Genomic DNA, 144179 nt, shown 5'->3' with positions numbered 1-144179 from the left:
TATCACGCTGGCAACATGCAAGTGACACAAATATTTGAAGTTCGTGATTGTTGAAAATGGAGATTGAATGCTCAATTTATAGATTATTGGAGAGGATTGATTGAAAGGTGGAACAGATTGATCAAGAGGTGGAACTCAGGTGAGTTCACATGTTGATTGATAATTGAACTGCTAATTTGGAGGTGGAACAGAATTGATTGATAGATTAAATGAGTTAACTGATTAAGAAAAAAGTTGACTGAAAGATGAAAAAGAATGATTGGAGGATAATTAATTGATAACAAAGAAAGCTTTGTTTAGAAAAAACTAATTACAAGATAGAAAAAGAATGATTGGAGAGAATTAAAGAAAAGATGTAATTAATCAATTAATTGAAATAATCAATTAAAATAGATTGAATAGTTAACTAATTGAAAGCTCTTTGAGAGTTTTTTGGAAAAAAACAAAGTAGAAGATAGAAATAGATATTGGAAAGATAATGATTTAATTCATTAATTAATTGATTGAATTAATTAATTTAGCATGTGCTTGCACTTTGACTTCGATTTTCAATTTAAGCTTTGCATAAGATTTAATTCAAATATTGAATTTATTTTAAATTCAATTTTGTTATCTGAATATATTTAGAACTTGACTTTGATTTTCAATTTGATTTTTGAAATCATGTACATGTATTTGAAATTAGAAGAAATTGGAAGAATATGAATTTGAATTATTGAAGGATTAATATAATTAAATAAAATTAGATGAAATTAGACGAATTAATGAAATTAAATAAAATTAGAAGAATTAATTAGTTAATTAAATAATTTAAAAGAAATTATTTAATTATTTATAACTTTAATTTAATTAAATAATTAATATTTAATTAATATTTAGAAAGGGTTGAATGATTGATTGAATAGAGATAGAAATTTAAAAAGAAATTATTTAAATAATAAAGATTATTTAAATTGAGGGATTAAAAATCATAATTAATTAAATAATAAATATGTAATCAACATTAGAAAATGGTTTAAATGATTAAATGAAGATAGAATTGAAATTAGAATAATTAGTGAGATAATGAGGAAATATGAATTTAGAAGAATAAGAATAATTAACTTAATTAAATAATTAAAGAATTATTTAACTAATTGGACGAATAATTAGTACATGATTAATGAGACATTTTTAGGTGTCTACAAGAACCAAGAAAGGAAAAGCCCAAGGAGAGCCATCGGCCTCTAATGTTCGTGAGACATGGGATTATAAGGTACCAAATGAACAATTGAAAGGTGAGTATGTTGGAATCAAGGAGCACTGAGAAGGGGGGGTGAATCAGTGTTCTACAATTTTTAACTTTGACAATCTGTCCTTTAAACCACTTAATGCATATGAAGGAAATTAAAGTGCAGAAAAACAAAGCAAAGATCACCAACACCATAACACCAATATTTTTACGTGGAAACCCGGTTAAGGGAAAAACCACAGTGGGATTCAAACCCACAATATTAGTATACTCTGTTAAAAGTATAAAAATATTACATAGGGGAATGCACATGTTGTTAGGACCTGGAGGAAACTGAGAGGGGGGGGAGGATAACATCCACAACACATAACACAGATGTTTGTACGTGGAAACCCTGTAAGGGGAAAAACCATGGTGGGAAACCTTACCCACAATCAGATGATACTACTGCAGATAGTATGTGTGTACAAATGGGGTATGCACATGCAGAAATGCCAACTGCCTAGAGCTCACTGCTCAATCACAAAATGAGAGTCACACTAACTACAATTGGATGATTAAATCCAATGATAATGTACTGCTCAAAGTAGCATCTCCAATGCTGGATTCAGTACTGTTTAAGCTCTGATTATCTTCTTCAAACCTTCCTTGAATCTTCAAATGATGTCTATGTGAGTATCTATGTTTATATTCGCATATACCGAATATCACAACCTTATCTCATCTCCTATCTTCACATAATCTCACAAATGAGATCTTACATATATACCAAAACCTAAGACCAAATGTGTAGGTTGGCTCACTAAGAATATTACAATAAAAATCAATTACAACAAGTCAAGATCCGATGCATCATGTTGGCTCAATAATAACATTAATTGATTAAACCATCTCCATGACGTGTCGTGTTGATCTGGAATAGATAATGCATGTCGGTCCATACCCTAGACCAGTTTGTCGGTAACAACAAATATGTCAACCCGATTAGACCAATAATCAAATCTCCAAAACCAAGTGTCCAAACCATGTCTTTGACATAACCAAGTGATCTCCAAATGATAACAAGTTATCCTCAGTATCGGTGAACAATATAATGTGCTAGTGAACCAAATATCAATGACTGTGCATAGGTCACTGAACTTGTCGGTGAACATAATCAAATATCTCCATAAGGATAAGTGTTGATAAGTGTTGACATCAATGAAAAAACCAAGCAACATATCCATAATACCAACAATCTCCCCCTTTGGCATTGATGGCAACACAAGATGGAAAAACCATCTAAGTGCCAAAGCAGAAATGCCAATAAACCAAAAACCAACAATCTCTAGAATAGATCAATACCAGAAATTAAAATACAAATCATTTCTGCATTTGTATAATCACTTCCCTAATGAATAATCTCTCCCTAAAAGATAATGTGTTTTTCCATAAATATCTCTCCTCCTTTGACATCAAATGCCAAAGTAGTAGAAATACCAGATACAACTAGTTTATAGAACCAACTTATTCAACTACTCCCCCTGAGAAGTATCTCTCCTCCATCAAAGCCAGAAAAAGGTTTCTCTGTAAATTATGTCGGTCTGATTCCAAGCATCAATTGTCTAAGTCTCTACCAGTGAGGGTATAACCCCAAGCTACTCTCTTAGATATTTGAAGGTTTCCTTAGGCAAAGGCTTAGTAAAAATTTCTACAATCTGATCTTTAGTATTCACATAAACCAATTTCACTTCTTTTGCTTCAACATTCTCTTTCAGAAAATTGTATTTGATAGAAACATGTTTAGTTTTAGAGTGAAATATTGGATTCTTAGATATATCAATTGTTGTTAAATTATCACAATAAATGATTATAGGATCTTTGAATTTTACCTGTATGTCCTTCAACATTTTCTTAATCTATAATACCTGAGTACAATTAGTTGTTGCTGCAACATATTTTGATTCTGTTGTTGATAATGATGTAGAAATTTGTTTCTTGCTCAACCATGAAATCAATCTGCTACCAAGAAAGAATGACCCGCCGATGGTGCTCTTTTTGTCATCTACATCTCCTGCCCAATTAGCATCGGTGTATGCACATAAATAAAAAAATTCATCTTTAGGATACCATAAACCAAGATTTGTTGTGCCTTGTAAATACCGGAAAATCCTTTTCACTGTTGATTCATGATTTTCTCTAGGATTTCTCTAAAATATTGAAACAATACATACTACATTCATTATATCAAGTCTTGTTTGTGTCAAATGCAGTAAACCTCCAATCATATATTTATATCTTATTGGATTAATAGGGGTTGAATCATCCTTCAATGATAGTTTATCAGTTGAAGTCATTGGAGTACTTGCCGGTTTAGAGTTTTCCATACCAAATTTATTTAGTAGTTCCTTCAAGCACTTTAATTGACATATGAATATACCTTTATCAGTTTGTGAAATCTGCAATCCTAAAAAGAATTTTATCTCCCCAATCATAGACATTTCAAATTCTTCTTGCATCTTATTAGAAAAATTCTTACACAATCCATCTTCTCCTCCAAAAATGATATCATCAACAAAAACTTCAATAACCAAGATGTCATCATTAGTCACTTTGAAATATAAGTTGTTGTTAGCATTACCTTTAGTATAACCAAGCTTCAAAAGATATTTGTCCAATCTAGCATACCAAGCTCTAGGAGCTTGCTTCAATCCATATAAAGCTTTCCTTAACCTGCAAACCATATCTTTGTCATTTGTCAATGAAAATCCATCAGGTTGTTCAATGTAAACTTCATCTTCAAGATCACCATTCATAAATGCACATTTAACATCCATTTAATATACTTTATAGTTCTTGTGTGTTGCAAATGCGAGAAATAGTCTGACTGCCTCAATTCTAGCTACCGATGCAAAGATTTCATTGTAATCAATTCCCTCTTTTTGTGAATATCCCTTCCACACTAATCTTGCTTTGTTTCTGATTACCTTACCATATTCATTAAGTTTATTTTTGAATACCCATTTAGTTCCAATTACATTTTTGTTTTTAGGTCAGGGAACCAATGTCCATGTGTTATTCTTTTCAATTTGTTCCAATTCATCTTCCATAGCTTTAATCCAATGTTTATCTTCACAAGCCTCAAAAATAGTTGTTGGTTCAATTTGAGAAATTAAGCATACCTCTTCATTTGCCAGTCTTCCTCTTTTCATAACTCCTTGATACTTATTCCCAATTATCTAACTTTCACAGTGATTCAATCTAACATACCTGGGTGTGTTCACTTGTTGTTCTTCAGTCACTGTGGAATTCTCTGATGATGTCAGTGTGACAGGATCAACATTCTGTATCGGTGCATTCTGTATAGGTTCATTTGTGATTATCTCAACTACCGATTCAGAACCCATAGACCTTGAATCTCTTCTAAAGTGTTCATCAATCTTCACATTTGCACTCTTAATGATTTTCTGCAATCTATTATTAAAACATTTGTATGCTTTGCTTTTAGATGAATAACCAAGAAATATTTCTTCATCACTTCTAGGATCAAATTTACCAATATACTCATCTCTCCTAATGTAACATTTTCTTCCAAATATTATGAAGTACTTAAGAGTAGGAGTATTACCAAACCATAGTTCATGAGGGGTCTTACCGGTTTCACCTTTGATGTGAACTCTGTTGAAAGTGTAAACCGTTGTATTCACTGCTTCTCTCCAATACCATATGAGGTAGGTTTGCTTCTGATATCATGCTTCTAGCTGCATCCAGAATAGTTATGTTCTTCCTTTCCACTACTCCATTTTGATGAGGTGTCTAGGGTGTTGATAGTTGTCTTCTAATTCCATTCACTTCACAAAATGTATTGAACTCCTTAGATGTAAATTCACCTCCGTGATCTGATCTTAAACATTTGATTTTCTTGCCGGTTTCATTCTCTACAAGCGCCTTGAATAATTTGAATTTCCCAAAAGCTTCTAATTTCTCCCTGAGAAAAGTAGCCCAACACATTCTAGAATAATCATCAATGATTAGCATAAAATATCTATCTCCTTGTAGACTTCTAGTTCTTGTCGGACCACATAAATCAGTATGAATTAAATCAAGAACATTAATGGATTTCTCTAAAATACTCTTAAAAGTTGTTCTAACTTGCTTTCCAAATTGACATTCCTTACATACCGGATTGTGAGGTTTTACAATCTTAGGTAAATCCCTTAAAGCCTTAGTTGTACTGATCTTTACAATGCAATCAAAATTTACATGACAAAGTCTCTTATGCCATAACCGACATTCATCAATATGTGCAATCAAACATGTCTTCTCATTGTTATTCAAATGAAAGATATTACCTCTAGCCTAATTACCGGTTGCAATTTCCAAACCAGTTCTATTCATGATTTTGCATTTACCATTCTTGAATTGTAATTGAAATCCTTTTTCAACTAATTTACCAACACTCAATAGATTATGCTTCAAACCTTCAACATAATAAATATTGTCAGTATTGTACTTACCATCAAAAGATATAGTGCCTTTTCCTCTAATCAAACAAGCTTTATCATCCCCAAATCTTACTAGACCTCCATTGTATTCCAGAAAATTTAAGAATTTACTTTTATCACCAGTCATATGATGTGAACATCCGGAATCTATAATCCATTCATCCTTTTCTTCAATTTTAGTTGCCAGGGCTTGTTCTACCGATGGAATAGTAGGTGTCGGTTGATCTTCATTTATTGCAACAAAAGCCATCCATTGTCTCTTGGTTCTTCATCAGAATCATCAATAACTCCTTCATCAGCATAGTAACATGATTTGTCTTTATTCTTCTTAAATATGTATCTCTGATCATTAGGGTTAGGCTTATATGTTCTTTTAGCTTCTTCTTTTAATCTTGCATGTCTATCCGAACATCTAGATGCCATATGACCAATTTTATTGCAGTTAAAACATTTAAATGGTGCTTTACCTTCATACTTGCTTCCAACTGGACCTTTTGGCATTTTTCTTGCAAATAATGCTTCAAGCTCTTCAAGTTCTTCATTTTCCTTTCTGATGTATTCAAGTTCTTTTGCATAAAGTGCTTTCCAATTAGAATTTTCAGATGATGATGATGATGTTGCAGATGATGATGATGCTTTGAAGGCTAAATTTGTCTTAATTGTAGCAACGAGACCAAATTCCTCAAGCTCAAAAGCTGAAAGTTTTCCAACCAAAGTATCTCTAAATACTGATGTATTATGCATTGTTCTCAATTCATTAATAGCAATTACTTTCATTTTGTATGTCGGTGGCAATTCTCTTAAAACTTTAGAAACAATCTCATCTTCACTTGAAGATCATCCACAGCATTGTATACTCAAAACAATTTCATTAACTCTTTCCATAAAAGCAAAAATTATTTCATCTTCTTCCATTTTCAGATTTTCATACCTGACTCAAAAGCATTCCAGTTTTGCAATTTTGATAGTGGTATCACCTTCATTCAATGTCTCCAATTTATCCCAAATAGATTTAGCAATAGATCAGTCTAATAACCCATAATTTTATGATCTAACAATGCGCTCAAAAGTGCTTCTCTTGCTTTGTAATCATTCTCCTAATCTTTAGCCAAGTTTGGTGGATTAGGTTGACTTTGTGTGGGACCAACATAGCCATTCTTTGTAACATCCCATATGTCTCTTCCAATGCAATTCAGATGTGTCTCCATTCTGATCTTCTATATACCATAGTTAGTTCCTTCAAGTTTCAAACTCTCCTTCCTGAAATAGTTAGTTGCCATAGAATCTCCTCAAGCTGTTAAACTTCTACAAAAAGAGGACTTAGCTCTAATACCAATTGTTAGGACCCGAAGGCAGCTGAGAGGGGGGGAGTGAATCAATTGTCTAATAATTTCAACCCAAATATAACTTAATCAAACTTGATGCATAATATCGATAAACCAAACTTAATGTGGATTGACAGTTTAACAGTTAATAACAATACTAGTGAAGCTTAATGCATGAAACAGAAAGAGAAATAACATCCACAACACATAACACATATATTTGTATGTGGAAACCCTGTAAGGGGAAAAACCACTGTGGGAAACCTTACCCATAATCAGATGATACTACTCCATATAGTATGTGTGTACAAATGGGGTATGCACATGCAGAAAGGCCAACTGCCTAGAGCTCACTGCTCAATCACAAAATGAGAGTCACACTAACTACAATTGGATGATTAAATCCAATGACAATGTATTGTTCAAAGTAGCATCTCCAATGCTAGATTCAGTACCGGTTAAGCTTTGATTGTCTTCTTCAAACCTTCCTTGAATCTTCAAATGATGTCTGTGTGAGTAGCTCTATTTAGATTCGCATATACTGAATATCACAACTTTATCTCATCTCCTATCTTCACATAATCTCACAAATGAGATCTTACATATATACTAAAACCTAAGACCAAATGTGTAGGTCGGCTCACTAAGAATATTACAATAAAAATCAATTACAACAAGTAAAGATGCAATGCATCATGTCGGCTCAACAATAATATTAATTGATTAAACCATCTCCATAACATGCCATGTTGATCTGGAATAGATAATGCATGTCAGTCCATAACCTAGACCAATTTGTTGGTAACAGAAAATATGTCAACCCGATTATACCAATAATCAAATCTCCAAAACCAATTGTCCAAACCATGTCTTTGACATAACCAAGTGATCTCCAGATGATAACAAGTTATCCTCAGTGTCGGTGAACAATATAACCTGCCAGTGAACCAAATACCGATGATTGTGCATAGGTCACTGTACTTGTCGGTGAACATAATCAAAGATTTCCAGAAGGATAAGTGTTGATAAGTGTTGACATCAATGACAAAACCAAGCAACATATCCATAATACCAACACATGCATTCAGGCACACAGCCTAGAGCTCACTACTCAATGTTTACAAATAAGGGCTACAACCTGAAAGGGTCACTGCCTTATAGTGATTATGAGTGATACAAGAGAGTTTGAACCATTTAATAGCATCAAAAATGTGTGGATATAGTTTTGGTTAAGCACAAAACATATTCTTGCTCTACTTTGCAATACTACTCTATTCTGATATTCTACAACATACTAGAGCATAAATTTTCACCTAGCACATGTGAAAGTGTGCACAATCATTCATACATACATGGGTGGCTGCAAGAAGTTGAGTCCCACTTTTGGGAAAAAAGTGGAAGTGTTTTCCCTATTTTTCAAATTTTATGTCGATTGATGTCAAAATTTGAGGCACTTAGAGATTGAACCTCAAAAAACTTCACTAATAGAAAATGTAGTGCGCGGAGTCTAATTTTCAAATATGTAATTTATTTCAATACCCACATGGTAGAAATTTTGTTTTAGTAGACATGTTTAAAAACCACTTTTTCAAAATGCCTGTTTCAGGACCATACCACACGTGTACGACCACCATATTCTGATGTAAATAAATGAAATTTTCCCAATCCTTCTGGGAAAAGATACCTAAGACACCAAATATTGATGAGAATATTTTTTCTTATTTTTTTATTGAAAAAAAAAATTTATTAATTTTTTAATTGACTATAAAGTACATTTTCAAAACATCTGGTGTACGATCACCATAATTTGATGAAAATTTCATTTTATTAATTTTATTTTTTTTAATCTTGAAAATAATTGTATGTATATTGATGTCATATAATAATTTTCCAAAAAACCTAAAAACAAAAAAGTTATTAAAGTTTTATTGAACCTCACTATTTTAGATTTAGGTACCACTTTTAATTAATAAATAATGCAAAAATAGTAAAAATAATCATATCACTATAAAAATTACATTTTTAAAATCAGGACAGTGAGAACTCTACTGGGTTTTCGTTTCATAAAAATATATGATCAGGAAGACCTTCAAAAAATTATGGCAAGGCAGAAATCTGGTATTTCAGTGCCTTAGCCATTTTTTGGAGGTTCAAGCATAGGCTTGGTCCCACCAAGCCTAACCTAAAGCCAAAACTAAGGCATAGGTGTGTTTCCCACTCTATCTTTTATGAAATGCACACCCGTTATTTAAAATTCAAAAAATGAGCACTCGTTTTGAAATTTGTAGCATTTTAAGAAACATGTGCCCATTTTTAGAAACGTGTACCCATTTTTAGAAATGTGTGTCCATTTCTAAAAATTGTGCACCTATTTCTCTACAGTGGTCTGATCCTAAACGAGCACCCATTTTTCAAAACATGCACCCATTTTATTTTTATGGGTTGGGGCCCCGAAGCTAAACATGTGTCTGTTTCTTAAAAAATGGGCGCTCGTTTCTAGCAGCAAACTTTTTTTCTCGTGGACTTCTGCTGAATTGGGACCCAACTTCTTGCACCCACCAACATCCCACACAATCATCAATCTCCAAAATGATCAAATAAACTTGTCTTATATATCTGCATCACCGATTTAGGTCACCACCATGTCAGCTTCAAGAGTGCGGCACAAAAGATGAAACATGTACACAAGTCGGCTCAATTCCATCTCCAATGCATATGCCGACAAAAACAAAATGTCCACATGCTTCCCACGGGTCGGATTACCAACTTCAGACACATAAACACTCACCAAAATCAATCTGCAAGAACCACAAAATGAATTATCAAATGTTACAATTGATATGCACTATTCTTGCCAAGATATGATTACCTGATCTTCTAATTTGCACAAAACTTAACACCAGAGGTCACAAACTTGGGATAAGGAATATTACATATCTACCAACTTTCCCCAAAATCCAAAAAGCATAATACTCAACCAAAATAATCTGCCAACCAAAAAACTGTACACTCTGTCAGATACCCTGTTCTCATTCAGACCTCACCAATACTTGATCAATCTCCAATCAATATTTCAGAATGATGAAAACATGAACTACGGATGCCAATTCTGATATGAGTTGCCACCAATGATAACATCTCAACATAAATTCAATGTCTCTTGCCAATAGAGAATCCTAATGAAGAGTTTATTGATATCAACCAACTGGGAGATGATCAAGAGGGTGATCATGAGGAAGAAGAAATTGATGAAGAAGGTCTACTGCAAGTAGATAAGTCCTTACCCTCAGTATCCCTTTCTTCATCCATGATGTAAGTCCATGTTTCTACTACCAAGTTAAAGCCTCTTGTAGTCACTTGTATTTTTCCTAGAAATGTTGTTCATGTCTCCTCTGCTAGTGCTAGTAAGTCTACCTCGAATACCCCCCATGATAACATTGAGAACATTTTATTTTCTTTTCCCAATTTATCTGAGGTATCCTCCTCTATGTTAGATGACTTTGATAGGTTTATGAAAGAGAGTGCTCCTAAGTCAAACAATTCATCCCTTGAAAATCCTACCAATGTTATGACATCACCTATTGTATCTACTATTGTTCAAGAATCAATCAATCCCTCTCAAGTTGTGGCGATGGGTGAGGATGATGATTCAACTTTACCACCTTGGTTATTTTCCAATACTCCTCAAAGAAAGAAGCAAGCAATGTCTCCTAATTAATTTGACTTAAGTAACTTGTTCCCATCAAATCCAAGACCACCAAGAAAGCTAAAACCTTGTCAAGGATAAAGGTGGATAAAGAAAGAAATAAGTATGTTGAGGTTTTTATTCCTCCTTCAAATACTGATATTGACAAAATCCAGGATTCAAACTATGTCATCAAAAGGATTGAGTTGGGAAAGAAAACTCACGATTCTACTGCACAAGATGCTCAGTCATCTCTAGAGGCTCTAGTATTCAGATATGAGGAAGATAAGGCTAAAAAGGATCAACTTAATGCATGAATTAAGAAGCTGGCGACAATACTCATCCAAGTAACCAAGTCTTAAGAAGTTATTGAACTAGTGACTTCATTACTGAATGAACAAGTTATATCGAGAGTTGAGAAGGCAACTTCACAAAGTAGAGTTGTGGGAGAATGGATGGATCGAATGCTAAGTCAAGGTACACTACTCTTAAGTACAACTTTTACCATCGTCAATAATCTTGATGTCGTAAAGACAGAAGTAGACGACACCATAGGAGCTTTCTGTCAAGAACTTGAATCATAAGAGAAATACTTTGATGCGTGGTTGAAACTTGAAGATTTTGATCTAGATGATCTCATACATAATGGTGTTATTCCTTCATAGCATATGTATGTTGAACAATGAGAGGCATTGGAACATCAAATGAACATTGTAGAGTGCCTAGTCAAGGACATGAGGAAAGTGTAGAAAGAATGTGTTGACAAGAAGAAATAAATTGTTGATAAAATTTTATAAAATTCCATGTGCTTTCCTTGATAAAAATGAAAAAGTTCTTGATATTGATGAGGTCATCAAATAATTTAGCTTTCTTCTGACTTCTGAAATTGATAGAGAGGATTTTTCTTTGTCCTCAAATTATAGATTGCTTGATCTTCAATTCATCATGGATTTTCTGGATTCACTTTTGAAGAAACACAATAAGTGTTGCATTGACTTAGAGCATTCTATCACACGAGTCAAGATCATCACCGGCAATACCAAGGGACCCAATGGAGTTCAAATGAAGAATGCTTTGCAAAAGTTTGAAGAATTCCAACAACGAGATTCAGCTTGAAGAAAATGACACAGTCATTTTCATTTTTTTCCTAGTGGCATTTTATTATGTCAATCGACACCTAGGGTATCATTTTGTATATGCTCATGTGCATGTGTTGAGTGCACAAGTTTTGAGTCAAATCAAACTCTTCTTTTGACTTAGTCTTAGAATTAGTTATATTTTCCTTTATCATGTTGGATCCCTTTTCTATATATATGAGGGTTATTATTGTAACATGAAACTTTTTTCCATCATTGTTTATGCAACAAAACTCTACCAAAGTGAAGAGGAAATTGAGACTTGGTGTCCATTTTGTAAAATTTGCAATTTAATCAAGGAGAAGATAAGTTTGGTATTCAAACTTTATTTTGAGAGCAAACTTGTGTATGGTATGAATGTTCTTATGTCATTTATGTCATATTTTCTTGAAAGATTAAAGTTGAGTATAGTTCTTGATGCTAGATATTGAAAAGTTATTTTAGTGTTTGCAAGTAATCTTTCAGTCACTTTGAAAATTCAAGAATCTAAAATTGGTTGAGAGGGTTGTTTAAAGTCTTTGAGCTTTTACAAGTTGTCTCTAAAGTTTGTATTGGAAAGATAAAAATTAAATTCTTTGTGCTATATGGTTTATCTAGTTAGAGTAGAAAAACTTTCAATATATTTGTAAGTCTTTGAGCTAACAAAATATTTGGGTTACACCAGTTGATAGGAATTAGGTATTCAAAATAATCTGAGTTCTTGACGTACACAAGTCTCGTCCCCGGGTCATTTTTTAGAAAAAGGGAAGTATGGAAGACTTTGTTCTCTCACAGACACACTTTACTTCCTAGTTAGCTTAGTTTCAATATTACTACAAATTAGAGTTGATTTGGCTAAAGAAATTTGTTCTTCAAAGAGACTGAGATATAATTGGTTCTAAAAAAAGAGGACAGAGTTGTTGTTGTTTCATCTTGGAACAGTGTAAAGTTTGTCGGCATGTGTTGGCATTGTGTTGTCATTGATGTCAATCGCTATGGGATGTCAATCGGTAAGTATGTCAACTGGTATGCAAGATGTTGTTACCGTCATTGGAGATTGTTGGGATGTTGATGTCAACCAGTATGGGATGTCAACGGGTAAGTATGTCAACAGGTAAGTATGTCAAATGGTAATCAAGAAAACCAGATAAGTGCGGTCCGAGATAGCATGTGCTAACCAACAAAATAGAGAAGTGCAAGATATGCAGGTTAATCGGTTAGTTTATATTGGTAGCATGTTCGGTCGATGACCAAGTTTGAACTGACACAGTCAAGTGAGTTGGATGTTGACAAAGATGTCACGTGGACTCCAGGTGTCGAACATGCAGTGGTAGGTGAATGGTGCGTTGGTGAGGTAGTTGTCGACTAGGTCGATATTAAATGTTGACTGCAAAAAATCACAGATTGATTGCAAAGGATTGTGGCTCAAAACAGATCGAAGGGCAGAGATTTCATTCCTTGACATTATGATCGAAGCAAGATATCTAATCGTCTTGTTGATCTGGAGAAAGAAACAGTTAGATCATTCATTGTGATCGACAAGATCAAAACCGATGAACAAAGTCCAATTTGCTAAATATAGTAAACATTTATAGGAAGAATAAAAAAGGACATCTTTTTGCTGACCTGTTGTAGGTTGTCAATTCAAGAAGATGAGATCCAATTTGATATGGATTGTGGTTGGTGAAGAAAACCCTAAGAGCATGAAGTTTGAGTTTTTGTTTTGGCGGGAAAGCATGTGTATAAATATGCAGATCTAAGACTTAAGCTTTGTGTATAAGAGAGAGGATTTTGGATGATTGATGAGAAATTGTGCTCCTTCCAAGAGAGAGTTGACTGCTTGAGTGTTGATAGAAAAATATTGAAGTGACTGAGTGTTAGTTGAAGAACCAGTAAGGAAGGTTTAACCAACAAGGTTTAAGGTAACCGATAGATAGTTATAGAGTGTAACATTTCATCTAACCGATAGTGTCTGAACCAGTAAGATAGCAACAGAGAGTGAAGGAGAGTAGACAGAGTGTGAGAGGAGATCTAGAAAGGAAGAAACTAAGTTAAAAAGATTCAGACAAAGTGAACAGAGAACCGGTAGAGAAGAGAAGCAGTGTAACAGAAAAGTGTTCAACCGGCAGAAAGAATAATTTCCAGGTGTTACAAAACTCATTTGTAACCAGGTGTTTATCATTGTATTGATTTTATATCTCATTGTATTTCAATGAGTGGGTGCTCAGTGTAGAGGTTGGTGCTCTTTGAGTTGATTCTTAGAATAGATTAGGTGCTGGTTCTCCTGTGGGTAGATTCCCATAAATTACTAGGGGTTGGTGCTACTTGGGTTGGTTCCCTAAACTTTGTAAACCTATTATTTCATTGTGAGGCTGGATTGGAGAAGTAGATCTCCAGCAGCATTTCTCACCGAGGTTTTTTCTCACATTGGTTTTTCCTCATATATCTGGTGTTATGTGATGTACTCTTGTGTGTAGTTGCTTGTTAGTGTTTTCATTATCCTACTGGTTGCACCCATTGTTTGAAATTGTTTATAATCGTTGATTCATCCCCCTCCCTCTCAGTGATATCTTGTGTTCTACAATTGGCATCAGAGCATTAGGTTCTCGGTTTGTCAAATATTTATCTAGCTTGGGTAGATTGTGGTTTAAGAACATAATGGAAAGGAATGAATCCTTCTTCACTAAAGCTCCCATGTTTGATGGTACCAACTATGCCTTCTGGAGCAAAAGAATGGAAACTTATCTAACCTCCCTAGGTTTTGATGTTTGGATGCCTATAAAGAATGGAAATATTGTACCTAATGTTCCTCCTACATATTAGGATGTTAAGAAGGAGTATGAAAAAAATGCCAAGGCCAAGCATTCTATTCTCAGTGTGTTCATTGATAATGAGTTTGTTAAGGTTATGCACTATTCATACATCAAGGAAACTTGGGATAAGTTGAAGAGATTGTTTGAAGGAGATGTCAAGGTCAAGGAGGATAAACTGCAAGCACTAAGAGGTCAGCTTTGAGGCTTGAAGATGAAATATTAAGAGAACATTGTTGATTATCTTCAAAGAATTGATGAAACGGTGAACACTATTAGAGGACTTAGAGAGGATATAGCTGATGAAGTCAGTATAAAAAAGGTACTTAGATCTCTCACATCTAAGTATGATACAAAGCTCTTTGCAATATAAGAAGCCAAGGATCTAAAAACCTTTTCAATGGATGAGTTATTTGGGTCGCTAACCACTTATGAGATGAGAACAACCAGTGAAGGAACTTCAAAGAAAGAGGTTGCTTTCATCTCCATCAAAAAGGGTAAGGAAGAAATTACTCATGGAGAATCTAGTGAAGACTCAGATACAATGGTAGAAAACTTTTTAACGAATCTTAAAAGAGGATCCGGTAAGTACAAAGGAAAATTACCTCTCAAATGTTTTAACTATGGTAAAATAGGACACTTTTCTTCAAAATGTCTCTATGGTGAGAATGTTGGAGAGGAGCAGCAAAACACCAGTAGACATTCGAGTAAGAATAAAAAGAAGAAATCCTACCAACAAGAAAAAAGAAGCTACCGAAAGTAGAACAACCTGTATACTTTTGAAGATGATGCCACAGATGAAGAAAGTGCCTCATAAAATGACTATAAAAGAGAAACCAATCTCTTTATGGCACTAGATGAACCAGTTGATAAAGCTAATGAAGATGAAGACATTGAAGCTGAAGTGGACTTGGAAGGTGATCTCATAAGTGCACTTCAGGAGTTGAGTAAAACAAAAAGAGAACTCAAGAAGGTTAAGTATGTTGTTGCAGAAGAACAAGATAGTTAAGATAAATCTCTGGAAGAGTCCAACAAAACAATTTATGATCTGAAACTCCAGTTGGAAGAAACTAAAAGGATATGTGAAGTTACATCCTCCTATTTGATAAAGAAGGAAAAGGAGCATTAGAATCTGGAAGAAGAAATTGTAAGGCTCGAAAAGGAGATTGAAAATAGAAAGAATGAATTGAAGATGAGAAGCAAATATGAGAGCAGGACTGAAGCCTTGGACAAAATGTTGAGTAATCAGAAGCACTCAAAAGATACTGGAGGTATAGGTTTTGAAGAAGGATAGAGTTCCAAACCGTAAAGACACATCAGGAAAGGAGATACAATTTACTTCTTCAAGTGAAAGTAAAGAAAAATAAACATTTACTATCAGCAAAGCTACCGAGAAAAAGACCTATGTTGAAGCCACAAGGAATCAACTTGTGAACCAGAATGCTCAAACCTTGAACCGAAAGGCTCACTCACTATACTAGAATGCAAATCCTAAAGGAAATCCCAAGGTTGATAATGAAGGGTTCACTAGAGTCAATGACATGAGAAGAAGACACCCGATGAGACAAAGTGATGCAGGAGCATCCCTGGTCTATGAGCAATCTTGCATCAACCAAAAAACTATTTCCTTTCAGTTTAGTTCTTGTTCAGTTCAGTGTGCAATTTTTGTGTTCCTGTCGGTAGGTGTTGGTAGTTGCTTGATTTTCATTGCAAATCCTATTTTTGGTTTCCAGGCAGGTTCATGTTCTTAATTCCATATTTTTAGTCCATTTGGATTATTTTCCGGCTATTTATCGCTCCTAGTTGACTGTTTCTAGGTTTCAGGACAGTTCTTATGCTTACTGGTTGGTCTTCCTTCATTTACGAAGTGGTTCTTGGTGTGTGGATCTATTTGGGGTCTTGTCCAATGTTCTTTAGCATGTGTCCAACCTTTCTACTGATCCGCACTTCTTGGTTGTTATTTTCTGGAAGAATTTCTTTCATTCTTAGGGCCGACCTACCTACATGTTTCATTTTCCTGCATTGGTAAATGTAATCTTTTGTGGTTGACCCCGATATGTTCTGAAGGGTATATCTAGGGTATTATGTAATCATGTGTAGGACAGAGGAGGTATAAATAAGAATAGGGATTGAGATTCATGATTAGTGATCCAGTTGATTCTTAGACTCCTGGGTAGATTGTATCTGGCTTGTAGTCTGCATGTAACCGATTGACTATCAGATGTTCTAGGATGAATGTATGATGATAATCGGTTGGTTTTTGGAGGTTCTAAGACAATAATATTATATGTTTATGTAATCTTGTTATTTTTTCTTGTTTCTTTCGTTGTGTCACTCTTGCTGCATAAACTGGTCAACTCTCTTTTGAGAGTTTACCGGTTATGGATGCATCAATTGGTATCAGAGCTAGTTATGAATCGGTTGGTGGAAGAGTTGTTTGCACACCTTGAGGCATTCCTTTGGGTGGATAGATTATTGATTGGAGGCAGGTTGCACATGTGTTCAATAGATCGCCGAGGAGGGGCAATTGAAACCAGTAGTCAGATCACCGAGTTGAGGTAGTTCACCGAAGTGGAAGAGGAGATGTCGCTTAGAAGGACGAACCCCTGAAGCGTAGAGAAGCTGATGGAGGACTTCAAGAATGAGGTCGGGAATGAAATCCGGAACGCATTGGATGGCTAGTAGAGGAACCTTGAATCCGAGGATGAGTATGAAGAAGTCGGTGAAGAGCTTGAAGTGGAAGATAGGAAAGATTCCTGAGAGCAGTGGCGCAAGCGACTTAAGTTCAGAAAGTGGAAGCTTCAAACTTTTCCAGAACATTGAACCCAGAGGATTTGATTGATTGGATCGAAGAATTGGAGGATTACTTTGAGTTTGAGGATGTCAAGGACATACACAGAGTCTGATTGGCACAGATTAAGTTGAAAGGGCATGTTGCCTTATGGTGGAAAGAATTGCAGAAAGATGGAGTGGAGAATGGAGAAATGAAGATCACCCAGTGGAGACAGATGGTTGCGAGATTGAAGACCAAGTTCATACTGGGAGACTATGAGTTGGAATTGTTCAAGAAGTTGTAGAACCTGAAATGGAGAAACATGATTGTGAAAGAGTACACTGAGGAATTCTATAAGGTGATGATTAGATCTGGACATAGAGAGATGGATAGAGAAAGGGTGGTGAGGTACATAAATGGACATGCATTTAACATTCAGGATGAGATGAGTATGTTGAGGGTTTCCATAGTTGAAGAATCTTACCAATATACTTTGAAGGTTGAGGAGAAGATGAGAAGAAGACAACCGAATAACCCTAGATGGAAGGAGAGATTCAAGGGGCAAATGAGTATAGAGAATTAGAATGTGGAAGCAGAATCAAAACCTAAGTAGAGTAAAGAACCAGAACAGAAAACACAGAGGAAAAGAAGTGCCAGTACCAACAGAGAATTTCTCAGCAAATGTTTCAAGTGTGTGGAAACCAAACATAGATTTTATGAATGTAAGCATAAAATGGCAAGAAGTTGTGTGGAAAATGAGGAACTGGAAGGTGAAGTTACCAGAACTGGTTGTACACCAGAGAAGGGAGAATTCCTTATGTTGAGAAGATTCATGATGGAGCAGAGAAGTGAAGATAGCGGATCTACTCAGAGAAAGAGTCTTTTCTGGATTGTGTGTAAATCAAGTGGTAAGTATTGCAAGGTTATTGTAGATAGTGGAAATACTGATAATTTGGTATCTGAAGAGATGGTAGTGAAGCTTGGGTTGAAGAGGCTTGGGCATCCTTGTCCTTACAAGGTAAGTTGGTTACAAGATGATCAAAAGATGGAAGTAAAGGAACAATGTTTGGTGAATTTTAATATTGGGCCTTTTAGGGATAAGGTCATGTGTGATGTTGTATCTATGAGTTCTTGTCATGTCTTGTTGGGAAGACCTTGGTAGTTTGATAGAGGAGTTATTTATGACTGTAGATGAAACCTAATCACTATTTAGAAAGATGGGGAGAACTTCACATTGACTTATTTGAAGGAGAAAGAGAAGGAGGTGAAGAATCTGAGTCTTGAGAAAAGTTGCATTACTAAGAAACCAGTTGCAGAGGTTATACCGGAAGATGGCATGAGTCTACAAAAGGATATGATAAATAAGACTGATTGATAGATAGAACTGGATGACACAAAGCTTATGGTGACAACTGGGATGAAGTCTTGTGGAAGAAACAAATCAGAGTTGCAGAAGAAAGAGAGCAATAAGTAGAGACGATGTGCAGACCTGAAGAAAAGGAAGAGAAACAAATGGAGTCTAGGGTTAGAGAATCTAGTTGAGGTCCCGGAGGAGCTAAAGAATAGGTTTACAGATAAGGAAGATGTTTGGATCATAAATGAGCATGGGGCCTTTATCCTAAATCCTTTTTCATGTTCATGAGTTTCCTCTCATGGAACATCTATTTCTACCTGGGGTGTTTGATGCAGGAGCATCCCCGGTCTATGAGCAATCTTGCATCAACCAAAAAAATATTTCCTTTCAGTTTAGTTCTTGTTGAGTTCAGTGTACAGTTTTATGTGTTCCTATTGGTAGGTGTCGGTAGTTGCTTGTTTTTCATTGCAGATCCTATTTTCAGTTTCTAGGATGATTCATGTGCTTAATTTCATATTTTCATTCCATTTGGATTCTTTTCCGGCTAGTTATCGCTCCCAGTTGACTACTTCTGGGTTTCGGGATAGTTCTTGTGCTTATCGGTTGGTCTTCATTTCTGAAGCAGTTCTTCGTGTGTGGATCTATTTGGGGTCTTGTCTGATGTTCTTTGGCATGTGGCCGACCTTCCTACTGATCTGCACTTCTTGGTTGTTATTTTTTGGAAGAATTTATTTCAATCTTAGGGGCCGACCTAGTTACACATTTCTTTTTCCTGCATTGGTAAATGTAATCTTTTGTGGCCCACCCGAATATGTTGTGGAGGGTATATATATGGTATTATATAATAATTTGTAGGAAAATGGAGGTAGAAATCAGACTAAGGATTGAGATTTTTTATTATTGATCTCGTTGATTCCGAGAGTCCCGGATGGATTGTATTTGGCTTGTAGTCTACATGTAACCGGTTGACTACCGGATGTTCTAGGATGATTGTATGATGATAACCGATTGGTTTCCCAAGGTTCTAAGATAATAATATGATCTATTTATGTAATCTTTCTATATTTTCTTGTTTCTTTCATTGTGTTACTCTTTCTGCATACGCCGCTCGATTCTCTTTTGAGGGTTTACCAGTCCAAAGAGACAAGATTGGTATGTACCCAAATTCCATGGTTACTGTTACCACTGTAATAAGTTTGGTCATAGAATTGCTGATTGTAGTTTGATGCGTAAGCCCCCTACTAGTTTTGAAAGTAGAAATTTGTTTGTTGCACTCCAAGGGATGAATGTTACTTGTTATCAGTGTAATGGTTTTGGTCATAGGAGTTATGATTGTAGGAGAAGTTTGTCGGTGTCCTACAATAAATTCTCAAGTTCATCTTTCAATGTCAATGCAAAATGCTATCATTGTCAAAATGTTAGTCACATTGCAAAGCATTGCAAGCTCAGGACATCTAAGCAAAAGAAGTTAGTACCGGATCAGACACCGAAAGCAAAACCGGAGTAGAAAATTGCAGAAGACAAGAAGAAGGAAGCCAACCCAGTTTGGGTTGAGAATGATAAGAATAAAGCAGAATCAAGACTGATTATACATACCACCCTACGTGCAGAAAGAAGAAATTTATGGTTTGTAGACAGTGGTTGTTCCAATAACATGACCAGAGACATAAAGAAGTTAATCCAGTTTGATGATTGGAATGAAATTTTAATGAGGTTTGGAGACAACTCTTCCATCAAGAAAAAAGGAAAAGGAACCCTGAACATAGATGGAAAAGTAAAAGCACATGATGTATACTATGTGGATGGCATAAAACTTAATTTTTTGAGTGTGAGTCAGATGTGTGATAAAGGATACAAATTCACATTTAACTCTATCGGTTGTCAGATAAGAAAGGAGAGTACCGAACAGATTGTTGCAGAAGGTATAAGGACATATGGAAATGTGTACAATCTGAAGGAATTCTTTGAGTCCCAATGCATAATGGGACAAGTAGATGAGAGCTAGTTGTGGCACAGAATATTAGGCCATATAAAATTTGATAATTTGGTTAAGGTGAGCAATAAAGGCTATGTGAGACATATACCATCGATCATCAAACCGGCAAGCACCTTTTGTGATGAATGTCTAAGAGGTAAGCAAACTAAAGTAACATTCAAGACCAAAGAACATAATATCTCAAGGCCCTTAGAACTTGTGCATATAGTTCTGTGTGGTCTAACCAAGACAAGAGCTTTAGCCAGTGAGAGATACTTCATGTTGTTCATTGATGATTTCTCAAGAACGACATGGGTCACTTTTCTACATGACAAATCACTAGCATATGAGAGGTTTAGAATCTTTTGGAAGATGGTTGAGAAGGAAAGTGGATGCAAGATGAAGTGTTTGAGATCAGACCAGGGTGGTGAGTTCACATCAAATGAGTTTGTAGACTACTATGAGAGACATGGAATCAAAAGACAATATTCAGCCCCAAGAACACCACAACAAAATGGTGTTGTAGAAAGAAAAAACCAGACTGTCAAGGAGATGGAGAGAACTATGTTGAATGAAGCAAACATACCAGATATGTACTGGAAGGAAGCAGTTCATACTGTTGTATATACACTAAACCGGTTTCAGCTAAGAACAAATAGCAGAATGACACCTTATGAATTGTGGTATGACCGAAAGCCATCAGTTAAATATTTCAAAGTTTTTGGAAGTAAATGTTTCATCAAGAGAGATGAAGATAGTTTAGGTGGTTTTCATTCTAAGAGTGATCAAGGTATTTTCATGGGTTACTCTACTCACAACAAGGCCTACAAATGCTAATATAAAAGACTGAGAAGAGTCATTGAGAGTCTGCTTGTAAGAGTTGATGAAGATTTGCATAAAGGAAGACAAACACAAGTAAACCGGTATGGTGATTCATGTGACGGAGATGAATTGTAGTTAGAAAGTGAACTGGAAGAAGCATCCAGCAAGACCCCTAACAGATATGTGCAAAAAAATCACCCGAAAGAGAATATTGTAGGTAATAAAAAATGATGGTGTACAGACTAGAAGAAGACTTGCCCAGAACAATGAACAAGTGAATTTCTACCTCATGACTAAAATGGAACCCAAAACGTTTAATGAGGCTAGCAAAAGTGAGAAATGGATGGATGCAATGGAAGAAGAGCTTCAGTAAATTGAAAAGAACAAGACTTGGGAGTTAGTTCCTAGACCAGTAGATGAAAATGTCATTGGCACTAAATGGGTCTACCGGAACAAGATGAATGAAGAAGGTAAGATTGTCAAGCATAAAGCAAGGTTAGTGTGCAAAGGGTTTTCTCAAGTAGAAGGAATTGATTTTGAAGAAACATTTGCACCGATTGCAAGAATTGAGGCTATTAGAATGTTCTTAGCATTCTCTCCCTTCAAAGGATACAAGGTATATCAAATGGACGTTAAGTCTGCCTTCTTGAATGGTAATTTGGAAGAAGAAATCTACATAGAACAACCAAAAGGTTTTTTGTTACATGATGATGAAACTTTTGTATGCCGATTGAAGAAAGCATTGTATGGTTTAAATCAGGCTCTAAGAGCATGGTATTCTAGGTTGGATAAGTATCTTAAGGAGAAAGGTTTAAGAATGGGAAGTACAGATAATAATCTATACATCAAGGCAGATGGAAATCACTTGATTATTATTGTTGTATATGTGGATGATATAATATTTGGAGGCAACAATGATATCTTGTGTAAAGATTTTATTGATCAAATGCAATCAGAGTTTGAGATGTCAATGCTTGGAGAGCTGTCATATTTTCTTGGTTTTCAGATTTCACAGCAAGATAAAGGAATATTTCTCTCAAATCAAGTATGTCAAAGATATGTTGAAGAAGTTTCAAATGGAAGACAATAAATCAGTAAGTACAACCATGGTGACTGGATGCAAGTTGAGAAAGATTGATGAGTCACCGAAAGTGGATCAGGCCCTATATAGATCCATGATTGGTAGTTTGTTATACCTTACCACCTCAAGATCGGATATAGTGTAGGCAATATGCATGGTAGCAAGATTTCAAGCTACACCTAAATAGTCACATGAGAATGCAATTAGAAGAATCTTCAGGTACCTACAAGGAAATCTTAATTATTGCTTATGGTATCCAAAGCAAGGAGATTTCACTCTACAGGCCTACACTGATGCTGATTGGGTAGGCTGCATTGATGACCAAAAAATCACAAGTGGTGGAGCATTATTTTTAGGTGACCGGTTAGTTTCATGGCACACCAAGAAGTATGATTCAGTCTCCTTATCTATTGCTGAGGCAGAATATATTGTTGTTGCTACTATATTGTTCTCAGGTGTTATGGATGAAGTGGACCCTCAAGGACATTCAGATAGAAAAATCTAACCCTATTTCAATCCGGTGTGATAACTCAAGTGCAATGAACATTTCAAAGAATCTGGTTATGCACTCAAGGACAAAACACATTGCCATCAAATACCATTTTCTCGGGGAGAAGTTTGCAGAGAAAGAAGTGAAGGTAGAATATGTTCCTACAAGTGAGCAAGTTGCTAATATCTTCACAAAACCTCTACCGGAAAACACATTTGAATATATAAGACACAAGTTAGGAGTTTTCTCACCCGCTTTATGAACTTAAATGTGTATGGAGATCTATGGTTCAGGGGGAGTTCACAGCCATACATTTTTCACTTTTGGACCATATGTTGGACATAGGGGGAGATCAGATGTTTGTGTGGCAATACCAACTAGTTTGAAGCTTTGGGAAGTTTTCTATTCAATTTGTTTATCTACCAAAGTCGCCATCAGCTTCACCAGAAGACTATCATCATCCTCGTTTGTTAATTTTATAGTTGTCTATTCAATTTGTCTATCTACAAAAGTCGCAATTGACCTATCAAGAGAAAGCGTAGAGTGGTCTGGCCTACTGATAATTGGCATTTGACCTCTTTGTCATTATTGTCAAAGGGGGAGATAGTGCATGTTGTGAGCCCGGATTGTGGAGAAAGAGCCTGGATTGTGAATAATATGTGTGTTGGCATCAATGCCAAAGGGGGAGATTGTTGGCATGTGTTGGCATTATGTTGTCATTGATGTCAACCGGTATGCAAGATGTTGTTACCAGCATTAGGTATTGTTGGCATGTTGATATCAATCGGTAAGTATGTCAACCGATAATAAGCAAGCAAACCCAGTAAGTGTGGTCTGAGATAGCATGTCCTAACTGGTGGGACATAGCCCGTATTGTGGAGAAAGAGCCTGAATTTTGAATAATATGTTTGTTGCATCAATGCCAAAGGGGGAGATTGTTGGCATGTGTTGGCATTGTGTTGGCATTGATGTCAACTGGTATGGGATGTCAATCGATAAGTATGTCAACCGGTATGCAAGATGTTGTTACCAGCATTGGGTATTGTTGGCATGTTGATGTCAATCGATAAGTATGTCAACTGATAATAAGAAAGCAAACCCAGTAAGTGCGGTTTGAGATAGCATGTCCTAACCGGCTGAACATAGCCCGTATTGTGGAGAAAGAGCCTTAATTTTGAATAATATGTTTGTTGCACCAATGCCAAAGGGAGAGATTGTTGGCATGTGTTAGCATTGTGTTGTCATAGTGCATGTTGTGAACTAGGATTGTGAATAATATCCTTCTCTCCTTCTAGGCTCTTATTGGCTCCAAGGCTTATGTGTAACAATGACTCCTCATTGGGCCCTTTGTGGCTTATATGGGCCCCCTTGAGGGCACATTCCCTCTGCGGTCTCGCATCTTCTACTTTCTCTCCTATATTTTTCTATCTGCTTCCTCTTTCTCTCTTTCACTTATCTCCTCCACTCAAATTCTTTCTTCTTTATTTCGAGAATTTTTTGTCAATTTTCTTTCGACAAAATTCTCAAGGGGGCATACACCTCCCATGCTTTACATTGGGGCATCTATTTCTTCTTCTTCTATCTTTTACCCATCACCAAATTTGCCGTTGTATAAAAGAGGGGCAAAATGTAGACACTTAAAAATAATTATTTTAATTATTTTTAAATTCTTGACATAATTAATTAATTAATTATGCCAATTTTTAATTCTCCTCAATATTAATTAATTATAATTAATATTGTCACTATAGTCTGTGATTGATTTATTTAATAAATCAATCCCCTTTTATTCTTCTAAAAATCCTCAATGTTAAATCTTCTCAAATTCCTCCTCTTAACTAATCAATTTCATTTAATTAGTTAACCTGAGTGATTCCTACAAATCACATTTTCCTAATCCATCATTAACCTAATAAATTCTTCTAAAAACTCCCTAAGCTCACTTAGCATTATTCTTCTAATTTTTAAATCCCTCTACTCATTCTCTCTCCTAGTCAAATCCTCCTACAAATCTTATCTACCCTAATCCCACCTAATATTTCCTCTAATCCCTCTCCTAATGAGTTGCTAGTGGCTAATCATCATGATTAGCCACAAATTCAACTCCTTGTCCCTTCCATCCAACAACTCTCCTTAAATGCCCTTTTCCTAGGTGAATGTGAGATTTTCAAAATCTCACATTCCTCTAGGCATCTCATCTTCCAAGGAATTTTTAATTCCTCCTTATTCCTCTAATCCCCATGAGCATCCCTTTTGAAGAATTTTTAATTATTCCTTTCCATCCCTCAACAAATATCCTATCCCTTTCTCTTCTCAAGGCACATTGGGAAGTCTTCCCAATGTACCTTGAGGAGTGTGGAGACAAGAAATGCCTTTAAGGCATATCTCTTGGTCTCCACACCTCCTCTTGGGCCTTGTGTGGGCCCACAAGGAATTATGACCCTCCATCTTGGGTCAATCCTAGCCCTTCATTTCTCCTCCTCTCTCCCTATAAATTCAGGACTCCATCCCCACACATTTCATCTCCTAGTTTAGAAAGTTCATGTTGCTAGTTTGTGCCTAGGAAAACATCTTTGCACCCTTATCATTCCAAAGTTATCCCTCATCCATACTTAGCCATATTATCCATCTCATCCTTCAAATCCATCACATCCATTTGTGCACAATGTTGGAGAGTCAATCACATCAAGCAATCTAGGAGAAAATCAACATCAAATTGGAGGCATTTGGGTGTACTTTGACTTCATCCAAGCTCCATCCGAAGGAGAAGGTAAAGGTTTGCAAGGTAAAATCATTTGTCTTCATGTTCTTTATGTGATTTGATTTATGCTTCATGTTTTTATGTGTTTTAATGTTTTGATTTGTATGCTAACCATCCAAATCCACCTTGCTTCTTTTTCCCATATTCATAACCAATTTCTACTCTGGTCGGTCAAAGCTACACCTGTGGGCACAAAAATCAAGGTGTTGTGGATCTTGTCTTTGAACTTCTTCAAAACCATCATATTGATTACTTACATATGCATACAAGTTCTTCTATTTAGAGACAAGGATTTTTCCACCTATAAGTTAGAGATCTCCTATTCCAAGTGAAGCTTCAAGTGCATCAAGGCCTTTTGTAATTCCAAAACTACAAAGGTTTGTAATTCCACCATTTCAACCTCTCCAACTGGTAGTAATGGTTTCTCTATGACTATGGGGATAGAATTTTGGTTCTCTAAATTTGTCTTTACCTCTTCATCCTATTCTGCAAGGGTCGAGGAAGAATATTCCCAATTTCTTTGGGGATGGAATGTAGCATCGAGATGAACACATTGCATGTGGAATTCTTGGTGTTGAGTATGAAGATGTAGCAATATGTCTCTTTGTTAAAACTTTACAAGGTGCGGCAGTTGATTGGTTTTATCATTTGGCACCTCAAACTATTACTACCTGGGATGTACTTAAGACTCATTTCGAAGCACATTTTAAGTCAAAAAAATATGTGCATGCCCTTTTGGCCTAGTTGACTTCTATGAGGAAAGAGCCACATGACCCCATGAGGGATTTTGTGGTGAAATATAACAAGCTGAAAAATAGAATCCCTACTACTTCTCAGCCAACTGAGGAAAATTTGAAATGTTTCTTCACAAATGCACAATTTCCTAAAGTCAGTTTCTTGCTAAGAAGAACACCTCTAGCAAATTTGGTCGTGGCACAGTCTCAAGTTGTGGATATTGAAGATCACTTAATCTTAACTGGAAAGATTAAGAAGGATCCAAACAAGGATAAAGTAAGTTTCTCTATCCCAGATGTCTCAATTTTTTCTCCTGCGGGTACCATTGACTCCATGATCCAGAGACTTGCAAATGAATTTCTTTCTTTGAAAAAGAAAATTTCACAAACATCTTTCCCTGCTCCATACAAAGATTTTCCACGAAGAACCTATCCTAGCAATACTTCTAGCTATACTGCTAGAAATTAGAATAAACTACCTCCGCCTCCTGAAAGGTTGCCCCTTGAAGTACCTCTTGTTAATGCCTCGGTGGGGTATTCTAAGATAGAGAAAGGAAACAACATTGTTGAAAATTTTCTCCTTGAAGACATCGTTAATTCCTTTCAAAAACAAGAAAGTGAATGAAATGGCGACTCTAGTATCAGGTTCATGCAGTACCAAGAAGTCGAAGAAGAATGTAAGTGTGAAGCATTTGTAGTTTTCACTCATTCACAAGCACCTAACCAATCTAATCAGCAGTCTAGTGATAGGTCCAAAACAAAAGATGCACCTCAGTTGTCAGTAACACTTGCAAAAAGAGGTACTCCTTTGCCTACTTTACCAAAAGATCTGGTTGTAAATAAACAAGTACACCTTATCCTTCTTCATCTTATGTAATAAAAAAATTTCCTATTAATATGAAACATGTAAGTGATGTGTCTACTCCACTTAATTTGCAATACCAACCTTTTGATATTATTGATCATGCTAAGAAAACTAAGATTCAAATGTCAGAAGTAGAGTATCTTAAGGAAAACCCTAACCAATTTGATAGGTTGGCTAAATTTATCAAAGAAAAAAAATTCCTCAAGTCCTTATAGTTTCTCAGAACAACTGAGTTGCTCTCCCATCCATTGTGTTAGGTAGGATTGAGCCCTTTTATATTTCCCTTCTCATTAATGGGTATAAACTTAGCTACTGAGTCATTGATTATGGAACCTTAGATAATGTAATGCCTACTAAGGTAGCTAATGCCTTAGGTCTTACAATTACCAAAACTTTTGGTAAATGTTTTTCAATGGAAAACAAACAAGTACCCTTGATTGGCCAAATCAAGGATGCTCAGTTTGCTTTCGTTGCTTACCTAGACAAGAGGATCAAGATGATCGGCTTGGTAGCTAATGTTCTAGCCTCCTATGGTATGTTGTTGGGAAGAAATTTCTACAAAGATGTCGGAAGAGTGATTAATATGGATTGGTCAAAAGAGAGGATACCTATCAAGGGTTAGATGTAAAAATTACTTCCTGAAAAGGAAGTGAAACATTCAGTGGTCAAATCGGATGATACCAAAGCACAAATTTTATTTGAGTCATTTGGTATGAGTACTTATTTTCTACAAACAAAACAAGAATAAAGTTCTTCAAGTAACTCCAGTAATGATATTTTTTCAATGGAATATTTTACATCTATTTCTTCTGCTGCTGAAACTCCATAGTTTATGTCAGTATCTTCTAATGATGAAGCTTTTGGTTCACAACCTAGTGTTATAAACGGTGATAATCAAGTATGGCTGATGGATTTTGATTGTAGTTGTACCTATAATAGCTTTGGTGTCGAGTTTGTTCTAATTTCCTCTCAAGGTGAAATATTTCCATATTATTTCAATCTTCAGTTCTCTAATACCAATAATATTGTCGAATATGAATCTTTGTTGTTGGGTATGGATGTGGCTCAAAACAAAGATATCAAAAACTTGCATGCCCAAGGAGGTACTGAGTTGGTGGTATGCCAAGTTAGAAATATTTATCAGACTAGAAATGACTGGTTGAAACATTATCAAAATTTAGTATGGGATAATATTGAATGTTTTGATTCATTCAATATATTTGTGGTATCCAAGGAGTTTGACTCTAGATCTAATTTTCTTGCTCAATCAGCAACTCTCTTAATTCCTCATAATGATTTTTCCCAGAATGTGTATTCCATTGAATTAATTTGTATACAAAGTCTACCAGATAATTGGGACCACTGGAAAATTTTCAATAATGATAAACAAATTATGAATTTCCTCAAATCTAGTGATAGTTTCAACAACTTATACTTTGAAGGAAGTAATTGTTCAAATTCAGCGACTAGTGATGATTCTCATATGATGAGGGCTTTCTGCAGTTGAAGAGAAATAAGATCCCTAAAGGTTTGGTGTCTCTAAAGAAGTTGTTCGATAAGCATGATTGATACATCAAGTAGCAATAAAAAGAGTCATCAGATGATGCTATGGGATATGAGAAATACAATATTGGATCAAAGGATGATCCAAAATATGTGAACATAGGTAACAGTTGTACCCCAGTTGAAAGAGAATAGTTTATACAATTGCTACATTATCATATTGATGTTTTGGCCTACTCTTATGATGATCTTAAGTCTTTCAATCCTAAGGAAGTACAACATGATATTCCACTCAAGTCTAGGATAGCACCTTTCAAGTAGAACCAAAGGCAATATAATCCCAAGATCTCAAGTACTATTCTTTCATAAATTCAAAATATTTTGAATGCAAAACTAATATTTCTAATGCATCATTCAACTTGGATTACTAATATTGTACCTGTAAGAAAGAAGAATGGGGAAATTCACATTTGTGTGGATTTTTTCATAATCTTAATCAGTCCTCTTTAAAGGATAATTATCGTTTATCGGTGATGGATCAAGTCCTTCAGGCAATCATTGGTTCACAAATTTTCTCTAGGCTTGATGGTTTCTCAAGCTACAACCAAATTGAGGTCAACAAGGAAGATTAGCATAAGATTGCCTTCACTACGCCTCGAGGTGCCTTTGCTTATCAAAGGATGCCTTTCAGTTTGATCAACGCAGGTGCAACCTTCCAGAGGGCTATGAACATGTCCTTCTAAGGTATCATTGGAAGGTATATTGTTGTGTATTTGGATGACTTAACAATTTTCTCCAAAGATCGCGACAATCATCTTTTTCATCTGGAGGATGTTTTAAGAAGATGTCGTAAACATGGAATTTCTTTCAATCCCAAAAAGTCAATTTTTGGGGTTACAGAAGGTAAGCTCCTTGGGAATATAGTATCAAAGGAAGGTACCAAAATTTACTCAAAAAGGGTCAAAGCCTTTCAAGGTTTGTCTTTACCTTCAAATAAAACAATTTTTCATTCATTCCTTGGCAAGGTTAACTTCTTGACAAGGTTTGTTCCAGACTTTGCTAAGAAAACACATCATATTATGAATATGATGGAAGGAAAGACTGCTTTTCATTGGACTCTAGAGGGTAAAGTGGTCTTTGATGAAATAAAAGAGGCAATAACTCATGCTCTAGTATTGGCACATCCTAATTATACCAAAGAATTTATAATGTATAGCTATGCTTCTGATCATACACTTCCTACAATTTTAGTCCAGAATAATTCAAAAGGTATCAAGTCATTGATAGCTTTCATGAGTTGTCCCCTTAAAACTCGTGAATTTAAGTATTCTTAGATGGACAAGCATGCCTTTTCAATTGTCAAAAAAGTGAAGCATTTCCAGTTTTACATTTTGAATTCACATGTCATATGTCTAGTTTGAGGTACTATAGTTAAGTCAATTTTGACACAACAAGATTTTGGGACTAAAAGAGGTAACTAGATAGCAAAGATCCAAGAATATGACTTGGAGATCTGACCTACCAAGTTGGTCCTATGAAAAGGTCTATGTCAGTTGATGGTCAAGAACCATCCTTAAGAAGTTGTTCCCCTTAAAAGAGATTCACATGGAAATGTACCTACAGTGCTATTTGTGACTACCATGGATGAATGGTATTCTAATATAGCTTATTTTCTAACTTATGGTGAATGTCCTACACATCTCACATACAAGGAGAAAATGACTCTAAAGTTGAAAGCAACGAACTATGTTCTTTGGGAAAATAGTTTGTATAAAAGAAGTCTTGATGGCACTTTCCTGAGACGCGTTGATAAAACTCAGCAAGCTAAGTTCTTGGAATCTTTTCATAACTTGGCTTGTGGTGGAAATTTCTCAGCTCCACTGATAGCTCACAATATTTTACGAGCTCGATACTATTGGCCTAGCCTTTTTCAATATGCCTATGATTGGGTTAGGAAATGTGATTTGTGTCAATAGTTTGTTGGTAAATCCAAGCTTGTAGCATTTCCTCTCAAGTTGATGGTAAATCAAGGAACCATTTCAATAATGGGGTATTGACTTCATTGGTCCAATTAATCCTCCTTCCGCTACATGTCACCACTTTTTTTTTACTGTGACGGATTATTTCACCAAGTGGGTTGAGGCAATCCATGTTAAGCATACTACGCCTGATTGGCCTACCCTTTTTCAAGATGCCTATGATTGGGTTAGGAAAGGTGATTTGTGTCAACAACTTGTTGGTAAATCCAAGCTTGTAGCATTTCCTCTCAAACCGATGGTAATTGAGGAACCATTTCAATAATGGGGTATTGACTTCATTTGTCCAATTAATCCTCCTTCTATTGCAAATCGCCATTATGTTTTGACTGCGATGGATTATTTCACCAAGTGGGTTGAGGTAATTCCTGTTAAGTGATGGCTCATAATATTTTACGAGCTTGATACTATTGGCCTACCCTTTTTCAAGATGCCTATGATTGGGTTAGCAAATGTGATTTATGTCAACAGTTTGTTGGTAAATCCAAGCTTGTCGCATTTCCTCTCAAGCCGATGGTAATTAAGGAACCATTTCAATAATGGGGTATTGACTTCATTGGTCCAATTAATCCTCCTTCCGATGCAGGTCACCATTATGTTTTGACTGAACGGAATATTTCACCAAGTGGGTTGAGGAAATTCCTGTTAAGCGTGCTACGTCTGAGGTGGTGTGATTTCATAAAAGAAAATATTGTCAGTAGGTTTGGTGTCCCAAACAAGATAGTAGAAAATAATGCCACCTATTTTTCCTCATATGAGATTACTCAGTTTTGTTTTGAGTATCATGTTATTCTTTCCCATTCTTCATATTATTACACATAGGGTAATGGTCAAGCAGAATCTAGCAATAGGAATTTGATTTCCATTATCAAAAAAATGATTGATGGGAATCAGCGTTTGTGGCATAAGGCATTGATTGGCACTTTGTGGGCAGATCATATCACTCCGAAGAGGGCTACTAGTTTATCACCTTTTTTAGCTTATTTATGGTACCAATGTAGGATTCCAGTCACTTTAGAGATACCAGCTTTGAATTTAGTAAAGGCCATTGAGGATCAAGCATATGAGAGTTCACTAGATAAGCGCATCATCTTCCTTTCAAAACTAGAAGAAAAGCAAGTTCAAGTGGTGAACCACATTTCAGAACACCAAAATCAAGTCAAAGCTCTTTTTGATAAGAAAGCTAGGCAGAGAAATTTCAAAGTGGGAGATCTTGTCCTACTTTGGGATAAGAAGCGTGAACCTAAAGGAATGCATGCAAGATTGAATCTTTGTGGATGGGACCCTTCACTATTCATCAAATTTGTGGTGAAGGCAATTACCTCCTAGCATACAATGATGGAACCCTATTTTCATTGCCACATAGTGCCCAACATCTCAAGTTATTTACTTAATGAAATTCTAGTGTGTTGATGTGATCTTCCCTTTAAGATTTTCTTTTGCGTCTTTTATTTTCTTTTGTTCTTCCCTGACACCTGACTCTAGCCCAATGGATGGATGAAGGCACATAGAGCATTGGCATTCTACAATCTTCACTCTCTCTTAAGGAATGATCAAAGTTAGTTCCTCAGTTAGAGTCAATGTTATCCTTGATTTTAGCATTACAAAAATCTTAGGATACCCCACAAATTTTTGCCCATTTGTGGTTTTAATGCTCTATGCATGCTTTACAAGACATCATTATCGTCACAAGCTCTTTTTTTCCCCTAGTTGTTCCCTTTTTCACTGTGTGAAATTCAGGTGCAAATCAGGTTTGTAAACCCGATCTACACCTCTTCCTAGCTTTTTTGCCTCTCAAGTGCAAATCAAGTTTATAAACCTGAAATGCACATTGGCAAGTGCAAAACAGGTTTATAAACCTAATTTGTACCTATTAATGGTACTTGACTTATTGATTGTCCCTTTGCACAATTCGATTGGGAATCTTTTTACTAGCTTTAAGTTGTTTTTCTAGCATTTGAGACACTGTTTTTCCTTTCCAACCTGATTGAGGTTGTGGGAGTAAGTTTCTTTTGAATTTGATTCAAAGATGTTACATCTTTTTAGGTATGTTTTTCTTCCTCCTTGTTCTTATTTTTTATTATGTGCTTAGCATTTTTTATACCCTTCTTATTTTTCAAATGATGATTGATTTGAAATAAATTTTATTCTTGATCAATTTGTTTGTGTTCTTCCCCTTAGGGGTGTCATGTGGGTTCATTAGCCCAAACAACACCATGTTCATGATGTTGTTCTCAATAGACCCAAGCGACACTTGTTGTTACTGTGATTTTGTTTACGGTATTGTCTTTCTTGATACCCCAAACATGGTGAGGTGTGGGTCCTTGGACTCAAGCTCCACCAAGTTTTGGTAGATTTTAGGCTCAAATGATGCACTCCACCTATTGTTCTTGTTGCAGTCTTTGTTGTGGTGTAGGGTGGGGTCATAGACCCACCACATACCACATTTTGCAGTGGTGTGTGGTGGGGCTATGACCCCCGCCCTGCACCATATCAATGTTTTACCCTTCACACTTTATCATAAACCAAAGGTGGTGCTTGGCGAGATCGTAGGCCTGTCATGCACCAAATCTTGGTGTATGCAAATTTCACAACCCCACCAAACACCAATATTATTATTATGCATTTACCTTGGTGTAAAGCAGGTTTACAAACCCTCCCTACACCAAAGATACCAAGTTACTTCAAGGTGTATTGTGGGTTTGTAATCCCACCTTGCACCTTGTTTTATCATTTGATTTCTCAAGTGTCTCATGGAGATACAAACCTGCCATACACCTTGTTCTTCCCAGTAAGTGTAATTTGGGTTTATAAACCCGAATTACACATGCGAAACACAATTTGTCATAAGTGTATATCAGCCTTATAAACCCGAATTACACTTATTGCACATACATAAATGGGTTTTTTAAACCTGCTTTACCTATAAACTACCAAGATACAATGAGGGTTTTGGAAACCCTAATGGTCTCAAATGCATAACTTCCAGGAGATTGTTCAATTCAAAATGAACAAAATGGTTGATCAAGTTGCACTTCTACATTACTGGGGATTTTTCCTATCACAGTGTTGTCATTGTGCAAATGACAGAAGATTCTTCAAGCAAAAAGGCAATGAAGTTCAAGAAACAAGACCCCCATCCGATATTCCCCCCTTCTTCAGTCACATCAAACATAGATCACATAAGGGATACAGAGATAGGTCATGTTGACCTACCAGAGTTTCTAAAGAGCGTTGAGCAGCCTCCATCATATTATAAAATGGAATCTATCATCAACAGTGGCATCAATTTAGTTACAACTTTCCCTATGTCTGCACAAAACCCTGAGTTTGTCATGGCAATTACGAGTCACTTTGATCCGATTAGCAAAAGTGTTAAAAGATGAATCTATAAATAAATTGATCAGGCTTCGCCATCTTCAAGTGTCCCAACATTGAGAAATACTTAGACATCACTATTCAATCATCTCTATCCTATTATGATAGAAATTCTGACAAGTGTAGGTGGAACATGAATGATAATTGGTTGAAGACCTCTAGGCCTACAATTGCCAAATGGCTAGAGACTCTTCCAAGAAGTGACTTTATTGAAGAATTCAGTGATTTGATAACTCTCATGAGTAGAGTGAAAGGACTTCCCACCTCCAATACTTTCTATAAATGGATGTATCAATGCATCCATGTTATTAGACAGAATAAGGAGAAGATATTATGCGGAAAACAAATCGGTGATGAAATTTGTGAGAAACTTACCAATGTGCATATCACTCTTAAGTTCTACATGACCTCCTACTTGGTATACGTTGCAGCTTCAATGAGACATTTTCCAGGTCTATCCACAACAAGTGACAGAAGGCAAGTTGTTGTTCATGAATATTACTCCCAGTTAATACCAAAGAATAGTCTCAATCATTTATGGAGGGTAAATGATGCTTTCTTTGGATACTACATGTGTATGTTGAATAATAATTTGTACAATAGAAGAGTACCAGATCATGCATGGGAAGTGGTAAGTGGATATGGATGTATGTTCCTTCAATTCCCTACCTTCACATATCTCAGGGTTGGATGCTTCAATGGTGAGCCTTTCATGCTCCCAAGATATGCTTCAAACAAAATTATTTTGATGGAGTTGGATCGTCGGATGGTGGTAGTCCATGAGGCCCAATCAAGTTCCCACAAAAAAGGTTTAAAGTTTACTTTGACTATTGGTAGATATTCTATGAACTCAATCTTCAAAGCTAGAGAAATGGAGGAAGAGATGAGAAGAGTAACTATGAGGTTTTTCAAGGCAAGGAAAGATTTCGATTACAAGTGAATGAAGAATAAACTAAAAAAGGCTTATATTCATGTTCATCGTATTGAAGATGTTTGGGCTAATTGCAAGACCGAGCATGACATAATAAATCTTGATTATTGTCGGTTGACAATTGATGAAATCCGAGAGTTCGACCTTGTTGACATCCCGAATGATCTAGAAGAGGATGGTATTGTCTTGGACCTTACCTATATTGATTAGAAGGTCTCCTATAATCCTTTGCCTTTGATTCAATGGTCACATAAAGAACCAACTTCAATCAGAGACAGGTTTCAAAGTATTCTCGTGAATACAAATACATGGCTTTCAAGAAAGGGAATTCAATTGAAACCCTTCTTGTTTGACTCTAATGATGACACAGTTGGACCCGTTGGAAAGAGGTCAGAAATAAAAACTAAGAACGAACAGGATCTTGCCACTCCTACAAAGGCTCCCAAATTGAAGTTCACAATTGGAACCAAGAAAGGAAAGGTCCAAGGAGAGCCATCAGCCTCTCACGTTCATGGGACATAGGATTCTGAGGTACCAGATAAAAAATTGGAAGGTGAGCATCCTAATGAAGAACCTATTGATATTGACTAGTTGGGAGATGATCGAGAGCAAGAAGAAAATGATAAAGAAGGTCTATCACAAGCAAAAAAGTCCTTACCCCCTATATCCCTTTATCCATCCATGATGCAAGTCCCTATTTCTAGAGCCTCTTGTAGTCACTTTATTTATACTATCAATGTTGTTCGTGCCTCCTTTGTCAGTGCTAGTGGGTCTACCCTAGATACCCTCATAATAACATTGAGAACATGTTCTCTGCTTTTCCCAGTTTATCTGAGGTATCCTCCTCTATGTTGGATGACTTTTATAAGTTTATGACACAGAGTGATCCTAAGTCAAATGATTCATCCCTCGAAAATCCTACCAATGTTGTTACTATGACATCACCTATTGTAACTACCACTATTCAAGAATCAATCATTCCCTCTCAAGATGTGGCTACAGGTGAGGATGATGATTCAGCTTTACCACCTTGGTTATTTTCCAATGCTCCTCAAAGAAACAAGCAAGCAGTGTCTCCTGATGACTTTGGCTTTAGTTAGCTTGATCCCATCAAATCTAAGACCACCAAAAAAGCTAAAACCTTGTCAAGGATAAAGGTGGATAAAGAAATAAATATGTATGTTGAGGTTGTTATTCCTCCTCCAAATACTGATATTGACAAAATCAAGGATTCAGACTATGTCATCAAAAGGATTGAGTTGGGAAAGCAAACTCATGATTCTACTGCACAAGATTCTCACTCAACTCTAGAGGCTCTAGTATCTAGATATGATGAAGATAAAGCTATAAAGGATCAACTCAAGGCACGAATTAAGAATCTCACTGCAATACTCATCAAAGTAACCAAGTCCTCAGAAGTTATTGAACCAGTGACTTCATTATTGAATGAACAAGTTTCGTGGAGAGCCGAGCAGGTAGCATCACAGAGTAGAGTTGTGGGAGAATTGATGGATTGAATGCTAACTCAAGGTACACGGCTCTTAAGTACAACTTTCACCATTGTCAATAATCTTGATGTCATTAAGACAAAAGTAGACAACACCATAGGCACTTTCTCCCAAGAACTTGAATCATAAGAGTCTAAAGACTTTTAGGTGTGGTTGAAACTTGAAGATGATGATCTCATACAGAACGGTGTTATTTCTTCACAGCATATGTATGTTGAATGAGAGGCATTGGAACATCAAATGAACATTGTAGAGCACCTAGTCAAGGACATGAGGAAAGCGCAGAAAGAATGTGATGACAAGAAGAAAGAAATTGCTGATAAAATTTAATGAAATTTCGTGTGCTTTCCTTGATGAAAATGAAAAAGTTCTTCATATTGATGAGGTCATCAAATAATTTAGCTTGCTTGTGATTGTTGAAATTGATAGAGAGGATTTTTCTTTGTCCTCAATTGATAGATTTCGTGATCTTCAATTCATCTTGGATTTTCTGGATTAACTTCTGAAGAAACACAAGAAGTGTTGCATTATCTTAGAGGATTCTATCACACAAGTCAATATCATCACCGACAATACCCAAGGACCCAATGGAGTTCAAATAAAGAATGCTTTGCAAAAGTTTGAAGAATTCCATATATGAGATTCAACTTGAAGAAAATGACACTTAGTCATTTTCATGCTTTTCCTAGTGGCATTCAGGTATGTCAATTGACATCTCAAGTGTCATTTTCTATATGCTCATGTGCACGTGTTGAGTGCACAAATCCTAAGTCAAATTGAACTCTTATTTTGACTTAGTCTTAGAATTAGTTATATTTTCCTTTTTCATGTTGCACCCCTTTTCTATATATATGAGGGTTGTCATTGTAAGATGAATGTTGTGTTCCATCACTGTTTATGCAACAAAACTCTGCCAAAGTGAAGGGGAAAATGAGACTTGGTATTCATTTTGTAAAATTTGCAATTTAATTAAAGAGATGATAAGTTTGGCATTCAAACTTTGTTTTGAGAGAAAACTTGTGTATGGTATGAATTTTCTTATGTCATATTTTCTTGAAATATTACAGTTGAGTATAGTTCTTGATGCTAGATATTGAAAAGTTATTTGAATCTTGCACGTAATCTTTGGCTTGCTTTAAAAATTATGTTGGATTGGTTGAAGAGACTAGAATACTGAGAGGGAGGGGTGAATCAGTATTCCCACAGATTCTAAAACTTTCACCAAACTTCAACCTTTTATTGATATATCAAACTCATTAATTAAGCATATCATACATGAAATAGCAAATGCAGAATAAACATGAAACACTGCCACAAAAGGAACACTGATATTTATACATGGAAAACCCAAATGGGAAAAACCACAGAGATTGTTAACTCTCAAGAGAATATAACTATTTATATGGTGTTTTACAAAAGGGTGGCTCACTGTCAGGTGGTCGGCTACTAGAATACAAAAATAGCTCTCTACGGGAATGCTCACTACAAAGTTAAATCGATGGCCTACTGTCGGAATTCTCACTACAACAAGTAGGAATAAACTGAAAAGGATTGCATCTTCGAATGCATGAGATCGGTTCCAAGTTAAGATCATATCACAATTCTCAAACCCTACAGTAGATTTGGTGAAAAATCTCTATACAATTATCCTCGGCGACAGATCTAATGAAGGATTACTGCAACACTATATGCACATTGATTCTGTACCAACTGCCTTCATTGTCCACAACTTACACTTCACACTCTGCTTCTCTACTTTCTTTGTTGCTAACCACTCACACACACATACATATTTCATGCACTTTTATACATCACATACACCTATATATACAGGAAATCATACACTGGGATAATGTGTCTACCTAGCTCAACATGTTATCCAATAAATATTTGAATGATAATCATGATAACCAAGTCAGCCTCCACAATATTTCTACACGCTTCCTTTTTCCTAATTCATTTGTCGATGCATATACCTTAATTATCATAATGGGACAGGGTCATCCGGACCCAAAGATACTGACCCATTATCACAAAACTCAAGAATAACAACTCCAAACTCCAAGAATACACATTCTACGCATACCATAGATATCGAACTATGAGACATGAAAAGATACATCTTCCAAAACCAAAATAGTTGATAAATGATACCGGGACCAATGTAAGCACAACTAAGAATTTCGGTTACAAGGATCTTCCAAAAATTGCTCTATCAGATCCACTATATCTTACTACAACACTTCCCCATAACAATACCAAAACGTGCATCACCTGCTCATAGCAAAAACTGCACATACCAACTGCATACAACATCCAGACCAAACCGGATAACAAGTTTTACTTCAATATATTGCATATACCATCTGAACCAAACCAGATAACAAGTTTTACTTCAATATACTGCATAAATCATCCAAACCAAACCAAATAATCGGTTTGACATCAATGACAACAATATTCACACAAGTCTAACAAATTAAAGAATTGGAAATTGGTTGAGAGGGTGTTTAAAAATATTTGAGCTCTTACAAGTTAAATATGAAGTTTGTATTGGAAAGATAAAAATTAAAGTCTTTGTGTTGTATGGATTATCTGGTTAGAGTAGAAAATCTTTCATTATATTTGTAAGTCTCTGTGATGACAATATATTTGGGTTACAATGATTGATAGGAATTAGGTATTCAAAAGAATCTTTGAGTTCTTGGTATACATAAGTCTTGTCCCCAATCATTTTTCAAAAAAAGGGAAGTAACATAAGACACTGTTCTTTTACAGACACTTTACTTTCTAGTTAACTTAGTTTTCAATACTACTGCAAAATTATAGTTGTTTTTGGTTAAGGAAATATGTTCTTAAAAGATAATTAGATATAACCAGTTCTGAAAAAAGAGGACTGAGTTGTTTCATCCTCTGGAATAGTGTAAAGCTAGCAGGTAGATAGAATAGGAAGTAATTGCAGTAGAAAGGGTGAGTCTTCCCTTACAATTAAGAGAGATCATATCATGCCTTCTAAGAGATACTATCTCATGTGTTGTCGTGGAACTCACATTTTGTGAACCTTCATCAGTTTAAAAAAAATTTACCCAACATGTCTACTTGAGACATCATAGGGCATCTTGGATTGGAGATAAGATGGGTGTCACTTTATTGGGTGGTTTTAGCCCATGGTTTTGTAATTCCATTGGTCGGTTTCATGTATTGTATCTCCTATATATGAGGTGCTTGAGGTGGATGTTGTGTGTAAGAATATTTTAGCTGTTGAGTTATCTCTAGATCTATGGTTGGTGATACTCCTGTGAGAAGCTTGCATTGTGTGTATATTGTAACTTTTTATTGATTTTTGAATAATATATTAGGTGGCTTTTGCAATGTGGGTTTTTTCTCCCGAAAGGGTTTTCCCCATATAAATCATTTTGTTGTGGTATGCATGTTATTTATGTTTATTTATGTTAAGTTTATGTAATTGATGTAAAGATCTATAAAAAAAATTGCATTACCCTCCTCTCAAGATTAGTGTAGGAAGTTGTTCTGCTACTTAACTTCATTACAAGTGGTATCAGAGCCTAATCACCTTTGATTTCAAATGTAGGTTATTTTTTTGAACTAATCGAGTTTTGAGTGGGAGCTTTTCCGGAAGATACTTTTTGATTTTTTTGCAAAAAAATTTAGATGACAAGTTTGTTAGGGAGAATAGAGGTCGAGAAAGTTTTTGAAAGTAATTATAAAATGTTGAAGCTAAAGATGGAGGATCTGCTAATAGATCAAGATCTATGAGATTTTATTGATGCAAATATCTCAAGACCTATAGATCCTACTATGACTACTCAGTATGATGTTATGGACCATAAAGTCAAGGGTCTAATCAGATTGACCTTGGAAAACTTTTTTTTAATCAATGTCCATGAAAAGACCTCTGCAAAGAATCTATGGTGAGATGTATCAAGCCAAATCTTTATTAAATCTGGTTTTCTTGAGGAAGAAATTGTATTCCTTGAGAATAGAAGAGGGTGGACGGATTACATACTGCACAAAAGGTGAGACACAGTAGAAGTTTTTTGTTTAGGAAAACTAACCCTCCTATTATCTTGCAACCAGAACAAACTAAACAGGGAGATGTCATTCAACTTCTTTATACACCTAAAAGAGTTAAATTGAGACTCCTAGATAGGCAAGAAATTGAGGAGGGCTCATCTAGCCTTGAATCTTCAAAAGAGGAGGGAGAACCTCCAACTTAATTGTTCAAAGGTCTACAAAACATAAACAACCACTAAAGGGTATACACCTGATGATTGGAGATATATTTTTTCTTTGAATACTAATGTGGATAAACCTAGATCTATAGATGAGGCATTAAGTATGGATGAAGTAAGATCTTGGAAAATTGCTATGGATGAAGAAATAATAGCTTTGAAAAAGAATGATATGTGGGATCCGGTACCATTGCTTGAAGGACGTAAACTTGTTGTCTACAAATGCATGTTCCCAAAAAAGATTGGTTCAGATGGAGGTATTGAGTATGATAAAGCAAGGTTGGTTGTGAACTGCTACTCTCAAGTTGTGGGTGTTGATTATAGTGAGATATTTTCTCCTGTAGCAAAAATGAAATCCATTAGATTTTTATTTTTTATTGGTTTTACTTATGTTTTAGATGTTGAGCAAATAGATATGAAAAATACTTTTCTTCATAGTGATTTGGAGGAGGATATTTATATGACACAACTTAAGCACTATGGTAAAAGGTAAAAGTAATTTGGTTTGTAAATTGAAGAAATTTTTGTATGGCCTCAAACAATCTTAAGATGTGGTGTCAAGAATTTGATATATGTGGCCTCAAACTATATTGAAATAAAACAATATTGATAGGAGACAATATTAATTCCCATGATATTCATGGTTATGTGGATTTGGACTAGGTCGATGATGTTGATAGAAGAAAATCTACCAGTGCTTATTTGTTCACTTTATTTGGTGGTGCAATTAGTTGGATGAGTAAGCGACAGGTTGTGGTTGTGTTGTCCACTACTGAAGCTAAGTATATGAAAACTACTTGTTCTTGTAAAGAAGCCATTTGACTTAAAAGATCATGTTTAGACATTGAAATAAAACAAGGTGCAGTGATAGTTCATTGTGGCAGTTAGAGTGTGATCTACCTAGCTAAAAACTTGAGTTTTCATGCTAGGACCAAACACATTGATGTTCAGTATCATTTTGTCAGACATACGGTTAAGGATTCCAAAGTGAAGCCGATTAAGGTAGAGACTTTGATGAATGTTGCAGATACTTTAACTAAGGTTGTGAGCATGGAGAGGTTTAGATGGTGTTTGGAGACTATGGGCCTCATGACCCCTAGCAATTAAAACATGGTGTATATACTCTCTTTTCTCTTGCAAGGTGTTCGACAAGTGGGAGAATGTTAGGAAAATAGTGTCTTAACCTTGCATTTACATAAGGTTGCCATTTATAGTAAGTATTTCGTTTGAGCACAAATTAGCTATTGAGTTACCTCCAAATCTATGGTTGGTGATACTCCCATGTGAGGTGTGTGAGATTGAGTCTTTAGCTATTGAGTTACCTCCAAACCTCTGGTTGGTGATACTCATGTGAGAAACTTGCTCTGCAAGTATATTGTAAATTTTTATTGATTTATGAACAATATATTGGTTGGCTTTTTAAGTGAGGTTTTTCTCTCGAAAAGGTTTTCCCCACGTAAATCACCGTGTTGTGGTATGCATGCTATTAATTATAAGGCAAATCAGAAGATGCAATGAAGAAATTCAACATCAATTATTCCAAATAAAATTTTCAAACATTGACCATTATTCCAACACCAACGTATTCATAAAGTCTAAAGAATAAAGGATTTCGCAAGCATTACATCATTATATGGAACTTTATTTTGCAACTCATCTCAAAGAGTGCTACCTAGTTCAATATTGTGAATGGATGTGCACCTGTCTATTTATGCCCTCTTGACCAAAGTGGATTACATGTAGCCATTGAATATCCACTACCCATAGATGTTAGTTAATATTGTTCTATTTATTAATGAAATAGAAAAGAGTAGTTGAGGCAGCCTTGTTATCAACACAAATTTATTTATGGAGAAGGATAGTTTGTGCATGATTTAAAAGGTTAACAAGTCACCTCTTTGGTGCTTCTTTGCCTAACCTTTTTTTTGTTTCTCTAAACCTTCATACTCCCTCTACTCATTTTTAAAAAACCAATTAGCATAAGGGGAAAGTAGATATAGTTTTATTTTATATCCTACATTTTAGGGTAGAATTAGCATACATCTAACCTATTTAGTATTGGGTGTAGGATAGAAGATGAAGTCAGCCTTCTTCAAAGGTCCTTGTGTAGTACTTAAAAGCAAATTGTGAATGCATGCAATCTCTATATGTTGGGGTTTCTCAAGTACCAATCAAATCAATAGATGCATATTCATAATTTTGTTGTATTTGGTAAGTCATGGTCACAATCATTAGTCTCAAACACCTAAGTGACTCAATGTCCACACTTGTCTATTAGCACAAGGACCCCTTCTTGTCCCCTCTTTCGAGAAATTTGTCCTTAATTTATGCCTATAGGCAATCTAATTTTTTTGGCAACATTATAGTTAGTGTTTGAGTTTGAATAGATGATTTTTTAGATGCTCTTCATAGTTAAAGACCTTGGCTGCCACCACAAAATCACTCCCTTTATTAAGTTATGACAACAATCAACAAAATCAAATGTAAGACTTTTTCTACCACTAATGTAGATATTATTTTCAACTTAAGGATTTTATCGACCACATTATGCTTACAATTTGGGAGTAAGTTTCTACCACATTTTGTATGTCATGTTACTATAAGAACTATGCCACATTATGCATCTTTAAAACAATATTATAGATAATTGTTAGATACTAAGGATTTTTTACCAAAATCTTTGTCAAAATAAAAGATATAAATACCCTTCATTTGACAAATAAATCATACAAGGTCGAAATGTAAGATTTCATGCGGCAGACTACATTATCCATATCATTTAAAAAATGTTAAAATTGAAAGCTTGAAATCAAAATTCGAAAAATAACACAAAAGCTTACTAATATAACATGTGCTCTTTACCTATATTTACATTAAAAAAAAAAAATTTAAAATTCCTCTAACTATTCCATTCAATTTTCTTCTCACCATTAAGTCAACCACCACTACTTAAGAAGATAAAATGAAAAGAAAAGCTTAGCTCCAAGTAATTTCCAAAGCACAAGGAGAAAATAAGTTCAGACCCAAAGCAATATGATTAAGCAACAATTTACACAAGTCCTTAAAGAAATCTCACTTGGGCAAGAAAGGCCCTATCAAATGCAAAATGTAAAAGGGTTGCAATCCAACCAATTGGGCAATATGCGTATGAAATGAGAACCATTACATTTAACAAACCACACCACACTACCAAGCCCCCTCAAACCAATCACATCCTAATTCCATGCCCCTCACTAAACCAAAACTTATCACCTTTGTCACAAAATGGGCCTCTACGCCTGTAGGCCTAAGTGAATTCCTTCAGACGCATCATTCAAATTCATTTTATTCAATTTTTCAGAGAATGGCCATTATTGGATCTAATACGTATTGCATTTTAAGTTGGTAATATTGCCTTCATATAAATGTACCTAATCCATATCTTGTGTTTAGTAGCTACCAAAGAACAAAATTGTACAAGGATGTTAAGAAATGTGTGCAATACATAATCTTATTTGTTTAAATTCGACAAAAGAGTCACCCATCATTAATGGTTTATGGGATATATTATGGTTGTCTTGCCTATTAATGCCTATATTATGAGCGCTAAATGGTAACTGTTAGAAAAAAAACTGTAGAGAAACGTAACAAATTTTAACAGGAATGATAAAACTAGATTATCCCAAATTGCTATGTAAGTTGAAGACAAGGTGTAATTTGTATGTTAAACAGTCAATTTCTTTTCATTTCATTAAACAAAACCAATTTAAGACTTAAAACCATAAGTAAATCGCTGAATTTTACATGAAATAATATGATTTTGAACTTTAAATTATTTGAAATCTGAGCCCGCTTCTGGTATTTAATCAAAAAAGACTTTATGGCCATTGTTTGCTTTAAAGACATTACACCTCTTTACACACAAGTTTACTCCCTGTTGAGGATGAACTTATTATTATAATTTTTTTATACACATTTACAAGCTCCCTTAACACCCTTCTGCACCTTTTATATGATATTGGTTTCAAAAATAAAAAACATGAATCCTTGTTCCTTGTATCTGATATAACTTACATTTTGCCACTCAGAAATCCCCCAGTCCTTCTCCATGTTGTTCTGATTCATCTTGGGTTAGAGAAGATTTTCATCCATAAATAAAATTTTATGCTATTCTGGAGCAGCTGTAAGCTATATGTTATCCTTGCAAAGCGACAATAATCAGTGCAAACCAGACTCACAGCTCATCACCCCTAATTCTCAGTTATGTTGTTAGTGGAATAAGAAACAATATAAATTTGTACCTCAACACCCTAAATCTCCGTAGTGGATTTTTTATCAGATCAGTTAATTTTTTCTTAAATACATTCTGTACTCGCTCCAAATAATGCCCCACTGGACTGCCCTTGCCTTGATTAATAAGGCACATCGACAAAAGATATATTTACAATATCACTAAACTGACCAAATGTATAAATGCTCACACCATTTCGGAGAAACTAGCATGGTAGCGTCTGTTTTGCTTTGAAACATTATATAAATCTCGAACTTAATTTTCACACTGCTTCAGAGAATTTAGCATGGTCGTGTCTCTTTTTGCTTTTTGAAAAATATATAAATTTAGCGTTGTCTAATGATTATCATGCCTTGTGGGAATCAATACCTTTACAACCATGACAATTTATCATTTAATGAGGATATAGATGCAGCAATTCTATGAAATGACTAGAAAAATATTACTCGCTGGGACTAAACATGTCCACTTTTCTCAATATTCTTAGCAAACTGTGTATCTCACCTTAACACCTATCCAAACTGCATGAATTCCATTGAAAATGCATCCCTTCCCATTTATCAAGATACAGAAGGCCACTAAATAGAAATCAAATAATAAACATGAAAACATCAATAATAATCAAATATTTGTGACAGTAAATCCAAAATAAGAGTATAGAAATATCAAGCCATGTGCACAATAAGACCAACTGCAGCAATTGCAGGGTTTCAAAAGTGACCACAATGATTTTAAAAATGACAAATATATTTTCCCGAAATTGGGTACACAAAATAATTACATCAGGTTTTTTAGTTGTTTTGCCAACCGGCCTACAAAAGTGATTTTCTCTTGATTAGTGTACAAAGCTTAAAACAATAATCAACCCATGATTCGAGAAATAAGAGCGCTTTGGCCCATTTTTCCCAAAGATAAATAAATAGAGGCCCTCAGACCCAATCAGAGACAAAAGGTAGGTTTCATGAATAAAAAAAACGAATTTCTAGTAAGTCAAGGAAATGGGGAATCATGGAAAACACATTTACATATATGCATATATCAAAAAGCTTCCTGGTTCCTGAACATATATGGGCATTCCCTCGTTCCAAGAGTACAGTATAGCTCTAACAAGTGCATGCACTCACTTCTTTAGTTTTCTGACTCAACATGAGAATTCACATTCCCTCTAGTCAGAAATACTTGTTGAATTGAAATTCCAATAAGTTATGTAGCTCAATGATTAACCAGCTACATTGTTTCTTTCTATCCATGGAAGCTCCATGAAGGTGGTTCTCATGCAATTGCATCAAAAAAAATCTGTTTTTATACAGCAGAATCAGATCACTTTCCATATAGGTTGGATTTTGAACCTCCGATTCTGGAATATTCAAAACACTTAAATTTACTCATCTTATATGAGCTCTAAATAAATATAAACTTGAAACAGATACTTTTGAGTGGAAATTCCTGAGATGGACCATAAAAAGTATGCATATGTATTACTTGGCCATACTAACCAGATCAGATATCAATATCCAACCACATCTTGAAATCTTGACTGTGACCTGAATGACATTGTAGCTCGTCCTTTTTCACTCACTTGGTTGCAACCCTGGGGCTTATGTTCTTTTGTACCTGCAGCAAATTTATCAAATACACCAACTTAAATTTTATGGTCCAAAAGAAACTTCATTTTGATCAATTTGATTCCTAATGGATCTATTTTAAAAAAATATACACTGACTAAATACAAACAAGAAAACTGTGTGGTCACTCGTTAATTTGAAATATTTTCAACTGAATTATTCCAAAATTCTCTCCCAGGTCTGATTAACAACACCGGAAATGCTAAGCAATTAAAAAACTAAGTTCTTCAGAATATATATCATTTACAAACATTTAAAGCTTTCCCAGTCTATTCAAGGTATCGAGGAGATTATACCACATTCCTTGACAATTTGATGGGCTAATATCTCATGAAAACCTACCAAACTCTGAATAAACAAATGCTGTCTAGTACATGCTGATTGTCTACTCAATGTTTCCATATTAATTATGTACTTCTACTTCTTGACTCTAAATCTTTATATTCATCATGTTTGCTTACTCCATAAACACAGATAACGCACTAACCCTCAACACTGTTGCTCTACTTAACACAAGTCATCAATCTACAAATTTTCACAGCTCTATATTCTAACCCCTTGATATTCTCTGGTTGTTAACAACAATCTCGTGCTTATAAAGTGAAACATCTACAGAAATGCGGAAGCTCATTATGCATTATTTAAATATATCCTATATGCTTGTCAGAAGAAATCAGTCACAACTTAGTTTAGATAAGAAAGCATTTGTGTGATTCATATTAGGATACAATTACAAAGAACAAGGTAGGAACATACAAAATGACTGCAAAATCAATTTGTGCATTAGCTTTTAGGAATTCTATTAATTTTTCTGGGGATAGCAACCAAGGATATTACATTTCTGGGGATACCACAGGTATTTTCTTTTCTCATTGTCAAAACTATCTTTAGGCCTTCTGTTAAACATTGGCAACAGATTTATCTTCTTTGTTTCTATAAACAAGGTATATATGTCTAGTAATATTGGGAAGGCTGGTGGAATTTTTCCGGAACGTGTTGAGCACCCCCGCTTCCGCTCACACGTCGCTCAGCCGGAGCGAGAAAGGCCGGGGAAACCTGTATCACTACTTTTCTTCGGATCGGAACTTGTTTAGAGGCAACCATTCCTAAAATCGAGGGGCGCGGATCTTTTTTAGCAGCAGCATGCCTATCGGTCGCCCTACAATTCTATGGGGCCATGCAGCATATTTCGTTTCGTTCGGGGAATCGCGTCTAGCTACTGACCATGATATCACCACGGAAGGGGAATACAATCCACCTCCAGAAGTATGTGAATCTGAATTTTCTTTGCTTCCAAAACAAGGTAGCCCTGACAACTTTCAGGAATGATTTAATCAAGGAGATGAAATTGCTACATATTCCTGATTATGTTTGAAAGGAGAGATTTCCCAAGTATCCAGACAGAAATAACACCAAAAGTAATGACATGAGAAAAAGTAAATGAAAAATAAAATACCTTGGAGCTGAAAAGATGGTTGACCATTTCCTCTAGGCTCAATTGGGAAACCAACAGCTCCATCCTCATGAGGTGGAGGAAACTTTTCACTCTTACTCTTCGCATTTGACTGTGAAATCAATCGTCTCTTCTGCAAACAAGGTATCAAACTTTTAGTAGGCATCTTAAAGATATTCACTTTATTATAAATCTGTGAAAAGGCATTATTTCATATATATACATAATATATTTGTAAACCATGGATAAGTTAAAGTAAAATTCTCTACCTCAAAAGTTTAATATTAGCTTCCAACATCTTTTGTTCTTATATGCTTTGCACTAGAGGAAGAGACGCCTACTGTGGGATGCACTAGTGGATGAGATAGAACATGTTTAGATGATTACCAATTTTTACACATACTATAGCTTGTACCTGCTACTAGTACATCAGAGCCAATCATAAAATGAAATAATTTTAAGAGTTGGATATTATGCTATTAAAAAGTTTAGGGCCAAATTACTTGGCAGTGCCATTAAAATATGCCAGCAAATTAATTCAAAATGTATTTTGTCATCAATTTAGTAGGCTAAACAAAAATGTCAGTTTAATCATAAAATAATCTTATTGTTTGTCCTTTTTCCATACATTAACTGGTAGTTTATTCATTTAAAAAATATGCAGAAGGCACGCTTGGTGCCATGGAGCTATCTCAAAAAAAGGCTGTTAGTTTTGTGGGCATAGAGCCACCTTTGAAGAAAGATTTTTTCATGTGAGACCCTGAAGTTAAAATATGCAGTTCTTGCTTATGAATTGCTGAAATAGGCAAGCTTGTTAGTGTTTGGTAGCTTCGGGAGATATTTTTCTCTCTAATATAATTAAATGATGAATTATCAAGGCAGGTCGGCCTCCTTCATTTTTTTTATGTTTCATAATAAAACTTTCTTCTAGGGCCGACCTAGAGAGGAGGCCGCCCTAGACATGTGTACAAGCAAGGTGTTGCTTGCTCATTTGATTCATTTTTTTATTCAAGTTTGCATTCTTCAAAGAAGAAGTTCGCCCCTCCAGTAGCAGATCACCATTCTTATAGCAGCAGATCAGATTTCTTGAGAAGCATATTTATGTGTATTCTTGCACCAAGGAAAGGCATCATTATTCACTGTATTCGACCTTGTGTTGGGTCGGATATGTAAAGCAGATTTCTGCTCTTCTTCATACTATATATAAGAGATGCATTTTGCTGGGTTTTTTCTCCCTCGAGAAGGAGGGTTTTCCCAGGTTAAACATCGTGTTCATTGTCTTAAGTGTTGCATTTTCTGATTGCTTACATTTCTGATCCTAAAATTAACATGGTATCAGAGCAGGTCTAAGAATAGATATGATCAGATTTGATTAAGCAGTCAAGTAAACTTTTCATCTAGGGCAGATCTTGAAGGCAAAGTCTTGCAGATCTAAGGATGCAAATTATTTCAGACTTAAGGGCAGATCTTTGAAGGAGAATTTGTGCAGAAAAAGAAGATGGTGAACGGTGTCAAGGTAGAAGATAGGCTTGATGGAGCCTTAAACTTCAACTCTTGGAAACCCAGGGTACTCATTACATTAGAGGAGAATGATCTTCTTGATTTCGTGGAAAGTGATAGCCTGAGCCTTCCGATGATACTGAGAAAATCCAGTGGAAGACAAATGGCGCGAAGGCTAGAAAGATCATGATAGACTCTGTGATGAATCACCTAGTGCCGATCATCTCCAAGATGAAGTCAGCTAAAGAAATGTTTGATACTCTGAAAGGATTGTATGAGATCAACAATACCAGCAGAGCCCTTGCTTTGAGACAACAGCTTCACCATGTAAAAATGGATAAGGAAGATTCAGTCATCTCATTCTTTAAAAAGATTGTTGATTTAAGAGATCGGTTGAGTGCTATTGGGGACATAATTGCAGACAGAGATCTTGTTATGCTGGCACTAAATGGTCTTCCCCAATCTTGGGAGCCCTTTATCCAAAGCATCAGTGGGAGATCTAAGTTGCCCAAGTTTGATCGTCTTTGAGCTGATTGTATTCAAGAAGAGTCAAGGTTGACAGCAAAAGGAATTGGACGAATCTATCATGATGTCGAAAATCAAGTTCTTGCTAAACATACTTCTAAAGAAAGAAGCAAAGGAAGAAAGAGGAATAGAGACAAAGAATCAGATTCTGCCCCAAAACCGAAGAAAAAGGATCTCTCTCACATTCAGTGTTTCAGGTGTGACAAGTATGGTCACGTTGCTTGAGATTGCAAATTAAGGTCTTCACAACTTGTTTCTACTGCAGATATTGCCATGGGCCATCTCAGAAGGAGCCAAGCTCTAAAGTCGATTCAGAAGGTTTCTTATTCTAAAGTTGATCAGTTTCTTCAAAGAGAAGGAATTAACATTCAGAGGGAGTCTGACAAACCAACAAAGGCAACCTTGGACGAGAAGGTTAGGAGGTTGATGCTAGTACATGGAGCTTTAGAGGGAGTCACATCATCATGAAGATTCATTGTAGTGTATATTTCTCTGGGAAGGAGAAATATGAGGTGAAAACCCTTGTAGTGTATATTTCTTTGAGACGGAGAAATATGAGGTGCGAGCCCTTGTTCATCTCTGAGACTGAGATGAGACATCATGTTGAGAGACTCCATGATGACATCACGTTGAGAGACTACATGATGTACCCTTGTACTTGTGTTTCTTGCCACACATGGGAGCAGCCATGATGGGCGTCATGTTGAGAGACTCCATGACGATATCACATTGAGAGACTCCGTGATGAACACTTGTATATGTGTTTCCTTCCACACATGGGAGTAGCCATGGTGGACGTCATGTTGAGAGACTCCATGATGACATCACTTTGAGAGACTCCGTGATGAACCTTTGAGTTTGTTTTTTTCACAAATGGGTGTAGCCATTGTGGGCGTCATGTTGAGAGACTCCATGACATAGATATCTGGAAAAATACCTCCCTAGCTAGAGGGAGTGTTAGTGTTTGGTAGCTTCGGGAGATATTTTTCTCTCTAATATAATTAAATGATGAATTATCAAGGCAGGTCGGCCTTTTTCATTTTTTTTATGTTTCATAAAAAAATTTCTTCTACTGCCAACCTGCCTTGATTCATATTTATTATTCAAGTTCGCATTCTTCAAAGAAGAAGTTCGCCCCTCAAGCAGCAGATCAGATTTCTTGAGAAGCATATTTATGTGCATTCTTGCACCAAGGAAAGGCATCATTATTCACTGTATTTGACCTTGTGTTGGGTCTGATTTGTAAAGCAGATTTCTGCTCTTATTCATACTATATATAAGAGATATATTTTGCTGGGTTTTTTCTCCCTCGAGAAGGAGGGTTTTCCCAGGGTAAACATCGTGTTCATTGTCTTATGTGTTGCATTTTCTGATTGCTTACATTTCTGATCCTAAAATTAACAATGCTCACTTCACTACAAAGCTTCTTGGTATGGAATACTCATACTGGCCCCATACATAGCCAAAACATGCATGTTTGCGACAGATTGGCTTCTTATTGTTTCCTGCAGGTTAGCTATTGAAAAATGAGGCTTGAATTCTGAACCTGATGTCAACTACAACAATGATATAACAATATGAGTAGGAATATAATGCAAATTTAAGGAACGCCTCAAAATTTCACATATTATAGCAATACATTGAGGCTTTTAGCAAAAGAAGCAGATGTCATTTCTATACTTCAAGGACTGTGTTAACAGGCTCACCCATTCCCAGGGAAGTATCTATACCGAACTGGACTGGGTATGGGTCCCAGGTTGGTCCCTCCTGGGTATGCCCAGGGACCATATCTGGGACTGTGGGTTCATCCTGGGTATGTCTCAAATTACCGGATGAATCCACGGTCCCAGGTACGAACCCTGGGTATACCCAGATTAAAAAAAACATAATTTTAGGACCAACTAATAATTGCAGTTAAGCTCTTTCCATTTTTTTCTCAAAGTGTTTTATTTCAATCATGGTTAAGCTTCATAAATTTTCTTCGCATAGATCATAAATGTCCATAGAATGTTTTTTCTAGGCAAGAACTTGTTTTGAACATATGAATTCTGAGTCATATCTATGGCACATTTTTCCACCATGAGTTCTGAATTTGTATCTTACTTGTCCTGTTTGAATCAATCTTTCATTATTAAGTTTGCATATTCCACTCTAAATTCTACTATTCATTCATTTATAATACAACTTAATATGAAGAGTCGGAGAACATGAAAAATTGAGAATATACTTGAATAGCAGCTACACTTAGGCTTCTATGCATGAACTACAGCACCAAACGGAACAGATACTGCTCTGAAGATGGTTCTTCTTTGGCTCTTTAGCTTTTCCTTGATACTATGTGTTATGTGTGGATCATGTATCTATCTGTAGTTTTTGAACCCTTTGTAATCTCTGTATACATAGCAGTCTTTGTTCATCAAATGTTCTTTTTTAGTCACTGATGGCTAATTGTAAACTCTGAAGGCTGTAATTTTGGAACAGTATGTCCCTTCAATATATAAATTATTTTATGAGTATGCATTTCTATTAAATATTCAATCAGTAATATTTTGGTTTTGACTGTATATTTTCAGAGTTGGGCAATGTTGTTTTTTACCTACTTGGGCTTCTATGTCTTGTAAACCTAGTGTTAGTTGGCATGATATCTTGTATGGCAAGATCTTGAGTTCTTCTCCTCTTGGTAAATTTTTGGATAGGATTGTCAGGTCTTCGGAAGTTCTCTGGTTTATTTCAATTGTAGAAATTAAGATGGTTTTCAAGGAAGTAAACACTACAGTACCTTTGATTGCCAATTTTGTTGCCAAGCAGGTTCATAAGAAGAAAAATGATATTAAACAGTTATAGCTTTATTGTTGAAGGTTGACCAATTTCTGATCCTCATACTGTCCAATAGGGCACGGTGCCAGAAGATTTGGTTTATGATTACGATGGTTGGCTGATTCGAAGAGTTATTGTGGTGGTTTGTGCCTCTTCACAACAGTCTTGTGATTCTGATTCTCTTCATGTGGATTCCATTGTTCCTATTTCTGAAGGTAGTTCCAACTGTCCTGCTGATGAAATTGATGGTGTCTGTTACTACGATGATGTTACTCCTTGTTGTGATATTGATACTGGTGGACATGAGTCTTCTACTAAACATTGTGCTCCAGATGCTTCTGTCACTTATGATAACAGGAAAGATATTGTTTCAAATGTTGCTGGGCAGTTTGATGTACAGAATGCTCTTCAGCCATCTTCTGACGGTGATTTGGATTTGAATGTGTCCTCTATTCCAGCTGTTCCAATTGAGATGTACTGCGAATCTCGGCTTCAGGAGTGTGGATTTTATAGTCAAGTCTTTGGAAAAAGGTGTTGAGTCTTTCATTGACGAGTTAGATAATAAGTGTTGTAGTAATAGTTCTTAGATGTCTTTATATGGTTTTGGCTGCTGCTATTTTGGTACATGTACTGGACTGTAACCTTGGACTATTCATAGTTTGGCTTGTTATATGACAATTCATCATGCTAGCTAGGTTTTAGATGCTTGATGTAGATGGTTAATCTTTGTGGCAGTACCCTTTTGAATTTTGTTACAACTGTTGCTGAATCTCTGTAACCAGCTGCTCAAATGAACTGTAGCAAAGCCAAGGGAAAAATAAAGCCAAACTGAACCCAAACCAGTAACAGTTTCAAGGTTGAGAATCTCCACTACAGAACAGTCAATTATACCAATCACAACTAACAGCTAAAGCAATTACTTGAAATGGCACTGAATCTCTCGAAATAGCTTTGTGTTCCATTTGATCAAACCATAGTATATGCAAAGAAAATCCTTACAGCTTACAAATAGTAAGCTACCAATTTGTCTAAAGAATAGATGAAAATGAAAGAGCTAAAATAGATTTTTCTTTGATGGCCAAGTCATTAGCATCACTTTATTGGGTAGAGGGAATAAGAATTGATATACTGCACATTGTGAGTAAGAAGCAATTAAAAAGTAGACAGATCACCCACATCAAGGGTCCTTTAAAGACATGCAATGTGAGAGTTGCCTGTCCTGTCCCAGTCAACCATTTACTTTCTCGTGTATCAGACTGCCCAGAGATATTTAGATGCAAATGGCTCAAATGATTTGAATAAGACTTCCTTTGCACCAACCAGTGCAGTGAATCTGAATTATGTCAACAGATTATGCCAATAATTTAGATGCATAGCAGGTCATCATTAAACGGAAACAAAAATACCCAAGAAATCTACCAGGTTCACAAAAATGACAATACTCAGCAAAAGATGTGGCTGGATTCTGGAAATCATCACTATCAACTGGTAAATTGAACAGATATGATTTATGCTTAACGCTTATAAAATAATGCAAGCATGGAGCTGCAGAAATAGACATTTGCTTGCCTGTTTCAATGTTAATTATTTAGCTTCAGAACAGCTTCCCTTCAATTTATTGAAAGAAATGTAGCTTCTGCAATACCAAAAATATGCTATTTTGCATTCTAATTGAACTTCCATTAAATCTTAAGAGAGTGGGATGTTACCACATACTTGCAAATTCATAGGAAGTTCTGCATTTGCCTCAGGTGCAGGAACAGCTCTACCTTCACGATCACGGATGCCTGTCTTCCTTGTGCCATCACCAGTGCGAACTTTTCCACCACCTGCTCTTTGCCTTTAACGATGCAATAACAACATGAATTATCTTTTGAAAATCCATTGATGCTCTTCCAAAACATTGCCAATAAACAAGCTGTACTATTTCAGTCTTTCTGTGCACAAGTACTTACGGATGATTAGCAATTCTAAAATTATTTTGAAAGAACAAATTCAGCTAAAACCGATCAATGGCACCATGATACATTTTTAAAAAGAGCAAACAACTATAAAATTATGAAAAATATATAATATTTCGAATAATGATTCAGTAGGTATCCCCTTCAGACCAGAGATGAAATGCTGATGCACCAAGTAAGTTTCAAGAAAAAGACAATTGGCAAGTCACTCAACTCTAATTCATGTTCATTATGAGAACTAACGCAATTTTAAAATTACCTTCTAGATTCTTCATCACGCATTTTTGCATCCATTTCCTTGCTTGGTGGATATTTTGGCAGGCTTGATGGATCACAAGCATAAGGTTTTGTTGTGAAAAACTGAAATGAAAGAAGAGGTGAAATAATTACCCATACATACAAATAAGCTGCATGAGCATATCCCTTAAGCCAACTGAAGACTAATTCATTTAAAAAGAATCTACAAATCTAACATTATCAGACAGCCAAAAACTCTTAATCCCACTCCTTTTCACTAAATCCTTGTGAGCAAAATTATTTGAACAGAAAATAAATCCTGTCTATTGAGTGCATGACCTATACTCACAGAATGGGAACTACTCTCTAGACAACATGCAAACTAAATGAATATGGATACACTAAATTCTAAATGCAAAATGTATATGCAGAAACTCTGAACTATAATGACTTACTAGAATGGCATTCATATTCATATACCTACTTATTACTGGAAATTTTAGTTCTAATTCACAATAGCAGTCTGTAATCCAAGGAAATTTAATAAATATTATTGGAAATTACTTGTAAGGTAAAATTCATAAGAGTCTGAAGTCTGAACTAATATAAACTAATATAATGTAAAGTCATTTTATAATGTGAAGCAACTATAACATTTTATCAAGAGCACCTTTTTTGTGGATTTCAGTGGGAGAATTCGAGTGGCAAACTCGAGATGTAAAATAATGTTTAATAAGATTGATTAATGTCAGGAACAAATATAGAGGAATGTAAATGACACTAAATGTGCTATAAGGGAGATGGAAGATAAAAAGGATGCCACAACAATCAAACCATTCTTGCAACATATTGGCTACTACCGAGACTTATAAAGGACTTTGCACAAGTTTCTGTTTCCCTGGATGTTCATTAGTGGAAAGGCATGTCATTTGAGCAATCAAACAAACAGGTAAAAGCATTTAATAATATCACCAATTCTGACTTATTAAGACTAGGGCAAGGAGTTTGATGTTCATGTGGCCACATCAAATTAAATGATCAGCTCTACTTTAGCACAAATAGGAACTCACGAGTTGGATCACCTTGTTAACTTTTCCAGTTGACTGATGTCAAATGCAGGAAGGAATTACAATACAACAATGTGGGACACTCTAAAAAAATGGAGTATACTGCTCAAAAATTTCAACAGTACCTAATGACAACTTCATTTTTTTTAATATTTCTTGTGGCTCAATAAGCATTGTTGTATCTAGTGAACAACTCATTCAAGGACAAATCATTAGATGGCTCATGTTAGTACAAGAGCTCACTTTTAAGATATACTGCCAACCGAATAGGAATGGCGTCATTGCCAACCCATTTGTCAAGAAGTTAAGAACTAAATCAAACAAGCTACACAATGCAATTAAGATAGATATTTGAGACGCCTACCTATTCTATATTGTTATTCTACGATCATGGTATGAGAATATCAGTAGATACACGTCAACAATATTTCTTCTTAAAAGACATGCAACTAGGTAAGCAGAGAAAGCTGGCATTAAGTGTACGATTCTACGTAATAAACAAACTAGTGTACAAAATGTGGCCAAAGCAAATATTAAGGTGACAAGTTATGACAAAAGTACATAGCATACTTCACAGACCAAACAAAGGTCTAGTCAGATACCATATGAGATCCGATGTCATTGCAAGGAAGGCTTTGTTGGCAAGTCTATGGTAGCTTACATTGCACAAGGATGCAAAAGAATGTGTATTGAGAAGTCTATGGTGGCTAACTAACTTTATGATAAATAAACCAATTATGCAAAAATACATCAATTATGTCCTGATACAATCATCATTTATGCATTGGTTACTATATCAGTTACTTTTCAGTTTGCAGTAAGCAGTTATACAGTCAGATAGCCATCAGTTTCGCAGCTATAATTAGGAATATATTAGTTACAACAAACTGACCTTACAAGTAGCAAAATGAGTTTTATGCTATTACCAGTAAAAGCATTGAAACCTGAGATGTTATAAAGGCCTTTACTTCTCAAGTGAAAGGTTTTTTTGACTGGAATTCAACTGCGCAGGATCCTGGGAGATTGTATTGTCCAACTGCAGAACCCACTCTAATCTTGATAATACCTGACTGGTACCCATACTTCTCAGTAAACATTTTCTCATTTTATGTAGTGCATAATTCTTGTGCTAAATACACTCAAGTTCTGTTTCATTTTTTCTTAATTTTCCAGAGATACATCCCCACTCTTTGGTCCCTGTTCTATTTTCCTATTCCCTTTTTGTGTTCCTATGTTTCTCCAATGCCTCAAAAAAGGACTCTAACAGTAAATAGAAATTTTCAATTTTCAAGCTCGGAGCATTATTTCTAGAGGTTTCAGATTTCAGTATCAGAAGAAAAAGATTTTAGATCTTCTTTCTGAAGTTCTCAATCTGTTTACTACAGCTTCCTTTTCACATGATCACTTAAAGATTTTATTCGTAACATCAAATATTAGACACTAAAAAATGTATCATTGGACAAGCACTACATTATATATGGGTGTTCAACTAATACCTCCTAGATGAACATTCACAGAATTATCTAGATGCATACACACCATTTGAAGACCTCTGAGAAAAGGGTCACTAAATAAAGGCCACTAGTAAAAGCTAAACAATGCAGAACACATTGAGAAACTCAGAACAAATGTAGGTGCTCCAAAGAGGCACCATCAAGCCATAATTAGCTTCTAATAAACAGTACTTGCTGGTTATGCATGGCTACTGAGAAATCAGACTTGCTGACAGGTGTTGTAATTCAGATGATAATTGCTGCATTGTTTATACTGGTAAATACCAAACTCTAACAGAAAGCTACTCTACTCATCTACATGAGTGCTTGGATAATGATAGTAACCATTAAGTCTTACCAGTTATTAGGTTTTGCTCCAAGAAAACCTTAAACTAAAAGTCAACTTCATGATATACAAGTGCATATCATAACACAGCACTGCATTTGCTTATTCTCTTTAGGATCACCTTTGTATAGTTTCCATCCAACATTTTGAGTGAGCTACCTTACTAATAATTAGGAAACATGATGAATCACTCAAAATATTATGGAAGCTTTATACCCTTTCATGATTCCCTGATGCTCAGTTAGGTAGCTCACTCAAAATATCAAATAAAAATCTCTACACAACTACAAGAGGAGATTTAGCAAATGTCCTCCTGCAAAACTCTTCGTCTCAAAAAGCACTCCATGAGTTGCAGGTACAGACCTGCTCTGATTATATTCCATTCTACTTTTCTACACAAGCACTCAGATAATGATAGTAACTCCATGTAAAGCGCTAAATTTGCATGTATTGATAATTAGATTTTGCTGCAATCAAAGCTAACAATAAAATCTAGAGACTCCATCATGGATACATGTAAGTCCAACAACAGTACTTGAGTACTTATCAAAGAAACCAGAGTCCGGTGCCTGAAAATAAGGAATATTGTAGAATTTTTTTCTACAACCCAAAATGTGGTATCAAAGGATTTGCAGCCAGTCACCAATAACAAGGTGCTTACCTCACTCTTCAGGGCAGAAGAAGCAGTGCCACGGTCAGTCGGATCAATTGAGAGAAGAATTTCAATAAGTATCAAGGATGACGGAAGAAAATCTTTAAAAGTCTCCCTTATACATCGCTTATATGGCTGTTGTGGTTTAAATATAGTTGCATGAGGCAGCTTTGATTTCTTCCAATATTCCTCCGATGGTGAACCACATAATTTGAAAATTTTGTGCAGCTGCTCCACCTGGCACACAAAATAAGTTGCTTAAAAGCTAAGAAGAGTGAATGCTACATTCAACTAATTTTTATTTCCCATATTCTCCAAGTTCCAAGCGTAGTTATCACTTGTATATCTAACAATTTACTAAAATTAACTAAATATATGCAATAAAATGTTAAGGCCATAAAATTCTGTACATAAATCCATAAAAAACAGTCATTATTGAAGAAAATACAAAGTTCTAAAAAAATCATGAACTTGAAAGCTCAAAAGAACATTAACAATTAAAAAATATTACAATTTTGTAATATATGGACAACAGACAGCAGACAGTGAGAAAATGGTAAGATGTCTTCCATGCCCAAAATCCTCTCTATTTCTCCTCACAAAGACATGACAAAAGCTTTGAAAGCAGATAAATCTAGATTAAGAAATATTGCTGTGTTTTTGTTTGTTTGGATTCCAGTTTCTACCATCTCGAAAAAAAATTCTGCTTCTGTTTAGGGAAAGAAGATGGGTATCCACGAATCCTTTTGTAGGATGATTGAGAAAGGTTTATTTGTGGTTTTCTTTAGGAACCATGGTATCGGGCAGTCTATGTTTAGAGCCCTTCCCTGCTCTAGGAAGGATAATTTTAAAGAAGTTGTGGCTAGGTCTGCTCCCAATCGGGTAGAGAGAGAAAATGTTCCACCTCAATTATGGAAGTTCATCCCTAAAATTTTAAAACCCATTGGTAATGTTATGCAAATAGAGGAGTCGAGGGTAACTCTCCCTCATCTCAATACTAGGGTTTTGATTTCTTTGACTCCGGATGCTGAAATTACTTAGTGTCTCTCCAGCATGACAATACAATTGTCTGTGAAATTGAAGTACTTGGCTCTTTAAATTCCTGTTTTCTTTGTAAGTGAAATGGCCACCTAAGAAAAGACTGCCCTAAAGCCAAGTCTAAACTGGTTGGGGCTTTTAAGCCCAATGAGGAAAAATCTGAGGATAATAACCCTCAAAAAAAGGAAGATAAAAAATAACACAAGCCTTGAGAGCATAGGATATGCCCTCAATGAGGGGAAACAAGATAATAATCCTATGACAAAAAATTTTAATTTGTCACTACAAAGTTCCCCAGGGGAAATTGAGGTCATCCATGCTAAGGGCTCAGCTCAAGGGCTGTATCAAGACAAAAAGGCAACCGCCCCCCCCCCCCCCCCCAGGGACTTGAGAATGCTCAGCAATTAGCTTTAGATTCCACTTAGGCCAAAGCAGAAAAAATCAGACAAATCATGAAACTCTCTAAACATGGAGTGGTGAATGAAGCCCCAATCAATAACTCTAATCCAAGTGATGAAGCCTTTAGCAAGGAAATTGTATAGTCATGTTAAGATCCCCAATTTTCAGGATCAAATGCTGACAATTCTCTTCCTTTGTAGAAATTATCTTCTGGTAAAGAGGATAATAAGAAGAGGAAACTTAATGACAGACCTTGTAAGAACCCTGCTGGTTCTAACTCCCCTGAAATACTATTGCTGATGTGTTTTTGGATTTTCAAAGGTTTTGAACAATTTAAAGAAAAAAAATAAGTGTACTAGGCAAGAATTGCACATAAAACCAAATAGAAACGAAATTGAGAGCAACTGCAACTATATTATGAATAAGATAACTGCTACAATTAATTTTACTGCTAATTGCATGCCCGTAGGTCATTAGCTTATTTTAAATGAAGAATTTTGGAGTTTGCCAGCCAGAACTGGGAAACTAACCAAAATGAGTACAAATCCAGAATGTGATTTCTCTGAGCCAGAAAGTTGATGGAATAGCCTGAATAGGCTAGGCATTAGGAACTGTGCACTCAGAATGCAAATTAGGTAGGCGTTCCACCCTCCCAGGCAAAACGCCCTCCTTCTGGAGCCCACGTGCCAAGTCTGATTGGTACAGCCAGCAAATGGGATTTGTACGGCCAGCTTATTTGATGCTAACTACTGCTGATTGGGGCGTCTAAGTCTGAAAGCCCTTTCCTTATTGTAAAAATCTGCAAATAACTGAAATTAAGAAACCCAGATGAAGAACTAGGATGAAGCCCTCTTAGTTTGCAATAATTCAGCTGATCTTTCACAGCCTCAGAATCACAAATCCACAAAGAATGCACGTTCTTCAATAGCAAACCCTCTGAAACCCTTGTCTCAAACAATCCACAGAGCAAAATCAAGCAATGTCAAATAATCAATAATAATGAGTTTTAATTGCCTTTTTTCTCCTTATAACCCCAAAAGAACAAATTCCAAGAAAGTATGCCCTATTGCAATTTTAAATACATTAAAATGCATTTAACGTACTTTTCCATAGTTAAAATTCATCTTAGGCATACTTTATGATTTAAGTGATTAAAAATCACTTTATAACAGTTAAGTGGCTTTAATATTTTATAAAGTCACCTTATGACTTTATAATATTCATATAAGTTAATATAATAACTTAACCACTAAAATATTAATATCTCCCTCAATAGTCAGTCTTTTGACGTGTCATCTAAAGCTGGAGTCAACACTGAATAACCCCCATGTGTCCAGGTGCCTTGACTAAAAATAGCACTCTTGCCAGATTGACTTACTATAAATAGTAAGTCCCTCAACTGAACCCACACATTGACTGCTAAGGCCCTGGAACTGAACCCAAGACTGAACTGAAGAAGTGGAACTGCCACTGAGACTCTCTATCCAATCATGTTAGCCTACAAGAGTCAAAATAATAGGCTAATCCCTCAAACTCTGATGCTCACGAAAATGGGGACGTTACAGACCTAGTACCTCAGACTCTGGTTAAAAGGAAAAAAGTGACCAAAAAAAGGTAAGGTAACCCTTGATGAATTGTAACATTTGTAGCTAGAATGTTAGGGATTTGGAGGTAGCTGATAGGAAGTATGTGGCTAGAGCATCTTGCAGAAATAGACCGTACTTAGAATTTTTATGCCTGCAAGATGTCAAAATGGTGGGATTCCAGACAGAGAAAGTCCTAAACTTCATCTGGAGAAATAATCAAAATGATCATCTCAGACCATGAAAAGGGTACAAGGGATACTGCTATCCTTATCCATCCTAAATGGAATAAGAATATCTCTCAATGGAGCTCTTCCCATGCAATAGGTTGGTATGCGTCTATTTGAACTTTGGCTTTGATGTTTTGGGGTCATGCTCCCCTTATGCCTCAAATGACTATAGAGAAAGGTCTAATCAGTGGAATTGGATGGCCAAGAACCTGCCTAAAATTCCTTGGATCTGCACTGGGGAGTTCAATATGACTGAAAACAAAGCTGACAAAAAAGGTGGCAAGGATTCTCTATGGAAAGGGGATGAAATGTTTTTTTGGGCAAGAATGAAAAGAACCTTGAATTTCGTTGATCCCTCAAAGGCCAATTTTGATAATACCATTAAGAGGTTGGAGGTCTTTTGTGCTACTTCAGGCTCCAAGATAGTCCCTCACAAGTCCACTATAATTGGTTGGTCTCATGAGCCCCCCAGCTGGCTATTAAATAAGGGATGGATTCAGTCTAAGCCTCATAAGGTTGTGAGATATCTGGGCATCCCCTTTGTTGTCTCCAAGTATGTGGAAATGGATCTTTAAGAAATTTGCAAAGCACTTGAAATGGCAAATCCACCTACTCTCTCTTGCGGGTAGAATCCAAGTTGTCCAAAAAGTCATTGCCTCACATGTTGGTTATCACTCTTAAACATGGCTATTTGCCAATGTCCAATTTGGTAAACTTCATAAGATAATGAGGGAATTCTTATGGTCAGATAGTAAGGGCATTAAAAAGAGATACAATGTGAATTGGACCTGGTATTGTCTACCTAACAACTTGGAGGTCTTGGCTTAAAACGTCTTAGAAAATAAGGGATTTCCTTGGCCTTCAAATTGATTTTCAATGCAATCAAGGGAGATGAACTTTGGAAAGTCCTAATAAGAAACAACTTGGCATTATCCAAACCAGGAAAAGGTAAACAATGGTTCAGCTAGTTTGAGGTTAGAGTTTTTAGCTTTAAAATTTCACCACTTTATGGAAGATATGTACACAAGTTAGACATCTGGTTTCAAATGGGGCTGCAGTGGATAAATCTCCCCCAAACTGTGTGCCAAATAGATCCATTTGGCGGAATATTGCCCCAAATAGGAATCCATTGGCACTCTCTCAAGGTTGTTCAACTAAGACTTGGAACTCCCTAGGGATCAAGGTAATGCAAGATCTCTTCATAAATGGTAGCTTGGGCTCTTCGGAGCAAATGAGGTCTAAGTTTGGTTTACCTGTTCTAAGTTTGGTTTACCCATGACACACAAAAAGAATACTCCATGCACTGGTTTGGGGGACTGGTTCCCTGGGAAAATAATAAAGGATTCAGATTTAATAGACAAAATTAAATGAAAAGATGGCTCTAAGTTTCAATCTGTCTCAGTCAACAAAATATATACGATGCTTGTTAGCTCAAAAGAGGTATACAATTGGCTTCACACCTCCTGGAAATTGACTTGGCCAGACTCCAAGTGGTCCAAAATCCTGAATCACCTGTGGCATAACTCAATTGAACCAAAACAAACTGTTTCTGCTAGCTACTCATACTTAAAAAACTGGTTGTGGGGCATGTTTTACATAATTGTGGACTTTCCATTAGAGTCTCTGAGCTTTGTTCTATGCCTAAAACTTTTGGACATTTATTCTTTGACTGCAAGTATGCTCTTTCTATTTGGTTTTTGTTTTATGGCCGGCCTATGGACTGGAATGATAATCTTGGTTTTTCTCCACATGAGATGCTGGTTATATTGATGTTTTTGATGCTGCTTTTAAAAAGTTTTGGCTTACCCTTACTTATGAGATTTTTTGGTTTTCATGGAAGAAGGGGAATGATGAGATATTCCAGAGCAAAAGAAGACATCTTACTGAGTTCGATAGTGAACTCACCTATCTGATAATAATGTTTCAGGTCTCGCAGCCTTGGAGATCCCCAAGAACCATTTCGTGATCCTGTTTAAGGATGACATCATGTTGGTTTACAAAACAGAAATAAAGTCTGCTCAATTCTTCCCACAAGGGAGGAATAACCTAAAGGAGGAGTTGGAGCTGCTAAACAAATACCTGGAACAAGAACCACTTCGTGATCCTGTTTAAGGATGACATCATGTTGGTTTACAAAACAGAAATAAAGTCTGCTCAACTCTTCCCACAAGGGAGGAATAACCTGAAGAAGGATTTGGAGCTGCTAAACAAATACCCGGAAGAAAAAAAGATCACCAAACCAGTCTTGGATGAAAGCAGTAAGAAAGATAAACTCAATTTCCAGTCTGACTTCAAAGAGGTTGATCCAGATTTGATAGTGCCTCCTCTGGGCATTTATGATTGTGATAAGGCAGAATGCAGGATGGAAGGAATAAGAAAGATAAGCTCAATTTCCAGTCTGACTTCAAAGAGGTTGATCCAGATCTGATAGTGCCTTCTCTGGGCACTTATAATTGTGATAAGGCAGATTGCAGCAATAACGTAATAGGATCCTGGGACTAGATGATGATTTACTACTGTTGATCTAGTAGCTTTATAATATGTAAACATGACCTTATTTTGTTACTGCTAGATTGGTGATCCTTACTGATACAATATGGAGCAGCAGCTCCTCATAATGTAAATCTGGTTTGGTAAACTACATCTAACATATATCTATATGAACAATGAGAAGAAGAAGATTAAAGTCATCATAGAGATAATACATAATGTAAGATGCTCGGTACCATTTATAAATTTTGCTGCATATTAATGAGTAAAAATATTACATTAATGTAAAATGGCTTCTCCTTGCTGTCATTCCTCTCCAAATCCTAAATAGCCATTGGGTGTAAGATTCCTATTTTGTAGAATCATCATGCCTGTATCTAAAACAGGTACTAGCTTTTGGCTTCTTCTGCAAGGTTGGGAGGCACTAACATTATTGCCAAATCTCTTTCTTCTCTAGAGGCCAGGATAGGTCAGAGAGAACCATTAATTGCAGTGCTGGTGGTGCAGTTACAACTATTACACCCAGCAATTTGCCTCCTAAGATTTCTTTCACTTCTATTGAAAGTCAGGTTGTGGCGTCTTCTAGGTTAGAAGATGGAGTTTTAAAAAATAAGGATTTGCAAGCTAAAAAACAGGGTAGGGTTAAAACCTCTTCAATGATCTAAATCAACCCTCAGTTTAAATTTTGGGGAAGAAGTATTAGAAGGAAAGGGGTTCTTCTCTGAATGTCATTTGACCTGTCACTTTAATCGCCTATGACCTAGTGTTTCTAATATGCACAGATTGTTGTCAAGCACCTAGCGGCCACACATGGAAAGCCATATTGAAATCTACCATTGTGTGTTCGGGTATTTTATTGTAGTGTTTTAATCCCTTGAATATAGAGACTTTATTCTTCATGATGGGTGTGGGCATAGAGGAAACATTCACTACTCATGAAGCCATGGTTCCTAGATTTAAATCCTTTAACAAAATCTTATAATGTCATGGCAATTTGGGTTAGCCTTCCTAATCTCCGTTTCCAATAACCGATTGATTCTTGTTTTGTAGAGATTGATAAATATCCTTGGGAAGATTTCTAGCTACAAATGTAGTGGCTTCCGCTTTCTCCCACACTACTTTTGCCCATATTTTGTTTAACCTAGATATTTCAAAAAATCTCCCAATGGATATTGTGCTAAAAGTGGCAGATCAAGCATGGAAGCAACTCCTGGATTACAAGGGACTTGCATTCTATTGCTACTAGTGCTCTGCTATGGGGCATGTTTCTACCATTAACTATTCTAGCCTTAACTGTAAAACTGTCATCCAAGCTTCTTGGTGGAAAGAAGCTCTTTCCCACCACTTTACTATTAGGTGCCTTGAATGAGGGCCATATTCCTTCAAAGCAGGCCCACAATTATCTTCTTAAGATTTGGAGCCTCCTCCTAGGGCTCCTTTAATTCCTCATTTGTCTTTCGAAAAGTCTCAAATGAAGGCTCTTTGGTGGATGATATTTCTCCTCCAAAAGTACATGTAGAACTGTCCACAGTCATCCCTTCTTTGCCGTTTGAAAGGCTAAATATGAAAACTCTAATGGTGGATTAAATATTTCCTGTCATTTGCACATATGATGGGGGCAGCAAGCAAGCAACTAATAGATCGTGTAGAGCCTCCCATTCCTTTGAATAAGTACAATACTCAATGTAAGAAGCAGCCTGACATGTCAATGGAGCAGCAAGGTTTGGAATATCCAAGAGATGTGTATTGGACTTTTGTTTCCAATCAGAATTGTGGCAAATCAAAAAAAAATTACATTTTATATTCTTCGATCTCCTAGTTGGAATTTGTAAGGTTTGCTGTGATAGTTCTTATCCAGCTATATGTATCATAATAATTTCTTGGGAGAGTTCTTATCCAGCTATATGTATCATAATAATTTCTTGGGAGAGGAACCCAATAGAATCCTCACTGATTATTCAAAAAAAGATAAAAATTTTGCAATTTGCAATATCTGACTATAATAAAAGAAGATAATAGAATCATAGTAGAGCTGATACATAATATTTACGAAGCTCAATTCTACTATTCAATTTTTGCTGCATTTCTTGTTGATATTTTAAACTTCCAGTGTTAGGAACCATTACAAAAACTATGTCTTGCCATTCAAGCTAGTTTATTCAAATATGGAATAATAATATAAAGTAACATCTTTTATTAATATTTGTGAAACACCAAGAGCTCATTAATGGGGAATAAACTCACAAGAAAAAGAAAATGCGGAGTTAGCATTTTTATTTGTTTTTCACAACACAACACAAAATAGAACAATTTGTAAAGTAAAACCTCTCCTCAAATTAGGAGAGGAAGTTCCCCAAGATCTAAACTAACCTAAACCTATGTGAAATTGACCCAAGACTAAAAATTATGGACAGGATATACGTATATGCATACTTTACAATATTCTCTTAAGGCGAGGGTAGGGATGTGAATTTGCATAATTGGAAATAACAATCCATGTTTTTGCCTTGGGTAAAAGCACCAAACTGTTAACAGCAATGCCTTGCAAACAAGATTTTCAGATTTTCAAAAGATCAAGCAGCTAATCTAAACACACAGACAACATCTTATGGTTGGCTTGTTGAAATTAGTAGCTAGCTCGGATTATGCTAGCCCAAATCATCAAACTTTAATATTGCTAAAAACAATTAAAGTTTGACTTCACACACATAACCACTCTTATAAGGCTGGCCCTATTTGGGCGTGTAAGCATAATGTAACGTGTTCCAAGGCAAGACCCAAATTGGGTGATTAAGCAAACTTAATGTAATGTGTAATGAGGCAGGACCTATTAATCAGTTTAATTGTAAAATTTGATTTTAAGTAAGCAAGCCAACTTGCTAACTTGACACCTCAAGTCAAGTATATAAACAAGTAATTGTATGGCATTATTCATATTCATTTTCATTTTCATATACAGCGAATTGTCCTCAAACAGAAAAATATCTCCTTCATTCAGCGAACTGTTCTCCAGTGACAGCAAACTGATCTCCAGTGACAGCGATCTTCATTGGAAGGACAGCGATCTTCATTGAAGGGACAGAGATCATCATTTAAGTGACAGCAAACTGTTCGGGGCAGCGAACCTCATCCTAGGATCAGCAACCTTCATATCAGTAAATGCAACTCTCCTTGTGGTAACAACATCCTATTGCAGCTAAGTTCATCATTGCAGACTGTGCGTAGTTTACTGATTGCTTCTCATTGTAAAGATATACATGATAATTGCTTAATAAGATCTGAGAATTAATGCTGGGTTTTTCCCTCCAAGAGGGAGGTTTTCCCAGGGTAAACTGTGTTATGTGTTCTTGCATTTCTTTATTTCTGAGTTCTGTTATATCTGATTGCTAAAGTTAACATGGCTAACACAAAGACCAATTAATCAATGCAAAAAAGATTCCAAAGGAATAAAAACTGCAACAAACAATTGCGAAGGCTAAACAACTAATTTGTAAGCAAAATAACAACTAAGATGAATAAAATGCCATCAATGCAATGCTTGACAATTAGCATTCACATTCAGTTTAATTTTTGAAATTACAAACACAAGTTAGCATCAACGATCATTTCCTAGTTTATGTGCTCAAAACATTTATTTATAGGTTACAAATACCCAATCTTTAGGACTTTAAAATAATTTTATTGTATCCTACAAAGCAAGCTTTGAAACAAAATACTTAAAGGCAACTAGAATGTTTAAAAGGAAGAAACTGTAAAGAAAAATTAAACCTAAACAAATACTTAAAAAACAACTAATTAAAGAGACCTTAAAAATAGGCCTTCTTCTCCTCTAAAATATATAACACTAAATTAACAACTACCAAGGTAGCCATTGCTAAAACTAGGAGTTTGGTACATGAACGCCATATAAGATTTTCAAGCAGTTCCTCACTTTGAAACCTGGTAAACCCTCTGAAACACTATCCACCATGAATCTGCTGGCAAACAAGTCCAACTTGGTGACTCGAATCAAATATATTGTAGCGTAACTGAAGATAAAACCCTAGAATGATGATATACCATACACTTGAATCTGGAACCCTAACTATTTATTCTGATCAGCAAGCTGAAAAAGCCATGGTTAAATCTGTAAACATGCTGTTGCTTTCGCTGTTCTAACTGTGACTGACACATAACTAGTGCATTGACTGCTGGTGAAGGTGTCATCACTCATCTTCAAATATGTTATAATTGACCAGAACATTGTTTTTTTCTGCTTTAGGAGGCTAGAAAGCTGCTCAAAATAGATCATTCACTTGTGAATCACATCAGGCTCTGTACTTTTCATTAATCTATCAAAGGCATGCCTCATAACTTCCCTTGTTGATTTTTTGCTTGAGAAGAGTTTTATGATGGTCAAACAACCCCTAGCAGGTGACATAATTGTCTATACTATATAGTATATACCATAAAATCATAACATAGCAGAACTTTGGACCACTCAGGACATGTTTTCAAGGCAAGGCAGAACCTAAACCTGACTTAGCCATCTTTTGCTAGCTGAGTGGAAGTTCTGAATGGTTGAGACACTCTAAATGTCTGCCCGGCAGAAAGTTCAAGTGCCTTTGCCATTCAAATGTGTGTCATGTCTATTTTTTGCCATGAGGTGGAACTTTTTGTCATTCTTGCCAATTGGAATTATATGCTGTGTCAACCACTTGCAGAGCAGGTCAGAATTTTTTTTGTTATTGATACTTTTCAAGTTTGAGGCAGAACTTTTACTCACTATTGTTAGGCAGAAAAAAGTAACCACTTAACCAAGTCAGATTTTACTAATGACAGCCATTTTCCAGCACTAGGCACACAATTACACTAACAAAGCCAAGCCTAGGATGAACCCCTAGGATGTTTGACAATTTCAAGTCTTGTGGTAGAATGTTGAAGTATTTGTGCCATTTCAAGCACACGCGGCTAGTGTTTCAGCCAGGCAAATGACAGCCAAAGGTGCACCCTTCATGACTTACTCACTTTTACATTATTTCTCAATTGCTGATATCTTTTAACCTTCAAACTCTACCCATTGCTTCATGCCAAACAGCTGCAACATCCATTATCTTGCAAAATATGTTAGTTGAAGAGCAAAATCATCACATGAAAATCCTTGTAAACTAGCTTGGAAGACTAAAAATTAAATTCGGTTCAAACACCATAAAAATCAACTTGATAACAAACAAAAACAATAAGTACACACATCAGATTTCAATTAAGTTACTGGACCTGGTATCGGTTGAGGTTCACAGGTATGAGGGTTTAGTTCATGAGTTTGGTCAAATTGTTTTGGATGGTTGGGTTCATCCATACAAAAACATTTAAAAATCAGATACATATACATATTTGCAACAGTAATTAAATTCATAATACAGCACCATATTAATACTCAAATAACATAGCAAAATACATCACCATATTAATAGTCGAATTTAGTCAAACTCAAATGTCATGATATATATAAAAGCTAAAAAATAATAATGTCAAGCTTCAACAATCAGCCATCATTGATCAAATATCATATGGGTCATCAAAATTATCATCATCACCATCCTAATTTGATGATGTATGTAGTGTTGAATTAGAAAAACCACAAATACTGCCACTAGCACTGGCCCTAGCACTCTCATGATCAGTAGTTGACTCGTAGTCATCATCAACATCAAGTGCGGCAAAGTGGGCAATGGAAGCATTCAAGTCAATACGCTATGGCTCAATATTCCACTTCCTTGTGTCCCCTTCTTTGTAGCCACTTTGTTTGTGTAAGCCTGTATGGAGTCACAAGTTTGAATGTGCTTTATTGAGTTAATGAAGGAGTATGTGCTCCAATTCCTCTCAGATCCAAATGAATGGCACCTTTCAGAGTACAAAAGAGTTAAAAAAAAAAGCTAAAAAATAAATTAGAAAATGACGAAATTTGTTGATTGGACAATTTAGCTGCCAAAATTCTGCCTAGGTCCACCTAGGTTCGTCCAAGATGGACCCATAGGTTGTGCACAAGACTATACTCAAACCCACGAGAGACTAGACCGAACTCCAAACCGGGTCGGACTGGACCAAGACCCGATGTCTACTACCAATGAACTGCTAATACAAGTTTCATAGGTGCAACAAGATAAAACACAATAACTAATTAGAAGGCAATATATTTTTAAGTACATGTGTTCTGAACAATAAAACATTTAGAACCTTTAAAACATCATTTTTTCCATATTGATTTCTTCACGACCACCATTCCAAGTGAAGCAAATTGTTTACTACCTTTAAACTGTTAGGAAATAATGCATCAATACCCATTTCATTCAATTTAATTACTGCATAGCCCATGAGAGAAAAGAATACATACAAGCTTACAAAATAACCACAATGCATATAGATCAAATAGACAAGCCACAAGATAACACAAAATATACCATAGGAAACCCTCAAGAGGAAAAACCCCAACCTCCAAAAGCATCCATACTCCATCTATTATTCACCAAAATAACAATACATGAACTTAGAAAGTTACAATGAATAATTCTGAAACATCAAGCATCTCCAATGCATCCTCCATGTGTCCAAGCATGAATCCACACATCACATGCCATGGCTTCACATATGCACTCCTTAGAAAGACTCAATATTGATAGCTCACTCAACCAACCAGCCTTAAACATGTGCTTGCTTTTATAGACATAAGGTCACACAAATACAACCACGTGGCAAAGTAAAACCATGAGTTCAAAAAACCATTGACCCCTCATTTAATATTGGATGCTAAGTTTTCACTTTATTAAATATGTTTCCCCAGCTATTAAATAATTATCCTATGTCTCCCACACATAAAATAATTAACCCTATGTTAGAATACAACTTACAAGTGCCCCCTCCCGCCCCCCCACCCCACCAAATAATCACCTATTTTGGCCTAAGCACATCTCCTAGATGTACCACAATTAAATATTTATTTAACTACGACATTATAATAAATCGATTTATGCAATGGTGTACAACACCAAATCCTAACATAAATATATTTGATACTTGACTGGCAAAGACTAGCAGTCCTTATGTCAATCCTTAAATATTTATTTAACTACGACATTATAATAAATCGATTTATGCAATGGCGTACAGCACCAAATCCTAACATAAATATATTTGATACTTGATTGGCAAAGACTAGCAGTCCTTATGTGCATCCTATACAAAAAACTATAAACAAGACTAGGCTTTTAGTCTAAGAGTGATATTCCATCATAAGTATAAGAAATTATCCGACATACACATGTACAACACAAACACATGAAAAGAGAAAGGGAGGGTAAAAATACCCTAGATATCACTTTGTATTTCATAAGGAAAGAAGAATCTGAATTTATGACAATAGGATAATATCACATCCCTATATACACTCATTCAATTTATATTTTCACTAGATGGTTGGTCTTCTATAATTCACATCAAGTCCTTAACCCATGTAGGCCCTATATGGGGGACACATCCACACTCTAACATCCCCAATAAATCATTACTTAAGAGTGCATGGATATAGGCCAACATTCTTTCCCCTAGATGAAGGGAATCACTCTATGCTCCCCCAAGTTTCCATGACAGGGATGGCAGGGATCAACAAGACATGTTTCTACTATGAGGATATTTTTGGCCTTTAATTAGGGTATGACTATTAAAATAATTACAAAACTTGGATCCGAAAGTGGAAGGATGGGTAGCTCTACACAGATGAGGGCTTCCGTTTCTTGACGCACAGCCACACCTCTCTTTGAGATCTGATCCTGCCTTGGAGATTGTGCTTGGTTTCTTTTATGAATTGTTGGTAGGTTTGTGCCATCGCTTGTGTCAGTATTTGTATGCCTGATTTTTTTCCACCTTTTTTAAATTGTCAGTCGATTTCAAGTATACTCCCTGGTCGGGTTGATTGAAGGCTCACACAGATGTGTTGACCATTTGGGCAAGCTGTATGGACACTAAAACTCAAGAGGAAGGGAAGGGGGGACATTGAACTTAAAGAAGACTTGAAAGCAAGGTAAAATGGAAATGTCAAAAGAAGCAATATGTTCAAGGAAACTCTGTGAGAGGAAGAAGTGGAATATTTGTCGAAAGTAGCCTTCAATGCGGGAGTCAAAGGAGATAGTGCAAGACCCCTCGAAGGTAATGGAGGAGGAGACCAGGCCGAAGGAGGTAAGGACCCTCTCCTGCCAAGGGTACTGAGACTAAACCCTAATGAAGATATGGTTGTTGTTATTAAAAAAGAAGAGAACAAACTTAAAAACAAAACTATTTTCTCTGCTTGTTTAGATAGCAATACTCTTCCAGCAAGAAGGTTTATTGATAATTGGTTAAATACAGTTTGGGGAAAAAAGCTTTGAATCTATATCACATTTTGTAGAATGATACAAAGAGGTTTTTTTCTTCTTTTTTTAAACCCTAATGTGCAGGGGTGGGTTCTAGAAAAAATATTGGAATGTTGGAAACTCACTCTTTAAGGCCATAGCATGGTCACCCGATGTCTTACAAAGTGAAATTATGTTTTGGATTGCTATTAAGATTGTTCTAGTTCAAATGTGGAAATTTTTGCCTAAGAAGCTTAAACCAATAGAAAAAAACCTACAAGTTGAAGAATCCCATACTACTCTGCCTCATATAAATGCTCGTATTTTGATCTCCTTCAACGAAGGAGTACAAATACCAAAACTAATTGAGTTTCCTATGATGAGCCAAGTTTATAAATGCAACATGCAAGCCCTTGGGGACCTAAACTCTTGATTTTTGTGTAAATTTGATGAACATCATAAAAGAGAATGCCCTAAAATCTTGAATCATAGAAGGAAGTACAACCCTAGCAATTTTAAACCAGCCTTTAATGAAATGGACACTATAAAGTCTTCAAGGGATGTGGTCCCTGGCCAACCTCTGATTGGGAACCCTAATAAAGAGCATTTGGCAATGAATATGGAATCTCCTTAAGAGGAGGATACAAATGCTAGGGTGAAGGAGGGTACCAGGGAAGCATCCTCTAAGGATGATGATGTCTACTCCATGAATATCTATGATTACTGTAAACGTATTCCCATCATCATGAAGATTTCTATTTTTGGTTATCTAGAATATGAGAATAATAGGAGTGAACCAAAGAGATATGAATTTGTTTAGGAAAGAACATTGCATTTAAGATCATAGATGTGTGTCATAATTCTAATCCTCATCTTAATATATGTTAAGCTCACCCTTGCTTTAACGCAAAGTGGTATCCATGATATCACATAAACGTTGGAATACAAACCTCCAAGGATTGGTGATTCAGTTTGAGAAATAGAAACCTACATTGCTTGAGGACAAGCAATTTTAGGAAGGGCAGACTGTCATGCCCCATCCTAGACCCTAATCACAGCCTTCATAATCCCTGGTTGCAGCATTTATAAACTCTAGTAAAAACCTAGTTGCCTCTTAATATAAGCAAATAAATGAATTCGTGGTGTCAACCCTGAGGAGGAAAAGGCACTAGAATAAGGCAAACATATTTGACTCCTTTTGTTATATATTAATATTACAGTATTATCTGTTTTTTGGCCAGCCACACAGCCGACCTGAGATGAGGCAAATACAATAATAATAAGAAAAAGAAATTGTTATTTAAAGGTGCCGACCAGACTAAGGATGTGTCCCTAGGAAGAGGTTTGAACCCTCCCGATAAGGGATATAGAAAGGGAGATCCAATCACTGGAAGAGGTAGGAAGAAAAGAATGGAAATAGAATCAGAGCAGACATAAACATATCAATTACAGCAGATATAAATATAGCACTATCGATGAACAGCAGAAACTATCATATGCAGTGACCAGACCTGATCTGAGCAGTCACATATTAACCTCTTGTGGGTATGATATAAGGTAATCCAAAAGGGGACATTACACATGTTGCATGTCTAAATATAAATGTTGAATATTGAATGATGAATCAATTTAACTAAGACATCTAATTCTGGGGTTGCTAGGTGAATTTAACAAAAAAGATACCCCTCGGCTCATGGCACCTAAGCCAAAGGACACCACAACATATTGTATGCATAACATAAACAAATAAATACTAATAATTGATAATTCAAAGTAATAAATGGATCATGACATGATATATAACAAAGTGTGTATGCAACTGGTTGATTACAAATAGATGTTATGAGACTAACAGCAGTTTATTTACTTGTGTAGTTTTTAAATTTTTTGTTGTGTATTCCATTTTTTGATCTTTGCTTTTTAGGTGCTTATGCCTGTCATATTTGGACTAACACATTATTTTGGATGTGTTCTTATTATGATAGTCGGGTAACTGGGGTAGTAGAAGAACCCAATATTTACTTGGACCTGTACCATTGCCAAAACCATACCAGTACAGTTGCAAGGGACTACAGGGCAATACCCAATAACATAGCTTTGAGGCCAACAAGTTTCCAAGGCACCACTTTCTTTGACTAAAGCTTCAAACTTCTAAACTAACCAGTGAAAAGTATAATTCTAAAAGAATCTCTTCAAAATATCTTTTTCATTTGAATTCACCTTTCAACTTGGTGATACTTCCAAAACTAGTTATCACCCAATCAAATCCACCTTTGTTGAGTTTATTTACAATGAGTTTGTCCAATGGAGCTTCAATAAAAAAGAACTTTAATCATAAAATTGCAACTCTGCAGATTTACACACATGGACTTCTCGACAAGCTTCCAACATATGTTGGACATCATCTGGATACCAGTACTTCACATGTCAGAGCTGGTAGATCAGTTAAGCAGCACTTCTCTCAGCACCCCATTACTACTCAGATTCCCCTGCCTGCTCTCTCTTAGCATCATGCCTCTGCTCCTTCCTATCAGCATGACTCAGCCCCATTCCACCAATATGGGTATACTGCTCATTAAATGTCACCCAGACTAAAGGGGCAGATTCGTATTACAAACCTCTTTCCTACTACAGGAGCTACACCGGCCTTAAGTGTTAGCAGAGTTTCTAGAGTAAGTACTTTGATTCCTCCTAAGCCATCCAAGCATAGCCTTCCGACCTTGGATACTCCCCAGCAAGCATTATCTCTCACAGTGGCTGACAATGGCTCAGATAATTCCTCTATTTCAGATGCAGACAGAGATATTCAATGAGATTTTCTTCCAGTCTTCACTGGCACATGTTTTGTGGTTCTTATTTGCCCATCATTGCTTTTTGTTAGCTGCACACTGTTTTACTTTATCTTATGCACTTTTATTATTTTGATTATAGGGCTCTCTCCTAGAACTTTCTATCGTTAACTGATGTAACCTCTAGTCCCATTGACCTATTCTTGGTCATCTATGGACATTAATGTAATTCCTTCTTTCTTTCTAGAGGATTTTGCATAGCATGCATAGGGTCCAATCATGCAAAATCATTTGGTATTTTCAGCTGGCATTCTCCTGTAAAAACATTTCAAATTATATAATGGAATATCACATGGGAAAAAATCATCCAAAGGGCACTACTCTATAAGGATGTGTACCTCATATATTAAAAAGTGTTGCCTTGGTTGATCTTTGGTGATGTTAACTTGATGAATGTATCTATAAATGAAAAAAAATCATATTTGGTAACAATTTCTAAGAATTTTTCTGTTAGGAATTTGCAAATGCACCCTACTCTGTTATTCTTTTGAAGACTTGATATTTCTTTTCAAAGCCCAATAATTGACTTTTATCATTCTTTTCTCATTTATTTGTGCTATTAAGCTTCTCAAAACATGCTACTTGAGAGGCTATGTTGTGTATGAGGCTAACTTTCACCTTAGAAAATAGATTTCAGGGCCATTTGTTCTGCCAAAGTCACCATGGACTTGCACCCAATCTCATCCCATTTATTGGCATGCCATTGCATTGGGCAGACCACAGTAGGATTCAAGCTTTAAGAAGTGATATGAAGCTCAAGCCCAAACTCAGCAGACAACCACAATGTTTTGACAGTCTTTTCACTTCACAACCACCACCAAGCTAAGCCATTCAATTATTTTAATTTGGTAAAGTTCTATTCAACTTCTACTTTAACCAACAGCTTCATCTTAAATTCATATTTTATAGATATTAACATACATAAAATGCCACAACCACCATTTAGATATGATAACTGATGAGGAGGTAAGGTAGGACTTAGTCTTTTCAAGTTTTAGTGGGCTTTGTTTCAATTATCTTTCCATTCAATCTCTAGGAGCAAATGGCATTCTCCTAAACCTTTCTCCTGTCTCCTCCTCTTTGTTCAACACAGCTTGCACCCTATTATACTGCACATCACTCCTCCTTACCTTCCAAGCTAGAGCATTCAAGTCTGAAATGAGGTCCTCTTGTGTGTCACTAAAAACAAACAAGTTTGGCTGTCCAACTGGCTAGATCTCCTCTCTTCCAGGAATGGGCAACTGTTGAAGAACCATGATTTATGAATCTTTGCTTGCATCTATCAATGTTTCAGGCATGTTGATGTGTTTGATGGTCTACTAAACAGGTTGGCAAAGTCTGATTGACTGTCCTTCACTTGCAGGAGTGTAACTACCCAATTTTGGATACAAGAGTGTTGAGTAACTCAAAGCATTACTAGGTTCTAAAAGTCAATTTTGATCAAATGTTGAAATGTATTGTTGATGAGCCCATAGAAGGTTGTCTCTGGTCATCACTTGTCAACTTTGATGGTTTGAAACAAACTACAACTCTTCCCTCCTTACCGATTTCACCAATTTGCCAAATCAACCTTAAAAAGGCTACTAGAATTAGCCCTAGTTGCTAGTGAAATTTGCTCACCCTGTTAAATCTGCTCAATTTCATGACAAACCCTTTTAGGAATGGTCTAATTATGATGCAACCTCAAAGATTTTTGCTAATCCAAGTGTTGTACGGCCTGTTTGAAGATTTTCCACCATTTAAGTCACTTTTCAAAGGTTTTGAATGGTTTTAGTGAGGGTTTACAATACAAGGGTCTTCTTCAGGTTACTAGTCCCAACCAAATGTTTCAAACTATGCTTTGACATACCACAAATGCTATCAAAGTTCCAAATTTGCCTTATTACAACTTTCTTTTGGTCAAACACTTGTCATACTGCTGCCCTCACACTGAAATAACAGTCCAAATGACTGTAACAGCAGCATTTCCTAGTTTTGCATTTATTTTTTCAACAATATAAAGTCCAAATATGCATGGAGAACATCAAATGAAGAAGCATTATGGATTATGCATGAGTTAGAACCATTTTCAAAGCAAATAAGAACATTGTTTCCTTTTATGACTGTCACCAATGAACCCGCCTTCACTGTTTTTGACAGTCTTTTGACTGTTTGCATATATTTTGCCTTTAGACCTGCAATGAATATGTATTTGGCCTGCACATGGATGTCAATGACAAACTGATACAAAGTATTCAACCTTCTTGAAAGGTCTTACAAGCTTGATCATACAAGATTTTCATAAAATCATGACTGTATTACAAGTTGAAATATTGTGAGTTTCTCCTTGTGGATCCTTATTTAGGTCCATTACAACAATAACCATAGAACATTAGTTACTTGAGAATCAAATACTTTCAAAACACTTCTCCAGATTACAAAATAAATTTCCAATCATTCCATTTGTTCCAAATGAGTGTTGGCAATGGAATTTCTACAAACAGTTAGCAGGAAAACAGTGACTCACTGTTTTGAATCAGATTTTCATAGGGAACTTCACATCCACCCAGGTCATGAAAGGACAAGAATGGTAAGTTCACTTTGTCATTTTCAACTTAAACACTTTTCAATATATCAATGTACAATGCTATGAGAGCAAGGTACAATACAAAACTTTTAAAGAGAACCCAAGCCAAGTTGTTGCCTTCACACACTTGCCATGGGCTTACCAACTCTTATGCATTGCTAGAAAAAGAAAATAGAAGTATGGTACAGTATGTACAGGTGATCCAACAAGTTCCCTCGAAGCCATGGATGAATAAACTTCAAGGAAACTGATTGGACCATAGAGGAACCTCCATTGAGAACTCAAACCAATGCCTTAACACAACCACTCCAAGCAAAAAGTATTCAAATACCAATGAAACTCAAATACAACTACTTAGGTCATTAAATGATGTTCATACACAAAGAGAAACAGTACCAGTACAGCCTGTTTATGGCATGGTACGGACTGTACTTCACAAAGTGCAGAAAACTAATTGAAACTTCACAAAAACAAGAGCAAAAGAGTGTTTTTTTTTCACTTTTTCCAACAAGACCAACCCATACAATGATGGGAACATGGTTTTTATACATGTGCCATCTCATTAAAGCCCTTGTACGGATAGGTACAGGCTGGAACTACCAAAACCACCAAAAACCCCTTTTTTTTACAACTTTTGACAACTTTTTGACAACTTTTGTTGCTCAAAAATTGCATTTTGACTTCCAGTGACTTGGCACTCAATCTAATGACTCAACATCATTTGGAAACACTAAATAAACATGCTCCAATGCCTTTCAAGGCTTTAAAACAACAAAAATGCAAAAATGCTCATTTTGACCCAAATTTGACAATTTTTGGCCTAGTGAGCAAAAATCAAAAATCTTGGAAACTCTTCAACAAAATGAGTTCCAAACCTTATTAAACCACTAGACAAACCTATTAAACCTACTAGAAGCATAAAATAAACACACATGCTTAATATGCAACAAAATTTTATACCTGATGGGTTTTGAGCACTCAGGTGCTCAGGTGCTCCTGCACCAATAACCCATCTCAAGACCATTGAGGATCACACAAGTAGGATGATTGCAAGTACACGAGCATCATGTATTCTGGAAAAGAATCTCAAACTGACTGAGAGATAGATAAAACCTGTCATTTGATTATTTAATATGGTTATGTTCAAATACACCACTTTAATATAAATGCACACATTAGTATAAGGTCATTACAGAAAGATTAGTCTAGTTCTATTTATACCAGATTGCTCCATTCCTTATGTCAGGGATCGTCAGCCTCTAGTACATGATAATACATAAATCTTGTTTGACAGCCCTAAAGAAGCTTATTGATCCTCTTAATTAATCTGAATATGTGCAATGCAGTGCCCATTTTTCAACATGATGAATTCATCACATTCAGCCACTGAAGATATCAAGTGCTCACTGGTTACTGCAGTTGTAGTACAAATGGTGACAGAAAAAGGCATCCTCCCTCACAAACAAGAGCCAGGAACCTTAAAATTCTACTTGTTGCACCAGGTTCAAGGGCTGGATACCTTTCATTACTTACAATCAATACAACAGACAAATGCATCTTACCAATTTCCTGTGATTTTGAGGAACCATCAGTGTGAAATGCTAGGGGAGATGCTAAGAGTAATCATACTTTTCATAGGATTGACCATCAAGCTTCTCTTAGTTCGGAACCCTGGACACCCGGATTATTAAGAACATCATCTGACATCATTTGCTATTTTCTTAACAGAAAACACATATCTATAATAGAACTAGCAGGAAGATGAAATCCTTCATTAAGGAATCTATGCAATTAAAGTCATATGTGAAATGCAATTTCATGGTAATGTAAACATGAAAGACATTTTCAGTGAAATACTAAAAAGGATAGTTGTTATTGATTTAAGTTATGAAAATATCATCATAAAGGCATTTTCAACAAAAAGGATATAGATTATTTATTTTGTCTCTGAAACATATCATCGTAGTATCAACACATAAAAAAGGATTCGTAATCAAATCAACACAAAAACATACATGTTATCACAGGAAATTTTTCAATATTTATATTGGCAGCCCATGTAAGTCATAACCATCCTTTCTTATAACTTGCATATCATATCATATTATATTCATACAATTTATAAAGAATCCAACATGCTCATTCAGGAAAGTCCTTTCTCAAGCAGAGTTATAATTTACCTCTGTGCGTCCAGGCATTATAGGTTTGCCTGCCAACAGTTCTGCCAAAATGCAACCTGCACTCCAAAGATCAACAGTTGCATCATATTCTGTAGCCCCCAACAGAAGCTCTGGAGGCCGATACCAAAGGGTAACAACTCGACTAGTCATGGGCTGCTTTTGATCAGGATTGTAAAATGTAGCCAATCCAAAATCAGCAATCTTTAAGACACCACTGTTGTCAAGAAGCAGATTAGAACCTTTAATATCACGATGCAAGACACCTCGGCTGTGACAATGCTCAAGTCCTGAAAGCAACTGGTGCATATAACATTTTACCTGAAACATGTCAATATCAAACTCATTATAAAGTATAACTCCAGAGAGATTGAAGAGCAAGAAATGAGCTCCAAAGATCAATGCTTCAGTTAATATGTATGATAAACCTAGAAGTATTGGCATATAACACATCATGTTGTTTGCAAATCAAGTACTCTTCTTTCTTCCTTGATGGTTCCATATATGTGCTAATTTACATAAATGATAAATACTAATGAATATGTATGTGCTTCATTATTCAAACGTCATGTATTTATAGTTCACTGCATATGAAGAAAACCATTCTAATCTTACAAAACATTGACATTCAAGTAGATTATTGGGTACTAAAAACCAGTGACAGATTGGAAGTTTTTGAAACCCATAAAGGGCGTTGAAATTATCTTGCTTGTTGACTTCAAGCAGCTCAAAGAAGCCTTTACCAAAAAGCATTGAAACAATACTGCAATTTTAATGCAGCAGTCAGTTTGGTAGATAGTCTAGGTTAGCCATTTTTAACACTATAGATAGAAATGTAGTCAAAGAACCTAACAGATATTCTCTTAGCATGTTGTGTGTTTTCTCAAGTCAAGAAACAACCTAGTTTGAAAATAGGTTTTACGTATGCTACCTATACACTACCTTAAGGTGATGGAGACTGCACCAATTGAACCTAAACCAATACACAATCAAAGGCACCTATTGATTCTTAAGACTTCTGAATTCTTCCTACTTTATGTAATGTTGATAGATTAAAGGCTTCACTCCCAACAGTCTCTCTAAGCAAAGTTTCTTTCTGGAACATCCAAGCATGGTCTCTGCAATTTAAATGAGGAAACTTCTAGCCATCCTTTCCTCCACCATTCCCTTACTAAAGAAGTGTAGTTCTCAACAGACAAATTTCATGCCAGATGATGACTAGAAATTTTTTGTTGACTAGAGATAATGTACATGGCTGCCCAAGTGATTCGATCAAATATTATCCTTTAATAGATTGGTGAGGTTTGGTTTATTTCCAGGCTAGGTCATCTGATCACTAACCTATAGGTTACAAATTTGATTAATGTATAAGGTACAAGCAAAGAAATTGATCCCACGAGAGGGTCTCATATGCCAATTAAAGTTTGGCTTAGGTGTGATATAAAAAGCAACCATTACCTTTACGGTTTACCTACATGTGTGCATTTGTGCGTCTCTGCGTAGGAAGGACCCCTGCTAAAAAGAGAGAATACAGTAATACACATTTAAAAATCATCTTAAATTTGAATATCATCATCTTGCAAGATGCTAATTTCATTCATTTAACATTTCAAAAGTGATAAATACCAATTTGTCATGTCCCCTTTTCAAATTAACATAATTAATAATATTTTTAAGTTGGGACCGCTAATTGCTAATCTTAGGACAACTTAATAATACAATTACAATTAAAGTAAAAGGTGTTTTAAACACTAGTACTAAAATAAAAATATTTTTGAGACCTAAAATAAAAATAAACTTGATATTAAAAAGTTTTTATAAATACTTGGAAGGGAATTTAAGACCCAAGGACCTGATTCGAAAAGATATATCAAGGAAGCACCTACCTTCATTGGAGAATCATTTAAGTTATTCTTTTGCATCCAATTTTCAGATTTGAGCAGTTTGTTCAATCTAGGGCATCAAGAACGAAAAACCCTTACTTTGTTCAATTTTGAGAAGATGAAAACCCTCGTAGATTCCACATTTGAGATAAAGAACAAAACCCATGTTTCCCATTTTGGGTGATTCCATCCAAGTATCACACTTGTGCTGATCTGCTGAGGAGTTGAAGACAATTTCCAGCTTACTACAATGTTGCTACAGTGATTTGTTGACAATTTCATCCTTTGAAGGGTTATATGGAGTCACTACTGTCATTTAATGAAGATTTCAGCATTTTGAGATTTGTATATTGCTGCTACAGTGTCACTACAATGTTTTATCACCAGATCAATATTTTTTTAGTCACCTGATATCACTTTGAGATGCCACTGCACTGAAGAGTCAGATCTAAAACTGTATTGTAGCTTTTGAAGAATGAGTTTATTTGTTTGGAGGCTGTTTTACATCCTTTCTAGCCACCATTTGCAAGGGCAGTTGTATAGTGCTGTCCCCTTGTGGAGAACTTCTTGATCATTTTGAGAAGTGAAATGGTTCAGATTTCAAATCAGATCTATGTGGACTGTTAGAAAATTGATTACAGCTGATTTTCAGTCATTTTCCAGCCATCAACCCCTGCTCACTAGCCGCCATACCGTTGCAGTATTATACCATACCATTTTCAAGTTCATTTATTACTATTCTGATGTTTCCAACGGTTCATAATCAGATTTGTTGAAAATTAGTGATCAGACTAGAAAAGGAACAGTGTTGGAGATCACTATATTCATTTGTGATCTGGATCTAATGCACTTTAATTGCTCTCATTCATTTCCAGCCAAGACTTATAATCAGATTCAGCAGTTAGTGTCAATGTTCTAAGGTTTATTCCAGTTCAGATCTAGTGTGTGTTTGTGTCTTTTGAAGTTGCCTCTTCAAAGTATGGGTCATTACAGTCAAAAGAAAAAGAAGATGATGCAAGACAGAGGTTACTAGCACAAATGTGCCTCTTTAATACACATGACATCAGTTCACCCTACCAACAAATCATGCATTACAGTTTCCAAGCATCTAAGGCACAAAACCCCAGAACTGAGTGCAGAATACGTTGCACAGGACAGACAATCCAACAATGATAAAGTGCACTGGCATTAATTAGTATTTTTACTTTCATAAATGCTAATAAATGTAGGTCAGTGGAAGTTAACATGGTACCATTAAAAATTCAAAAATAAAGAAGGCAAAATAGTTATTTTCATGTAGTAAAGGGATGTTATCTGTAACTGGAAAGGTCTCTATCAATACTTTCATAGGGTTCCACTGTTATCCTTGAATCTCAATTCAATTAAAAAAAGCTGGTCTTTTCTTGTGTTCAGGTCAATATTATATTGCAATAACAAAAAAGGTTTAGAACCATAAGAATAGTGACTTTGCCCATATGATTCTAAAGGGTTTAATTGATCAGATGTATCAGATTGTTAAAGCTGTACTCTGCAAAGGCTAAAGATATAACCATGGAAGAGGACAATTGTACCTACCCCGGTACTACTCTGGCTCAAACACATTAACCATGGACTTTCCCCACAATCAAGACCACTTCTCTTGCTATCCCAATCGCAAAACCTTCAGTAAGTGTTCTGCCTTACGGACCATACATAGTGAAGCTTCTTGGCTTAATATTTTGCATAAAAATATCAATTTCATATATAAAACTTCAAAGTTTTCTGGATTCTAATTTGCATAAGGTCGCAACAAGTTTTAAATGTGAATAAATATGTCTAAGTGTTGCAAATCGGGGCTATTTTTGTATTAGAGCATCTAGAGACCCTATAGGAGTTATTTTCTTGCTCCTAAGAGGTAAAATTTGGTCAATTTGCACATAGTCCCGATGGACCGTTATTTTCCCCCACCAAAATGATGAAAGTCATGATGCAGAATGATAAAATTTGACAAGTTTTTACTTTTACAATGCAAAAAACACCATTGTCTCAATGGAAAACGTTTCTCCCCACAAAATTAAGGTCATAATATTAAGTTGCCCAGATGGAAGACGTTTTTCCATTGAGTTTTGAAGGTAAATTGGACTCTATCCCGATGGAGGGCATTTTTCCACCAAGTTGCAGGAGTTTTGGGGAAAATCCCGATGCATCTGTATTCTCCCATGCAATCGTCCAGATAGACCATGTTTTTCCACCAAAGGCAAAAATGACTAAGTCAAGTGCTATGTTTTTGTCCAAATGAGGTTCGATTTTCCACCAAGCTAGAAAATGAGTGTGACGGAGTTAAGTGTGGACAAATCTACATTATCCTGATGAGGTGCGTTTTTCCACTAGACATATTGGTGAATTTTGATGAATTTTTTGTGTCCAGATGAAGATCGAAATTCCCCTGGGGGCATCATTGATGAATTTTGACATGTTTTGATGAGATTTTGGAGTCCAGATGGACCACATTTTTCCCCCAAAGGCAGATTTGTGGACAAAGTGAATGAATTGATGGATTTTTGTTGTCCAAATGGACATCGATTTTCCCCAAAGTAATATTTTTGGACAAGTTACAATAAAAGGAAGTATACCGGCACCCAGGCCGACAGGAATTTTGTTTATAATATATTTTGTAATTAATTGTAAAATCATTGTAAGCCGACTTGGCAAGCTGTAAAATGACTCATATATGTATGAGATCATTATAGAACATTTTATAAGATAGTAGATAGGCGAAATAAGGCAGACCTAATATGCGAATTATAGGTTAAGGGTTTATGTATGAAGCAGAGCTAAAACCGATACTGGATCTGGCATAGTAGATGCTATTTTGAAGCAGTACAAGACATTGGTTTTGCATAATCCATTTTGTAAGTCAGTGAGACTTCCCATTTTGTAATTGAGCAGTGAGCTCTAGGCACTTGGCCTTCTTGCATGTGCAGTCCCCTATTGTAGCAGTAATATTCTCTTATTGGCCAGTAAGTGAATATTGTGGGTCACAAATCCCACCGAGCTTTTTCCCACACCGGGTTTCCTCGTTAAACTACTGTGTTATGGTGTGCTTTTCATGTGGTTGATATTATCTCTGTTTGTTTACCGTATACAGTATTGATATGCTTTACATGTTTTAAGTTAAGTAAATTATATAACCGGTTAGATACTGATTCACCCCCCCCCCCCTCTCAGTATCTTTGGGAATCCTAACAATTGGTATTAGAGCCTGGTCCTCTATTTTCAGAAGCCTAACAGCTTGAGGAAGATCTTGACACTGGTAGAGATGGAAAACTTGATGAAGCAATTAGAAGCAACTCTCTCAGACTATGATACAGAAAAGTTGAAAAATATCAAACTTGAAGATGATCTAAAGGCTGCACAGGATATTATTCAAGCACTTCAAAAAAATATTACCATTGCAAGAAATAAGAGAAGAGAACTTTGTGAAAAGATGCAAAATGAGAATGATGAAAAGGAAACTCTTAGTGATCTGATGAATAAGCTGAAACAAGAAAACATGACAACAAAGAATGAGATGCAGGATATGACTATGAGATTTTGTAAAGAAATTGAAGATAGAAAGAAGAATGAAGAAGACTTGACTAGAAAACTGAATGATGCTGCAAGTGAAAACACAAGACTTAGTTATGAAAATGATATGTTGAAGACAGATTTGATGCATGCACAAAATGACTCAAATGAACTCATGAGATAAAAAGGTATCTTGGAAAGAGAACCGACTGTTGCAAATCAACACAAGGAAAAATTCAAGAAAAGCTCAGAAGAACTTGGTGACTTGCTGAAAAATCAAAAACCAAATGGTGACACTAATGGCCTTGGCTTTGAAGTTGGTGAAAGCTCCGGTACTGCAAACACACATGATCATAGCAAACCGGTAAGACAACCAAATGCTTATAAATTTAATGGCAAATGCTTTAACTGTAACAAGTATGGTCATACAGCAAATCAGTGTAGATCTAGAAATTATCAGAGCACTAATACACCCACCGGTCAATGCTCCAAATGCAACAAAATTGGTCATAATTCAGAAAATTGCAGAATGAATGTAAGATGTTATGTTTGTGGAAGATTTGGACACTTATCTAATCAGTGTAGAACACAAACCGGCATAGGATATGGGAAAGATATTCAGAAAAACAATGTGACCTGTTATGCTTGCAATAAGATTGGGCATATTGCAAAATTCTGAAGAAGTAAGGCATCACCGGCAAGTAATAATGGTGCTAGTTTGAAAGTAAAGAAAAGGTTGAAGAGGTAAAGCAAGAATTCTCAAAACAATGGATCAGAAAGTCGGATCTAATGTTGATAGGAATAAAGTCGGACCTAATGTTGATAGGAATACTCCACCGGCAGAACAGAGTAACACTCCACCGGCAGGAGACTCTTCATCTAACTAAAGAAAATTCCTTTGAGGGTTTAATAACCAAATGTGAAACATGCTATTATTCCCTCGGTTGATGGTGAGAAGCTGAAATTACTTCTCTACCGGCAGATAAGTTAAGTCATTACTTAACGGGCAAGCATTAAATGTGGTGGTTGGCGAAATTAACATTATAAAACAAGTGTTTTGGCTCCATTTTCATTTCACCGAGCATTCAAATCTTCGAGAGCACGAAAATTCCCGAGCGAAGGCATTTCAAGCAAAGAAGTGAAGCAATTCATCGAGCAATCATTCCTTAAGGCAAATAAAGGTATTTATAACCATGGCTTCTTCATCTGCTCCTGAATTCATTGCAAACCCTACTGTTGTCGAAGTTATTAAACGCCCTAGACCCGTATTCCAGTTAGTTCCTGAAATTGCCAAGAAAGATGATAACATTAGTGCATTTTCTAAAATTCCTAAGGGAGTAGTTTTTGTTGAAGACCCTAGAATGTATATACATTGTCATATAGAGGAATTAGGTGATGAGGAAATTAAGAATATGTATAAATCTGTAATTTGTGATGAATCTGGAAATATCAAACCTAAACACAAGATAGTTGAAACCCTAGGTTTCACTAAAATTCTCAGTATCCCGGATTTTCCCAAGGATGTTATAAGGATAGTACTAAGCAGGGTACACGGTGCATTCTTCTGGTTAGACTCAGTTCACAAAATCACAAAAGAAGCAGTAAAGGCTGTGACAAGGTTACCCTCCACTGGTAACAGACCTGATAAAACAAAGAAAGTCTCAAATGACCTAGTGATAAACCTAACCGGTGCAACATCTGATAAGAGATCTTTAAGGGTAAATGATGTAACCGATATCAATGTCAAATTCATCAATTTGATCTTAGGTTACAAAACTACACATGCAAACAGGTTAAACTCAATCTCTAGCCTATGCATTTAAAGTGCCTATGATATGATTAATGATAATGCAAGAATAGATGTGTGCGAATGGCTTAAAGATGAACTGATTGACAATTTGGGAAAGATAAAGAAAGACAAAAAGGGAACATTCAGATTTGGAAACCTACTTGTTTGTCTAATGTTGCACATAACCAAACAAGTACCTAGTATTGGTATTAGAAATTTTGGTTTTGATATACCGATATGCAAACAGTTGTCAGATTTACTGAACAGCATGGGAGAGAACAGAGAAAAGAACATAAATGAGTATTTTTAGGCATTGAAGGCCCGAATGAAAACCAGAGTTAGATTGTCACAAGCAATTGTGGACAAGTATAAGGATGAAATCTGTTTTGTAATAAAGAAGGATGAAATTTGGATGGAGGCTGTTATCCCAAGAACCATCTGGGTTACTGAAATGGGGTATGAAACTGATGACCACATAATAGAAACATATGCAAAAGCCCTCCTAGAAGCACCTAAGGAACCTAAAGAAGAGGTATTTGGCAGTGCTGAGACTATTGAAAAACAAATTCAATCCAAGAAAAATGTTAAAAAGGTTGAGGCAACAGTTAGAAAAGGATCCAGGCAAGCAAAAGCTATTAAGGAAGATGTACTTAAACGAACTGGTATTACTAAAGATGAGTTAGAAGCACTTCAACCAGAAACTCACCTTTCACCGGTTGGAACTTCTTCAGAAAGTGACATACCAGATGCATTCAAAAGAGTTGTGAGAAAAAGGAAATCTTCACCAGTATCTTAAACTTCTCCTAGAAGAACAAGACAGAAACAACAGGCAGTAAGGCCCCTAGCAAAGAAATTAACTCTGAAGAAGAAAAAGGTGACTCCTAAGAAGAAGTCTATAGCTCCTATTGATAAACTACTAGATGAAATTACTGAGGATGGTAAATTGAAAAATATCAGCAAAATGTATAACACATTATCAGATGATGACAAAGATAAAGTAGAGAACAGTGTAATATTGCACTTAGATATTTTTAAGAAATTTTTGATGCAAGTTGTTGATGAAATACCGACAGATCTCTACAACAGACTTGAAGCTAGGAGAGTAGGTATTATTGAGCTTGATAAGAAAATAAAAATTGAAAAATTACTTGTTGTACATCCTGTCAACTCACCTGATGAGATAGATAAATTGATCTCAGAGGCTAACCGGTCAGTATTTTCAACTGCTCACCGGCATGTAGCACTAATAGCAAGGAGAGTGAATGAGGTAACAGAAGAAACAGCTAATGCATGGGACATATTCCTTGTAGAGAAGGAAAAGCAGGAAGAGTATCGAAGCCCTAAACCCATCGAAGTATATCAAAAGGATAAGGGAAAAGGAAAGGTTGGTGGACCACCCAGCATAAAAATAACAGACAATTTATCCCCACCATCTCTAGATCTCTAGATACTCCACCGGTAGTTACTATTGACAATCAACCGGCTAGTGAGAGTATGGACATACCACATGAGGACACAAATCCTGATTCTGAGGTGTTATATACAATGAACATTGACACTCAGAAAGTCAATATTGTGGTAGATAAGGAATCAACAGGGAAAACAGATGTGGCAACTGGGCCACCGGCAACAGGTAGCATAGAAGAAAAATCGGCAGTGGACGACACTGAGAAACAGGCAGAGCAACAGGCTCCCTCACAGGAACAAGTTCATGCAGAGACAGTGCCATCGGCAACAGCTGAGCAACCCAAACCTTTGCTTAGAGAAATACAAACACAAACTGACCTACCAGAGGTCACTACAAGCAAAGAAATTACTCACACCGGCGGAATACAGATTGTTGGTTCTTCCATTGCAGAACTCAGACCAACAAATGTGACAGAAGTTCTTTTGGATTCTATCAAGAAAATAACAGAGTGTAGCTCACAAGCATACAAAGCTATTGATGATACAATCCCAATTTTGAAAATGATAGCACCCAAATGTAATGTGGATAATAAAGATTCTTTGAAACAACTTGATACATTGTCTAAGTATATTACTGACAACATTGTGACAGTTGAACAAATAAATGAGGAAGCATTCAAAGAGAAACTAGAGAAGGAAAAACACAAATTCTTTGAAGAGGAAATAAAGAAGTGCATGAGACAATTTGACACTCTTTTACCGGCACTATGTAATACACTAAAAGAGTTTAAAACTTTGTACAGAGATACATGCAAAAATAACTTTTTGACAGTAGATTTAAACAAGAAGATCAGCAAGGTATAGGAAGAAATAAACAAATTAGTTGACAACTTCATTAACTCATCTGAACCATTATTAGTTTTTTAGCAGAAAACAACGGGTTTTGAGGAGGAACTTCTAAAATTGGAAAGAGAGAAGGAAAGTATAAAAGGAAAGGCAAAAGATCTAAAATGGAAACTTAGTCCAAGATTGGACTACCTCGCCTCCTTGAGAAAAGAGATATCTGAGGCTCTAGTTCAAGGACAGAAAACACCGGAACATCAAATGCAACACCTCATCGGTACAATTCAGAGGACAGAGGCCACATTAAAGGACAGTGAACAGTTCACTGAGAGCCTGAATCTGGTACTAGCAGACCTTTTTCAGATTCTGACCAACCAATTACAAGGATGAAGCTGGAAATCACACTCAATTGACACTTTGACAACCCTTGTCATTGATGCCAAAGGGGGAGTAGTGGTAATGAGAAAAATAATCAACAAATGGCTCATCAGCTCAAGGGGAGCACATATTTTTTTTGGTACACAATTTTTGGTAAGACAATTCTAGCAGATTCTTTTTGGATGACACTTTTTGGATTTTTCTCATGAGTGTTGCCATCAATGCCAAAGGGGGAGATTGTTGGCAAATGCACACTTCAATGAGATATTGTAGGTGATTGAAGGTTTTGTCATTGATGGCAACCTTGCAATCATATGATATCGACAAGACAATTTACCGGCACCAGCAACAACAGACTCTACACCGGCACACAGAACACCGGCAGTAAAAGTAAGTATACCGACACCCAAGCCGATAGGAATTTTGTTTATAATATATTTTGTAATTAATTGTAAAATCATTGTAAGCCGACTTGGCAAGCTGTAAAATGACTCATATATGTAAGAGATCATTATAGAACATTTTATAAGATAGTAGATAGGCGAAATAAGGCAGACCTAATATGCGAATTATAGGTTAAGAGTTTATGTACGAAGCAAAGCTAAAACCGGTACTGGATCTGGCATAGTAGATGCTATTTTGAAGCAGTACAAGACATTGGATTTGCATAATCCATTTTGAAAGTGAGTAAGACTTCCCATTTTGTAATTGAGCAATGGGCTCTAGGCACTTGGCCTTCCTACATGTGCAGGCCCCTATTGTAGCAGTAATATTCTCTTATTGGCCAGTAAATAAATATTGTGGGTCACAAATCCCACCGAGGTTTTTCCCACATCGGGTTTCCTTGTTAAACTACTGTGTTATGGTGTGTTGGTGTTGGTAAATTGTCTTGTCAGTATCATATGATTGCAAGGTTGCCATCAATGACAAAACCTTCAATCACCTACAATATCTCATTGGAGTGTGCATTTGCCAACAGTTTTTCCCCCAAAGGCAGATTTGTGGACAAAGTGAATGAATTGATGGATTTTTGTTGTCCAAATGGACATCGATTTTCCCCAAAGTGATATTTTTGGACAAGTTAAGTGAAATGATGATAATTTTTTAGTCTAGATGGGGGTCGATTTTCCCCTCAAGGCCTCAATGTGCAAGTTAAGTGGAATTTAATGAGAAATATTTGTCCAGATGGGAATAGATTTTCCCCAAGTGGCTGGAATTAAATGCAAATGAAAGTTTTGAGTGACAAGTGTGCCCAAATTAATTTATTTTTGCCTTGTTACAAACATTTAATGATCAAGTGGATTACATTTAATGAAAAGTGTGTTATCCCAATGCTAATCGATTTAATCGATTTAATGAAAAGTGTGTTATCCCAATGCTAATCGATTTTCCACCAGGCTAATATAAGGCAAGTATTTTTATCCCGCGTTGCTTGTGTGGTGAGCTTTCAAGGCAAAAACACGAATAAGAACACCCAGCTAGTATTATAATAATATTATATTTGCCTTGATGTGACAGTTTGCAGGCTGATTGGAGGTGTGACCGCTGGGCGATTTTTATCTAAGTGTGATTGGACACCATTTTTTTTGGAGAAGAACTTCAGGTTTATGCAGATTTGTTTTGTGGTGCCATTGCCAATTGAAGCGATTTTAATGATTGGCGCCACCATACACAAGGGCAACAATTTTTGTATGTGGCTAATCACCCCACATTTGGGCGATTTTGAATGCATTTTGTGGCGCCATTGCGGGGGCGATTTCATTCAAACCTGAATTTGACGCCATTATTGGAGGATTTTGACACCATTCAAGGGGGTGACATTACTGGTCTATACTTGAGGCATTAAATTTCCAGATCTGAGGTATCATTTCTGGCCCCTTTGACATCATATTGATTAGTTCTCAGACCATTTCCAGCCAAGTCGACTTTGTTTTGGACATCATTATTGCAGAGTTGAAGGTATTTTGTGAAGATGCCATTGCTGGCCCAGTCTGAAGCATCATTTTCAGAACTATTCTCAGACTGGTATTACATTCCCAGCCACTTGTTTGTGCCCAAGCGTGGCCATTTCAGAGCTTTCAAAGACAAAACAATCCAAGAGTGAGGGTGTGCCACGGCTGTGATCACTTCCAGCCACTGATACTGATCATTTTCTGAGCGTCTTCAGACTTTTGGAGGGCATTTTCAGACCTTTGAAAGCCATTTCAAACTCTTGGAGGACACTTTCAGACTTTGTCCTCAGAAAATCGGACTATGTTATCACTTTACCATAAAAAATTAGTCACTTTCCGAGTGTATTCTGTAATATTCCCCTTAATTTTTTCAATTATTTTTTCAGATTTGCAAGCAATACAAACACCCGTTAGGGTTAGAACTAAAATCTCAAATCTTGCAGAAAGTAACCCTAACAACTTTTGATCACCAAGAGCCCAATCTGGGAGGGTGAGAGCATACAATGCGGATCGTTAGATGCAAACTAAAAACTGCTTACAATATTTGGGCAGCAAGCCAGCCCCTTCCACTTTTCAGCGGGATATGGAGAATATTGAAGATCACTTGCCGGTAAGCCAGCCAAGGATAATAACAAAAACTGAAGGACAATCACTCTACTGCTTATGCAGCGGGAGGGACTAGATATGAAATTTACTATCAACTCCACTACTTATCCAACGGGAGGACAACATTACAATCAACTCAATCGCTTATCGGAAGGACAGTATTACAAAATATTCAAAATAGGTGGCTAAGCCAGCCTCTTCCACTTATGCAGTGGGACTACAAGCAATAATCCAAAAGATAGTTGTCAGTACTACTAACTAGCTTTACAATGCACATTATGGATTATCAATACATGAAATATAACTATCCCAAAGATAGGCGGCATAGCCAACCTCTTCCACTTATGAAGTGGGACTAAGAAATGAAATAACTTTGTTGTTAGTACTACTAACTAGTATTACAAATCATACAGAATTAAGAATCAAGTGCTGATAACAAGACCAATTGCTGCAACAATAATAGATATTCACTCCCCAACCGACTTAGACTACTCACACCAAGAAGCACTTCTAACACACAATTATGAAATTCTGAAAATTAATAACATGCACAGAAAACACACAGACCAGCAAGCTACGGACATCCCAAAATGCTCATAACTTCTCCAAATCAACTCCGACTCACACAAAAATAGAAGCAAATGAGAGATATAGCATTGACAACACAAATAGAACCTCAAACTTGCACTGCGAACGCTACAAACAATCTGCACGCAACCTGAGGCAGCCAAGTAAAGGGGACGACCCTTCTGGGAAGTTCAACTTGCTACATAAAATCCAAATCAGCTTTTCAAGTTCCGCAAAATGGTGAACTTTATCGCCCAAGGTATAGGAAGAAATGGAACCGGTACCCAAAACCACACGTCAAGCACACAAGGAGCCATGAGCAAAAAACACCTGCAGCGCACTCGAAAAACCAGCAATTGGAAACACACCCAACACACCAAAAACTGAAAATCTCCCAATCACTTCGATCAGCACAATCTATCTCTCTGGATGAAAGATAGTCACAAATAATCAACTAGGCATTGTCTTTTCAGTACGAAATTGATGGTTGCTAGGAAGCTCTCAACTTCGAAGCTCAACTCTAGCACCAATTCGGTAGCACTTCGTTACAAATATTCATGAATACCAAAAACAAGAGCCCAACACTCTTATTTATAGATTTTGTGTCTCCAAATTCAAATTCGCATTCCCTCCAAATGAACGCCAAACCCAAATGCACATTCACTTCACACTATTTTGAAATTACATTTCATTTCTCCATTCTCCAAGTCGACCTTCTCATAGAAGCAAATATACTTTATAAAAATGACAATAAAATCATAATGTGGCATACAAGGTAGATAAGTGAAATATATTATAAATTAACATAATTCACCATAAGGCGTCCATCTTGCCTTATTGATATTTCACTTTATAAAATATTTTTCCTCAACAATAAATCGCCCAAGGAATAGTAATAATTTTTTTTTGGCAACAAATATATTATTCCCTCAAGTGGACGCCAACTTTAGCCAATGCTAAAATAACACTAAGTACAAACCTTTTTTATTGAGAATTTCCTCCAAAGGCGTCCAACCATAAGTTATAAAATTAAACTGCATTTTGGCACCCCATTATGAAGGTAAAATATTTCGCCGAATAGACAGGATAAAAATATTATTTTCTCCTTTTTCCTAAGCCATCCATCCATAAAATAATCAAATATTAAAACCTTATGCCTAAGGTATTAATATATTAAAAATACCTTCTCAAATACTGATTATTGCCAAATTGAGCCGAGGACTGAAATGCTGAAAATCACCGAAACTAAACTGAGTTGGAGCTCTGAACTGAACTGCTAAAAATAGTCATCTAAGTGAACACAGGATCCTGCTAAAATAATACTACCAAAAATAGCCACTGAGCTGAGTTGCAGAACCCCTACCAAAATAGCATTGCCAAAAATAGTACTTACTATAAATAGCATACTGCTAAAAGTAGTAAGCGTTTCCAAAGTGATTTTTACCACATTCTGAGGTAGCTGCCAAACTTACTAAAAATAGTAAGTTCCAAAAAGGTCCTCAGATTGGTTTGCATGTTTTACCATAGCAAAGCTCACAGAAAACCCAAAAAAACCCAAAGAACTCAACTGCTTCTGCCTCCACTTACATGCAAGCCTTCAAAAATGTAGAAACATCCTCCCAGAGGTAGGAAACCCTAATTTCTGCTTCCGACTTGCCTACGGGCCTCCGGAATAGGCTAACGGTCCCCAAAACAAACTAGAGCGGAAAAGGGGACATTAAATATTCAAACTTCCAAGTGACATTTTCAGACCTAGGTATACTTTTTTGAGCTCCAAATTCACCATTTTCTGAGTATAGCAAGGTATCTTCAGACTTATGTTTCATAATCAGACCTTAAACAAGTCTGAAAATCAAGATTTTAAAGAGGTTTTATATGTTATTTTAATTCAAAATCATTTTGTTTTCAGAATTTATGTTACTAATTGGTGAAATTTCTGATTTTAAACCTTTAAATTTGACAAAATCATTAAAAATCAGAACTTAGGAAATTCTGAAAACAAATCATTCAAATTATTTTTCCATGATATTAATTTTGAGCTTCATACGGGCACCATGTCTAAGGCAGGGATGGCAGCAAGAAAGGAGTGGTTGAAGATCATACAAGAGGACTTCTATCCGGAGTCATTGCTATCGTCCCAATGGAAGAGGATCACAGATACGAACACAGAGTACCTGGACATGAAGCAGATGAGACAAAGAATGTTTGGAGTGAAGAATCAGCTTCCTTCAACCCTATCGACTAATGTCATGAAGAGTGGAATCTACCAAACGGTTGGCTTTCCATCATCTGTACAATAAAGTGAACTTGTTGTCGAGTGTCTAAAGCACTATGATCCAAGAACCAAAATGATCAAGTCACCTAAGGGGGTGGTGCTTGCATACTTAGTCGAAGAATCAATTGCGGAAGTTTTTGGAATTCCCAGATGTGCGGACATGCAAGAGTGACTAAGGATGATGCCTTGCAAAATTTGTGAAGAGAGCAGATGCATGCATGACAGTTGTGAACAATGAGTGGGTCATTGAGCCAAGGCGTCACCAATCCAGATTGCCCAAGAGACTTCTATGTTCGGACTTCAAAGATGAGTACAAAGACTTAGTATTTTTACTCAACTGAATGATGGGAGCTCCTCAAGGGGCATTGTTCAAAAATTGGATGTATTATTACATTGAAGAAACATCAAAGGGAACGGTGTTCAATTGGGCAAAGATAATTAGTGATAACCTCGACTTCCAGTTGAGAGGTTTGGAGAAAACGTAGACATTCAGCGTGACCTCTTACCTTGTGTACACACTAGCCAGATTTGTTGTGTACAAAGGATTGATATGCAAAGGCAAAGTTGGGAATGGGCCAAGGCAATACAGAGTTTATGAATGCTATCCACAACTCCATATGCACAAGATTGAACATTACAAAAGGGTGTATGACACTTTCACCATGTACATCACAAGAAAGTTGCAAAGCGGGATCCACAAACGGTTGTCCAAGGAGGCAACGAAGCTTATTGAGAAGTATGGATCGTGGTATATACAATTTCCTACTTCACATACCTACGGATTCAGGGATTTTGATCCAAACCATACAAGCTTCCTAGGCATCCGACAAATAAGATGATTTTACTTGAGGTAGTGAGACAACTTTTGGAGTATGATTTCCTCCAAAAGGAAAAGCATAGAACAGGGATAACTCTCCCAATTGCACTTGGGAAAACATTGGAGGTATGCCACACTACAGTCGCAGCAAATTCAGTTATTGAAGAACTTGAGTTCTATCGCCTTGGAACCTATAAGAGCAAGGATCGATTCGATCCATTTAAGAATATTATGAAGATCAACGGAGGAAGATTCACACATAGAATCGACATCAGGGACTATTGGGCTAATCTAAATGTAATATTTTCTCCATTCCAGATTAGGTTCAAGATGATGGTGACCATGCTCACCCGCAGTACGTAAATGAAAAGGACAATCCTTTTCTTGTCACCTAATTTGGCGCAACCTGAGTTGGTGGATTTGAATGTTTTGATGAGAGAAGTAAATGATTACTCCAGGGAATGGGTTGACAAGTACGTCAATGAATTGAGGAAGTTGAATGTCACTTTTACCTATGAGAAGATGAAAGATGAGGAGTTGTCTCTCAATGATGACAAGAGAACAGTCGGTGATGTAAGGACACATGATGATGAGGAGAGTCACGCTCCCAAAAGAAGGAAAGGTATGCCTGGAGAATCACAAGCAAAAGGAGACTATCAATCAAAGTTCAATTGGGCAACAATGTGGTAGACTTAAACAAAGATAAGGATACAGATGATGATGTGATTTCAGCCTTGAGAGGACTTGATCAAGATATGAGCCTTGAGGATGGGATGGAGATTTCTAATATTCCCGATTGGTTGCTACAGAGCATGGACAAGAAGAAAATGGTAGAGGAACAGCCCATAGAAGATATTGATGATTTCTTAGCCAGGACAAACAAAGGAAAAGAACAGAAGAAGGCTAAAGATGATGCAAGTGTGCGCATTGCACAAGTGGTTGTCTCGATGGGTGATAAGACCAAGGATGCGACCACTCCTATGGATTATTAGATCACCACGATTGACCTTGGACCAACTACAAAGAAACAAGAATTCCACGAACTTGATGATACGGTCAAGGCAATCAGGGTGTGATTGGATAGAACTATTGAGAAGAAAGATATGGTTGAAAATGAGAACAAGAGACTCAAAGAATACATTGAAGGGATGAGCTCCCAAAGGCGCAAGGATCCTACTTTCGTCTCACCTATTGCCATCGATCGCAAGTTTCCTTTTGACTATGAGGCAGCAAGGAGTACACATTTAGAGGTTGGAAAATGGATTGAAGATGTATCGAAACAGGCCGATGATTTCCTAGCTCAGTTTGTCTAGGCATTTGACAAGACGTCAATGCTCATATTCAAGATACAAAATTTGGAGGGAGTTTGGGATGATTTCCAGTCGGCACAAGAGAAAACCATCCCTCGCCTCAAGGTGTTGAAGCGAATCCTGATGCCTATGTTGATCCAAGAGGGAGTTGTGCATACAGGTGATGTTTATGATTTTCAAGGATAGTATTGTTCTTTGGCTATGCGGAAGTCCGCTTATGATCATGCAAGACAGGATTTCATAGAGATGGAAGGATCGATCCAAGAGATTAAATCCAAGATCCTTACATCTATTGATGAATTATTGGGAATGGATGTTCATGCTTCCAACAGTTTACACTTAGAAGAATTGAAAGAAAAGATGAAGTTTGTTTACTTCAATCAGTTAGAATCTTTGAAGAGGAGTTAGATAGATGATTTGGTTTCTCTGTGGTTCACATCCACAACTTACAAAAATTGGAAGATGTCTTTGATGCTTGCTCAGATGCCTTGGATGTGATTGATGCACAACAGGAAGCTTTACCTAGCGTCACCATGGAGGAGCTCAACTCAGCCTTAGCCAGATTCATGGAGTATGCAACTAGAGAGAGGGATGCAAGACGAAATCTTCTAGAAGATCCCTTGCTTGATGACTAGGCATCATCCTATTGCGCCTCTTCTTTTTTGTTGCAAACCCTAACTAGGGTTATTTTAGGGTAGTGTTGGCAAGATCTTGGCCTTTGATTCTAGATGAATTTTGGCCATTCATTTCATTTGAGACTCTATATAAACCCATTTGCCTCTCATTTGTAAGACAGATTTTTGAGAATTGTCGTCTATATGCTGCAAGTTTGAATACAAATCATTGAAGTGTGGTGGTTTTGTTTAAGTTTTGCATGCATTTGTGGTTCTCATTGCCTCCAAATTTAGATTAGAATTTGTTTCAAGTATTTTAGATTGGATGAAAGAAGTATTAAATGCATTTGAATGAAATTTGTATAATCCATACCACTAGCTTCTTGCTGATTGTAAGTTCGCCTTGTGTGGTCAACTAGAATTGAATTGAACTTCAATTGTTGCACGTCCATTGGTATGCATCGCCATGATGGTATTGATGTTGATGGTGATAATTTGAACATCTACAAACTTACCTTAGATGATTGCACTAAGCATGTGTTGAATTGTTCTTTGATTGTGAAACCTTGCCTAGTTGAATTTCATTGAATCATTCACTACGTCTTGCATTCTAGGTTTTAGATTAGAACTCCTAAACCCTTATTCCTTTTGCATTTTATTTGAAAACCCTTGTTAGATTAGATATAGAGTTGTAATTGCAAAATCATTCAAAGTCATTGGCAACCCATCCCCATTCATGATAAGCTCAACAAAACCGAACAATTGCGTAAGTCCCCAAATGAAAACAGCAAATCACATCAGCCATTGAGCTACCCACATGTCAAGAACTGACCATAGAAACCTTGGAATCATCTTAGTTGATTAGATATTTAGCATCTAAGGTGATTTTGTTCAAGAGAGGGTAAAATACTTCGGTATTTTATTTTGTGTTCGATTGTGCCTAAAACACACATCAACTAGAGACATAACAATCACACAGCCAGTGAATGTATACAAGAAAATGAAAAAGGAAGTAACCTTTTGCTCACTGTTTAAACACAGAAGAATATGGTCAATGTCATAGAAATCAGGACCAATGTAACAGCAGCCATTTTACAGTACACTTTGACTACAATGGCTTATATAGAGCAAAGGTAGACTTACATGAATGGCCAAAAAACTGCCAAAGTTTGCATTAGATACACATCACCTTTTCCTAGATTTTCATTGCTTTCTCAAATATATGAAGTCCATGACTGCACATAATACTATCATATCAAATACAATAAAAGAATTCAAGAAACTCTTCTATAAAAATCCAGTACAAATAAAGAGGATATGGAAAATTTTGTGACAAAGACAAAGATCCAGATTACCTCTAGCTAATAACAGAACCATCACAAGGAAGGAGCAACAACCACTAAATAGCAACTCCACAGGCAAAGGCAAAAAGAAGACTACTTGGGAAGAGCATCTAAGTTGACTTAACACACATCGAATGCAAGTTTAATACTCTCCAAAATTTCTCCACCATACATTGAATTCTCAAACTAAACAATACAGCTGATCAGGCATTTTTACTGTATCTGCCTAATCTCCAATTGGGGCTTAAAATCACCATCAAACATCTTACAAAAGCTCTTGATATATAACCTGTAATCTTTAGCAATAGCAAATTTTAAAGAATTGCCATTTAATTCCTGGTCATTTTTTATAAGGACAAAACAATTTAGTAAAAGCGAAAAAGGTGAAAATCTAATAGAAAAGCAAATCAGGCACAAACCTGAGGTTCGGTAAAAACAACTCCTTGTGAGGCTGCAAGACCTGCAAGATCATGCTCCATGTATTCAAATACAAGGTACAAACTACAAGACATTCTCGAAGTCACCAATCCCTCCAATTTCACTACATTTGGATGATCTAGACGCCGCAGCACCAAAATCTCCCTTGCCATAAACTTTACACTTTCAGGCTCCAGATTGTCAAAGCGAACCTTCTTTAGAGCAACAATTTTCCCAGTATCAATATCTCGTGCTTTGTAAACATTGCTATATGTTCCTTGCCCAATCTGCAAGTGATGTATCATTAAATACCCAACAAACGTGACATTGTGCATTGTAAATCCATGTACTATTGTGAGACACTAAAATATACCAGGCAATTGAAGTACAACTATATGAGAACTACCATCTCTGTGAGTGTGTATTAGCACAAGTGTAACATTCTCTGCTTCTATTTTTCTCTTCCGTAGTTACATTATTAGCATTTTCAAAATAAAGCTAAAACAATTGAATACATCTAATCAATTAAATGAAAAACTGGTATGAAAAATAATTAAAAGGTGAAGCAAAGATGAAGGATGCATGAGATGAACATACAAATTTTTTAAGAAACAGTGGATTTTAAGGTCACTCCCAAGCAGACAACCATTTGGGTGTATGAAACCCCTTTATGCATCCACAAGAGAAATGTTTTTCTATATACCTTGTATATTTTCAAAAATACAGCTCTACCCCCTATGGTTTGGATCATGTGAACTCTATGGAGTACACATGCCTTCACCATCAGGCCCTACTGTATCTAAAAATACCTAGCATACAAAGGATCAAGAATTCAGAAACAATGGACTTGTAGTCATATTCAACATTCTGAATCTCCTTGAAAATACAAGGATAGGAATGACGAATGTTCATTTGTTTCACATGGCCATACTGCCATTATGGAATGAGAACATTCAGAACCTCCTATGGACCACATCCTTCCCAAAGTACATGCAACCAGCAGACAAGCAGAAAATAATGCTCAAAGCCAGAACATTTCATATGATTAGTATGTTGATATATAAGATCAGGCCAAACCAAATATTGTGGGCAAGAGATCTGAAGGAAGGCACGTACAATATCCTACAAGAAGCTCACAAAGTCCCAGGCAGAGGACACATGAGACTCAATGCCACTGCATGGAAGGTGTTGTTGAAGGTTTGTAGTGGCCTGTTTTGTTCCGGGATACCCAGGAGTGGGTGTAGTCATGTGATAGCTTTTAAAACAGGTAAGGAGGTGAAAAAAAAATCTTTATACCCATAACACATGTAAGACCAAAAATTGATAACAATGAGAGTACCTTTGACCAACATTTGAATTCATCAAAATTCACTAGACTGTCAAGCAGTGGGAGGAGAGCAAAAGCAAAAGGCATAAGATTGATAAATGAGATACAAAGGTGCGTAGCTACTGGTGATAAATGTTGAAGTAGGTAGCAAACCCACCCCAAGAATGATAAGCCCAGATAGGACTTGAAAAAATTCAGACCAGTATTTTAAGTGTTATATGAAAAGCATTGAACTTGAATATAATGGTGAGGAGCTACAATGCAGCTAATAACAAGTACAGCCATAATAATAGATGGCCAAGTGGAGATGATGCTTATTACTCCAAAGGTTCATGGGATCTTTGGGTTCTTGTTGGTTGGAAATGAGGTAAAATTCAAAAATATTTAACCCAAAGCTTACACTAGAAACCAAGCATAAAGCTACAAAATTAATTTGATTTTCTACACCCACTGATCCTCAAAAAAATGCTATCCTAAAACATGAACACCAAGGTCTCAAGAAGCCTCGCTTGAAAATAAATGAGATCCATTGTTTATTGGATTTGATAACTGCCAATTTAGTGGGTGAACCTCAATCCTTTGAGATACCCTGTCAGTTGCTTAAATATATGTAAGGCTATCAAAAGTTGTGGTGTATGATGGGTGAAAGTTGTGGTGTATGATGGGTTGACATGGCTTTTTCTTAGAAGATCGCAAAGTTCTTTCCTACAAGTCACAAAGCATTTTAGATGCCATCACATGCTATGATTTTGTTTCTAAATGCATGTGTTAACACTAGACTTAAAGTATGACCATTCATTGCCAATGATTATGAAATATGGTCAAAATGGAAACATTAGACCAAGGAAGATTTTGGAGGCCAAGGGCAAGAATTGCTTGAAGACATGAGAAGACAAAGAAAACAGAATATCGGACTTGCTTGAACAAATGAGAGGACAAAAAAGGGAAGAACCATTCAAAAAAGAGGAAGAGTAATGAAAATTGTTCAAGTCCAAAGGATGATGACGTACACATATGACAATACCCCAACCAGATTAGCTATCTCACTCAAACCACTACCAAACTTCTTGCAAAACTTCCAAATACACCTAGGAGAGTGATTCCCTCCAAGGGGCATCCTTTATTCTCATTTCTTCTTCTATAGTTATAGAATGTGAGACTTTATTTTTAGTTATAGAATATGAGACTTTGTAAGGTGTCTCTCTACCCAAGTCTCTACTAAGAGTCTACTATTACAACCACTCTTCTCAAGTCTCCTAAACTGCATATTTATAGTAAGTCTACCCAGTCTACACCCATCGTGCATCCCTCATTGAGTCATTAGTGACAATACCCTTTCTATCTAACAAAGTCATTATATTTAACTAAGGGGGTAATGGATAGAACATGATAATGTGCCTAAAATTTATAGCCATATGTTAGAGACAAGTTAAGGATGTAGAGAATCCAAATAAGCTTCTAAATGCTACACATTTTTAAACCACGCCTTGAATCTCCTTAGCCACAACACTTTTAGTCTCCCCAATTATAGTAATCCAAGCACCACTCCCAAGCGTACAAGCCTAAGCGTCATTCTTGAGAGGGTCACTCGGGTGGTTCTTTAGAGGGGGAGAGATGGGGAAACCCACAACTTGTCTCAAGATCATCCTAAGGAGTAGCAAGAAAAGCAAAGGTATGCAAAGCAAGATTTTGTGAACATCAAGGTACATATAAACTGTAGTAGGAGTGATGACAACAAGAGAATAATGAGGATGATGACCCCACAGCGTCAAAGAATGTAATAAAGTTGGATTGCATAGGCAATTATGAGTTTTTGAGACCTTCGTTGGGATATCAATCACACTCCAAGTCTCCAACAATAACATCCACTAGAAGTGAGTTGCAACAGCCAAGGTATCTATTGATGACCAAGGAGTGGGCATGGGAAAAGGAGTAAAGTTTCACAAGCAGATGACAAAATTATATGTCAAGGCTCTAACATACATGAGACATTGACATTTTCTTTTAGATTAAAGCAGCAAAAAAGTTTATTTAGGTTTCTAATGAAGATCATAGCTTTGCCCAAGACAATTGAGAGCAAAACTTCCAAGAAACCTATGATGAGAAAGAGAAGCTAGAGATTAAACACAACTTAGTGCAAGACAACTAACTAACTCGCCTTAACCCAGTCATAATGCACATGTCTAGGCGACCTTGGATTACTTAGCCTTCCTCCAATCAAAGAATTGACAATTATATATTATCTCAACTTTCAACAAAAAGAGCAAAGGTTGTGGGAGGTATAAACAGGAAAGTTGATGAGACCACCACATTTTATTATATATAGTGTAGTCACATGGGATAATGTGCTTTATTAAATGGTCTACATAGTCACACAAGCTTGCCATATGTGTTCCATACAATCCTCCTTAGTGTCACATCCCTAGGGTAAAACCCATGTATAGAGGGTCAAGGACAGCCCAAGGACAATGTCATCTTGTGGACGAGGCCATCCCATGGACAATGAGATGGGGACATCTTTAGTAAAGTAGAATGAGGACGACAAGACAAGGGCATCATATAAAGCCCTCCAAGGAGGGATGCACAATAGGCATGGATTGGATAGACTTAAAAACCTATAAAAATGCTTGCCTGCCCTCATTTCAAATCACCGACATGCTGCAAGAGGAAGATGAATAAGAATAGAAAGATGAAGAGGAAGAGGAAGAACAAAAAAAGGTGAATGCACCATGAAGGTGCTTGTGGCCTTTAAGGATTTAATGAAGGCACTTCCCCGAGACCTCACCAAGGGCACTGCCCCTCGGCCTTAATAGGGACCGCCACCTCCAAGCCCCCATTTTGGTTTTAGAAAGCAAAAACTTTAATAATTGTTTTGCTTTGTGTTAAATGAAATCCATGCTTTGATTCCTCTTATATATATAGTTTGTTGGGGAGTAAATCTCAACTTCAAGCATAGTTCCACGGAGTTTCCTGACGGAGGGCGCAAGGGCTCAGGGACAAATTTTAGGGATAAGGAGACCAAGGACCTAAATTTGGTGACGACTAGGGGATGACAAGGGGACGACGGTGGAGCAGCGTTGGGGGCTCGGCACTGATATACAAATTGAGGTGAATTGAAATCTTCAAGGCAAAAACCTGCAATATAACATATATGTAAGTGCCCCATTAAAGGCAAACTAGTTTTCACGAAGTTAAACATTGGAATCAACATGTAATGTCATGCGCCATATAGTAAGCGAGCTAATGGAGGTGGCAAAGGTGGTGGTGTTGTGGGGAGACATTTCCCACAAGTCCCCACATCCCAAAAACATCCCCATCTTGGGGATGCGAGGTTTTTTGTGGATGGGGGGACGTGGTTCATTGACTTCAAGTAATGCTACTATGGTTACAGCCAAATGATTTAGAAAGTAAATATAATGATCTTAGTGAAGATGCTTGGATTTCAGCCATATACATTGGCATTACGATTTGTTGTCATGTTTTTTACAAAAATGATAAATTGAAATTTCTTTTACTATTTTTTATAGTTAATTTTTCAAATATTAACTTTTATATATTATTTTTTCCACCAACCGCCACCATCCATAAATTTTGGGAATATATTTGTGATCCCCAAAACTCACTGCTGAGTCCATACATCCCCTTGACGTAGAGACTCCATTGAACCCTGCAAATCAATAATTCATTTGAAATGTTGTAAGCAAATATCATGGGGTGTTGATTTTTCCTTCAAGGGATATTTAGTTGCGTCTTCTATTTCAATGTGTACAGAACATAAGCTTAAATTCAGTTTACAAGCTACAGCTTTTCAACTCAGCAGAAGGTGCCATGCACATTTTGTTGATAGAAGGATCATGCAATTTGTAACTCCAATTCCTATATTTTGGTGAAAGCAGAATCTTTGACTTGTATGGTTCATATAAGGGTGGAAGCTGCATATCAACAAGAAAACTGAATTAACGATCACTAACTAAGAAAAGAAGTACAAAAAGGCCAACCAATATAGTTCTCTAATGCCTTAATGATCTGAACTTGCTATAGAATCAGCTATAACAGGAAAAGAAGCCAAGATCACAACATCTACACAATGTAACTGCTATAAGTTCCAAAATCATCACAGAACTTCTCATGCTCTGCCTTTGACTGGAACAAAAACATAACATCTTCAAATCTCAGTGACTGAACATATTCTGGCATATACCTTTTTCTCTTCTCATAGATCGGCCCATACACCATGGAGCTTTATTTGTATAGAAAACAGACCAATTATTCCATTTTTAATAATTGAAGTTGTCCTTTAGGGGGCTCATATGACATCTCGTACTTCAATAAGACTAAGGAGCGCTTAAGCTACAATCCATATTCAGCTCAATACTAATGGATCAAACATTGTGATCTAATAAGTCTTTGTATGGATAGATGTAAGAGAATAATTTCACGGATCTTCTAGAAACAACTTCCTTTATTTATTATGGATCACGGAAGCTTGAAAGCAATTATAAGTATTGTCATGTGAAGACTTGGCACTGGGCTTAAGGTGATGCAGCCACATTCAGATCACCGCGATTTGCCAGTAATGCAAATGGGTGTGGGTATGTTATATATAAATACAGACATTTGAAATGCGGATCCAGGTATGCGGTCATGCTCCTATACCGGAGTTTTAAAGTATATTGGCTTATAAGTTGAAATGAGCTACTGTCTATGTGTATCCCCTGGGAAATTCTACGATTCATGATAATGATGAAGAAAAGCTCGCAATGCAAAGAGCCTGGAGCGTAAAAGCAATTATATAATTTGCTTCCAATGAAATTCCTCTAAATTCAAACTAGCAGCGAAAGAAAAGAGAGTTAAACAGCAGATTGACCTTGTCAAGTTTCTGAAAAGTATCAGCTCTGCGAGGAATCCAGCCTTTGATAGCTTCTCCGGCCACAGCAGACAACCAAGCGGGCCATCCAGCAGCGACTTGTTCTCCCTCACAATACCTCGGAATATTTCGAAGCCTAAACTTAGAATCACCCTGCAGCACCATCCGAGTTTCCCTCCGCTTAGGAAGCTCCTCGCCGTTTTCTTCCATATAACCCTGCGCTTTCGTCTTTCCTCCCTCGTCTTCGCCGCACTCCTGCTTAATGGACTTCCTTCCTGAAGACAGCTGAGAAGACTTTTCCCTGGGACTCCCTGAGAATTCCAGGGCTTCACTCTGCTTCGTCATTACGCACCCCATTCTAAACGCCAACCACCTTCAACCACTCCTCTCTACAACGTCATTGCAACAAAAGCTCGGCTATCTCCCCTCTAACTTCAATGTCGGTACAATCTCGACTATTCAGACTTTAATTCACTTCGTATCTTAGATTTCACCATAAATTGCAGCTCTGCGACTGCGTAATTACAATGCTGTAGGAAAATGCCGTAACTACTTTTGCATTCCAGCAAAGGACGAGATAGACAAGCAGAAAGTACAATAAAAACAGCCTGCCAACTTACTACAGGTGAACTTGACTCTGAAGCTCAAGTTACACCGTGAAAGCTTACATTTTGCATTAAATTCAAGCCTTACCAATCATTCCCGTGCATTCCGAGCCTCAAGCGCAAATGCTGCTGAGAAAAGCCGTCAGAACACCAATGCAAGTCCGTCTAATTACATGCCATAAACTAGTCTGTGCAGCTCTGTACTATCTCATCCTACTGTTAAATGTGCAGAAAACCCTTGCGGAGAAGAGTGAGAGATAGATATTACAGTCCAGTAAGCTAGACGGTCGCGTGAAGGAGCAGCCGAGCGGAGCTGGTGCGGTCACATGTAGGGGAGGTGAGGACTGCGCTACGCTCTGCACGAATGTTTTCCATGAACGCTAGAGGTTATAATGGAGGCGGGATCCACCACCATTTATGTCGAGGAAAAGTGCGCCACACGTTAATTAATGAGACAGAGGTAGGTTCACTCAACATAATTTGAATCGGTGGGAGTAACTATTGTCATTATTTCTGCGGGGCTGGTTTTAGGTTTTCTTTTTATTATTTTTCAAATTCAAATTAGGTAGTCAGTGGCAGCCGTCTAATTTTTTCTCTCCATTTGACAATTTTGTAGATGAATGTTTTGGATAATAATATTTTAATATATTATTTTATCATTTCAGTATATTTAAGGATATAAGATAATATATTTTATTTTGTTATGTTCTATTATTTTTATCAATTTTTTTTTTTTTAAAGATTGTAATTGTATCTTATTTTTAATTTTTGTATTATAAAGTAGACAATCTTGAGATCTAACTATTATTTGTTGATATAAGTATAAATAACTCAACTTTGTATAGTTTTGCAATACTAGAAAGGTTGTAACTATTATTATTTTATTAGCAATCTATTGACAGCTCTTCATTTTTCTAATCTTTTTCTTGCATTGTTTCAATATCGAAAAAAAATGTTTAATTTTGTATATAGAGTTATGTCTTTATAGACATCATCTAGTAAGGTTGACGTCGTGGGAAGATTCAATGGTCACGTAATGATTAGATGGTGTTTACAAGAGCATACAGACTTCTCTCCTTTAGAAGGTGGACCAATGATGAGTTACCCTCTTCGACATCAACCACAATCAACCTTTCAACAAATAATCAAGCAAAATTCTATATTAAAGCACACTTCATAATGATTGGATAGTGTTCACAAGAGTATACAATCTTCTTTCCTTTAATAGGTGGACCAAGTGATGAGTTGCCCTCTTTGAACATTAGCAACAATCAACCTTTCAACAAATAATCAAGCAAAATTCAATATTAAAGCACACTTTAAATACACTTTAAGCAAGTCATTTATCAACTTGCATCAATAAGCAACATTTAGTATTTAAGAATGATTAATTGATGTGAAGATCTAGTGGTTACATAATGATTGGATAGCATTCACAAGTCTTCTTTAGAAGGTTGACCAAAAGTAGGTGATCTTATGTCAAACGCGACGAATAATCAACCTTAACAAATAATAAAGGGAATTAAAGCACACATTAAGTACATTTTCTAACATAGTCATTTATCAACTCACATCAACAATCAACAATTGACAATTAATTACTTGTATATATTGTAAATACATTTAAATTGTATTGTATCTACATTGGTTTTTTTTCTTTGTGATGCAAATTTTTGTGTTTATAAATAATATTAATATTTTGACATGTAAATGATTGTCAAATCTAAGCTAAAAGATAATAGTTTTTTGTGAATAACAAATCACACCATTACACTCCAATCCTAACTGTCACATTGTGGGCATTAATGCTTTTGCATTTATTAAGATACTCCATCAATATTTATTGCCACTATTTATAGCTTTCACTTTTAATATTAATTGAATTTCAAGACTTAAATAAATTGTAAATACAACTAGTATTTTTCTTCAAATGTCATCAAACAAACAAATATTACAGATACCAAAAACTTAAATATGTTCAATGCATAATCAAAAAAATAAAGATAGAATCTCACCTTAAAGAAAGATCATTGACACTTATATTCTAAATATTCACCTCTCTAGTTTCAATCATCACTCTTCTTTAATATAAAATTTTATTCACAATTTTTATCATAACATTCTATTAATGTGTTATTCAATATTTTAAACATGATTGCAATACAATTGTAGAACAAACTTTTCTATGAGTATCACTAACTAGAGATTTAGAGTAATTTCGATAGCATAATAATACCTACAAAACTCACTATCATTACCTCAATCTCAAGCACCTAATAAATAAGAGAAACAATATATGAAACCACCAAATGATAATAAAGAAATTGAATTAAAATCACCTAAAACATGCCCTCGCGAGCTTACATTTATTTTATTTTATATTTTAATGATGAAGATCATTTTTTTAATTATGAAAATTGTCCCACTTACCTCAAAATCTTAAAGAAGGTAATTATTATATGCATTATGAAAACGTAGCATAAATTTGCAATTCATTCCATTCTATCGTTTCAAGAGGAGTATTTTTAGGCCTTCCAATAACTTAAGTTCATTCTAATTTTGGTCCCCGAAGTTTTTTATTTTAATATTTGTTTTATAATGTTTTTTAATAGTACGAGCAATTGGGCATTGATTGTAAGGTACGTTGGGTAGGACTCCACTTGTAAGTGCTTTAGTTATATTTTTATATCTCTTACACCATAACCTAAATTATTTCAAGTCATTTATTTTATTGAATTTGTTGGTACAAATTAATATCAATATTGATGTATTTGCATATATCATGATTTATATGTTGATGGAGTAATGTGATAATTGAAGTGTCTTTCTTATTAATTTAATTGTTGATTGATTATGGATAAATGTATTATGGTAGAAATTGTATATTCATGTTAATTTTCATTAATTTTTAGATTTATTTTAAGGAAATGTCTTGATTTGATTAGATAATGATATTTAGCACACTTCTTACTGCATTTGATTCTTTCCTTTATATATATATATATATATATATATATATATATATATATATATATATATATATATATATATATATATATATATATATATATATATATATATATATATATATATATACACACTAATGTATTATCGCTTCTATACATTTTCATACATGAAATTGTATCATTGACCATAATTACACTTATTCTCATACACACCTCTCATTTGTTAGCTCATAATTTCATGAATGTCTATTCTTGATCTCAACATTCTTTGTCCTAAGTCATTTCTATGATGCATGAGATCAATCTTGCATGATGCAAATCTAGCCAAAACTTCAATTTTTAAAAATTCAAATTATCTAACTCCCACCTTTTTTTGCAGCAATTAGGAGCCAACTCGATACATACTTGTGCAATGATTTGTTGTCTTTGTATTTAAAGATCTTCAATTAAGCATTAATCCATTACCAAAAACTCTTGAACAATTGTATGTGTTAGAGAGAAGATGCAATCTAAGAACACATTTTTTAGAACACTAAAAAGAATTCAATATGCAATCAAATCATTTAGGACACCTATGTGCCTTATTGTTGAAAGGGAAAGATGAACCCAGGAAGACCTCTCAGATCAAGTATGCACCTTCAATATCCTATGTTTTTCCTTAATCAAATTCTAGTAACTTGGTACAAGCACATACTACTAAACCATTCAAGCAAAAACAAATATAGTTGATTTTCCATCCATTAAACCTTGAAGGAAAGATAATAGCAGATCTAATAAAATTTTAGCAACATAACGACATGTAAATCAACACTTCAAGAACATGAAAGAAGAATTGAAGAAAAAATGATAGAAAAGAAGAAACATTGATATACATGGTGAAAACCCTTTTGGGTAAAAAAAACACCACACTCCAAAGCATCAAATCAATGTATTAATCTGCAACAAACTATTACTGTAGATACCTAAAATTGTCCTGACTTAATTAAATGAACATTTATTATTTATTTAATGATTTATCCTTATATTCCATTAATTAAATGAAAATATATATTTATTTAATTCATTCATAACCTTTTTCCACTATTAGTTATTTAATTAATTCATTATCCTTTTCTCTCTTAAAATTAAATAAATATTTATTTAATTACTTCTAACTCTAGCTTTTTCTTTCATTAATTAAATAATAACTTTTATTTAATTAATTTATTTATTATCCTCTTTTTCCAAAATCTAAACTTGAAATCATGTGCCAAGTGTCTCACTTCAACTTCGCTTTGCACCAAAAACTACTCCCACCTCTTAATCTCAATCGTTGATTATCTTGGAGACTTTTATAAAAGAGGTATTTCTCTCTCATTGTTTCATCCATGATTTGCTTCTACATCTATTATGCTAGATTCTTTTCAAATCTTTCATCATCTCACTTACATCATCAATCAATCACACTTCATTTCTTTATGTCATCTTGTGCTAGTGCTTAATATTAGGATACAATACATCAAATTCGCAAGATCATGAAGGATAAGAGGACAATGGAGTCAAGCTAATCAATTGCATGAGGTATTAGGTCACTCATTTCATTTGCATGCATTTGTTTTAGAGCTCCATTGGTATTGTTAAATGATTTTGTATATTCTAGGCTTGTGGTTGGGCTAATTAGGGATTTACAATAGATTCAAAACTCAACATATACATGTTGGCATGCCCAATGGGACACTAGTCTCATTTTCTAACAATTTGCTTGAATTTTTAGATGTTACAAGTCAAATATGTTCAAGTTTTTCACTTTTGTCGGGTTTTATTATGCATATGCACTCTATTTCGACCAAAGATCCAAGATTCATATCTCACTTAAAGGAGTACATATTGAGTAACTTTAGGTCACAATCCACATCCCTTGCACTAGTTAAATAACACCAAAGGCATATAGGTCATTACAACAAAAAGATTCTTAGTGGAGGAACTTTATAAACACTAATCTGTCTTCAGGTGTGGAACCTAAGTGCAAGCAAAGGTCCCTTCACCTTGTGTCCTAAATAACCAAGGGTCCCAAGGCTACATAAAACCACAACCTAATTAGATTGAGGTACAACTTTTGCTCTCTCCCCTTTATATAGGGCGTCAGAATAAATGTGCTTGAGATTGAACCCTAAGGTGATTAAATCCCTAGGTGGGGCTCCTAATTAAAAAGAAAAAAGAGGACTATTGTGTGTTTCTCTCACACCTAAGGTTGCATGGGCACTTGAAGGAAGAGGATACACATAATAATCTTAGCTACAAAATGTGCAAGCACACCAAACACAACAAACAAAGTTCTTTAGGAAATCCAAATGTGAGCTAATTTAGAAATCAAAGACATGATATTTATGTTGCACCCACAAATATATTAATAGTCTTTGTTTCAAGTCTTGGATGCACAATAGACAAGTTGTACCACTTGGTTAGTCCAAAAGGTTAGCTGAAAACAAAAGCCAAATCTAAAAATAAACTATCTAAAACAAAAGTGCATAAACATAAATATACCTCACAAATGTGTAGACGTCAATGGTAGTCCAAAAGGTTTTCTTTTTATTCTTTTTCAAATTCAAATTAGTCAATGGCAGTCGTCTAATTTTTTCTCTCCATTTGACAGTTTTGTACATGAATGTTTTGGATAATAATATTTTAATATATTATTTTATCATTTCAATATATTTATGGATATAAGATAATAAATTTTATTTTGTTATGTTCTATTATTTTTATCAATTCTTTTTTTTTAAGATTGTAATTGTATCTTATTTTCAATTTTTGTATTATAAAGTAGACAATCTTGAGATCTAAATATTATTTGTTGATACAGGCATCAATAACTCAACTTTGTATAGTTTTGCAATACTAGAAAGGTTGTAACTATTATTATTTTATTAGCAATCTTTTGATGGCTCTTCATTTTTCTAATCTTTTTCTTGCATTGTTTCAATATCGAAAAAAATATTCAATTTTGTATATAGAGTTATGTCTTTATAGACATCATCTAGTAAGGTTGATGTCGTGAGAAGATTCAATGATCATGTAATGATTGGATAGTGTTCACGAGAGCATATAGTCTTCTCTCCTTTAGAAGATGGACCAGTGATGAGTTACCCTCTTCTAACATCAACAACAATCAACATTTCAACAAATAATCAAGCAAAATTCAATATTAAAGCACACTTCACAATGATTGGATAGTGTTCACAAGAGCATACAATCTTCTCTCCTTAAGAAGGTGGACCAATGGTGAGTTACCCTCTTCGAATATCAACAACAATCAACCTTTCAACAAATAATTAAACAAAATTCAATATTAAAGCACACTTTAAATACACTTTTCCAGCAAATCATTTATCAACTTGCATCAATAAGCAACAATTAGTATTTAGTATTGATTCAATTGATGTGAATATCTAGTAGTTACATAATGATTGGATAGCATTCACAAGTCTTCTTTAGAAGGTTGACCAAAAATTGGTGATCCTATGTCAAACATGACAAATAATCAAGTGAACTAAAGCACACATTAAATGCATTTCTAACATAGTCATTTATCAACTCACATCAACAATCAACAATTGACAATTAATTACTAGTATTGATATTTTAAATATATTTAAATTGTATTGTATCTATATTATTATTTCTTTCTTTCTAATGCAAATTTTTGTGTTTATAAATAATATTAATTAAGCCAAGAGGCTTCCTACAGTCTCATTATGGATGTTAGCCATCCGTGTACACAAAATCATCTCCTTGATTCCCGGTCATAGGTGAAAATCATAGCCATTAAATTATAAAATGTTAGATTTATTATTTCAACCTAACATTCACAATACGACAACACACTGTTTGTTAGCAAAATGATCGTTCAGTTGTTAAATTCATTTTAATGTTTAAAATAATCTACGATGACAATTGAATTAGTTATTTCCTAAGTTTAGCAGTTTCACTATTAACTACACAAATCATCGTCATAACAAAAAGAATAAACCCTACCTTTTTTTCACGTACATAATTATTTGCAACTGTTTTTTGTGGTTGTATTCTCGTAGGGAATTTTTTCAACCGTTTATTCGATATGAATGAATTAGAACACATTGGATTCGACTTGTGTTTTTAGTTGTCATCTTTCAAACCATTGTAGACAATGGACGCTTCTATATAAAGGTATATATTATTATTTTTCTTTTGTTCATCTTATATTATTATAGAGCCATATCTTGTAAATTTTCCTTTGCTCTTAGTAATTTTGTTTAGTTCATATTTTGTATATTATGAGGGTTCTGATTTCGCTTCTTTTTTCAGGATAATTTGGAGTTCCTTTGCAAAGTTTGTTGTAAAGCTTGGAACTTGAAAGTTCAACTCAGAGTCTGCTTCTTTAGGTACTTGAAAGTTCAATTATTATATACTTATTTTCAAAATTAAGTATATAATAATTATTGTTAACTTAGATAACAATAGTTTCCATGGTCATTGTCTTTTCAACAAGCTTTATGCGTTTCTATGGTAGGACATTTAATGGTTTGCATGTCTTCTCGTTTCTTCGTTCTTTTATGGTCTTTAATAGATCTCTATCCCACCTTAGTATGGGCTTGCTTTGTTTTTATTTCATTGAATTTTGCGGCTCCTGTTTTAATTAGATTCTTAAACTGCCTTTTTAGATTCGGTATTTTCATAATAGTGGCTTTGATACTTATATATGATGGCTACCACATTTTTTAAACAATGTTATCTTCGATCCTTAAAAAATAATGGGTAGAGGAAATCATAAAATAGTTATTTTGGGGATGAGATTCAATGAGACTGTATATGTTGTCAGTGAAATGTACAAAAAAATTAGTATGTTTAGTGGCAAGTTTTAGAGCTATTTAAGCTTGGAAAAATCTTGAAAATGAGGATTGCATTTCTTTTTCTAACCTTTACATGCAGTCGTTGTTTGAAAGTCAATTTTTGTCGTCTTTATGATTTTTCTAAATGTAGATTCTTTTAAAACATCTAACTGATTTCTACGGACTATATTCCTAAAACCATTTTTGCAACCGTTTGTTTAATGAATGGTATAAATCGTTTAGTTAAAAGTGAAAAAAAAAAAAAAAAAATTTAAGAAAGTTCATTTTGGGGAAATGGCACTCTACGAAAATTATTCAATTTTTTTTTAGCATTCAAGAGCTTCCCACCCAAATTTTAGAGATCTGGTCAAGGGTTGGTGGGCCACCCCGATCCAAGGGACTGCAATGTTCATAATTGCTGAGAAACTAAACCTCATCCGCAGAGAAGTGAAAGGTTGGAATAAGGCAACATTTGGTGACATCTTCAAAAAGAAAATGGAGTTGTGCTCTAGACTTGAACAATTCCAAAGCAATATGGCTGCAGGTGACCCCCCTCACTCTCTTATTGCTGAAGAAGAAGATTGTTGTAAGAGTTGGAAGGAAATCCTTTCTAAGGAGGAAATCTATTGGAAGCAAAGATCCAGAATTCAATGGTTGAAAGAGGGCGACAGAAACTCGGTTTTCTTCCACCACTTAGCGAGCATTCACAAAAGGAGAGACTTTATCAAATGTCTAAAGGATGACTCTAGTAAGGAGATCACTAGAGAATCCCAAATTGGTCAAACTGCCATTGACTTCTTCATCTGTATGTATACTGAATCTGGAAGAGATAATGAGTCCCTCCAGTACAGGCTTTTGAGTAAGCTCCCTAATGCCATTGGGGAGGAGGATAACTATCACCTCCTTGCTCCTATTTCCTCAGAGGAGGTCCACTTGGCAGTCTTTGCGATGGGTGCTTTCAAGACCCCAGGCCCAGATGGCTTCCCCTCGGCATTCTTCCAGGATTGTTGGGACAATGTTAGTTATGATGTTACTAAAGCGGTGACATACTTCTTCAGGACTGGAAAATTACTGAAAAAAACTGAACAACACTTATATTGTTCTTGTCTCAAGTCTCCGAACCCCAATTGCATGAAGGATTTTCGACCCATATGCCTTTGTAATTCTATCTACAAGATAATCTATAAGGTTTTGGTGAATAGAATATAGCCACCTCTAGCTAAGTTTATCAATCCCTCCCAAAAAGGTTTTGTCCCTGGTCGTCAATTCCTGGATGTGGCCATTGCTACCCATGAAATAATCCACTCTATGGACAGGAGCAAAATTCCAAGTATGGCTTTCAAACTTGACATTTCAAAAGCTTATGATAAAGTCAACTGGCGCTTCATATTTAGAACTCTCACAAAACTGGGCTTCAACCAGAAGGTAGTTGACATGATACGAGAGTGTGTTTCTACGATTTAGTTCTCAGTCTTGATCAATGGGACCCCTAGGGGCCACTTTAAAGATGGAAAAGATATTCGACAGGGAGATCCCCTGTCCCATTATCTTTTCATTATGATTGCTGAAGTCTTGAGTAGGAATGTGGTTGATATGATGATCAATGGTAGACTACAGGGATTCAAAGCGGCTTCTACTATTTCCCCCTCAGTGATCCAACAATTTGTTGATGATACCTTTCTTTTTGGTATATCCTTAGTGATTGAGGCTAAACTATGGAATAATTTACTAGCGGATTATGCCTCTGCCTCAGGGCAATGTGTCAACTATGATAAAAGTAATCTCTTCTTCTTCAACACCTCTGTCGACCTTCAAAATAAAATCCTTTCTATCCTGGGGTGCAAGTCCGTTGCTCTTCTTGGGTCTCCCCTCACTGTTAAAGAGGTTACCCCTACGTTCTGGAATACTATCCTTGAATGAATATAGAAGAAACTTGCTGGTTGGAAGGGCAAATTCCTTAGTAGTGCGGGTAAGCTCCAACTCCTTGTTGCTTCCCTCCAAGGCATCCCTGTGTACTTCCTTTCCTTGTTTAAAATATTTGGTGCTATGGGGGAAAAGCTTGAGAGGATCCAAAGAAATTTTCTCTAGACGGGCATGGAGGAAAAGAAACGCCTCTCTCTGGTCAACTGGGACACTGTTTGCTTACCCAAAACCATGGGAGGTCTTGGTATCAGAAAGATAAATGCCTTGAACAAGGCTTTAATTGCTAAAGTGGGATGGACCCTAGCTAAAGGTGAGGCGAACTGGTGTAACATTATCAGGGCTAAGTATTTGAAAAACGAGCAGTTATGTTTTAATTTGAGTGCTAGTGACCTACCTCATGGGTCAAAATTATGGAACAACATCTTGAAACTCAGGTCGGTTATCAAAGAAGGACTGAAGTGGTAGATTGGGAATGACATGAAGATTAGGTTCTGGGAATACTCTTGGTTGGATGACAAACCTCTGGCTGAATCACAATTCTGCCAAATAATGTATTCCCTAAAGGAGCACTTTGGTGATTACATTGCTGACTACATGGTGTGGGGAAGAGGAAGATGGAAGAGCATAGCCCCGATATTTCCTAATCGACCTAACCTATTACCCACCGCCCTTGATCTGCAGGATCTTATGCTTGAGTGCAGAGTTCCCTTATCTCCCTAAGAGGATATATTCATTTGGAAAGGGACCCAGTTGGGGGAGTTCTCGGTCAAGCCTGCTTACAGACAGCTCTTAAGACCCACTGGTGATGTTAAATGTTGGAGGAAGATACAGAACTCACAGCTTATTCCAAAAGTTAACTTCTTCTGGTGGTCCCTTATACATGGAAAAATCTTGACTCGGGACAATCTAAAAAGGAGGGGATTCCAACTTCCCAACAGATGCGTTTTATGTAAAGTTGAGGAGGAAACTATTGACCATCTTTTCATCCATTGCCCCTTCGCTGGACACTTGTGGACCATTACCCTTGAAAAATGTGGTATTCAATGGTTTTTTCAGGATAACATTCATCAGTTTGTTATTGGATGGACACCTCCCTCCCACCACCCCTTGATTCTTCAGCTATGGATGTAGATCCCTCCCCATATCTGCTGGGGGGTCTAGAAAGAAAGAAAAAACAAAATCTTTAGAGATGTTGAAACCCCCCCGGATAAAGTTTTTTATAATTGCTTCAAAATGCTTGTGAATAATATATCAGTGACTAGGTGGAACCCCCCCCTCAATCCTCCTAACCCGACTAATAAAAAAATTATTGAACTGTGGAAGCTACCCCCGAAGTTTAAAGTCTTCAACAACAGTGCAAAGATCAACAGAAAGAGACCAAATGGTTAACCCCAAACCTCTCTTGGCACAAACTGAATTTTGATGGGTTAGCCCAAAATACCTGCCAAGCAGGAGGTGGAGTCATCCGTGACCACCAAGGGAGTATTGTTGCAGCCTATGCGGGTGTCCTAAAGAACCATATTGTCACTCAAGTTGAGGGAATGGCTCTCCTTTGGGGTCTGAGATTTGCTACTGCTATTAGTATTAACAACTGGAAATTGAAGGTGACTCTAAAGTTATTATGGAAGCTGCCAATGGCAGATTTGTTGCTGGTTGGAAAGCGGATTCTATTTTGAGGGATGCTAGAATGCTTTTGGCTAACCTTGATTGTTTCACCATCTACCACATCTTCAGAGAGGGGAATGTAGTTGTTGACTCTATGGCTACGGTGGCTAGGCTACAAAATGGCTTACAATGCTGGAGGAACACCGATCTGCTACCAATGATCACCAAGGAGGTCTTGGAGAAAGAAAAAAACCAAATCTAATGATGAACCCATATAATTGTCATCGGATGAAGAGAACCAATTTTCAAAATTTGAATTTGGAGGGGAAACCCGCTCATCATGGATTGGGCTTGCCACATAGCTATATATGGCCTTGTCATCAGGTACAAGGGGGGTTAGATAATGGTGATATTTATCGATGTAGTACCGATATCGGGAAAGGCAATTTTCTAATTATCATCCAGACGAATATCATTGGCGGCGATAAAGGCAACAGTTGGGCTCGACCAAATCATATTGGTTGGATTGATGGTTCACGTGAGTTTAATAGATTTTGTGATGGTGAAATCTGTTTACACACTACTTGCAATAATCACAACATTTATTGCATGATTTTATCCTAGAGTTGGCTAAGTTTTCTTCTTGACTTGGCCTCTAATATGGTTTGGCCATGTTTCTTTGTTGCCATGTTTCTCATTTGCTCTGCTAAGCTAGAAGAAAAGACCATGGGGGTGACAGGCTAAGACTGGAACCTGACAAAGTGGATGAATTCAAAGCCAGCGCAGCGGTGTGATTTGTCCACTCGAAAGGCGGGATAGATAAATTTATGGAAAGCATGAAAGGAAACGATGAGATACTGTCTAAGTAGTTCATCACCTCCTAGGAGGATAGAAGAGTTACCATGGGTGGTATTTCCTTCGAAATCAACGAAGAGGTGATCGCTCAGTCAACGGGTCTATCCATGGAGGGTAGGAAATGGAAGAAACAAAGCCGCATTTCGGATACCACCAGCTTGAACTAGTTTTTTCATGATGGGGAGAACCTCGTGAAGAGGGCGGGCAGCTTCAACTGGGAAGATTTGTTGCCGCCTTGGGACAAGGTCTGCTACATCATAATGAAATATTTCACCCTTGAAGGATGGTATGGGGTCTTCTACTATTATCACCTTCCTTTCCTTAACCATCTTAGGAATAAAGATCTTATCTCCATTCCTTTTTTTTCTGCCGCACTCTTTGGACTCTAATGTAAAAGATATTGCGGGCTAAGAAAAAAGGCAAGGACTTTCCTATTCTGCACCAAGGCCTTATCCTCCACCTCTACAATTTCTACCTGGCCCTTTGCCCCCCTCGCATGATTTCTGTCTAGAATGTGCTCGAAAACCAACCCCTAGCCATTGGTGCTGATAAACCTGACATAGGCCCTCCTCGGCTGCCTGAAGTTGGCTCTTGTAGTAAGAAGAATAAAAAGCACCATTCAGAGGATGCTAAACCCCTCAAGAAAGTTAGAATTCAGGAAATTGACTCTGATGTGGAGATTACGGATGTGGCTAACACTCCTTGCTGCTCTATGAGATTGGCCTCCAAACCCCCTGAGAAATCCTTAAGGGACCTCTCCTCTGTTGGCATTTGTGCAGAATATGTTGACATGATGATATTGTATGTTGTCATTGATGTCAATATGTTGGAGAGTGAAGTGAACCGGTTATTGTTATTAATGTCGATATGTTGTGAAGTGAACTGGTATATTGAAGTTTGCAACAAGCAAAGAGAACCAGTATGATACCGAGAACCGGTATAACATTGTGAACCGGTATATGTGAAAAAGTGAAGTGGTATGTTTGTTTGAGGTAAACTGGTATGTTGGTATGAGAACCGGTATATGAAGGTTTTGTATGACTACCGGTTGGTAGTCTCAACTTCAGGGTTTCCGGTTGAAGTGTTCTAAGCTTGTGTGATGAGTTAGCATTGTAATGAAGACCAGATTGTGTTGCCACGTTAGCTTGAGTGCGTGAAGGATCTTGCGTGAAGGAGATTGATCCTATCCACCTCAAGAATGTGCGAAGTCCTTGTAAATGGTGGAGAACGCGTGATGGGTTACCGCCTCCATGAAGCAGTGAAGAATGAACGATGGAGAATGTCTTGAGATCTGTTCAAGACCGTTGTAGTCAAATGCAATGTGATTAACGATTAGTATTGATCCGACTGTATTGGTAAACCTAAATGTTTAGGGTTTAGGGTTTATGTTGTCGACCTATCTGTTTTCTATAAGGTCAATGTTGTGTTGCATGTTGAGGTTGTTGGCAAATGGTGTGTGTGTATCTAAGTGCAGAGATACGTGATTCTTGCCAGACCAGATAAGAGGATTGATGCCTGCATAGTGTGTGTACAGAAGGAAGAAACTAAAGCGGATCTGCATTAGCATTGAGTGTTGTTTCCAGATCATTGTAATACTTGTTGATCTCTAACCACTTCAACAGTTGGAAAATCCCTTAACCGAGTAGCTTTAACCAGCTTGTTGTAAATCCTTTAACAGGGTGACTCAAAGCCATTGAGTTCATGAAATCCTCTAACAAGGCAACCTCTAACAGGGTTTAACCCTTAACCGGGTATTTAGCCATCCCTTAACCGGGTGATCCCTAGCAGGATCGGTTCCTAACAGAACCTGTTGTAATAGTCTTTAACCGGACTAGGCTCCTAACAGAGCGGACTTCTAAAGATTTCAAAAATAGCTTGTGGGTATTCATCCCCATCGCGATTTTTCCCAGTTGGGTTTCCACGTGAAAAATTTGTGTGTCATTAGTGATGTTTTTCATGTGATAGTTTAAGTGATTTGTGTCTAAAGGTAAATCATGCTAAACTAGTTGTTTATATATTTCTGATGATAGATTATTTGTTCATGTATTAGGGTGAAATGGAAATGAAGTATTAGATTGTATGAAAAGATAAGTGTCAACCGGTTTATGCTTGTCTCAGTTATTCTTGGTTTTACCGGTTGTACTCTGTTTAAGACTGGTGTTACTGTTTGTTTGCCAAAGCGCAGTGTCTGCAGACAAACCGGTTTTAGGAAAGTGTTTTTGACTGTACTGATTCACCCCCCCTCTCAGTATCGGTTTGGTACTTACTGTTCATCATTGAGTTATCAAATGGTATCAAAGCGTCTTCCAGGTCCTCTGTGTTGTAAGCTTAACCGCTTGAGGGAAAGATCCTATTGGAATGATGAAGAGGGAAGGTCCAAAGTTCAACAGAGATAACTTTAAAATATGGAAGGACAGAATGAAGATATACATCAGAAGCATGGGTGCTCAACATTGGAGCTATGTTGAGAATGCTTATGTTATTCCTACCGGTACTCTCACTGATGATCAAAAGAGAGAGATCCAGGAGAATGGGCAAGTCATGGAAGCCCTAATCAGCAGCTTATCTGACATTGAGTTTATTGATGTCCAGGATAAAGATAGTCCCAAAGAAGTATGGGATACTCTTGAGAATATCTATGGCGGTGATGAGCATGTAAAACAAGCTAAGGAAGAAAGCCTTAGAGGGAAGTTTGAAGACATGCGGATGGTTGAAGGTGAGACCATTAAACAATATGGAATAAGAATCAAAACTGTTGTTGGAGATATCAAGAGTGCAGGTGGTAAAATGGAAGATTCCACTATTGTTAGCAAAGTTTTGAGATCCTTATTACCGATCTATGCAATAAGGGTTGCTGCTATTAAGGAGTTGAGATCAATAGACAAGACTAAGGTATCCCTAGACTCCATCATTGCAAAATTAATAGCCTATGAGCTAAATAGTTTTGATGGCAGTGTTCAAAAGACTAAATCAACTTTTAGAGCTTCTGCTGCACCATCCAGAAAAGGAAAAGAAGCAAGCACCAGCGGTGAACCAAGACAGAACAAAGAAATGGATGATGAGAAGATTCTGATGGAATTTGAAGCTCTTCTTGCCAAGAGACTTCCTAAGGGAACCGGTAAATACAAAGGTAAGCTCCCTTTGAAATGCTTTTCTTGTAACTGGATAGGACATATTGCTATAAACTGTCCTAATGGTGACAACAAGGACAAACCGGAAAGGTTCAAGAAATTCAAAGGAGGAAACTGGAGAAATTGTTTTGTAGCAGTTGATGAAGGTGTCACGGATGAGGAATCAGAAGATGAAGAAAATAAAGATATTGTGTTTGTTGCAATAAAGGAAGATATGTCAGACAAGAAGGCTCTTGTCTCCCACTTTGATAATTCCAATTAGTGGATTATTGAAAGTGGTTGTTCTCACCATATGACTGGTGACTGGAGCAAGTTTCTATCTTTGGAAGAATATGATGGTGGTGTGGTTTGTTTTGGTAATGATGCACCATGTATGGTCAAAGGAAGAGGGTCCATCTCTCTGAATGGAAAGAGTAGTGCTGACAATGTGTACTGGGTGGAAGGTCTCAGACACAACTTATTGAGTGTTACCCAGCTGAATGATAGTGGACTCGCTCTGGAATTCAAAAATGGAGTGTGCAAAATCAAAGGAAAGAATGGTGAATTGATGGCCATCAGTATGCAGACCAAAGGTAACTTATTTCAGCTGAATGCAAATGTAAGTACATGTCTTATGGCTAAATTTGATGATAGCTGGATATGGCATAGGATACTCTGCCATGTAAACTTTGATAACATTGTGAAGGCCAGTAAGACCAAGGCAATTAGAGGATTGTCGATGCTGAGCAAACTGGAAAATCCTTTGTGCAGAGAATGTCAACTGGGGAAAATGTCTTCCTCAACTTTCAAAGGTAAATCTTTCACAACAGACAATTTACTTGATCTTGTGCATACTGATTTGTGTGGTCCTATGAAAACTAGGAGTGTGCAGGGAGATAGGTATTTCATGATTCTGACTGATGATTACTCAAGAATGATGTGGGTCACATTCTTGAAATATAAGTCTGAAGCTTTTGGAAAGTTCAAAGCTTTCAGAGCACTGGTAGAAAAGGAAAGTGGTAGAAGAATCAAATGCCTTAGAATTGATCAAGGAGGGGAATTCACTTCTGGTGAATTCAACAAGTACTGTGAAGAGAATGGTAGCAAGAGGCAACTGTCTGCCCCCCAGACTCCACAACAGAATGGCCTAGCAGAGAGGAACAACCGGACTGTGGTTGAAGCGGCTAGAACTATGTTGATCCAAGGAAAGGTCGCTCACACCTTTTGGAGAGAAGCGGTGAGCATTGCAGACTACAGAATGAACCGGGTACTCATTAAAAAGGGTAAGGATAAGACTCCTTATGAGTATTGGACCGGTAAGACACCAGTGGTAAGCTACTTTAGAGTATTTGGTAGCAAATGTAATATCAAGAGGAGTGAACATTTGAACAAGTTTGATGCTAAATGTGATGAGGGAATATTCCTAGGATATTCCACCAAGAGAAAAGCTCTCAAATGTTTCAACAATAGGACTCAGAGAATTGTTGAAAGCATCAATGTTAGAGTTGATGAAACCTTTGAGAAGCCTGAGGAAACCAGCAGCAAGGAAGCGGTAAATAAACCGGTTATAACCTTATGGGAACTAGTTGCTAATCAGCCAAGTACCGGTAACAGTGTTCCTACACCGGTAAATGTTGATGCTGATGAAGACAAGGATGAAGAAGAAAAGTAGGAGGAATCAGTCAAGAGCATTCCTCGATATGTCAAACTGAATCATGATCCAAAGCAGATCATAGGAGATAAGGATGCAGGAATCCTTACAAGAAGAAAGGTCAGAGAGAATTCTTGTATGATCTCTGAATTTGAGCCTAAATCATTCAAAGAGGCACATAAAGATGAAGACTAGATCAAGGCAATGGAGGAGGAACTTGACCAGATAGAGAAGAATGGTACATGGTCTTTGGTACCCAAACCAGAGCATAAAAATGTCATTGGAACCAAATGGGTTTTCAAAAACAAGCTGAATGAGGATGGCACAGTGGTAAGGAACAAAGCCAGACTAGTATGTAAAGGATATGCTCAAGAAGAGGGAGAAGACTATGGAGAAACCTTTGCCCCAGTAGCTAGATTGGAAAGAGTTCGTATGCTTCTTGCATATGCAGCTTTTAAAGGATTCAAGGTATACCAAATGGATGTAAAATCTGCATTCCTAAATGGAATACTTGAAGAGGAGGTGTATATAGAGCAACCAGATGGGTTTTCCCTATCTGAAGACAGTGACATGGTGTGTAGGCTACATAAAGCCTTGTATGGACTGAAGCAGACACCTAGAGCATGGTATGAATGCTTGCACTCCCATCTTGTAAAGATTGGATTTGAAAGAATAAGTGAAGATAGCAATATCTACTTGAAATCAGAAGGAGATCAGATTCTAATCTGTGAAGTATTTGTTGATGACATCATCTTTGGAGGTGATGACAAGATGAGTCATGAATTTGCTGATGAGATGAAAAAGGAGTTTGAAATGTCACTCATAGGGGAGATTAAGTTCTTCATTGGACTGCAGATTCAACAAATGAAAGACGAAATCTTTATTACTTAGTCCAAGTATGTCAAAGAGGTGTTGAAGACCTTTGGCATGGAAGATAGTAAATTGGTTGGTACATCGATGGTGACCAGTTGTAAGCTATCAAAAGAGGATGACTTGGCATTAGTAAATGAGAAAGAATACCGATCAATGATTGGTAAGTTGCATTATGTAGTGCATAGCAGACCAGACATTGCACATGTAGTGGGTATTACTGCTCGGTTTCAGCAAAGCCCAAGAGAATCCCACTTGGTAGCAGTCAAGCAAATTCTTAGATATCTGAAGGGAACTATTGACTATGGGTTATGGTATCCATACAATAATGATTTCAACCTAAAAGTATTCACAGATGCTGATTGAGCTGGTAATGTAGATGACCAGAAGAGCACAACTGGTGGTGCATTCTTTCTCGGTGGTAGACTGGTCTCATGGATGAGCAAAAAGCAGAGTTATATCTCTCAGTCTACAACAAAAGCGAAGTATGTTGCAGCTTTTATGAATTGCACCCAGACTATTTGGATGAAGCATGTATTGAATGGCTTCAAAGTTCATGTATTTGAACCGGTAAGCATATTTTGTGACAATACAAGTGCAATTAACATTTCCAAGAATCCTGTTTTACATGCTAGTACCAAGCACTTTGAACTCAAGTATCATTTCTTGAGGGAAAAGGTTCAGAACAAAGAGGTTATATTGGAACATGTCTCCAGTAAGGAGCAGTTAGCAGACATATTCACCAAGCCTCTACCGAAGGCTACATTTACCTATTTGAGAGGTGAATTAGGGGTGTTGTCCCTTCAAGAGGTGAACTAAAGTTATGTGCTCCACATCAGTCAGGTATTGCATTGTCAAATCTTTTCAGGATTGATGTGTTGAAGGATGCTACTCCTCAGGGGGAGCAGCATAGCGGAACGTGATAAGCTTGTGCCTCCACTTTGGCATTGTTGTCAAAGGGGGAGAAGATGTGAAGCGGAGAGATATCTTTGAATATTGCCATCAATGCCAAGGGGGAGATTGTTGGCATTTGTGCAGAATATGTTGACATGATGATATTGTATGTTGTCATTGATGTCAATATGTTCTGATTGATTAAAAAACAGGTTTTAAGGACCCGAAACCTTTACATCATAGAAAGAGAAAGAGCAACAAAAGGATTAAAAGTCTGCATACATAACGACTGGCCAGAAGACCAGTGAACAAAAAGAACAACAAAGCAACAAAACAACAAAACACAGCAAAGAAACTGGGGAGACGCTACACAGTAATTTTCTTTAGCAGGTCATCTGCCTTTATCACCAACTCATCATAGGTAGCCCCGACAACTTTCAACTCTTCCAGATCCTTGTTCATTTTCTTTTCCTTCCTCTTGCCTCTGGTGCGGGTTCTGGGACCTTGAGCTTCCCCTGTACCTTCAGCTTCCAGGTCAATTTCCTAGATTTCCTTGTCATCATCAAGCTTACTGATGAGGGTATGAGTATTATTGGCCGAGATTTTCAGAATACTAAGGCTTTGCTCCGCGATATTCTTAAGGCACTCCTCAATTTTTTCCACTTCAGTGACAGTATCCAAGAGTGTTTTTTCACTAGTTTTCGCAAGGCTTTTTCTGTCCAGCATCTCCTTTTCAATCTTCTCAAACCTAGGGTTGAAAGCATCTCTGATGTCTTCCGCTTTAGCAATAGTGTTTTTCAGTTCCTCAATATAGTTAGCCATTGTATTCCCCTCCCCTATATTAATGGTCTCCAGAATCAAGACTCTGTTGCATAGTTTTTTATACTCATCCACAACTTTCTTGTAACCATCAATGAGCCATTCCATAGTTTTCATAAAACCATGCAAGCCCTCGGGAGGAGGGCCATAGGGGGGAGTCGCTTTTCCAGGGGTTACCTATTCATCTTTAGGGATATGGAGGGCGGAGATAGTGTCGGCAGCCCTGAGAGTCTCTTCCATTGTCTCCTTTCCCAGGCTGTGCTTGGCTTCCAGGGTCCTAGCTTGCTTGTCAGCTTTCGGTTCCTTGCCAGTCTCCTCTTTTTTCTTATACTTTTTCCGGGTTTGGGCTTGGTTTTTAATTTTCCTCTTCAGCAACCCTCTAGGGTTCTTCTTCTCCTCAGAATAATCTGAATCCTCTTCTTCCGAAGAGATGTTGATCAAGGGTTTGATTTGAATTTTTTTGCCCTTGGAAGATGAGGGTCTTGTTTTCCTCTTCTTACTACTCTCATACTCTGAATCATCAGAGCTATCCTCAGTATCAGATGAGGAATCATTGTCGGATTCCTCCTCCTCCGAAAAAGCAGAATTAGACATATCTTCCTCAGAGTCCACAAAGGGCTGCATCCTGTTAATTTGACTGGCCTTTAAATGGTCATAAATAAGGACCATTAGGCCTTGGTGCATTGTAGTATCGCCCAGAGGATTCTCTTTGTAGGCTTTAAGGGAAGCATTCATTGAGCAAAGCAAGAAATAAGGAAAATTCACCTTATCATTATGCCTAAAGTGGTTTAACAGAACAAAATGATACCCATAGACTTTCGTAAACCTACCATCTAGAGTAATATACCGCATTAAAACAAAGAGAATTTCCCACCAGGGTTTGGCAAAATCCCATTGATGTCAATATGTTGGAGAGTGAAGTGAACCAGTTATTGTTATTAATGTCAATATGCTGTGAAGTGAACCAGTATATTGAAGTTTGCAACAGGCAAAGAGAACCGGTATAACATTGTGAACCAGTATATGTGAAAAGGTGAAGTGGTATGTTTGTTTGAGGTAAACCAGTATTTTGGTATGAGAACCGATATATGAAGGTTTTGCATGACTACCGGTTGGTAGTCTCAACTTCAGGGTTTCCGGTTGAAGTGTTCTAAGTTTGTGTGATGAGTTAGCATTGTAATGAAGATCAGATTGTGTTGCCACATCAGCTTGAGCGCGTGAAGGATCTTGCATGAAGGAGATTGATCCTATCCACCTCAGGAATGTGCAAAGTCCCTGTAAACGGTGGAGAACGCGTGATGGGTTACCGCCTCCATGAAGCGGTGAAGAACGAACGATGGAGAATGTCTTGAGATTTGTTCAAGACCGTTGTAGTCAAATGCAATGTGATTAACAGTCAGGATTGAACCGACTGTATTGGTAAACGTAAATGTTTAGGGTTTAGAGTTTATGTTGCCGACCTATCTGTTTTCTATAAGGTCGATGTTGTGTTGCATGTTGAGGTTGTTGGCAAATGGTGTGTGTGTGTGTATCTAAGTGTAGAGATACATGATTCTTGCCAGATCATATAAGAGGATTGATGCCTACATAGTGTGTGTGCAGAAGGAAGGAACTAAAGTGGATCTGCATTGGCATTGAGTGATGTTTCCAGATCATTGTAATACCTATTGATCTCTAACCACTTCAACAGTTGGAAAATCCCTTAACTGGGTAGCTTTAACCAGCTTGTTGTAAATCCTTTAACAGGGTGACTCGAAGCCATTGAGTTCATGAAATCCTCTAACAAGGTAACCTCTAATAGGGTTTAACTCTTAACCAAGTATTTAGCCATCCCTTAACCGGGTGATCCCTAGCAGGATCGGTTCCTAATAGAACCTATTGTAACAGTCTTTAACCGGACTAGGCTCCTAACAGAGTGGACTTCTAAAGAGTTCAAAAATAGCTTGTGGGTATTCATCCCACCATGGTTTTTCCCAGTTGTGTTTCCACGTGAAAAATCTGTATCATGTGTGATGTTTTTCATGTGATGGTTTAAGTGATTCGTGTCTGAAGGTAAATCATGCTGAACTAGTTGTTTATATATTTCTGATGATAGATTACCTGTTCATGTATTAGGGTGAAATGGAAATGAAGTATTAGATTGTATGAAAAGATAAGTGTCAACCGGTTTATGCTTGTCTCAGTTATTCTTGGTTTTACTGGTTGTACTCTGTTTAAGACCGGTGTTACTGTTTATTTGCCAAAGCGCAGTGTCTGCAGACAAACCAGTTTTAGGAAAGTGTTTTTGACTGTACTGATTCACCCCCCCTCTTAGTACCGGTTTGGGACTTATTGTTCATCATTGAGTTATCATCCTCATCCCATGAAACCGGGAATTCCATCTCTTCTAACAATGTGGTCCTGTTCTAGTCCACCTCAACCCCCCACTCTGTTAGCTCCACCCATGCTTCTGAGAGTCCAAAAAAATCCATGAGTCTAGAGGTCAACCCCAAATCCCAAACCAACTCTTTGTCCCCTACTCTCAGGTTCGATAAGATGATGGTGGTGGAGGAAGTGAGCAGCATAAAGGAGGAAGAGGACTGCAATCTGGCGAACTTGGGTAAGAAAGTGGAGAGTATGTTTGAAAACTTGCAAGAAATCACTAGCAGAATGGAGGCCATTGAGAACAAGTTGCAGGATGTCTCCAGGTTTGCTTTGAATGTTATGCACTGCTCGACAACCACTCTGTGTCTTTTGCAGGAAAGCATAATTAAAGGTAAAGGAAAGGAGGACGAAGACTACATGGACCTCTTCAAATTCCTCACCAAGGAATGGGCTAGGAAGCTCCTCCCCAAGAGGAGCCATGGAAAAAAGAAATAGTTGTCTTTTATGGTTTGGGTTTTTGGTTTTTTGTTTGGCCCTAGTGGCCTATCGACTTATAGTTTTAGTTTTTGGTTACGCTTGAACTTAACTATCTGTTGGCCTGCATGGCATACTTTTATTAAGACTTTTATTTACCTGGTTAATATGCGTAGAATGATTAAAGTTTTTGATAGAGGAAAGTTTAGGGGGCTGTGATTTTGCTGCTGACAATTGGCTTGCCACAGTTTTTCCTTTTCTATACCTGGGTCAGCCCCCTTGTTTTGGTTGCTTTTATTTTAAAAACATTCAAGAGCCCATTAAACAAACATATATTACAAATACCATAAACTTAAATATGTTTAATATGAAATCATAAAAATTAAGATAGAATCTCACCTTAGAGAAAGATCATTGACACTTATATTCTAATTATTCACCTCTCTAATTTCAATCACGACTCTTCTTTAATATTATATTTTATTAACAATTTTTATCATAACATTCCATTAATTAAAATTTAAATACTACTCTTTTTTTTTTATCAGTAATTTTGTAGTATATTAATTCAGAAATAAAAGTTTACAACCAACATCATCCAACGACCAAGTTAAGAGATGTAAACATCGGCCCAAAATATTCACATTCATAACCTACTCTAAAACCATTCGAAGCAAAAACAAAGAAGGAAACGAGTCCTATGCATCTATGCACCAAAGATTACAGGCATGACTAAAACATCTAATAAAACTAGTATAATGGAAAAGCGTGGAAAATCGATGGCCCCATGGCCACTCACTCGCTCTCACTCTGGTTCTCTTTCTCCCCATCCACCGTGTCAGCCATAGCTTTGCCCTTTGCAGCTTCGCTTTTAATCTTCGGAATGCATTCCAAGCATCCAAAATCTAGGTCTCCTTCCAAACTTTCTAGCAATTGAACCGTCCGCCCTTCCTCAAACCTATATCGCAAATCTCTTCCGACCTTCATCCTCACCACCACCTTTAGAGCCTTCAGGACTTCATCTGTCCTAATGAGTTTTACACAGAGCTTCATGGCTTCCCAACCAATGCGATCTCGTTCACGACATTGTTCCTTTATGTCATTTTCTGATCCTCGAACACACGGCAACAACTCCTCCTTGTCATCTCCTTCCCTAATGCGAATGCCTATCTGAGGCACCACCCACTCCATAATGGAGTCGAGGTTGATTAGGTACTCCCCATCAATCAATTTTGTCAGAGTGAGTCGTATTTTCTCCACCTCCGGCTCGAACTCGCATGCCCATGCCAAAATTAGGGAATACACCTCCATGCTCGTCCAATAGCGAAAATGGATGTGCGACACCTCCTCTCCTAGCATAAGGCATGCCGCACTCCACAGTTTCTCCTCTTTGTACTTGACAATCCCCTGCATCCTCTTCTCTGAAATTATCCCCAGGAATGGCACCAACTTCTTCTCGGTTCACAGCGTGAAGTTTGCTTCCATTAGACCTGCACAAATTATTTACTCTAGCCTCTACAATATAAATGACATAAAACTAGTTATCAATCACACTAAATACAAACTTAGCCACCAACTCACAAACCAAAGGAATTAAATTCCTCCATCGTCGTTTGAGACAGGTAATAAATGCAGGCGTGATGGCATAAGGGAAAATAGATTTCACAGCAGATTTGCTGCACTCCGTCATCATCTCCAAAAAGTACTGTTTGCAATAGGCAATTGCCACTTTTATTGCAAACGTCGGCCAAAAAGATGTACTTGTCATTTCGGTCTTCCTTGCGTGCATGTTGTTGGCTTCATGTTTCTAGGACTGTATTTAAGACCACTTCCACAATCTGCCATCTCCCTTCCACCACTTAGCCATTTGACTATTCATGTCGCAACCAATGTTGGAGAGTAGATCTGCCACTGCATTTGCACCTCGCTTGACGTGGGAGACCCAAAATTCCTCAAAAGATTTGAGTTTCTCTCGAATGATCACCACCCAACGAGATAATTTCCAGGATGGAGTATTGCCTTTAGTAATTGCATTGATGATCACCTGGGAGTCTCCTTCCAGATGCAACTGTTGAACTTTCATGTTTAAGGCCAACTCAGTAGCCAGAAGTGTCGCCTGGGCCTCCGCTTCGTTATTCGTACCATCCTACAGACGACATGCTCCTTTGAAGAGGATAGACCCTTTGTCATTCGTCGCCACTACCCCCACACCTGAGATTCCCAGGCTTCCTCTAGAAGCCCCATCGAAGTTTATTTTTATCCATTCCTTACTAGGTGGCTCCCAAATGACCCCCCCTTTATCTGAAGTGGGATTAGCCCCCAAGGAGCCATTAACGGGTCAAATACTACTCTTTTATTTTCATTTCACTAGTTTAATTTTAATATCTATTGACTCAATTCTTTAAATGTCTAAAATTAAATTACAGTATTTTATTTTATTTTTTAATGACAAACTAGATATTTTGAAAGATCATTTTTCTTAATTATGAAAATTGTCCCACTTACCTCAAAATCTTAAAGAAGATAATTATATGCATTATGAAAACGTAGCGTAAATTTGCAATTCATTCCATTCTATTATTTCAAGAAGAGTATTTTTAGGCCTCCCAATAACTTAAGTTCATTCTAATTCGGTCCCCAAAGTTTTTTATTTTAATATTTGTTTTATAATGTTTTTTAATAGTATGAGCAATTGGGCATTGATTGTAAGGTACGTTGGGTAGGACTCCACTTGTAAGTGCTTTAGTTATATATTTTTTTATATCTCTTACACCATAACCTAAATTATTTCAAGTCATTTTTTTATTGAATTTGTTGGTACAAATTAATATCAATATTAATGTATTTTCATATATCATGATTTATATGTTGATGGAGTAATGTGATAAGTGTCTTTTTTATTAATATAACTGTTGATTGATTGTGGATAAATGTATTATGGTAGAAATTGTATATTCATGTTAATTTTCATTAATTTTTTAGATCTATTTTAAGGAAATGTCTTGATTTGATTAGATAATGATATTTAGCACACTTCTTACTACATTTGACTCTTTCCTCCACCTTTATATATTCTAATTTATTCTCACCTCTATACATTCTCATACATCAAATTTTATCATTGACCATACTTACACTTATTCTCATACACACCTCTCATTTGTTAGCTCATAATTTGATGAATGTCTATTCTTGATCTCAACATTATTTGTCCTAAGTCATTTCTATGATGCACGAGATCAATCTTGCATGATGCAAATCTAGCCAAAACTTCAACTTTTTAAAATTCAAATTGTCTAACTCGCACCTTTTTTTTCCGCAACAATTAGGAGTCAACTTGGTTCATACTTGTGCAATGATTTGTTGTCTTTGTATTTAAAGATCTTCAATTTAGCATTAATCCATAACTAAAAACTCTTGAACAATTGTATGTGTTAGAGAGAAGACTCATTCTAAGAACGCATTTTTTAGAGCACTAAAAGGAATTCAATATGCAATCAAATCATTTAGGACACTTGTGTGCCTTATTGTTGAAAGGGAAAGATGAACCTAGAAAAAACTCTCAGCACAAGTATGCACCTTCAATATCCTATGTTTTTCTTCAATCAAAATCTAGTAACTTGGTACAAGCACATACTACTAAACCATTAAAGTAGAAACAAACATAGTTCATTTTCCATCCATTGACCCTTGGAGGAAAGATAATGCAGTTAGCAAATCTAATAAAATTCTAGCAACGTAACGACATGTAAATCAACAGTTCAAGAACATAAAAGAAGAATTGAAAAAAAAATGATAAAAAAGAAGAAACATTGATATACATGGTGAAAACCCTTTTGGGTAAAAAAATGCCACACTCCAATATATTAATCTGCAACAAACTATTACTATAGATACCTAAAATTGTCTTGACTTAATTAAATGAACATTTATTATTTATTTAATTATTTATCCTTATATTCCATTAATTAAATAAAAAATATATTTATTTAATTCATTCATTAGCTTTTTCCACTATTAATTAAATAAATATTTTTATTTAATTCATTCATTATCCTTTTCTCTTTTAAAATTAAATAGATATTTATTTAATTACTTCTAACTCTAGCTTTTTCTTTCATTAATTAAATAATAACTTTTATTTAATTAATTTTTTAATTATCCTCTTTTTCCAAAATCTAAACTTGAAATCATGTGCCAAGTGTCTCACTTCAACTTCTCTTTGCACCAAAAACTCCCCCCACCTCTTAATCTCAATCGTTGATTCTCTTGGAGACTTTTATAAAAGAGGTATTTCTCTCTTATTTTTTCATCCATGATTTGATTCTACATCTATTATGCTAGATTCTTTTCATTTAATCTTTCATCATCTTGCTTACATCATCAATCAATCACACTTCATTTCTTTATGCCATTTTGTGCTAGTGCTTAATACTAGGATACAATACATCAAATTTGCAAGATCATGAAGGATAAGAGGACAATGAAGTCAAGCTTATCAATTGCATGAGGTATTAGGTCACTCATTTCATTTGCATGCAATTGATTTAGAGCTCCATTGGTACTGTTAAATGATTTTGTATATTATAGGCTTGTGATTGAGGTAATTGGAGATTTACAATAGATTCAAAACTCAACATACATATTTTGGCATGCCCAATGGGACACTAGTCTCATTTTTCTAACAATTTGCTTGACTTTTTAGATATTGCAAGTTAGATATGTGTATTTGATTTCAAGTTTTGCACTTTTTGGGGGTTTTATTACGCATATGCACTCTATTTTGACCAAAGACCCAAGATTCCTATCTCACTTAAAGGAGTACATATTGAGTAACTTTAGGTCACATTCCACATCCCTTGCACTAGTTAAACAATGCCAAAGGATTATAGGTCATTACAACAAAATGATTCTTAGTGGAGGAACTTTGTAAACACTAATTCGTCTTCAAGTGTGGAACCTAAGCACAAGCAAAGGTCCCTTCACCTTATGTCCTAAATAACCAAGGGTCCCAAGGCTGCATAAACTGCAACCTAATTATATTGAGGTACAATGTTTTCTCTCTCCCCTTTATATAGGCCACTAGAATAAATGTGCTTGAGGTTGAACCCTAAGGTGATTAAATCCCTAGGTGGGGCTCCTAATTAAAAATAAAAAAGGAGACTATTATGTGTTTCTCTCACACCTAAGGTTGCACAGACACTTGAAGGGAGAGGATACACATAATAATATCAGTTACAAAACATGCAAGCACACCAAACACAACAAACAAAGTTCTTTAGAAAATCCAAATGTGAGCTAATTTAGAAATCAAAGACATGATATTTATGTTGCACCCACAAACATATTAATAGTCTTTGTTTCAAGTCTTGGATGCACGATAGACATGTTGCACCACTTGGTTAGTCCAAAAGGTTAGCTAAAAACAAAAACCAAATCTAAAAATAAACTATCTAAAACAAAAGTGCAGAAACATAAATATACCTCACAAATGTGTAGATAAACAGAGCAATTAGGTATATCTATGTAGCAATTGTGCAAAAAATTAAAGAAAACATGTAGAAAAAGACAACAAATGTGCAAAAATAAAAACCTGCAAAATAAAAACTCTAAAAGAGATAAATGCGCAATAGAATGAAGCAAAAGTGAAAGAATAATTAACAATTGCACAAAAATAAAGGCAATTTTGTGTAGATCTATGCAACAAATGTGTAGAAACACAAATACCCTAAATGTTGAAATTTGAAAACTAAAACCCTAATGCTTGAAAGCACATGTGCATATTTGGGTTGCAATCGTGTAAGTATGATGATCAATATCTTATTCATTACCTCCTTAAGAGAGAGAGGGAGAAGGGATATCTTTTGTAGGCTTGGATCTTTATCTATCTACGTCTTGGTTGTATTGAGCTTGGGCCTAGTCAAGTAACTGACCCACTTGACTAATTAGCTTGTGCTTGTCTTATGAGTGTCTTCTTTGTGTTGTATTGAACCAATAAAATCCAACTTGTCATTGGACTTCATTCAGGTCCTCATTTTCTATTACCTTTTTAGAGTTTAAAGAGTAAAAAACAACCAAACAAGTTTTTTCTATTGTTTAATGTGTCTTCTTGCCATATTTATCACACAAACAACTCAAATTTTTGACAAAAACATTCAAATTTTGGGCAAACTTAGGAGCTTGCAATATTTCTTCTCATTTGCACATTGTACCTATACATCTAATCCCTCTATCTATGGTTTTGATTTATGATCTTATGCATTTGAGCTCTATTTTTGCACATTTGAGACTTATTCTTGTGCATTTGATCATTAGTTATGTGCTTTTGATATGCAATCATGCTCATTTCACCTATCAGATTGCCACATTTGATCAATGGACTACCTTGCATCATCTATCAATCATCAGCCTAAAACTAATCACTATCTTGCCAAATTTGCATATGTAGTCACCTACAGAGTCATTTCCTAAAATTGGTAGCTTATCCTTAGGCTTAAGCACTTTGACATACATTTCTAGATTGAGGTTGTCAAATTCTTGAGGCCATCTTTTAACATTTGTTGTGTTTGTCCAATTATTTGAGGTGATTGTTAAATATTGTGGTGCATCTGTTCAGTTCTGACACATTTATTGATTTTTTGCGGTGCATTCGTTGCTTGTTTCTATGCATTTGTCACCTATTGTTGCACTATTGCCCCTTATTGTTGCACATTTGCAATTTTTAGGCTCATTTTTGGACCTCTATTTACCTATTTTTTTATCAGCATTCTTATGCATTTGATCTATATACCTATGCTATTGATAATTTTTCCTACACATTTTCTCTTTTTGTTTGTGCTATCGATACCTATTCCGACTCATTTGCCTCTAGAGAATTTCCAATAGGTCCTAATCTTTAAAAATCCTCACAATTTTGAGCTATTAGTGTGTTTTATCTATCACATCAACTTGTTCATATGTCCCTACTTCATTTCCAATCATCCAAACAAAAATTATTAGTCCTCTTGATCTTACCTTAACTTTGACATCACTAAGTGGTCTTGGTTACTTAGGGTAGAATCATCCTTGAGTAGATAATTTTAGTCCTCTTGAGTAGGTATAGCTTGACTAGGGGTTCATCATCCCCTTTGTTAGTCACTCCCTCTCCAAACTATCAACTTGTAGCTATCTATCATAGTCCAAGCTGAGCTTTGTCGCCACTTTGTCCTACCTCAGTTCTGGCACATTTATTCATTTTTTGTGGCCCATTCGTTTCTTGTTCCTATGCATTTGTCAAATGTTGTTGCACTATTGCCCCTTATTGTTGCACATTTGCATTTTTTTGTCACATTTGTGAACCTTTATTTATCTATGCTTTTGATCATTATTCTCGTGCATTTGAACTGTATACCTATGATATTGATACCTGTTCTTGCACATTTTCTCTTTATGTTTGCGCTATTGATACCTATTATGACTCATTTGCCTCTAGAGAATTTCCAATAGGTCTTGCTCTTTTAAAAAAATCTTACAATTTTGAACTATTAGTTTGTTTTATCTATCACATTAAATTGTTCATTTGTCCCTACTTCATTTCCAATCATTCATATGGTCTATAAATTTTATCATCCAAACAAAATTTATTGTTAGTCCTCTTGGTCTTACCTTAACTTTGACAACACTAAGTGGTCTTCGTCACTTAGGGTTTATCATCCTTGAGTATGAGACCATTTTAATCCTCTCGAGTAGGTATAACTTGACTCGAGGTTCATCACGCCCTTTGTTAGTCGCTACCTCTCTAGACTATCAACTTGTGGTGATCTATCATAGTCAAAGCTTAGCTTTGTGGTGTAGGAGCACCTCCTTACTCATCAGGCTTCCATGAGGTCAAATATGGAAGACAAGTGTTTTTATGGATTCTCAATGTAAATATAGTCAATTATGATCATTTTTGATGTAATAAGGTCATCTAGACCAATATTTGTTATGTTTAGTAAGAGGTTACTTATATTGGCAAAAATGCTCAAGATTGCTCAAAAGTTGTAAACAGTTGTCAAATAGTGCTCAAGGTGTCTAAATGGTACATTTTGATGTAAAATGTGATGTGAAGATTTTCTTATGTCCATTTGGACCTATTTTGATGTTTGGGGGTCATAGGTTTGTCTAAGTTCAAAATTGTCAATTATGTCTAAAAGTTGTCATGTGAAAGTTGTCAAAAGGTTGTCAAGTTTGGTCTCCAATGTACATGTGGTTTGAAATGTAGTTGGAGAATTTGTAACCACCATGTGGATGTATAAATAGAACTTGGAAGGTCGAATCAAGGTTGTTGTTGAATGTATGAAGGAAAAATCAATAAAATCTTGAAACTTACTGCACTTCCTTGTGTTTCTCCACGTGATAGTCTGCTCCAAGGAGTTGTTCGTCGACAAGACTTATTCATTTGCTTTGAAAACTTATTTGTTATGATTCTTGAATGAGTCTTCATCCTTTTTCCAAGTGGTTTTTGTAGACACCTAAAATTAATATTTAATTAATTTAAGCCTATCAACATAATTAATTAACTTAATTGTGTTATCCTTATTCCTCTCAGAATCAATTAAATCTAATTTAATTAATCCTGTCACTATAGTCCAATAATTAATTTATCAAATAAATTAATTATTCCCCTATTCTTATAAAGTCATCTCAATAATTATTTCCTCTAAACCCACTCAGTTAATTAATTTTAATTAATTAACCTAGTCATGTGATTCCTACAAATCACTTTTCCTAATCCCACTTAGCCTAATTAATTCTCATAATCATGCTTATCATTATTCTTCAATTTTTAATTCCCACTCATGTCACATCAACATTGAGTCTCTCAAATAAATTCAAATTTCTTTGAATCCCTCAATGCATCCTTATTTTGGAATTTTTAATTCCTCAAGTTTGAAATTCAAATTTCTCCCCCCTTTTTTCCAAAGGAATTTTATATTCCTGTTTATTTTCCCAAGGCACCCTTGATCCATGCCTTCTATCTAAAATCAATCTCAACCCTTCATAATCAAATCAATCTTGGCCCTCCATTAGCCTTCTCCAATCTATAAATTGGCGCCTATTCTCCTCACAAGGGATCCACTTCTCATGCATCCTCATGCTGCTCTATTCTCCTCTCATCCTCTTCTAAATCCTCTCTCAAATCTATCAAATTCATAATCCATCTCTCAAATCCAACAATCCAATAATCCATCCACTTACCTTGTTGAGCACAAGGAGAGAAATCCACATCTCTCTCCAACTCTCCATTTGTCAAACTTTGGAGCTAGCAAAGTTCGTGGAGGCAAGGAGGACAAGGAAGAGCTACTTGCAATGGGAGCTTCATGAGTATATTTCATTTATGTGGTCTTGTTTTCATGATATTCTTGTTTAATCTTCCTTGATATCTCATTTTAATAGTTTTTGTGTTTATTGAAAATGAATCAATGCTCTAACCATTTCATTGCGAGACAGTTTCATTTGATTTGGTGCACTATAGAAGAAGATATCTTGTTTTTTTCTAAAAAATATCAAACCCCAAACTAGGGTAATCCGAGACAGAGGAAAATGTAAAACTCTTTATATTCATGATTGAAACACCATCCAATGGATGTAAAATCTTGTAAATATGTATCTATTTGTCTTCTAATGATTTCAGGGTTTCATGATGGAGTTGGCACATGCTAAAGAAGAGTACAAGGACTTTGGTGGTGATTTGGAAGGCTAAATGTAAGGTGAGAGCTTTGAAAGGGTGGTGAAGGCATAAAAGGGTGTGTGGAGTGTCTAAGGACATGTTCTCAACATTGGTAACCTTGAACAATCTAAAGAGATTAAAAACCCTTGACTATCCTAAACCTTATGCTTGACTATCACAGTTTGACAATGACTTGAATTTCTATACTTTATATGCTTTAGAGTGGATTTGGAGCTAACTTGGAAGTCAGGGAGGTAGTAGGAAGATTCCCCATCATCATGGATTTAATTTAAAGGGTTGATAGTAAAGAATGATCTCTCAAATCATGACTGTCCCCGTCTTGTACATGACTGTCCTAAAAGTTAATTTTTGTCCCTCTGAATAGTGTTGAGACAACATGGTGTTATGATGTTTCCTAAGGTGGTTGGGAGGGTTGAGTCAAGTGTTTTTCCATGGAAGAGAGCCTCAATAATGTCTCTATGAAAGTCCTTGGGGTGGGGTATGCCTATTTAGCATTGTGAGTTATGTGAGTAAGCCTTTGACAGTCCTAATTGGGAAAGGCCTAGTGTTGTTGGCCATTGAGTGAATCTATGGTGTTTGGTCAAGGGTTTGAACATGTTGGTAAGACCTTTTTGGTCATGTTTTCATGATTGGATGGAGGTTGAGAAGTAGGAATGTGTCTTTGGGTTAATGGGGGCAGATTGAGAAACTAGAGGCCTTGTAAGTACTTAGTAGGCTTGATGGTTATTATCACCTTTTTGATTAGGTGAGTTGGAAGAAATATCTCCCTAAGTAGTTGAGCTTGTGTGGATGCTCTGCATCAAAGTGGTATCAGAGCAAGGAAGTAGGTCCCTGAAGAAGATAGTTGGGATTTGAGAGAAGAGTGAGTAAGAGGTTGAAGAGAAGATGCCTCCTAAGAGTGTGGGTATTGCTAGAGAGTTGCAAGAGTTGAAGGAGAAGAATGCAAGGTTGCAAGAATTTGACAATGTTGTGATGGCAAGGCTTGAAGCCTTAGAATATAATAAAAGAAGGAATGTTGATATATGAGATGTGAGTGATGAAGAGGAAGAAGAAGAAGAGTCCCAAGAAGCAGTAGGGGAAGAGCAGATAGATCTTGAAGAGCAGCAAACACTCAGATTGTTAAAGGCAGTGAAAGGTGATCAGTATAAGGCAGGAGTTGACCTACCTATGTATGGTGGGAATCTGAATGAAGAAAAACTACTTGATTGGGTTGCAACTATGGACACATATTTTGAGAGTGAAGATGTACCAGAGGATCAGAGGGTCAAAGTGGCAAAGACAAAGTTGAAAGGACATGCTCTCTTGTGGTGGGATTATGAACAGACAAAAAGAAGGAAGAAAGGCAAAGCCAAGATCATATCTTGGGACAGGATGGTTGCAAAACTTTAAGGTAAAGGAGACTACGAGGTTCAAATGTTTAAAAGAATGCAAAGTTTAAAACAAAGGGATTTAGATGTGAAAATTATACTAATGAGTTTTACAAGTTGATTTTCAGAGTAGGAAGGGATGAGGATGAAGTTGAAAAGGTGGCTAGGTACCTTGGTGGTCTTAGGTTCAATATCCAAGATGAGTTGGTAATTGCTAAACCCAAAAGTGTGGAAGAATGTTTCCAACTGGCACTCAGGGCTGAGGAGAAAGTCAAAAGAAGGCAAGAGAAATCCACAAGAGGAAGAGGCAACAACAATAACCGAGGTAGAGGTGTGATCCTTCACAAAAACAAACCCATGAGGATCAAGGTGATACAAGCAAAGATAAATAACAATCATTTTCTAATTTTAGACGTGGATTTGGTAACAATAGAAGCAGATTTGGTAGAGGTTCTAATCAATTCTTCGGTAGATTTTATAATTGCAATGAATTTGGTCATCCTTCTTTTAAATGTCCTAAAAACACAACATCATCGTCATTTAAGGTTGAAAAAAGGGTTGCATTTGCACAAGAAGAGGAGGTTGATAGTTCAAAGGTGGTTGAATGTAAGTTTGAAGTTGGAGAGAGTTTGATGATTAAGAAGACTATTTTAAAGACCTCACAAGGACATGAACCCATACAAAGAAGAAGCCTCTTTAGGACAAGGTGTCAATGCAAAGGTAAAGTTTGTACTATTGTTGTTGATTCTGGTTCTACCGATAACATAGTTTCTACTGAAATGGTTGAGAAATTGAATTTGGAAGGGATACCTCATAAGAATACTTATAGAGTTTATTGCGTTAATGATTATGTTACTTTTTTGCTGAAGGAACAAGCAAAGGTTGATTTTCAGGTTGGTTAGTGTAAAGATAGTATTTTATGTGATATCTTGCCCATGGAATGTAGCCATATTCTACCTGGTAGACCTTGGCAATATGATAACAATAATTGTTATGATGGTAGGAGGAACACTTATACTATTGAAAGGATGGGGCTAAGTATAATTTAATGCTAATGAATGATGATGTCAAGGGTAAGAGTAAAATAGTTATGTTTGGTAAGAAGACTCTACTCAAGGATGAGGAAGTTGTAGCCAATTCCAGGCTAAAGAAGGCTGAAAATATTGATTTTTTTGCAGGGGTAATTATTGGATCAGTTATGTGTCCTTTTGTGCAAGACAAAATCAATAAAGAACATGTCAATGCAAGTGTTAAGGGGCAGGTACAACAAGAAGAGACTAAACAAGTGTTGGAGAGGGTGCAAGTGCAATCACCACAAGGCAATTCTTGGTATCAACCAAGTGTTATGGTGGTTGGCAATCCTTTTTGGTATAATGTGCCATTGTTTTCTAGTTTTTATCTATTTATTGTAGTTGTATCGGGTGTGTATTCACAACATGGAGTTGGATTCCCCTCATGGGACATGAGTTTTTCTACAAGGGGGGTGTATGGTGCATGAGCACCTACTTACTCATCAGGCTTCCATGAGGTCAAATATGGAAGACAAGTGTTTTGATGGATTATAAATGTAAATAAGGTCAATTATGATCATTTTTTTATGTAATAAGGTCATCTAGACCAATATTTGTTATTTCTAATCATAGGTTACTCATGTTGGCAAAATTGCTCAAGATTGCTCAAAACTTGTAAAGAGTTGTCAAAGAGTGCTCAAGGTGTCTAAATGGTCCATTTCGATGAAAAATGTGATGTGAAGATGTTATTATTTCCATTTGGACCTATTTTGATGTTTGGGGGTCATAGGTTTGTCTAAGTTCAAAATTGTCAATTACGTCTAAAAGTTGTCATGTGAAAGTTGTCAAAAGGTTGTCAAGTTTGGTCTCCAACGTACATGTGGTTTGAAATGTAGCTGGAGAATTTGTAACCACCATGTGGATGTATAAATAGAAATTTGAAGGTTGAATCAAGGTTGTTGTTGAATGTATGAAGGAAAAATCAATAAAATCTTGAAACTTACTACACTTCCTCGTGTTTCTCCACGTGACAGTTTGCTCCAAGGAGTTGTTCATTGACAAAACTTATTCATTTTCTTTGAAAACTTATTTTTTATTATTCTTGAAGGAGTCTTCTTCTCTTTTCCAAGTGGTTTCATTTGATTTGGTGCACTGTAGAAGAAGATATCTTGTTTTTTCTAAAAACTATCAAAACCCCAAACTAGGGTAATCCGAGACAGAGGAAAATGTAAAAAATTTTATATTCATGATTGAAACACCATCCAATGGACAAAAAATCTTGTAAATATGTATCTATTTGTATTCTAATGATTGCAGGGTTTTATGATGGAGTTGACACGTGCTAAAGAAGAGTACAAGGACTGAAATCCTTGTCTTAGACTGAGAAATCAAAACTTTGGTGGTGATTTGGAAGGCTAAATGTAAGGTGAGAGCCTTGAAAGGGTGGTGAAGGCATATAAGGGTGTGTGGAGTGTCTAAGGACATGTTATCAACATTGGTAACCTTTAACAATCTGAAGAGATTAAAAACCCTTGACTATCCTAAACCTTATGCTTGATTATCACAGTTTGACAGTGACTTGAATTTCTACACTTTACATGCTTTAGAGTAGATTTGGGGCTAACTTGGAAGTCATGGGGGGTAGTAAGAAGATTCCATATCATCATTGATTTATTTTAAAGGGTTGAGAGTAAATAATGATCTCTCAAATCATGATTGTCCCCGTCTTGTACATGACTGTCTTAAAAGTTGATTTTTGTCCCTCTGAACAGTGTTGAGATAGCAAGGTGTTATGATGTTTCCTAAGGTGGTTGGGAGGGTTGAGTCAAGTGTTTGGCCATGGAAGAGATCCTCAATAATGTCTCTATGAAAGTCCTTGGGGTGGGGTATGCCTATTTAGCATTGTGAGTTATGTGAGTAAGCCTTTGGCAATCCTAATTGGGAAAGGCCTAGTGTTGTTGGCCATTGAGTGAATCTATGGTGTTTGGTCAAGGGTTTGAACATGTTGGTAAGACCTATTTGGTCATGTTTCCATGATTGGATGGAGGTTGAGAAGTAGGAATGTGTCTTTGGGTTAATGGGGGCAGATTGAGAAACTAGAGGCCTTGTAAGTAATTAGTAGGCTTGATGGTTGTTATCACATTTTTTATTAGGTGAGTTGGAAGAAAGATCTCCCTAAGTAGTTGAGTTTGTGTGGATGCTCTGCATCAAAGTGGTATCAGAGCAAGAAAGTAGGTCCCTGAAGAAGATAGTTGGGATTTGAGAGAAGAGTGAGTAAGAGGTTGAAGACAAGATGCCTCCTAAGAGTGTGGGTTCTGCTAGAGAGTTGTAGGAGTTGAATGAGAAGAATGAAAGGTTGCAAGAATCCTACAATGTTATGATGGCAAGGCTTGAAGCCTTAGAATCTAATC

General features: G+C 36.3%; 1 protein-coding gene across 4 annotated transcripts; it reads right to left on the bottom strand.

Moving 5' to 3' along the window:
- Window positions 1-46113: 46113 nt before the first annotated feature.
- On the bottom strand, window positions 46114-107773 carry LOC131075368 (probable serine/threonine-protein kinase At1g54610). 4 transcript variants are annotated; one of them, XM_058012197.2, is made up of 9 exons: window positions 106697-107755; window positions 100505-100789; window positions 80759-81076; window positions 59070-59297; window positions 55525-55625; window positions 55021-55144; window positions 48466-48595; window positions 46881-46998; window positions 46114-46741 (listed from the first exon to the last, which is right to left on the bottom strand). In XM_058012197.2, the coding sequence occupies exons 1-8, from the start codon at window positions 107051-107053 to the stop codon at window positions 46892-46894; spliced, it is 1650 nt and encodes a 549-aa protein (XP_057868180.1). In that variant the 5' UTR covers window positions 107054-107755; the 3' UTR covers window positions 46114-46741; window positions 46881-46891. The 4 variants fall into 4 exon arrangements, with proteins under 4 accessions (XP_057868180.1, XP_059072603.1, XP_059072604.1 ...); XM_059216620.1 differs by having other exon boundaries at window positions 46114-46680; XM_059216621.1 differs by having other exon boundaries at window positions 46114-46998; window positions 106697-107773.
- Between the last annotated feature and the right edge of the window lie 36406 nt (window positions 107774-144179).

Source organism: Cryptomeria japonica, chromosome 2, assembly GCF_030272615.1.
Source record: "Cryptomeria japonica chromosome 2, Sugi_1.0, whole genome shotgun sequence".
Taxonomy (NCBI): Eukaryota; Viridiplantae; Streptophyta; class Pinopsida; order Cupressales; family Cupressaceae; genus Cryptomeria; species Cryptomeria japonica.
The sequence above is the reverse complement of the archived record's forward strand: the minus strand, read 5'-3'. Positions and strand labels throughout refer to the sequence as shown.

Bases quoted from the DNA above. Each gene is read 5' to 3' on its own strand.
- LOC131075368 (XM_059216621.1), bottom strand. From the start codon at position 107,053: ATGGGGTGCGTAATGACGAAGCAGAGTGAAGCCCTGGAATTCTCAGGG. The intron at 55,626-59,069 runs GTAAGCACCTTG...CTTTCATTTCAG, and splicing joins CTTCTGCCCTGAAGAGTGAG to TTTTTCACAACAAAACCTTA. The intron at 55,145-55,524 runs GTAATTTTAAAA...GCATCGTTAAAG, and splicing joins CGTGATGAAGAATCTAGAAG to GCAAAGAGCAGGTGGTGGAA.